Here is a 144,179-nt window from a genome sequence, read left to right as displayed (position 1 = left end):
TTGTTGCTTCTTCCCATACCAGAATCACACTATTACAATTATTTCCTCAAAACGTTTAGCCACAGAAGTTTTGTTGGAGGCTTGATTTACACATTGGTTACTGCAAGAGATAACAATCCTATGAATTAGACAGAATATAAGCAATGCAGTCAATAACACTGACAATGACATAGTGCAGCAAGGAGACACAAAGTGTGGTTTGAAGACAAAGAATAAACGTAAACTATGTTTATTCTTATTAATGGTTGCCATCTAGTCACAATAACTGAGAGTCCAAAGGAGGCATACCTGCTTGAATGAGCTATTTGCAGTTTCACTGTACTGGTTGTGCGTTTTAGACATGCATGGCTTAATCTTTGAGATAAGCATATGTTACTGGCAAGATCAACCAGGCAGAGAGAAAAAGATAAATATTTTAATTTTGCTTACAAAAGGTACAATTTACCAAGTTATATTAAGTCATAATTAATTTAAGAAGGTTTTCATTACACTTGGAAAACACAGGTTTAAACCAGCAATCCTTTTATACAGAAACCATAAAAATTACATATTTTTTTTGTTAACAGCTTTATGAAGTCATCAGATTTCTCATTAGAATTCTTCAGTTTCTTACTCAGTTCTGCATGTGGTCTGAAAGTCAGAAACTTGCATTTATCCCAAAGTCCTTTTTATAGATCTTGAGGAGAAGACATTTTTGCAATATTAGAGTGAAATGGTAACTGTCTTCAAAAGACTTAAAACAGTCAATGATTACAATTCAATTGACAAAGCCATCCTGTTACTGCTGTGACATATAACGCTTTCAGAAAGTAACTGGAATTATGAGGGATGATATTCTACCAGGAGTAGAATTCTCTAATATTAATAATCTTAATACCAGAGTATTAAGGACTCCATATAATCTCTAGATTATCTGTACCATTTATCACATAATATAACTTAAAATTGGTTACTCATTTGACAACACCTCCCTTACAGTTTCATATACCAAGTGAACCTAATTAGTTTAGTATCTCCCTTTGGGGTGACTCGGGAGACTTCTAAAACACCCCAAAGTTAGTTAGAAGTCAAAGGAACTGTATTATAATTTGATTTGGGAAGCTTTGTCAAAGGAACACCAAAAAACATTTTAAAATACAACAGGACCATAGATTCCTGTGAAACATCTCCAAAGTGACAAGAGATTTCAAAGGTAAATACAGATTACTTAAAAGTAAGTAAACTTAAAATCTGTTATCAAAGTCAGTTTAGCAGCTTCAGAAAACTTGTCTTTTACCAGAGAAAAAAGCCAAATGTACATTTTGTACCAGCTTAAAGCTTCATTTACTCAATTAAACTTGTTTTAAACTTAGTCAATCCTGACTGATCATATACCAAACCCATCTGGGGGTCCATTTTCCATAAACCTTTCATTACTTAATTTGTTTTAACTTTTAAATTGTAGAATATCTGGAGAGGTCCTAAAACATATATTTCATAGTAAACAAAGGTTTACTCAAAAACTCCTCTAATCTCATTTGTACTTTCTTTTCTCAAATGTTTCTTTACATTGAGTTACTTTCCTTACTGACAAATTTGCTTATTTAGCTTATATCAAACCTAGGCATATTAAACCTAAGGCATGGACATGAGAGCTGGACCATAAAGAAGGCTGAGCATCAAAGAATTGATGCTTTTGAACTGTGGTGCTGGAGAAAACTCTTGAGAGTCCCTTGGACTGCAAGGAGATCAAACCGGTCAATCCTAAAGGAAATCAACCCTTAATATTCATTGGAAGGACTGATGCTAAAGCTGAAGCTCCAATACTTTGGCCACCTGATGTTCTAAGAGTTAACTCATTGAAAAATACCCTAATGCTGGGAAAGATTGAAGACAGGAGGAGAAGAGGACAATAGAGTATGAGACAGTTGGATGGCATCACTAAGACAATGGACATGAGTTTGAGCAAGCTCTGGGAGATGGTAAAGGACGGGGAAGCCTGGTGTGCTGCAGTCCATGGGGTCACAAACAGTCAGACATGACTGAGTGACTGAACAACAACAAAACCTAGGCACAATGAAAGTATTGCACTTAATATTATATTTAAAGTTGATAACTCAAGACATACCTATCAGATCAGTTAACTTAAACATTAATACCAGGTACTAATTTAATATTGAATATTTCCCATTTCACACGAACCTGAAATTTATTTAGCTTAATTTCTCTTGTGTTTAGAATTGTTTGATTTATAAGCACTAAATTTTGTTTAAGCCAATTAAATAGGGACAATTTTGTTTAAGCCAATTAAATACAGATCAACTTCAGCAATGGTATCAAAAGACAAAGACATGTACAGATACACAAACAGTGAGGCCTCAGTTCTTTCAAGATTTCAGTCCTGAATCAGGTATAGCAATATAAAACCCATCAGTTTACAAAAGAGGTTGGATTAAACACTGGGTTTCTCACAAATGGAACAAATCAAGCTCTCTTGACTAGACAGCTAAATATTTGTAGAAAAAGCATTTATGATGTCTATTTGCTTTGGATAAGACAATTTTTATTTTTCCCATTTTAAAATTTGCATTCCAAAAGGTAGCAGAGATAGACCAGATAGGACTTTTGTATCTCAAAGATATAAGCAAGATCTTCCTAGGATGACTTTGTTTTCCTCCTTTCTCCCTCAAAGAATTGGGTGGCCACCCCAATGAAACCTAAGGACTGACACACCCATCCACCCCTGTTGGAAAGCTTCACCCCTCCTTCTCTAGCCTAGGGGAGAAGGCCTCCTGCTAATAAGGTAGCAGCCAGTAGAAGACTTACAGAAAGTACTTCTCATTTTAGATGGAGCAGTAAGTACAAGAGGTCTGTCTGTCACCAAAAAGTAAACAAACCAAACAGAACCACGCTAGCAGGAAGTCACAAGAAAAAGAAGTAAATGGCTAAGAGATGCCCAGAAATCCAAAAGCCAAATGGCAAGAATGTCTCAAACAGAACTCTGAATCCCACCTAAGCCTGTGACATTTCTCCAAAAGGCTGCAGTGTTTCTTCCTTGGGAGAGATCCCCAAACTGGAGCTAAAGTTCTCCATGGTCAAAGTTATCCAGGGCTCCTATAGAGGAAATTATAACTGGATGTCTAAAGTTCAAGGGAGCCCCCAAAGCCTATTCTTTATCAGAGTGTTCCTCTCCTTTGCAAAGGATTTCTAAAAGCAAGACTGTAAAACTGTGAGTCATTCAAGGGCCATTGCTCTTCTGATCTTAACATAATTAATATGGGCCTCAAAAAGCTTTCCTTCAGGATAGATGAAATATTTCCCATTTTTATAAGTTTGATAACACCAAAACACAAAAGACATAGGCAAATTTCAATAAAAATGGCACAAACACATTGCATCAATGCACCAATGAACTGGCTCCCAACTCAGGTAAATAAATTCACCCTACAAAACAAATGAACTCATTCCAACTAGGTACCTCACCCCACAAGAACTAGTTCCCCAGAGAACTGGTTCCCATTCAGGTAGAGTTCAGCAACTCCTCGCCCTCCAATAAGGAGGCTTGTCTAACAAACTGGCTTGTCCCATAAAGGAAAAGCCCAAATTGTGGGGAAAATATGTTCCCGGTGTGCCACCAGAGCAACTTACCCTACAAAATTAAGTCTGTCAACTCACAACACAAAAGGACACACAAAAGCACAAACAAACCATCTGAACCAGCTGTTGAATTGGGAAGGCTTACCCTATGAACAAAATCGAGTTTGTTGACTCGTAGTTTTTTTGGTTCCTTGTCTCAACTGCCAAGCACTGGAAAGCCAGTGTCACTTCAGGGAATCTTGAAGGAAAGATCCATAGCACAAAAATGGTCCCACCAGCTGCTTAGCTCCTAGGTCTGGAGCCCGTTACCCACAAACAGCAAGGCTCCTGGCTGGCTAAGCCAAATTTGTTACAGAGTCAAGCTCACTCTGCTTGCCACATGATAAGCCAATGAATCTGACAGACAAGGTGTTGAGAAAGGAATATGATTTTATTCAGAGAGCCAGTTGATCAAGAAGATGGCAGATTAAAGTCTCAAAATAACCATTTTGTCAGGACCTGGATGTCAGGTTCTTTTATGGATCAGGATGAAGAGAGGTGAGGAAACAAAGTAAAAAGACCATTTAATTCTTGCAAATAAATGGCAAGCCACAGGCAGCAGGATGTGTTAGTTTCTTTTCCTTATTGTCATTCACAGGTGGGCAGAGTCCCATTGTCTCCCTGTGAGCTAAAAAAAGACACTTTAGTTTGAGTCAGACAAAGGTGGCAGAGTTCTCCTATGTATGATTATAATAATGAACGAGAAAAGCAAGGGTTAAAGTCATAGCATGGATTCAAAATGACCTCTTCTGGGACACATAAACACTTAAAAAAAAATTTTTTTTTTTTTACAGCAACCTTATATTTGTGACTTGCACTGAGAACTACTGCTGATTCTGTCTAGTTGCAATCACAAAAATTTCCATTTTTTAAAATAATACCATCTTCTTAAAGATGGTGAGTGGATTTGAATCCTTTCATACTTCTAACTCTCAGCCTGATTCTTATTTTTACCTTAAATATTAAAATCGTCATGACCAAAGCTTCCAAGCAACATCTTCCTCCAGGACCCAGTTCAGTTCAGTTCAGTCAGTTCAGTCGCTCAGTCGTGTCCAACTCTTTGTGACCCCATGAGTCGCAGCCCGCCAGGCCTCCCTGTCCATCAACAACTCCCGGAGTTCACTCAGACTCACTTCCATATAGTCAGTGATGCCATCCAGCCATCTCATCCTCTGTCGTCCCCTTCTGACCTTTATCAATTATTGAAAATCTACACATCCTTAATCTGAAGAGGAATTATCAAACCATGCTGGAGGGAAAGAAAAAAATAAGTTTTCATTTCATGTTTATAATTTCCTCAATCATTTTACCTTTGTGGATCTACTGCTTCATATAATGTATAATGAGGTAATTAGATAAGATTCAAAATTAATAGAGCTGCTTTAGTTTTTAGTTTCTTTTAAATTTGTATATGTAAAAATATTAGTCAATACATTCCTATTACTTAAGGTGACATTTTTATCCTAAAATATTTATGACACAGTATTTTTATCTCAACTATTTCAATCTACATATTTCATATACACCCTACTATGAAGGAACTGATCTGTGGTCATAGAGACTTTCAGTTAACTACTCAAAACAGTATGCACAAAAGATACAACCAAGAGCTTGCAAGGCTCCAGAAACTGAGACTTGGGATTTAGTTTTGAGCTTGCATTAATTAGCTGTGCAAATTTATGTAAGAAGTTGGCCTCTGTTTCTTCATCTTTAAAATTACAGGACTAGATCAAATGCTTGGACAATTTTCTCCAATTTTGACTTCACAGATTTTATAGTTCTTGACTGTGGGGTAAGATGGAAGGAAAGAAAGAAGGAGGGAGGAAATTTATACTTGGCGTTTGTCTGTCAATTTCAACTTAAAAGTTGAAAGGTCAGATAATCGAAATTGAGTTCTGCTATATTCTATGACTTCCTAGCTTGAAAATCCTCACACAATATATATTGAAGAGAAGAACAGTGCTTTACCTCAATGGGCAACTTAATAATAATACCAGTTTGTGTTGTAGTTTTTATTTTACAAATGACTGCAAGGATTCCACTCTCTTTGTACAACCACTGTAGGAGGAAAATAGGGAGTTATTTTTATCTCAATTTACTGCAGCCATGAAATTAAAAGATGCTTACTCCTTGGAAGAAAAGTTATGAGCAACCTAGATAGCATATTCAAAAAGCAGAGACATTACTTTGCCAACAAAGGTCCATCTAGTCAAGGCTATGGTTTTTCCAGTGGTCATGTATGGATGTGAGAGTTGGACTGTGAAGAAAGCAGAGCACCAAAGAATTGATGCTTTTGAAGTGTGGTGTTGGAGAAGACTCTTGAGAGTCCCTTGGACTGCAAGGAAATCCAACCAGTCCATCCTAAAGGAGATCAGCCCTGGGATTTCTTTGGAGGGAATGATTCTGAAGCTGAAACTCCAGTACTTTGGCCACCTCATGCGAAGAGTTGACTCATTGGAAAAGACTCTGATGCTGGAAGGGATTGGAGGCAGGAGGAGAAGGGGACGACAGAAGATGAGATGGCTGGATGGCATCACCAACTTGATGGACCTGAGTCTGAGTGAACTCCGGGAGTTGGTGATGGACAGGGAGGCCTGGCGTGCTGCAATTCATGGGGTCGCAAAGAGTCAGACATGACTGAGCAACTGAAATGAACTGAACTCAAAACAGCTTGATGAAAGTGAAAGAGGAGTGTGAAAAAGTTGGCTTAAAGCTCAACATTCAGAAAACTAAGATCATGGCATCTGGTCCCATCACTCCATGGGTAATAGATGGGGAAACAGTGGAAACAGTGTCAGACTTTATTATTTTGGGCTCCAAAATTACTGCAGTTGGTGATTGTAGCCATGAAATTAAAAGACGCTTACTCCTTGGAAGGAAAGCTATGACCAACCTAGATAGCATATTCAAAAGCAGACATTACTTTGCCAACAAAGGTCTGTTTAGTCAAGGCTATGGTTTTTCCAGTAGTCATGTATGGATGTGCAAGTTGGACTGTGAAGAAAGCTGAGTGCTGAAGAATTGATGCTTTTGCACTGTGGTGTTGGAGAAGACTCTTGAGAGTCCCTTGGACTACAAGGAGATCCAACCAGTCCATCCTAAAGAAAATCAGTCCTGAATGTTCATTGGAAGGATTGATGCTGAAGTTGAAGCTCCAATACTTTGGCCATCTGATGCAAAGAACTGTCTCATTTGAAAAGATCCTGATGCTGAGAAAGATTGGAGGTGAGAGGAGAAGGGGATGACAGAGGATGGGGTATTTGGATGGCATCACCGACTCAAAGGACATGAGTCTGAGTAAACTCCGGGAGTTGGTGACGGACAGGGAGGCCTGGCGTGCAGCAGTCCATGGGGTTGCAAAGTCAGACACGACTGAGTGACTGAACTGAACTGACCTGAACTCAAAATAATTGACTTTATTTACTAACTAAAGAACGAGGACTTGAATTTTTTAATCTTCTAAAACTACTTTAGGGCTTTTTCTCCTACATTCAAAGGTCACATAACACAAAGGTTATGAACAATTCCTCAGAACAATTTCTTTCAATAAAGTTCTTCATCTAATCACATATACCCCAATCACATTTACTTGCTTCCTCAATATCCCTGTCTTTGCTTACATATTAACCAGCCTAATTTCTGTACTACTTAGTCTTCCATTTTTTTTCTCATTCCCACTGCTGTACTATTGCTTTGTGCTCATTTCACCTATGAAATGTCTTCTCCCCACATCTCCCTATGCTGGCTACCATTTTTCTTCCTTAAAATTTACCTAAGTTTTGTTCTTTGCTGGAAACATGCCATATCCTCTTTTTTCTTTTTCTTTTAACTGCTGGATAATTGTTTTACAATGCTGAGTTGGTTTCTGCCATACAACTCTGTCCATCAGTCATCATTATGTATATATTCCCTCCCTTTTGAGCCTCCCTCCTTTCCCTGCATCCCACCCATCTAGGTCATTAGAGCACCAGGCTGGGCTCCCCATATCCTCTTATCCTCTTAATACACAGTGGTCCTTACCTGAAGGACTCTGTCCTCACAGTCTCAAATTTTCATATTTATTTTAATTTTCACTTCCTTATAAGATTGATCTTAATTTACATTATCTTCCTAAATTGTAGCGCCCTCCTGCAATTCCTGTCGCAATCCTAAAGTTGTTTTCTAAAATCAAGTGTCTTAAAGAACATTAGCAGTCCCCATCTCATTTCCTACTTGAACCTTAGTCCAGTTAGGATCACAGGTTCTGTCCCAGCAAGTACAAACATATATTGTTTGCTGAGCTTTGTCCCTTACTAGCTGTGTGACTTCTTGGCCACAATACCTTGCCTATACAGCAAAGATGATGATAAGATCTACTTCTCAGGTTGGTAATATGCATAGAAGTAAATAATGGTGCTGGGAATAAAGTTAAAGAGGCAACAAATGTTGGTTCTTACTATTTTTCATTATCAAAGAAAATTGAATTTTTTTGAGTAAGAAGTGTTATATAGAAAATGAAGAACTAATTTGTTTTTCTGTGGTCATAGCATCCCACAGAAGACAGGGCATGAGTATGGTTGTAAGGTAGTCAGGTCAGCGTGGTAGTCAGGAAATGTTTTACCTCTCTAGAACCCTGGATGGGCATTTTCTGAGACCCAACAAAATATATTAGGGAGCAGGACTTTCCTGGTGGTCCAGGGGCTAAGTCTTCATGCTCCTAAAGCAGGGGGTCCAGGTTGGATCTCAGGTCAGGGAACTAGATCTTACATGCCCCAGTGAAGAGTTTGAATGCTACAAGGAAAGATTCCTCATGCCAAAATGAATATCAAAAATCTCGTGTGTCACATCTAAGACCTTGTGCAGCCAAATAAATTTGAAAAATAAAATAATTTTAAAAATAATTTACACTACCAATTTATATATATTAGGGAGAAGCTATACATCAATTTCACAATATTAGGGCACTGTTATTATGAAAGCTCAAACAAAATGGAGCTAAGGATGGTCCATAGAAGATTGATAATACTGTAAATAAGGCTTAAGCACAGATAAGTAACCACAGGAGTATCTTTATAAACTAGTACAGTAGTCTCATTTAATAAGGTCATAAAACTGGTTAGTTTGTTGAAGTTAAATTACCGAATATTGAAAACCAGTTCACTTGTTACTATAGCACAAGGCTTTAGTTGCTTTTCTTTTTCTTAAACATCTAAGCTCTCCCAGAAATATGGCTCCATTTACAGCATCCAAATGGGGCCAAGGAAGGTGGTGGTACTCTGGATATGAAACAGTGAAAGATGCCCTGGTTAATCACACTAATCAATTTGGGCAATGGTTTCATATGCCTATATTTGAAAGACTTTGTGAAGGAAAAGGTAATAAACTCTAAACTTAAAATATATCCTTGTGGTTAAAACTATCAAATGAGCTGCCCTGTATTCTCTTGCATAATTTCTTTCATGATGTAATTTTTCCTTCATCAGCATATATACATTACACAAATAGAATTTACTTTAGAGAAAATTTATGATTTATGGTTTTATTCTTATTTAATATAATAACTAATTTTAGTAAATGAGCTAATTAGTAGCTAGCTACTTGCTGAAAAATACAATACCAGGGAAATGCAATGATAGAGAACAGAGACCACCCATTTAAAGAGGTCACAATCTAATGACTGCATAGAACCATTAAACAATACACTTAGTGTTGTAAATATACTGAAACATATTTTTACCTGGATAAAGTGGTTGCGTCTTACTCATGTGAATCTTTCTTAAATGCCTTGATAAAATCCAGATATTGCACTTTTATGGAATTTCATTAATCTAATGACCCTCTTGCTTCCCTGGTGGCTCCATGGTAAGGAATCTGCCTGCCAATGCAGGAGACGCAGATTCGATCCTTGGGTCAGGAAATTCCCTTGGAGAAGAAAATGGCAACCCACTCCAGTATTCTTGCCTGGAAAATCTCATGGACAGACAGGCCTGGCGGGCTACAGTCCATAGGGTCACAAGAGTCAGACACGATTTATCAACTAAACAAGAATAACTCAATTATTAGATGAGCTGTTTAACACTTTAACTCATTAACACCAACTTAATAACTTTTTAAAAGTGGAAATGATGTTACTTTGACCACTGTTTTTAATAAACTAATATTGGCCCTGAGTAAATACCACTGAGCCATTTTAATGCAATGATCTTTTTAAAAAGTATTTCCCACATTCTTGTCCTCAAAACACTGATTTCATGGGATGTTAGTAGATATTCTATGTGAAAAGGCAGCATCATGGAATTTGAAAAATCCTACATGTTAGAGATTGAATCCTCTTCGGACACATGGGTTTGTCTATTTATTAGCAAATTAAAGCTTCTGAGAAAAACACCAAAGCCTGTTTAATTTTATTTAATGACATTTTCCCTCACTTATAAGCCCTTGTGGCATTTCTTATTCTTGGAATTCTCATGAATGTCTCATAAAATCAGCATTGGGAAGCATTCAAGATTCTTAGTCTGTAGATTCCAGGATTCACCTTCTCATTTTCCTTCTGGAAATTTAGAACAGCGTCCTGTCTCTTGCTTCTGGGATCTCTGCTCTTTTCTACAATAGTGTTGGCTGACTTCATGGTTATATATAAAATTGTTTTAATTTTTATCAATATTAAAGCTAGTAAAGCCACACGAGCACTCAGGAGAGTTAAAATAGGGTTCCTGACAAATCACAGAGGGAGCCTGGCCCTGCCAACACTTTGTTTTGGGCTTCTGGCTTCTACAACTGTGAGAGAACATATTGCTGTTGTTTTAAGTCAAAAAAGAGCTAGTATTCTTTTTTCTCAAACAAATCATTTATTCTCAGAATCAAGCAGAGTTTTTGTTTTTTTTAAGTGACCTAACTGGTCATAGAAAACATTATTCAAAGAGGAAAATGACTACTTTCTACCAGTCTAGTAATCCAAGACTATTGAAATGGGTCTATGCAATCTTATACTAATTTTGACTAAGCAAAAGAAAACTTTAATATTTTTGTTACCATTGAACTATTTTAGAGTGTTTATTTCTTCATCTTAAATATATTTAGGACTTTGGGACTAGTATTTAAAAGAAGGTCAATTACTCATGGTGCTAAATTTATGTTCTTCATATTTTCACCCCGATAAAGCTATACCTTGCTCATGTGGCTCTTTGCTAAATGTCTTATTAAATCCAGATACCTTCCAGCATTAGAGTATTAAAGGACCACAGAAGTCCCTCTATCTTTTAGCGAATAGCAGTAACCTCATCAGTTCAGTTCAGTTCAGTCGCTCAGTCGTGTCCGGCTCTTTGCGACCCCATGAATCGCAGCACGCCAGGCCTCCCTGTCCCTCACCAACTCCCGGAGTTCACTCAGACTCACATCCATCGAGTCAGTGATGCCATCCAGCCATCTCATCCTCGGTCGACCCCTTCTCCTCCTGCCCCCAATCCCTCCCAGTTATCAGTCTTTTCCAATGAGTCAACTCTTCGTATGAGGTGGCCAAAGTAACTTCATAGCCATACTGTATTCTAAAATGTGAACACTTAAATATACAGGTGAGATAGTTTAAAGAGTCATATTTGTTGAGTTTTATGTAGTACAATATCCATAGACAGATTAACATTTTATTAATGTAAGAACTGAATGTGAACAGAATCGAACCTTCACCCAAGGTCTTTCAAAGGAAGGCATACCCTGTCATGAGATAGCAAAGCAACTCTGCAAATATTTATCTTTTTCTTTTAGACTTTGTATTGAGAATAGCAAAGTTGGTTCTACCCCATTGCTAACACTTAGGGTGACTTAACGGAGAAGGCAATGACACCCCACTCCAGTACTCTTGCCTGGAAAATCCCATGGACAGAGGAGCCTGGTGGGCTGCAGTCCATGGGGTCGCTAAGAGTCGGACACGACTGAGGGACTTCACTTTCACTTTTCACTTTCATGCATTGGAGAAGGAAATGGCAATCCACTCCAGTGTTCTTGCCTGGAGAATCCCAGGGACGGGGGAGCTCAGTGGGCTGCCGTCTATGGAGACGCACAGAGTCGGACACGACTGAAGTGACTTAGCAGTAGCAACAATCTCTTAATCACATCTAGCATGATGCAAGCATAGTGTACATACTCAATAATTGCTTATAGAATTATTTGTTGGAGAAATAGAATTTTTAAAAAATCTCCAAATCCAGAAATCCTTCTCTCCATACAGGTAATAGAGAAAGAAAACAAATTTATTACTGAACTGCATTAAACCAGAACATGGTGTGCATCACATAATCTGCTAAGAAATTGCAAAAACAGAAAGAAAACTTACCATTTTATATAACCAAGCAGATACAACCCATTACAAAATTGTTATTAAGATAAAAGAGAATTAGTCCTCAAGTAAGAGGATTTGACAGCACTGTTAAAAGGATTAGTCCTCAAGTAAGAGGATTTGATGGCCACTGTTAAAAGATAAACTGAGGCATATTACCATTTGTCACTATTAAAGGATAAACTGAAGCATACTAAACCTTTTGAGTTTATTGAAGCAAAAATCAACTTGAATCTTCCAGCATCCATTCTAGCAACAAGGAAGGAACAACAAGAAGCTGTACAAAGTGAAAGACTTTTATAGTCAGAAGGGAGAAGGAACAAGGAAATTATACTGGGCAAAAAAATAGGGTTGTTATTTTAAAGTTATTTTCCTTTAGGGGATGGTAGGGGTCTATCAGGCAGATAACCTAACTAGTGTGATCAGGTAATTCCTGATTAACTGGTTTTACTGTTCCACTTACAGGGCAACTGAACTATAATTAACTCAGCATTTGGTGACTTGAGGCTTAGCATAACCGACTCCATTTTTGGCCTGTTGTCTTGCTTTTAGCAACATGCAGAGTTCATCTTAGATTCACTGGGTAATTGGGGTGACCATCTGTATTAGCTGGCTTTAGACACAGGAAAAATAAATTTCTCATATCTTTTTCACAGGAAGTAGTTTTGCAGCTTAGAGTCTAGCCAGTCACCAAAGTGAGTTTCCTCTTCTTTCAGAGATACTGATGTTTATGTTCCAAAGAAATGGCTCCCAGGTCACTGAGAAGACATTCCTAGGTCATAAAGCTGACCAAAAGACCTATGTAGTTTTCAAAATGCTGAATATACAATTCAAAGAGAGGAGAAAGTACTTACAAAGTTTCCTAAAGTAAATACTCCAAAAGAAAGAGAAACTTCTGCCCTTACTTTCAATAGAGAGAATTTAATTCTTTTTAGTTTTTATTTATCCTTGGAAATTAGATTTTAAACTCTTTGAGGAAATAACTCAAGAACATTTTCCTTATTACAAGGAATTTTCTTCTCTCATGGTGACACTTTGAAAATTGTAAGATTCACCTTGACCTCTTTACGGAACTTTGGAATGGGCAAGAAGGCCCTAGAAGACACAATTATAGAGGAAAGCCAGCATCTCATAAGGAACTTTGAGTCTCACAAAGTTGTGTAGGATTAAAAAAAAAAAAAATCTTCTTTTTTATGAGAAAGAAGTCAACAAAAGGTATACTTTTAATTATTTATTTTGACACAATTTCAGACTTGTAAAAAAAAATTCCAAGAATATACAAATAATTAACAATATCCTTCTAGTCTTCTCCAAAATTCCTTAATGCCATCCTGTTACATTAGTTATTTTTTTCTCTCCTTCTTTTTTGAATTGTTTGAGATATTCTGCAGAAATGCTGTCCCTTTATTCTTAAATATATTCATGTATTTTCTCAAAATAAGCAGACATTCCCATCTATTTCCAAAGTCTCGTTTTTCAAAATCATAAAATTAACATTAACATGGAATCATTAATTAAACTGAAGAATTTTTTCAGATTTCATCACTCATGTTCTAAACAAATCCTGGCTCCCACATGGCATTCAGTCATTATGTCTTCTGCCTTCTTTAATCTGGAACAGTCTCTCAGTTACAGGTATGTTTCTGATCCCTTTAAACAATGTAAAGGTAATTCCAGGTTACTTTTATCAATATGAGGGGATAAATAATCCAAAAACTCATCTTCATGTCAAGCGTTTGGTCATTTCCTTAATAAACTGAGCTCATTCCTTATTAAAAATGAGTCCATTTGAATATTATCATCACTAATGCCAACATGAATATGGAGAGAAGTTATCAAAGGTAGATGACCCTGAGATGAATGCAGAGGAGAATCAGAAGGCTTGGGGACCCACATGCTAAATTAGCAGTCCCTGTGCATTTAACAGAAGCTCTTGGGAGTTTGGAGAAAGTACATTCAGAAAAACCACTATTCCTTCTCTAGTGCTAGGTTCCTAAGAGACATTAATTTCTCAGCGCTATGTATACACAGCAGCCCATAAGCCCTTCTGTTTGTATATGAAGAAAAAAACATATTCTCTATAAGAATTTCCCCTTCAGCTTTACATTTAAGGAAGGTGCTGATGTTAAAAGTGAATCTTAGCCACTAGAATGCGCTTCACTTGAAAATAAATACACATCTGCTGGTACATGTTTAATATTCTGAACAGTTTTCAGTGATACTGACAAAAATAGAACCCAGTTGCAGAAGAGGCTAAAACAAGGACTTGCTCTGGATGAAGTTCTTTAAAATATGATCATTTCAACCATCTCAATACCCTATTTTAAACTTTTAAAATTGAATGCAGCCTAGAAGGTTGAAATATTTCCCCAGATATTATGCATTAAAATTCCTACACACACGTGCACACCCACACTCAAATGCCCCTCACCTGGCCCATTCTAACTTCTTTGAGTCAAAGCAGCTTTCCTTTGACATACATTTTGTTTTCCTTGAGGCAGTCTTTTAACCAAATTCTGGGTATTTTTCAAGGTCCAGTGTAGTCTCATCTCTCCTTGTAGTGCATGGTCACCAATAATCCCTGTTCTTTATGAAATCCTTCATTAGACAGTCTATCCCAATCAGTCTGGAATTGGTTTAATACTCTGTGTGTGAATACAGTTTTCTCCTACCACCCAAAAGTAGACCGTTCCTTCTAAGTCTTTCATAAGCTAGAATGGCATAAAATGAAGAAGCAAATACCTTGAGATTCATCTTGATAAGGGATGCACAGAACATACCGAGATAAAGCACAGATGCTCACACAGTTCAAAGCTATGGCGGCTTGATGCTGAGTGTAGTTCCTCAGGAAGACGCTTGGTGGCGCCACTCAATGCATGTTCCTGCTGCCTTTTCAAGGGTTTGCTGCAAAAAAACAAAATCAGCAAAACAACAGAAACCCCACTTAAGGATTTTTGCGCTTTTTTGTAAAAGCAAAAATCATCTTCAGATTCCTTTTGGTTTACAAAACAAATACTAATGTGGATCTTTTGTGAAAGTGAAGTGGCGTAAAGCAAACTTTTCAGAATCGGCCACCTGTATTCCCAATCTGATTAATGAATTCTCTTGCAGGAAAGCCCCTTGAGGTCAAAACACTAACGAACGCTTCTGTGGCTAACATCAACGTGTCTGTGTTGCTTGGAAAAGGGTTTGATTACCAAAACACCCCATTCCTAAGACTCTTAACCTTGACAGATCAAAGTGTGAGACTCATTGTCAGTCGTCCAACTGCAGTACCTGTATCCTTCTTATTCACTTTTACTTCCTCTAAGGTGCCCCTGACTGTTTAAGAGACCATGAAAAAGTACTTATTAGAGAATCACCATTTCAAAAATATACCCTTTCTGAAACATTGAGTATTAACCCGCATGGTTAAGAGATCTGATCAGTTTCCCATCACAGATTACTGCATCAAGTATCCTATGATGTAGGGATTGTGAATTATACTAATAAACAGTTTATTATATGGCTTTAGTAGATTCTTACCCTCTTGACCATCTTCAATCTGTCCTACTAGTTATGCATGGAATGTGGATAAGCCATTAATGAGCAAGGAGCACTCAGTGGAATCCACTCAGGAAAGTGAATTTTAACAGGAGAGGACTGTCAGTTATCACAAAAATTATAAAGCACTAAATAAAACCTAAACATTTATTCTGAGCCATGTCAATGCACAATAATTCTGCAATCCCAGTTTTTACATTTACATTTATGTCGTGTAGAAAATATGAAAAAAGAGCCTTCTCCATTCATTCTCCTTTTCAATAATACCACGGACAGGAACAGGAACAGGAACACCGCTCAGTCGTGTCCGACTCTTTGCGCCCCCATGGACTGTAGCCTACCAGGCTCCTCTTTCCACGGGATTTTCCAGGCAATAGTACTGGAGTGGATTGCCATTTCCTTCTGCAGCGGATCTTCCTGACTCAGGGATCGAACCCCGGTCTCCCTCATTGTAGACAGACGCTTTACCCTCTGAGCCACCGACAATCGACCATATTATTTCACTTTGAAATTTAGACTCAACATAAAAATGCAGATTTGCTCTGAACACAAGTGCTAGAGAACACTGGGTTGGACCACAATGAGGACTGACCAAATATATAAAGCGTGTCTCTCAGAAAATGAATACACTGATAAACACTAAATTTAACAAACAGTGAACTTTTTAAGGGTCAGGGAATATTGGACTTAAGTGATACTTCTCTGAGACCTGGGGACAGTCATCCTGGTGCAAATTTTAAAAAGAATTATTCTGATCCTTCAAGGGAACGATAGTCATAAATGTGTTGTTGTTGTTCAATCACTAAGACGTGTCCAACTCTTTTTGACCCCATGGGCTGCAGCGTGCCTGGCTTCCTTGTTATTCTCTATCCCAGAGTTTGCTCAAACTCATATCCGTTGAGTAGGTGATGCTATCTATCTTATCCTCTGTTGTCCCTTTCTTCTCCTGCCCTCAATCCTTCCCAGCAACAGGCTCTTTTCCAATGAGTCAACTGTTAGAACATCTGGTGGCCAAAGTATCGGAGTTTCTGCTTCAGCATCAGTCTTTCCAATGAATATTCAGGACTGGTTTCCTTTAGGATTGACTGGTTTGATCTCCTTGCAGTCCAAGAGACTCTCAAGAGTCTTCTCCAGCACCACAATTTGAAAGCATCAATTCTTTAGTACTCAGCCTTTTTCATGGTCCAATTCTCACATCTGTACATGACTACTGGAAAAGGCATAGCTTTGACTAGACAGACCTTAGTATACTACATTGAACCAGAATAGTTTGACTTGGAATCACCTGGGATTTTGCAAGCAAAACACTTAGATTTATAACTCTGACCATAAAGTCAATATTATTTTTATGTCTTATCTAAACTCTAAGTACATACATCTATGACCAGAAGTATAACATGCAAAATACTTTGGGTACACAGAATTTATTGTAAGTCATATCAATATTTATTATATGTTAACCGAATTCTGATTAATGAAATCCTGTTGTCTAGTCCAATCTGCCACTGTTAATTGAGATAAAATTGAAGTCTATAAGAGATGCTATTTCTATAACACTTGTAGAAATAATGGTGTCATTCCCATTATCCCAAGCATTACATATGTATATTTAATTTACTTTGTTGTTTTTTACTCTCTGAGCTTTTCAGTATGGTTCCTGTTTTGGGGTTCCTCCTAAAAACTTATAAGAATATACTCAGGAATAAAGATGAGTTATTTTCCTTTATAAGGATGGCTTTCCTCCATCACCATCATAAACTTGACAGAAAGGATTCAAGAAGTTTAACTGATGCTTTTTTGGTCAGACAGCAGGAGGTAATGGCATTTTCTTCAGGGGTCACTTTAGCATATTATTTATTATTTGATTTAGTTAACAGCATCTTGAGGAAAAAATATTTCTTTCAGAGAAGAAAGATAACTGGACTCAAGTTAGTAATAATAGATTTTTACACTACAAAAAACATTACTTATTACATTTTGCATTCTCAAATATTTTCCACTTCTTTTCATATCACTCTCTGAAGAAAACAAGATATATATGGAAGACCTCAGGTATATTATCTTGTGGAATTAATATTCTTTTTTCTTTGCAATCTCGAAAAATATGTTTCAGTTGACAAACTCGAGAGATCATTTAATCTTGTTTTAAAAACAGTGCCAGGAATATTCTAATCACTCAGTTAAAAACTTATTCCCAATCTTCCTAAATGAGAAACAAACTTTCCCAGTTTTTAGAATTACTTATTTTTTATTAGTATCTGGGAGGTGCTTTATACTAAAATTCTGCACAACAGTCTCAAAAAAAATTCCATTCAATCGAGGGAAGAATGCAAGGTTTTATTGTTTAAATTCACGAGGTTGTGATGATTATCCAGGTAAAATTATTTCATCATAAATTATTCCTTTTCTTCCTTCAGGAGAAAGACACATCTGATTATTTCAGTGATGATACTTTGGTGGTACTTGTTAATAATCTGTTTGCAGCGGGTACAGAGAGCACAGTTTCCACTCTGCGCTGGGGGATTCTATTCATGTCACGATATCCTGAAATCCAGAGTAAGTCTCCTAAGTTTCAGGGTGTTGCCTGAAGGAGAGGAAGCAGAAATCTGTTGGATTGGACAATGCAGAATTCTAGAGCCATCCTTGATACCTTTAATTTGTACCCTTGAGGAGAGTTTGTACCGTTAGTCTCCTTGTGATATAAGAAAGCAGATTTGCTCTCTAAACATCCTGAGATGATCTGAAGGGTCCCCAGAGGAGTCTAGGAATAGAGGACTAGGGGTGGAAGCAATGTGGGGTAAAGATGAGTCAGAACTCGGAGTACTTAGGTTTGACTTTCATATTTAAAGAAAGTGGAGAGACTGTTCCAACAACCTCTCCCACCGCGGACCCTAACCTTTCTCTCTGTTATCCAGAAAAGGTCCATGATGAGATCGCCAAAATCATGGGGTCCACCCAGCCTTGAATGGCATACTGAACTCAAATGCCGTACACTGATGCTGTCATTCACGAAGTGCAGAGATTTGCTGATATCTTGCCCGCAGGCTTACCCCAAGCAACCACCACAAATACTATATTTAAAAACAACTATATTGCAAACGTAAGGGTTTAAGAAGGGGGATAAGGGGAGAGGGAAAGAACATCGGAATGCTGCTCAAAATCACAGAAGCACTGAGATGAACTGTCAGGCCATCTCTGCCCTCCCTCTGGTCCCTCCATCCTAACTTCTTCTTCCCTCCCTCCTGATCTCCCCTCACCCCAGCCATTCAACCAGAGGTAACGGAATGTCTACATACACAGTAGATAATATTTGCTCAGTGTGACTTTAGAATGTATTATTAATTGTTATGTCATAGCTGAGGAAGTTGGGGTGACTTATTTTTGAGGATTTATTTTGATGGGCTTGTTAAATTTAGTTTGTCCGCTGTCCCAGTCTCTGGAGATAAAAGATCAAGCCTTTTGGTGCCCTCAAACCCACCAGGAAGGCTCACAGTCACCAAATGAGGACTTTTAAACTCCCATCACATGAATTTATCAAAAGTTAAATAACATGCTGTTATCATACCGCAGATACATGGCCAAGTCAGAATTTGTTCCTAGTTCTGAATCCAAGGTTTGTGTTTTTCAGCAGGTACAAGATGAAAATTTGTCAAGAGTATATGAATACCCTGCACTCAGTCTCAAGTGCCATCTCCCCCTTCTCTACTTCCTATTCCTTCTAGAATACACTGCTTCTCTAAAATTGCCAACCGAGGTCATCGTATGTCTCTAAGAGCCACCTTTTTAGGAAGGAATTTCATCTCTGTCACTAATAACACTTTTATCTCTAGGGCACTGAGGTCGTCCTTTTGTTGACCTCTGTACTTTGAGATCAAACACAGTGGGAAAACCAGACACCTTTAACCCTGAGCGTTTCCTTGACTCTACTGGGAAGCTTATCAAGAAGGAAGCTTTCATTCCCTTTTCAGTGGGTAAGGCATCTTACTTTACTTTAGAAAGGTGATTCAAAAAATCTGGAGAGATTTGGCTCAAGGCCAGAGCTAAGGGTCTGTAATTTGCCATGTGGCACTAAACTTCAGAAATATGGAAGAGTTCTCCCCCAGCTTTCAATTGGCTATAGGACATTGGGCATTGGAATGACATTTTCTTAAGGAATCTTGGAAGATTCTTTGTGGCTAAGGCTAGGGCAGAGCCTTGGAAATTTGAAAAGAAAGTTGAGCAGGGTGACTATGGGCAAATCCACTTTGCTCCATCTATAAAAAGCCTTGCTTCAATTGTGCAAATACCAGTGTTTCTTTTAGAATTTCTTCTTCTTCCTTTTTCTTTTTTTTTTTTTTTTGCAGGATAGTTGATTTACAATGTTGTGTTAGTTTTAAGTGTACAGAACTATGATTCAGTTAAATATATACATATATCTATTCTTTTTCAGATACTTTTCCCTTATAGGTCATTACAACATTTGAGTATAGTTTGTTGTGCTATACTGCTCTACGAACTTATTCCAGTTTTTAAACATCTTGACATTTCCCCCAATAATTCATATTTTAAAAATAGTACTAGCCAAATACTCTTCTTCAAGTGCTTCAGCATGATCTGGTTACTAGTCATACATGCAGTCTCAGGTCTGAGACTCGTGACCTCATGCTTGGAGTTCTAGTCAGAGTCCTGTTTCTTCCCACCCTCCAATGCATCACCACACCTGACTCATCTTCCCTGTGTGCCTGGCTCACTTCTCTCTGTGTGTACCAGAACTTAGATACAAAGATTTCATTAGCTCACTTTCCTATGGGTTCTCATCACGTACTTGGTTTTACCTGTCACAACATGTTTCACATTATAACCTTAAAATTGTCTCCTTCAGGGGAGCCCAATTAATTTTCTATTTCCAGTGCTTCAACTAGGAGACAGAGCCTATAAAACTCACAAGGCGTTGACTGACTCACACATTCTGAAGGAGAAGAAATCACACACGGATGGTTTCCCTCTTTGTCCACACCATTTTTTCAGATTTTTTGATCTGTCTTATAACCCTTCACTACCATCCACCTCTCTAGGTCCCCAGCTGTGTGCTGGGGAGTCACTGGCCAAGATGGAGCTTTTGCTTTTCTTCATGAGTCTCCTGCAGAAGTTCACCTTCCAGCCACCCCCTGGGGTCTCCCATCTGGACTTGGACCTACCCCGGGATACTGGTGTCATCATCCAACCAATGTCTCAGAAGATATGTGCTCTGCCCTGAGCCTAGCTGGTCACATGCCAGCTACCATTCCAGTTCTCTGTGTTATTTTGTGATCTTTTGCACTGACTGCACTGTTCTGCATCTTGATAGCCATGTACTCTGCCAAGTCCTTCAGCATTGCTTCAGCAGGCAGTCACATCATCCCAGAGGCCTCTAGTGTTAAGTCAGATGGGGTTCCTCTGTTAATCTCTGTAGCAAAAATCTCCTTATTGCCATTCTCCAAGACAGTACACATCAACACAACATTTGAGAAACAGAACCTTTACTTGGTGCCATAAGGTTTTGCCCTTCAGTCTGAGAAATTGTCCTTTTCCTCCAAGACATATGAGACATCTGTGTATTACTAGTTCTAATTGCTTGGGGCAGGGGAGCGGGGTGCTGTATAATGCTTTGTCTAGAATGCTCATGAAGATCTTGAAAACTGCAGTGAAGAAAATTCGACTCTTAAGCGAGGGTCCCATTAAACATAAGATATTGGCTTCATTCATTGGTTCAATAAACATAGGATGACTAACAACAGAAGCAGAAAATATTAAGAAGAGGTGGCAAGAATACACAGAAGAACTGTACAAAAAAGATCTTCATGACTCAGATAATCATGATGGTGTGATCACTCACCTAGAGCCAGACATCCTGGAATGTGAAGTCAAGTGGGCCTTAGAAAGCATCACTATGAACAAAGCTGGTGGAGGTGATGAAATTCCAGTTGAGCTATTTCAAATCCTGAAAGATGATGTTGTGAAAGTGCTGCACTCAATATGCCAGCAAATTTGGAAAACTCAGCAGTGGCCACAGGACTGGAAAAGGTCACTTTTCATTCCAATCCCAAAGAAAGGCAATGCCAAAGAATGCTCAAACTACCGCACAATTGAACTCATCTCACATGCTAGTAAAGTAATGCTCAAAATTCTCCACACCAGGCTTCAGCAATACGTGAACTGTGAACTTCCAGATGTTCAAGCTGGTTTTCGAAAAGGCAGAGGAATCAGAGATCAAATTGCCAACATCCACTGGATCATGGAAAAAGCAAGAGAGTTCCAGAAAAAAACATCTATTTCTGCTTTATTGACTATGCCAAAGCCTTTGACTGTGTGGATCACAATAAACTGTGGAAAATTCTGAGAGAGATGGGAATACCAGACCACCTAACCTGCCTCTTGAGAAACCTGTATGCAGATCAGGAAGCAACAGTTAGAACTGGACATGGAACAACATACCGGTTCCAAATAGGAAAAGGAGTATGCCAAGACTGTATATTGTCACTCTGCTTATTTAACTTCTATGCAGAGTACATCATGAGAAACGCTGGGCTGGAAGAAACAAGCTGGAATCAAGATTGCTGGGAGAAATATCAATAACCTCAGATATGCAGATGACACCACCCTTATGGCAGAAAGTGAAGAGGAACTAAAAAGCCTCTTGATGAAAGGGAAAGAGGAGAGTGAAAGGTTGGCTTAAAGCTCAACATTCAGAAAACAAAGATCATGGCACCTAGTCCCATCACTTCATGGGAAATAGATGGGGAAACAGTGGAATCAGTGTCAGACTTTATTTTTGGTGGCTCCAAAATCACTGCAGATGGTGATTGCAGCCATGAAATTAAAAGACACTTAGTCCTTGGAAGAAAAGTTATGACCGACCTAGATAGCATATTCAAAAGCAGAGACATTACTTTGCCAACAAAGGTCCATCTAGTCAAGGCTATGATTTTTCCAGTGGTCATGTATGGATGTGAGAGTTGGACTGTGAAGAAAGCTGAGCACCGAAGAATTGATGCTTTTGAACTGTGGTGTTGGAGAAGACTCTTGAGAGTCCCTTGGACTGCAAGGAGATCCAACCAGTCCATTCTGAAGGAGATCAGCCCTGGGATTTCTTTGGAAGGAATGATGCTGAAGCTTAACCTCCAGTACTTTGGCCACCTCATGTGAAGAGTTGACTCATTGGAAAAGACTGATGCTGGGAGGGATTCGGGGCAGGAGGAAAAGGGGACGACAGAGGATGAGATGGCTGGATGGCATCACTGACTCGATAGACATGAGTCTGAGTGAACTCCGGGAGTTGGTGATGGACAGGGAGGCCTGGCATGCCGCAATTCATCGGGTCGCAAAGAGTAGGACATGACTGAGCGACTGAACTGAACTGAAAAGCAGATCATTGCTTGTGAGTATGACCAATTTGCTGAGGTCAGAAACTGAGGTTCTTGCTTCTCACATAACTGAAACTTGAAGAACACCCCCTTTCTCTATGTTCAGTGCTGAGTCCCAGTAAAGTCATACCCAAGGGACCTATGAGCAGAATAAAGAAATCATTCAGTTCCCGTGAGACACAAAGCATCTTTAGCCTTTACAAATCAAATGGATGTCCCTAATATCAACATAAACGATTCTCCCCTGCTCTTATCTGATTCCTATCAAAGCTAAAATTGCACTGGACAGGGTTAAACAGTAAAAGAAGGTTTTATTTAAGGCTATTGCAATAGGAGAGAGAGGCCAGAATTTAGTCTGAGCTCAATTCAACTGAAACAAGGGAGGGAAAGGTTTTTAAGTGCTAACGTGAGCTAGTGGATTCAAGGAATTAGATCTGATAAACAGAGTGCCTGAAGAACTATGGATGGAAGTTTGTAACATTGTACAGGAGGCAGTGATCAAAATCATCCCCAAGAAAAAGAAGTGCAAAAAGGCAAATCGTTGTCTGAGAAGGACTTGCAGGTAGCTGAGAAAAGAAGAGAGGCAAAAGGCAAAGGAGAAAAGGAAAGATATATCCATCTGAGTTCCAAAGAATAGCAAGGAGGGATAAGAAAGCCTTCCTAAGTGATCAATGCAAAGAAATAGAGGAAACAATAGAATGGGAAAGACTAGAGACTTCTTCAAGAAAATTAGAGATATCAAAGGAATATTTCATGCAAACATGGGCACAATAAAGGACAAAAACTGTATGGACCTAACAGAAGCAGAAGATATTTAGAAGAGGTAGCAAGAAAACAAAGAACTATACAAAAAAAGATAATGACCCAGATAACCACAATCGTGTGATCACTCACCTAGAGCCAAACAGCCTGGAGTGCAAAGTCAAGTGAGCCTTAGAAGGCATCACTATGAACAAAGCTAGTTGAGGTGACAGTATTCCAGCTGAGCTATTTCAAATCCTAAAAGATGATGCTGTTAAAGTGCTGCACTGAATATGCCAGCAAATTTGGAAAAAACTCAGCAGTGGCCACAAGACAGGAAAAGGTCAGTTTCCATTCCAATCCCAAAAAAAGGCAATGTCAAAAAATGTTCAAGCTACTGCACAATTGCACTCGTCTCACACACTGGCCAAGTAATGCTCAAAATTCTCCAAGCTAGGCTTCAACAGTATTTGAACCGTGAACAGTATTTGAATGTTCAAACTGGATTCAGAAAAGGCAGAGGAACTAGAAATCAAATTGCCAACATCTGTTGGATCTTCAAAAGAGCAAGAAAATTCCAGAAAAACATCTACTGCTTCATTGACTATGCTAAAGCCTTTGACTTTGTGAATCACAACAAACTGTGGAAAATTCTTCAAGAGATGGGAATACCAGACCACCTGACCTGCCCCCTGAGAAACCTGTATGCAAGTCAAGAACCTACAGTTAGAACTAGACATAGAACAACAGACTGGTTACAAACTGGAAAAGGAGTATGTCAAAGCTATATATTGTCACCCTGCTAATTTAACTTATATGCCGAGTACATCATGAGAAATGCTGGGCTGGAAGAAGCACAAGCTGGAATCAAGACTGCTGGGAGAAATATCAATAACTTTGGATATGCAGATGACACCACCCTTAAGGCAGAAAGTGAAGAGGAACTAAAGAACCTTCTAAAAGTTAAAAGGGAGAATGTAAAAGCTGGCTTAAAATTCAACATTCAAAAAATTAAGACCATGGTATCCGGTCCCATCACTTCACGGCAAATAGATGGGGAAACAATGGAAACAGTTACAGACTTTATTTTCTTGGGCTCCAAAATCACCATAAATAGTGACTGCAGCCATGAAATTAAAAGACACTTGCCCCTTGGAAGAAAAGCTATGACCAACCTAGACAGCATATTAAAAAGCAGAGACATTACTTTGCTGACAAAGTTTCATCTAGTCAAAACTATGGTTTTTCCAGCAGAGTTGGGCCATAAAGAAGGCTAACCACCAAAGAATTAATGCTTTTGAACTGTGGTGTTGGAGAAAACTCTTGAGAGTCCCTTGGACTGAAAGATCACACCAGTTAATCCTAAAGGAAATCAGTCCTGAATATTCATGGAAGAACTGATGCTGAAGCTGAAGTTCCAATAATTTGGCCACCTGATGCGAAGAGCTGACTCACTGGAAAAGATCCTGATGCTGAGAAAGATTGAAGGCAGGAGGAGAAGGGGACGACAGAAGATAAGATGGCTGGATGGCATCACCAATTCAATGAGCTTGAGTTTGAGCAAGATCCAGGAGTTGGTGATGGACAGGGAAGCCTGACATGCTGCAATCCATGAGGTCGCAAAGAGTCAGATACAACTGAGGGACTGAACTAAACTGTGAGCTAGTGGAAAAGTCCTGGAGTGCAGAGTGTGGTCAATGTGTCCTGCACACTGAATTATTCTTTCATTTGCAAATATTTTTCTCTGATTCTAGATCTGTGTTTGCTCATTTTTACCAACCGGAGTTAGGCTCCTACTTGCCCTCGGAGCCCGGGTGATAGGGACACTAAGTTCCTTAAAGGTTATATTTCTACAGGATGTCTCCCATGTCCTTGAGACATCCCTGTATTGTAAAACTGGCAAGAGATTTTGAAAAATATTTACATCTTAAAGGGGCAGAGAAATAATTCATAATTAAAAATGTTCTCAAGTAAATTCTCTAAGGAAAAGGGAGGTCAAGGTCTAGAGTCAGAAACTAGCCTGCTTAAGGTTAATCAAGTAGAGAAAAGTACTAAGGCCTTGGTCATCTGCAATCCAGCATTCTCCACAAACCTTTTTTAGAATGAGTCAGATGGGGGGCTTCCCTGGTGGTTCAGTGGTTAAGAATCCACCTGCCAATGCAGGGGACACGGATTTGATCCCTGGTCCGGGAAGATCTCACGTGCTGCACGGCAGCTAAGCCCGTGCACCACAACTACTGAGCCGTGTCCTAGGGCTTGTGCTCAGCCACGAGAGAAGCCACCACAGGGAGAGGCCCATGTGCAGCAACAAAGACCCAGAGCAGCCAAAAGTAAAATAAATAATAATTTAAAAAGAAAGAATGAGTCAGACTGGGGAATACTCAGGTACCTTGGCTTTCCAGGGGAACTAAATGATAGAAAAAAAAGGGGGGTTTCTAATTGTAATTTGTTTAAGCATATTCAAGAGACAGCTGCATTTTATGAATTGCCCATAATGCATAATTGGTGTTCAATAATATACAGTTAATTATAAATCTAAAGTCAAAATTAATTCATGGACTGCTTTCTTTTACAGAGATCAACAGAAATAGCTTTGATTTAAAATCAGGAATTTGAGTTCTAATTCCAGTCCTTTCAGTTCCCCATTTTTATGACTTTATGACTACATATTGGCAGTGGGATACTTAATGACACCAGAAGCAGATGATTTTTAACATTAATATGAAAAATAATATTCAATAGCAATCATACAGTAAAGAATTTTGATCCTTTGGTGAGTATGATATAATTATTATATATGAACAATGTCAAGCAGCTAATACACTTTAGTAAAACTGTCTAGTTTTTATATTTAGTAGAAATGTCTACAAAAGAAACAGAAACTACTAAATTATACCATTCAAGGAATGTTCTTCTTTATTCTTTAAAAAATCAATAAATAATTTCATGTTAATTATCCAAATTTAATAAAACCATCATGGGTGAACTAAATTTGCACTTATTGAGCAAAAAATATTACATTTCACTGTTTCCTTATCTAAAGTTTTATACATAAGTCACAGATAATATCAGAACTGATTCTTAATCACTACAACTCCTGTGTTTCAAACTTATACTGACTCTACTGTTGAAAAACCGGAGAAGGCAATGGCACCCCACTTCAGTACTCTTGCCTGGAAAATCCCATGGACGGAGGAGCCTGGAAGGCTATAGTCCCTGGAGTCGCTAAAAGTCAGACACGACTGAGGGACTTCACTTTCACTTTTCACTTTCATGCACTGGAGAAGGAAATGGCAACCCACTCCAGTGTTCTCGCCTGGAGAATCCCAGAGATGGGGGAGCCTGGTGGGCTGCCGTCTATGGGGTCGCACAGAATCGGACACTACTAAAGTGACTTAACAGCAGCACAGGGGTTGGAGACACAAAGTGCATTTCAAGTGAGTAAGATTCTGAAGTCATGGGAACTTACTCTCTAAATGAATGCATGTAGCTGATTCTGTGTGTGTGTGTGTGAGTGTATGTGTGTATAGGTATACGTGTGGTTGAGAGAGAGAGGGAGAAAGAGGTTGATTGGGGGGACAACACTGAGAGTTCTTATATTATCTTCCACACAGAAAAAAACAATAAAGGAAAATAAAAATATGCTCACTGGAGGCTTACCTCTGAATTGTTAAACTCCAAACAGTAATCACAGGAATTATTTACAATTTAGATTAACAATAGGTTTCTTCAGAGACAAGTATTTTATTACTAAGCCCATAGTGATAATAAAAAAGCTGATAGGCTTTTAGTCCAGCGTTGCCATTATTTTTAAATCTCTGAAGATGACGTACTGCTTACTTTTCACTCCTGGGGCAAACCCCGTTCATTGCCTGAAGATAACTCTGTTACTGAATACAGGTCACAGAACCTCCTTCCTTCTACTCCTATATTTTAAGATTACTTTACTTGCTAAGCTTGTACATTTTCCCATCCAGCTGGGATGTTGGGATGGAAAGATTGTAAAGCCTGAGCCTATATAACCTCTGGAATCTTAGTCAATGTTGAGGCTGGCTTGGGAAGTCCATAGGCTGGCAGATGGCTTTTTTCTGAAATGTGGACATCAGTGGTCAGGGAAGCCTTTTACACATGGTGGCTGTGTTCACAAGTCTTTCCTTAAAGTCTTTTGATTTAAAAATCCTCTGTTGCCCTGTATACCTCCTTGTCTCTCTCCCAAGTAAGCTGAATTCAGGGTATTCATTTGTACCTACTTTTTCATGGACCCAACAGGCTTTCAAAATAAACTCAAAGTCACAAGATGTTTTAGAAGTGAGACATGTGCCTAAAGATTATCCAACAGGCATGCAAATCAGCTTTAACACTCAGGGTTCTGAGCCTGGGGCAGATTTGTCCAACAAATCAGCCTTAAGATTAGGCTTGTTGTGCACTTAATAGCCTCAGTGATCAATGGATTGTGCCCTCTGCCTACATGGACGCTGTGCAGTTCTTGCTTTACTCTCAGTAAGGTGGCACTAATCCATTCTACAGCATTTTGGGTGTCAACAGTCAGGGCTGAACTATGCCAGAGTATAGTTCACTCCATAAAGAAACTCCTCACAATGCTGCATTCTAAGAATTATAATGTGATTTTCTCCAAAAAAAGAATTCTGTGACTGGACCTTCCAGAATTCTGTAACTGGGTCTTCTAGTTTCTGTCTTCAAGATGAGTGATGAACAGTATAAACGGACAATAGTCAGATCACATGTGATAATTAAAAAAAAAAAAAAGACAGAAAAACAGTCTTAGTAAACACCACTGGTTTGAGAGACTGTCCTCAAGTCTTCTGAAACAAAAAGTGAGTTTTTAAGCACTGAGGTTAGCTGGGCTCTGAAGTTATGAAGCTGGGTCCTAACTCCCTTGCAGAAACTAGGAGTTGGGGCCCTCATCTTTCTAGATTATATTTCAAAGGAATTGCTTCTGGTCCTTGAGACAGACAGTCCTGCTCCTGGGTTGTAAAACTGGCAAGAGGTTAGGAGATTTATATCTCAAAGGGGCAGAGAAAGAAATTTACGATTGCAAGTTTTCTCAAGTAATGCTGAAATGCAGCAAGATCCTATGGTCTTCCCACCGACATCCTCCGTCTGCCTTTTGTCTATGGAAAAACTTTAACCAAAGAACAAGCTTAATCAGAGAACTGAGAAAACACAGAAGCAAAGAAAAGCAGGACAAAACAATAATAATTTAGCTATTAATACTAAACAAAGTTAAGGACCTTTAGTTGCTTTTTGAGGTTATAGATAATATTCTGAGCCATATCCTGTGAGCACTGTTGCAGATACTGAAATCCCCACCAGGCAGAAGCTAACTACATGATGACCGGACTGTAGCCATGACTTAAGCTGCCACAGTTCCAAGTACTGGCCTCAAGGAAACCAAATGACTCTGGAACTGAAGATTAACTGTACTTAATCACAATGACACAAGTCAGACCACCGATGACCAATTTCAAGATGACTGTTAGAGCTGATGGTGCTGTTTTTACACGTAGCCACCACCCTCTGTCTGTAAAAGCTCTAGCCCGCTGGAGTTGTCAGTGGGCCAGCATCTAAAATAAGGCAAACTGTCCTTTCCACCAACCTTGCTTCGGATTGGCATTTGAGTGGCCAGCAGCCTGATACCACTTTCTGTTACAATGATCTAAGGAAAAGGCGCTCAGAAGCTATAGTCAGGAAAAAACCTGAAGTTTAGCTTGAGCTGAGAATAAAATTAACATCATCTTGGTCACTATAAAAGTTCCCTCTAGCATGCCTGCCTTCGCTCCCCTGTCCAGTACAGGTAATATTAGCTGACTCCCTTTCTATAACCAAGCTCTGAATGAACAGCCTCTGTTTGTCGTATTTTTTAAGGCTGCAGCCTCCTGAAAGTACTCATTGGATCTTAGAAATCTAAGTTTGAATTTAAATTAATTTCTTGTTTTGAAACTGAGTCTTATGTTTTGTTAACTATTACCTACATTGTGCCTAGTAACTGATTATAATTCCTTACTCTTTCCAAAGTAAACTGGATTGTTTTTTTCCTTATCTTCATCTACAGAAACAAAGTTATAAAGATTTGCCCTCCCTAATTAAAGAGCAAAGTACTGACCACAGTTATAAGAATGTCAGGGTGTTCAAGAGTCACAGTCTTTGTTTTCTTATCTGAATCAGTTGATTCAAATTCAGGCTCCACCTTCCCCCCACCCCCTCCCAATTCATTACTAGTGGCTGGCAAGTCCTGACTCAGCCTGTAAGTGTTGTAATTGGGCTTTCTTTAAAGACTTCCTGCCCACTTCCCTTAGGGAGATTTTTAAGTATTGTTTCACATTATTAGACAATAAAAGAATCACATTTCTGAAATAGTTTGACCTTCAATAACCAATCAGTCTTTCATTAGGAAAACTTTAGACTAATAAGGTTTAAAAAAAAAAAGACAAAACTTATTAGAGATCGCTTTGCCAATTCACACAGCAATACATATTGCACTCTTTTGTAATCTCTAAATGTTTTCATAATTCTACAGTGTTATTTCCGTAACATTGTTAACAATTACTGAGGAATATATAAAAAATAATTTTTTTTTCAGTTTTTGTAAGTGACAGAGTAGGATACAGCAGCAAATATAGCATATATGTCAATACCTGTCAAGCTTCAATGTGAATCACACAGGGATCTTGACAAAATGAGAAATCTGATTCAACAGACTTAAGAGCGGGGCCTAGAATTCTGCATTTCTTAAAAACCCATCCTTCATGATGCCCAAGTTGCTGGTTCACAGACCATACTTTGAATAGCATCCTAGTATGCATTAGTTTATATGAAGACAATACTCAGATTTTATATATTGTTTATGCTCAGAAAGTGAAAGTGAACCCACTCCAGTGTTCTTGCCTGGAGAATCTCAGGAACGGGAAGCCTAGTGGGCTGCTGTCTATGGGGTCGCACAGAGTTGGACAAGACTGAAGCGACTTAGCAGCAGTAGCAGTATGCTCAGAAAAGTTGTATATTTATATGCACATATATTTACATACATTAAAAAACCAAATAAATAAAACCAGGCTGGAAACATACCAATTAAAAGAGATCTGGGGTCATGGGTGAGTTTTTGTTTTTCTTTTTCCTCACAAACTAACATTTCCTTAATTTTTTTTTTTGCAATGAATGTAACTCTTTCTGTTGATGGAGAGCTTTTTCTCTTTATCTTTTCTCTTTTTTTTTTTTTAAGCAAAAAGGCACATCAAGTGCTAGTGATGACCAACAAGAATAAGATCAACAAGTGGAGTGTAATGACTCTCAAAGTTGACGCAGACTGTGGACAAAGGTTAAAAGAGGCTGACACTTGCTTGATCCCTGGCAGTTATGTGGCTGTCCTATGTCTTTGGCCACTTGAGTGGTCAGCTGGCTTCCAAAGTCGTTGCTGTGATTCATCCACATAGGACAGCTGTAGATGATCCATTTTTGGTGAGGTGGAAGTAAGACCAAAGATCCAAGACCCAGTCATTCTCAGAGACTTGGCTTTAAGTCAAGTTGGCATTGAGGATGCCCAAGCTTCCGTTTGGTTCACTCCCAGGACACTGTTAACTGGAAGATTCCTCAGCTTCTGTTCACGACAGGGTTCTGCTCAGGGATCAGGAACACCTGTGAAGCAAACCCAACAGGACTTCAACTTATGACTTTCTACATCAGGGAGACAGCTTTTAAAAGAAAATCTATAAGCATATTGTAGGCAGTTGGCAGGGAGGTTGATAAGTGCTTTAAAAATAATTTTGACTTAAAGGAAAGAAAATTAACCCAAACATTTGGATTAAAGGAATTTGGCTGACTAGAATAAATACATTTCTGAAAGACAGGAGATGAAATGAAAATTCTCTTATTCTGCTTTTCTGAGATGACAAGGGTGCCAGATTTCAAATCCCAGAGGGCAGACAGACTAACCTGATAGGTCCTAAAGAAAGTACTGCAAGCTCGTAGCTGCCAGAGAATCAAGCAGTCTGTGAATCTTCTTCAAAGGCTGTGAAGCGCAGCACAACTTAGGCCTCTTAGACTTAGGATCAATCTTATCACAAGCTGGGGAGAAGGGGGGCTATTACTAAGGAATTTAAGGAATGTATTTACTGATCTCTTAAACATTGGGAAAAGCTAGAAATAAACCTCTTCTTCGAAGAATGTAGGAAAAGTCCATAAAAACCACTCATTTAGGATCTATAAGTTTTTTTGTGTTGTGTGCCTTCTGACGCTTTTTATTAAATAAAAGCCTAAAGTGAACTAAACGATAAAAAACAATACTAATCATTAACCTTGAGCATTTACTATATGTTAAGCACTGTTCAAAATATTTTTCATCTAACTTAATCCTAGGAAAACACTCTGTAAGGTTGATACTATTTATTATTCTTATTTAACAATTAAGGACCCAGAGGCACAGAGATGTGAAGCACTTGCCCCAGTGCACACAGTTACTTAGAGGTGGAGTGGTTTCGAACCCAAGTAGTCCAGCTCCTGAGTTTGCTCCATAGAGAAGGCAAGGGAAAGACACTACTGTTTTGGGTCAACTTTAAAGAGGCTTTTAGAGAATTCCCTGGAGATCCAGTGGTTAGGACTCAGCGTTTTCACTGCTGAGGGTGCAGGTTTGATCCCAGATTGGAGAACTAAGATCATGACAAAAAAACAAAAAAGCAACTTTTCTTGTCTATATTCAAAGCTCAACCATGTAGGGCACATGTTGACTCTCAACAACTTATTAAGTCAGATCTGAAATTTGTCTGCTAAGTTAAACCTCACATTGGAGCCAGGCAGGGTTGTTACGTAAAAAGATAATTCATTTCATGGAGTCTGTATTACCTTTTTGACCTACCAAGCAATTTTGAGCACAGATGAGCTCTCAAGATACTTAGTTCCACTCAAGTGAGGGTCACACTGGCCTGAGAACTGCTAGTGGTGAGTCTCCAGGCTGCAGGCCTGGCCAGACTTAGGAACACCAAGGTGATTTAAATTTTTTCTAATCTAACACTTAGAAGTCTTAGCGTTAGATTTCTCATAAACATGAGTCAGAAAACCCAGGCTGCCCTCACTTATCTCTGACTCCCTAGAACTAAGTCCTAAAGGCCATCCCCAAACTTTTACAAGAGAGATGACCAGATCATATTATCTACTTAGTAAGCATATGCAGTAACTAGCTGTGTGACCACTTGACCTCCAGGTCTAGGTTGACTCATCTGTGAAACAGGGATGTCTCTTACCTGTCTTGTCTGGCAAGAGGTGGATCAGACCACATCTGAGGGTCTGTCAAGCTCTAAACTGAAAATAAGGGGAAAAGGAGGAGTCTGGGAGGGGGCCATGTTCAACAGTTTACTCCTTAAGAGTCAGAGTCCTCACTTGTTTCATTAATTCCTGCAGTAACCGGATACTCCTTCAGTTCATCAGATCATCTCTAGAGGGAGTGCTTTGCTCTCACACACCTTCAAACCAGGCCCCACTACTAGAGTTAATAAAGACGGTGTTTAACAAAAAATTAAAAAAATAATAATAATAATGAGTTGTTTCAATAGCATCAAAAGAAATTGTTTTCCCCAACACCATCAAGAGAGATATATTTTTGATTTGGTCTTCACTACAAATCTTAATAAGAAACTCTGAATAAGATATAGTCATTTTATGGCAAATTATACATTTCTATCTACCTTTATCTGCAGTATTTCAAACATTAAAATAACTAAAATTTTCATATTAATGGCATTTATGCTGAACTAAATTAGATACTTTGGGGTTAAGTCCTTTTAAACGGCATTTCACTTTCAAAGTTCTGCCTTCCGTTTTCCCCCCTTCTTCTCCTAGCGCCTCTTTTCTTCTCAACACTTGAGTTTGTCGCTCAGTCGTGTTTGACTGTTTGCGACCCCATGGACTGTAGCCTGCCAGGCTCCTCTGTCCTGGGATTCTCCAGGCAAGAATATTAGAGTGGGTTGCCATTTCCTTCTCCAAGGGATAGTCCAGACCCAGGGATCGACCTCTGGTCTCCTGCATAGAAGAAGCCCTAACAGTTAAATGTGAAAAAAAGAAAAGAAGAAAGATGTGCACATCAGAAGAGTAACAAAAAGAGATTTTGTTTACTGACTGCTTTGTTTTACATTTTATTTTCCCATTTCTTTTAACTTTCTATTTCAGTTTTAAAACAGGCTTCTCCCCAGGTATTCCTACCTCCACCCCCTTGGCAGACAGCCAACTTCCCTTCGGCTTTCAGGTCTCGCAGAGAAAGGGGGTGGAGGCAGAAAAGAGACCAACTGAGAGGAATTGCAAAATAAGAATTAACAACAGATTTTCTTATTTCAAAATTCCCGCGTTCTACAAATTTGAAAATACATTTATTTCCCTCTTCTAAGGTCCGCAGACCGTCACAGTATTTAAGCCACAGTATTTAAGGAGGTATTTGTTGCTTACAGTTCAGTCTTCATTGGGTGCCCTGTTCCCTCCTGGAGAGCACGGCCAGACTCTTAAAAGGTTCTTGTAGTTTTGTTAATCACAGGTTGGAGTTTCCGGAAGCGCATTTTCTAGATAAGCGCTGCTTCACCGTTCCCGAACATTCCTCGGGCTCCTCTAGCCCACTAAATCTTGTCCGGTTATCAGGTCCGTGAAACGATCCTCTCTGCGTGGACACGGGTGTTTCTCTTTGTGCCGAAAGCGCGGGATTCTCCTGGGATCCTGGCGCTCCGCGACGCGTCTCACTCCCTGTTGGCGCGGAAAGTGACCGCGGTCATGGAGCGCTCCTCTGTCAGCGTGGTCATGCTGCCCTTCGCCCATGCGACCTCCAGGACTTCTTGTGTCACCTCATAATCCAAGACCCGCACGAGCAGGGGTTTGGGAGCTCGAGAGGGAGCGTCTACACGGCTGCCAGAAATTCGAATTTTCCGTGGAAAGAGAGAAGAGCAGTTGTGTTCCCGGTCTTGTCCTTGCGCTTTGAAAAGGTCCTCCTCATCGGCCACCTCTTCCCGCTCGGCGTCCCCCTGGGTCCCCAACCACCTCTCCGGGTGCAAAAGAAAGAGCACTTTATCTCGGATCCAGGAATCACAGTCCGCGTTCTCCCCCGCCCCGCAGTCCTCGTGGGTGCCGCCCTGCTTGCGGCTCCATTTCGCCGCCGAGGGGTTCGGGGCACCTGGGGCCGAGGGAGCCCCGCGCCCCTCCTCGCGCGCAAACAGCCGGGAGCGTTGCTCGCTGGGGGGCGAGTCTGCGAGATCTGGAGCCCCGCGGGGACCCGGGGCCCCCATCCCAGTATGAGGGCCATTCATCCGGTGGTTCTTCCACGGAATTTTGCAGCGAACACCAAGCAGAGCTCCGGAAAGCGCGGGACAGACGGCCGTGGGCGTGGCCTCGCGCGCCCCGCCTCCCGGTCTCGGACTGGCCACGCCCGCTACGGTGTTGCGCCCACGCTCTTCGGTGTTCCGGACCTTTAAAGGCGAAAAGCCTCCCCTCCCAAACACCACCCGCGCCAGCCCGCCCCTTCCACACCCAACACAGCCTCCCCTCCCTCGCCTCGGATCGCACTTCGTCTTCTTACCTGTCATCCTACCCCTGCAGCTGTGGTCTCAGTCTCTCCGCTTTTTTTTTCTCCGCTCTATACTTCCAGCCCATCTCCGTTTGTCTCCAGATACGGTACACACTTGTACTGCACACACACGCCCACTTCCTGATCGAAATGCCAAGCACAAAGTATGCCTTCTTTCCAAGGACTCTCCTTGGAGTGAAGGAACAAGGAAGTTAAAAAAAAAAAAAAAACTAATTTAATCAAGTTTTTCTGATAAAAGTTTCCGTGACTCCGAACCCACCCCACCAGGTTGCCAAGCTTATCGAACGTAGCCAGAAATGTGGACCCCTTTGAGGAATGGCTTTTGGCCATATTTGTTGTTCTACCATTGGAATGCGGGAATCAGTAGGACAGTGGTCACACTGGTCTTCATTTTGGTTATGATCTTGCTTGTTCCAGGAAAGGGCATTAGTTCCTTTGATCAAATGGAAATAAATAAAACCAAACCGCTAAAAGAACTTCAGGATTTAAAATTGTGTGTTCATTTTTAAAGTTTCACATTTCACTACTCCCCTACCTCCTCCGCACCCCTCTACCCGCCCCGCGACACACACACACTTCTCTTTAACCTCCCAAATTAAAATACATGTATATGAATCTCTGGGTAGACTTTCAGAATCTAATTAGTAACAGGCCCTCTGAATCATGACGCTGGAGAAGACTCTTGGCAGTCCCTCGGACAGCAAAGAGATCAAACCAGACAATCCTAAAGGAAATCAAGCCTGAATATTCATTAGAAGGATGCTGACGCGCCAATACTTGCCACCTGATGTAAAGAGTGGACTCAACTGGAATATACCCTGATGCTGGGAATGATTGAAGGCAAGAGGAGGGGCGGCAGAGAATGAGATGGTTAGATAGCCTCACTGATTCAATGGACATGAATCTGAGCAAACTCTGAGAGATAGTGAGGGACAGGGGAACCTGGTTTGGTGAAGTCCATGGGGTCGCAAAGAGTCTGACATGACTTAGCCACTGAACAACCACAAGGTCCTCTGACACGGTTAACTTTGCTAATGGGGAAAGCTAGCTTTCATGCATTGGAAAAGGAAATGGCAACCCACTCCAGTGTTCTTGCCTGGAGAACCCCAGGGACGGGGGAGCCTAATGGGCTGCCGACTATGGGGTCACACAGAGTCAGATAGGACTGAAGCGACTTAGCAGCAGCAGCAGCAGCAGCAGCAGCAGCTAACAGAAAAAAAAAACACAACAACTTAGTTTCTGATTTCCAGTTTGAACTTTGTTTCCAGGTTCTTTATTAGAAAGTGCTGTTTTCCTGTCTGCTTTAGAAAAATGACTGTAATGGTGGAAATTCCTATCTGTATTTGAAGGACCAAGTAGTATGGTGAAAGAGATATTTTGGAAAGAGAGGACCTTCTGAGATCTGCCAAGTCATTAAAAAAAAAAAATGTATAAGGGGTAAGAAAACCTGGGTCATACCTGGCTGATTTGATGCCTGACCTGGGGCCAGTTACTGCTAAATTACAATTAACAAAAGTTTTTGAGTGTTTTAGACACTCTATATATTTAAACTCATTTATTCTTCACAACAAACTAAGGAAGTCGCACTATTCCCATAGTTTCCTTGAGAACTTTGAAGAACAAAGAGGTTAAAAATCAAGCACCAATAAACAGTAGACTCAGGATTCTCACAAGTTTAAAGGCTTGATCCCATTTTATTAATAAATTACTTTCCTGTTTTAAACCTGTGACTTCATGTTCTTTTGCATTCATTTACTTAATCAGCAGTCACTGAGCTTATACTACATGTCAGCCACTGATCTAGGTGATGCGGACATGGAGGAAACAATTGCTTGCCCTCTTGGAGTTTTTATTCTTTACATGAGTTACATACATCGAGTCCTCTGTCCAAAAATAGGAGATATTTATTAAGTTAACTTTAATGTACATTAAAATCAACTGCAGGTTAATGCCTTCCCTGCTCTCAAGGATTCTGTTTGGGGAAGGACTTAGAATGTGTACTCTTAACAAGACCCTCAGCAAGCCTCATGCTAGTGGTCCATGAACAACATTATAAGGAACCTTACCAAAGATAATACTCTAGACCGGAGATAAACTCTAGGACTTTTATTAATTTTCTGCTTTCAAGTGGCAATAAGAACACTGTGTTTTCCTTCCTTGCAGTATTGGGAGAATTCGAAGAAGGTGTCTATATTCTGAGGGAAATATAATGTAAACCACAAGATTTATAGATTTAAAATTTTCTTGCCAATGGGGATTGGATGAGGGATTACACTGGGGATGGGGAACAGGGACAATCAATTTGCTGAGGAGTGAAGCTGACTCACCCACCACATAATACCTGAATTTCTAGATGTCAAGAACGTGTATATTAACACATTCAGTTCAGTTCAGTCGCTCATTCGTGTCCGACTCTTTGCGACCCCATGAATTGCAGCACGCCAGGCCTCCCTGTTCATCACCAACTTCCAGAGTTCACTCAGACTTCCGTCCATCGAGTCAGTGATGCCATCCAGCCATCTCATCCTCTGTCGTCCCCTTCTCCTCCTGTCCCCAATCCCTCCCAGCATCAGAGTCTTTTCCAATGAGTCAATTCTTCTTCGCATGAGGTGGCCAAAGTACTGGAGTTTCAGCTTTAGCATCATTCCTTCCAAAGAAATTCCAGGGCTGATCTCCTTCAGAATGGACTGGTTTGATCTCCTTGCAGTCCAAGGGACTCTCAAGAGTCTTCTCCAACACCACAGTTCAAAAGCATCAATTCTTCGGCGCTCAGCTTTCTTCACAGTCCAACTCTCACATCCATACATGACCACAGGAAAAACCATAGCCTTGACTAGACGGACCTTAGTCAGCAAAGGAATGTCTCTGCTCTTGAATATACTATCTAGGTTGGTCATAACTTTTCTTCCAAGGAGTAAGCGTCTTTTAATTTCATGGCTTCAGTCACCATCTGCAGTGATTTTGGAGCCCCCCAAAATAAAGTCTGACACTGTTTCCACTGGTTCCCCATCTATTTCCCAGGGAGTGATGGGACCGGATGCCATGATCTTCGTTTTCTGAATGTTGAGCTTTAAACCAACTTTTTCACTCTCCTCTTTCACTTTCATCAAGAGGCATTTGAGTTCCTCTTCACTTTCTGCCATAAGGGTGGTGTCATCTGCATATCTGAGGTTACTGATATTTCTCCAGGCAATCTTGATTCCAGTTTGTGTTTCTTCCAGTCCAGCGTTTCTCATGATGTACTCTGCATAGAAGTTAAATAAGCAGGGTGACAATATACAGCCTTGACGTACTCCTTTTCCTATTTGGAACCAGTCTGTTGTTCCATGTCCAGTTCTAACTGTTGCTTTCTGGCCTGCATACAGATTTCTCAAGAGGCAGGTTAAGTGGTCTGGTATTCCCATCTCTTTCAGAATTTTCCACAGTTTTTTATGATCCACACAGTCAAAGGCTTTGGCATAGTCAATAAAGCAGAAATAGATGTTTTTCTGGAACTCTCTTGCTTTTTCCGTGATCCAGTGGATGTTGGCAACTTGATCTCTGGTTCCTCTGCCTTTTTGAAAACCAACTTGAACATCAGGAAGTTCACGGTTCACGTATTGCTGAAGCCTGGTGTGGAGAATTTTGAGCATTACTTCACTAGCGTGTGAGATGAGTGCAATTGTGTGGTGGTTTGAGCATTCTTTGGCATTGCCTTTCTTTGGGATTGGAATGAAAAACTGACCTTTTCCAGTCCTCTGGCCACTGCTGAGTTTTCCAAATTTGCTGGCATATTGAGTGCAGCACTTTCACAGCATCGAAGAATATTAAGAGGAAATGTCAAATAAATTAAACCTCAGTGAGAGAATGTCTAAAAAGAATGTAAAACAAAGAAATAGGCTGCTTGCCTTCAGGAGAGTGGTGTCTGCTGTGTTTAGTATCTTAAAGTGCATATAAGCCTGATAAGGGGTGCTGACAAACTGAACCCATTTACTTCCCTTCTGAACAGCCACCAGATGCAAAGGGCCAACTCATTCGAAAAGCCCCTGGTGCTGGGAAAGATTGAGGGCCGGGAGAAAAGGGGGCGACAGAGGATTAGATGGTCAGATGGCGTCATTGACACTATGAACTTGAGTTTGAGCAAACTCGTAGAGATACTGAAGGACTGGGAAGCCTGATGTGCCACAGTCCAAGGGGTCACAAACAGTCAGACATGACTTAGTGACTAAACAACAAACTCTAAGGAAAATAGACTTTGTCCTAAAGATATTACGAGCTGATAGATTTGTTGGGAAAGTGAGAATACTAGACTTTAAAATAGGTAGAGATCAAAACTGTTGCTGGGGGAATAGGGAGTTGGTACAATAGGAACAGATTTCTTTGCTGGACAGTATGAACTCCAGCTCTCACACTTGCCCCTACAGCACTTTCTGAGGAGTCAAGTTCCCACTCAGAAATATCCACCTGGCTGAGTTTATGCAACCTGCCTATCCCATGACAACATGGGACCGTAAAAGAAAAGATGCAAAGAAGCCCTTGGCTTCTATAATGGAAAAGCAAACAACTGGATTTACCATGTAACAAAACTGTACCATAGAGATAGGTCAGCATTCCAGAAAAGAAGACACGGTGTTGTTAAGAAGTTTATAAAAATTTTGCTAATTACAACTATAATTATCTATTATAACTATATATTTTTATGTAATTATAACTACATAACATAAATTATAACTATAATTTATAACTAACTGCTATAAACAGAATTTGGATATGGGAATGATAGATAGGGAGGGTATTCTGAATAAAACAACATTATGAGCAATGTTGCGATGGTGAATATGGAGGCAAATGTAGAGAATAGTTTTGTCTTTGACATTTCTCTTCTCTCAAGTCTAAAATACTTTCCATGATTTCATCCATTCCCGTGGCTTCAGTTGCAACCTGTACTCTGATGATTTGCCAGTTTATATCTCTCTTATAGACCATGATGCTTATTTCCAGACTTGAAGTAGTAGATTGTATTATTGTCTCAAATTATTTACTTCCTCATCTTGAAAGAGAGTCACACCAGCCGGCTTCTGTAGCATGTGACTTGCCATATTCCCTATGGGAATAGACTCCTCCACCCCACCAATGTTGACGTTACTTTGGCCATGTTACTTGCTTCAGCTTAAACAGGTGTGACACTGGAGGCATCTGAGCAGAAAGGAAGAGTCACTGCAAGATTGACCCAGGGCATTTCCCCATCATAGGTGCCATCTTGGCTGTGATCTGGGAATGAACAAAGTACATGGCACAGATCTGACTAGTCTCAAACAGAACTGCAGCAGCTGATACATATTCTAAGCAAGAAACAAACTTTTGTTATAGGAAACCAATAAAATTTGGGAGTTGTTTCTTATCACAGCCTAACCTAGTGAAAAAATTATTCTGTTCTATTTATTATTTGACACTTCTTTTCATTGTCACTTGACAACTAAAATATTGCTTACCATGTCAGTAAACAAAGGATATTGCAAACCATCACATTAGAGCCACCTGGATGGTAAGCCCTAAGGGGATTCAGGATAGAGACAAAGGAGCTGCCCATTTCCAAGCTCATCTAGGAGTCAGCTGCTACAGCCACATCAGACTGTGTACCTGAGAAAATTCAGGATGAGAAAATACAAGATACTGGCCCTAGATGGCTGAGGAGCATATTAAAGGAATGACTGAAGTGAGCCCAGACTCTTACATCTTCCCAAACATAGAAAAGCACTAAATTCCTTAACTTGAGACATTCAGTTTTCTTTTATTAACAGTAATTTTTGATGTTTCAACTACCTGATTATGTTGCAAAAAACTCCTATCTGTCCTGGCTTCCCCCTTCCTCTTTAGGGCAGTCTTTCAATGTATTTGAGATGCTATCTCCCAGACTTGAAGTTCTAAGAATGTCCACTGAATAAAACATGACTCTCATCTTTTAGGTTCTGTGTTTTGTTTTCTTTTTTTTTTTTCAGCCAACTCACTCTAAACCCCAAATGTCTAAACTTGAGCTCATCATTTATTCTCTTAAATCAGTCCCCTCTTTCAAGTGTTCCTTATCTCGAGGGTTAGCTTGACTGACAATTCTAATATCTTCCCTTTCCCTAAGAGGCTACACCCACTGTACATGTCTAATATTTAACCAAGTGTTGTTATATGTGTATGTGTGTATGTGTCTGTCCCTCCATCTCCAATCCTCACGGCCTCAAAAATAAAGTCAGACTCTTAGACATGACATAAAATATTTTCATAATCCTACTCCAGCCTGTCACTGTTTACAGTTGAATGAATAAATAAAAAAAGAGACAAGCCACCTAAATGAACACAGAGTGAGATTTGAGACCAAGATGAGGTTATTGTGTATAAATAAAACCCAGTCTGATTATGGATGGACCTTGAAAACCACGAGCCTTTTAGAAGAGATTCTAACCATATTTCCTTTGACAACTAATATTCTCCTGACTCGGACAACTCAGACCATGCAAAGAAAATCTACACTGGACTGTCAGGAGACTTCGATGGGCCATGTTATCTTGAGCAAGTCTCCCAGTGTCGCCAAGCCTATGTTCTCATCTGCAAGATGTCAATTACACCTGTCCTGTGTGCTTCCCAGGGTTGTGGTGGAGAACAGAGGAGACCATTCTTCTAGGAGCACTTGGAAAACTATGACACTTGCAAAATATTTTAAATTTATTTTTAAAAAGTAATTATTGACTTTTTAAGAACTGGGAACCCAAAGCATGCTTTTGTTTTCATTTGTTTGTTTATTTGTCTGTTTTGCTATTTTTGATCACTCTGTGTGACTTACAGGATCTCATTTCCCTGACCAGGGGTTGAACCCAGGCCCTTAGCAGTGAAAGTGTTGAATACTAATCACTCAGCCACCAGGGAACTCTTCAAACTCTTTTTTAATGAAGTCCTAAAGGAAAGGTGCAGAAGTCTAGAGCCAGAGAATAAGTACCAGATTTATAATTTTAGAATAAAGGAGCTAATGTTACTAGCTGTAAACTGAAGGGAAAAAGAGGAAGAGAGGGAACGTGGCAATTTTGGGGATATCAAGCAGCTTTGCCCAGAGGTCTGAAATAAAATAGAAACTGAAGGCAATTTAGAAAAAAAAAAACAATCTTTGTTTTTTTGTATTTTGTATTACCAAAAATTGTGTTCCTAGGAGAAAAGAGACTTAGTTTACCTAACATGTGGCCCTGAGATTAATTTGCTATATATGCATGATATGTTTTGAATGAAATATTTAAGCACATTGTCTTTTCACTCCATAGAGAGGAGAAAGAAAGTGAAAGTTGCTTGGTCATGTCCAGCTCTTTGTGACCCCGTAGACTATACAGTCCATGGAATTCTCCAGGCCAGGATACTGAAAGTGGGTAGCTTTTCCCTTCTCCTGGGGATCTTCTCAACCCAGGGATCGAACCCAGGTCTCCCACATTGCAGGCGGATTCTTTACCAGCTGAGTTGTCAAGGAAGCCCAATAGAGAGGTGGTGACCCTTAAAAGATGTCTGCTTGGCGCTTTGAAAAGACAAAGGATGCTAGGTGTACCAGTTAGCTGCAGGAGATGACGCATGTAGCACTCTGAGTAGTAGCTGCTTAAAGGGGATTTTTAAACTATAATTCATTGTCAGCTGCCTACATTATCCAAAATTTTAAAGTATATTCATCATCATCCTCTCCTGTCAGAGATTAGGATTTAAGACCAGGCTCTATTACTGAGTGTGAATAAGCAACTTATTAAACAGGAAATTGTGTCATTAGTAATTGAATTGGCATTTTATGATGATATTAAAGAACCAGTGTTCTATACCCTACATTCATCTTGAGCGTAAACAAAATTTGACCTGTTCAACAGTGCATGCATGCTCAGTTGCTAAGTTGTGTCTGACTGCGATCCCATGGACTGTAGCCAGCCAGTCTCCTCTGTCCATGGGATTCTCCAGGCAAGAATGCTGGAGTGGGTTGCCATTCCCTTCTCCAGGTGATTTTCCCAGCCCCAAGGATCTCTTGTGTCTCTGGCACTGGTAGGTGGATTCTTTACTACCAAGCCACCTATGGTAGCCTGTAGTATTATTCCAGAGATAATTCAATCTTGATTCAATATGTGTGAATCAACATTTATGAAATATTTCAAATGAAATAATTACTTAGATTAGTAAAATAAAGGATATGATTTAATGTATCCAATCATGATTCATTTATAGTCGAACATTTTTAATGGGGCAAGGCAATTGTCATTTTATTAACCAATATGCATGTAATCAGGTAAGGGGTATAACAGTTGTAGAGATCCTCAGTGGTATTTTACACCTGGAGAGATTTCATTCCCCAACTATCTATCTGTTATAATGTGCTACGTTATATCAAGAATGGATAGAAAACACTGAGTCTCTCATTAACCAAGTCTGAAACGAGTTGACCTGGAATGTCCAGGAACTCAGAGAAACTGTTAGTAATAATCCCTCATTATCCCTTATTCATACTTCATAATTCACCCCTCCAGGGCAAGGCTTGGGTAGAATGGTATAGTAAGTTGAGTTGATCAACTCAACTCAGATTCAATTTTTGACTCAATATGGGTGAATTAATGAGTTTCTTTTCTCTACTACCCCTTCTTTCTCAACTTTTTTTATTAAGACCAATCATGTCATTTCCAATGCCATAAATTCACTAAGGAAGGCATAGGATTTAGCCCTCCTTCAGTTTAAAACTTCTGATATATCCCCTTTCCTGCTTTCCTCTGACCACACTTTGTGTCTCTTTTACCTCTCCTCTGCCCTTTCTCCTCCTATTTTTTTGTTTTTGTCTTTTAAGCAGTTCCTTCCTTCCTTTCTTTTGTGATATAGTACAGAATTTAAGAGAGACTGATGGAGCTAAACTCCCTGGATATAGTTCCTATCCCTGCCATCTATTAGGTGCATAAATTAGTCTTGAGGATTTCATTTTTCCTTGCTCAAAGTATTCTTTCTTTTCCTCCTTTCCTTTTTCCCGTTCTTCAGCCTTTTTCTCTAAGAGTTCTAGTCTCCCTGAAAGATATTTACAAAGATCCAACAATCAGGGATTATCATTGAGTATGGTCACCTGTCGCCCTTTCAGTCAACAGAATTTAAAAAAAGATTGTATCTTTAATCTCAGTTTTATAGGGGTTTTCCTGGTGACTCAGGTGGTAAAGAATCTGCCTGCAATATAGGAGACCCGGGGTTCAATCCCTGCTTTGTAAAGATCTCCTGGAGAAGGGAATGACAACTCACTCCAGTATTCTTGTGTGGAGAATTCCATGGACAGAGGAACCTGGTGAGCTGCAGTGCATGGGGTTGAAAAGAATCGGATACTACTGTGCAACTAACACACACACACACCCAGTTTCATATATTGTTCAAAAGTCAAAACAATATGAAAGGGATATATTCGGGAAGTCTTAGTCCCATCCTTAACTCCACTACTTGCGTTCAGTTGCACAGTACTGTTTGACTCTGCAATGCCTTCCTCCATTGTTTACAAGTCATTTAAAACTTAGTTTCTGGTTTAATTTTCCTGTATTTTTGTTAGCAAAAGTAAGAAAAATTAGCAGAGATCTATTAGATATACACTAATTTTCTCATTCTTTCTTATAGACTTTTGTACATGTAGTTTTCTTTTTTCATTTAAAAACATATCATGGAAATTACCTCAGGTTATATCACAGAGAACTTCCTTATGATTACAAACACTTCATTGTGTAAATGTCTCATAATTCATTCAAAGTGACTTTGAAGGATGGAAATTTAGGTTATCTCTAAAAGCTTGATATTACAAAGAATAATATGGGAGTGAATAACCCAGTGCAAACACTGGCTTTAGATTTGTGGAGGAATCCTTAGTCTAAATTTCTGGAAGTTGAATCGTGGAAATGCACATGTTTTATTAGATGTTACTGAATTCCCCTCAGTGGAGTTATAGCTTTCCTCCTCCTCCTATCATTTTATGAATATGCCTATTTTTTATAACTTCAATTTGTGTTCTCAATATTTTTTTATTTTTGCCAATCTGATAGGTAGGAAAAGATATCACATGATAGTTTAATTGCATTTTTCATTTATGTGAAGTTAAGCATCTTTTTTGTACAGTCAAGGCTATGGTTTTTCCAGTAATGTATGGATATGAGAGCTGGACCATAAAGAAAGCTGAACACTGATGAATTGATGCTTTTGAACTGTGGTGCTGGAGAAGACTCTTGAGAGTCCCTTGGACAGAAAGGAGATCAAACCAGTTAACCCTACAGGAAATCAAACCTGAATATTCATTGGAAGGACTGGTGCTAAAGCTGAAACTCCAATCCTTTGGCTGCCTGATGCGAAGAGCCAACTCATTGGAAAAGACCCTGTTGCTGGGAAAGATCAGAGAAGGCAATGGCACCCCACTGCAGTACTCTTGCCTGGAAAATCGCATGGACGGAGGAGCCTGGAAGGCTGCAGTCCATAGGGTCGCTGAGGGTCAGACACGACTGAATGACTTGACTTTCACTTTTCACTTTCATGCGCTGGAGAAGGAAATGGCAACCCACTCCAGTGTTCTTGCCTGGAGAATCCCAGGGACGGGGGAGCCTGGTGGGCTGCCATCTATGGGGTCGCACAGAGTCGGACACGACTGAAGAGACTTAGCAGCAGCAGCAGCTGGGAAAGATTGGGGGCATGAGGAGAAGGGAGCGACAGAGGATGAGATGGTTGGATGCTATCATTGACTCAATGGCCATGAGTTTAAGCAAATTCTGGGACATCATAGTGAAGGACAGGGAAGCCTGGTGTGCTGCAGTTTATGGAGTCACAAAGAGTTGGACATGACTGAGCAACTGAACAACAAAGCATTAGGACCGTTTTGTTTTTCTGTGAATTAATCGTGCCTTTGGCTCATTTTTCTATTGGGTTTGAGTACTTTTTCCTCTCACTGTTAAGGGCTCTTTATATTTTACTGAAAATAATTTTCTATTTGTAATATAAATTGCAAATAGTTTCTCCTACTTTGTAATTTGTATTTTGACACTAGATTTGGTCTTTTGCCATCGAGGAGTCACACACACGCACACATACATATGTATTTTATTTATCCAACTTAATAGTTTTATCACTTCTGAATTTGGAAGGATTTTTCTTTTATCTGGATAATAAAGGAACCAACCAATGTTTTCTTCTAGTATTTTTATGACTTATTTATTTATTTGTTTGCATCTTGGATCAATTTGGAATTTATTCTTGTATAGATACGAAGAATGGGTACAACTTTACTTTTTTTCAGATTGCTATCCATTTGTCTCACTGCCACTTACTTAAAATTCCATCTTTATCCGAGTGACCTGAGATGTCACTTTGATCTTATTTTAAGCTTTCCTATGTACTTGTTATTTCTGGGCATTCCCCTTCCCACCCCACTCATTGTTGTGCATAATCTTGTACCATTACTACACTTTACATGAGTTTTATAGTATGTTTTAATATTAGTGGGGTTAATCTCCCCTTTTAACCTATTTTTTCAAAATTCGTATTGCTATTTTTGCATATTTATTTTCCATGTTCCTAGTCCCAGGTACCTGCTGAAAGGAAATAGTCCAGAATGTAAAAAATGCTAATGAAACAAATAGAAACAAGTGCTAGCTCTTTGAGAAATAATCTAGAGCTAAAATCTGACATCTACTGTTCAGTGCAGTAACTGCATGGTGTTAACTAACATCTGACAGTCCTATTCAGTTCAGTTCAGTCTCTCAGTCGTTTCCGACTTTTTGCAACCCCATGAACCGCAGCACACCAGGCCTCCCTGTCCATCACCAACTGCTGGAGTCTATCCAAACCCGTGTCCATTGAGCCAGTGATGCCATCCAACCATCTCATCCTATGTTATCCCCTTCTCCTGCCTTCAATCTTTCCCAGCATCAGGGTCTTTTCAAATGAGTCAGCTCTTCGCAGCAGGTGGCCAAAGTATTGGAGTTTCAGCTTCAACATCAGTCTTTCCAATTACACCCAGGACCGATCTCCTTTTGGATGGACTGGCTGGATCTCCTTGCAGTCCAAGGGACTCTCAAGAGTCTTCTCCAACACCACAGTGCAAAAGCATAAATTCTTCGGTGCTCAGCTTTCTTTATAGTGCAACTCTCACATCCATACATGGCCACTGGAAAAGCCATAGCCTTGACTAGACGGACCTTTGTTGGCAAAGTAATGTCTCTGCTTTTTAATATGCTGTCTAGGTTAGTCATAACTTTCCTTCAAAGGAATAAGTGTCTTTTAGTTTCATGCTGCAATCTCCATCTGCAGTGATTTTGGAGGCCAGAAAAATAAAGTCAGCCGCTGGTTCCACATCTATTTTCCATGAAGTGATGGGACTGGATGCCATGAATGATGAGCTTTAAGCCAATTTTGTCTCTCCTCTTTCACCTTCATCAAGAGGCTCTTTAGTTCTTCTTCACTTTCTGCCATAAGGGTGGTGTCATCTGCATATCTGAGGTCATTGGTAATTCTCCCAGCAATCTTGATTCCTAATTCCAGCTTGTGCTTCCTCCAGCCCAGTGTTTCTCATGATGTACTCTGCATATAACTTAAATAAGCAGGGTGACAATATACAGCCTTGACATACTCCTTTTCCTGTTTGGAACCAATCTGCTCCATGTCCAGTTCTAACTGTTGCTTCCTGACCTGCATACAGATTTCTCAAGAGTCTGGGCAGGTGGTCTGGTATTCCCATCTCTTTCAGAATTTTCCACAGTTTATTGTGATCCACACTATCAAAGGCTTTGGCATAGTCAGTAAAGCAGAAATAGATGTTTTTCTGGAACTCTCTTGCTTTTTCCATGATCCAGCGGATGTTGGCAATTTGATCTCTGGTTCCTCTGCCTTTTCTAAAACCAGCTTGAACATCTGGAATTTCACAGTTCACATACTGCTGAAGCCTGGCTTGGAGAATTTTGAGCATTACTTTACCAGCGTGTGAGATGAGTGCAATTGTTCAGTAGATTGAGCATTCTTTGGCATTGGGTTTCTTTGGGACTGAATGAAAACTGACCTTTCCCAGTCCTGTGGCCACAGCTGAGTTTTCCAAATTTGCTGACATTGACTGCAGCACTTTCACAGGATCATCTTTTGGGATTTGAAATAGCTCAACTGGAATTCCATCACCTCCACTAGCTTTGTTCGTAGTGATGCTTCCTAAGGCCCACTTGACGTCACATTCCAGGATGTCTCGCTCTAGGTGAGTGTGAGTGATCACACCATTGTGATTATCTAGGTCGTGAAGATCTTTTTTGTACAGTTCTGTGTATTCTTGACACATCTTCTTAATATCTTCTGCTTCTCTTCAGTTCAGTTCAGTTCAGTCGCTCAGTCGTGTCCAGCTCTTTGCGATCTCATGAATTGCAGCATGCCAGGCCTCCCTGTCCATCACAATCTCCCAGAAGTCACTCAAACTCACGTCCATTGAATTGGTGATGCCATCCAGCTATCTCATCCTCTCTTGTCTCCTTTTCCTCTTGCCCCCAATCCCTCCCAGCATCAGAGTCTTTTCCAATGAGTCAACTCTTCGCATGAGGTGGCCAAAGTACTGGAGTTTCAGCTTCAGCATCATTCCTTCCAAAGAACACCCAGGGCTGATCTCCTTCAGAATGGACTGGTTGGATCTTGTAGTCCAAGGGACTCTCAAGAGTCTTCTCCAACATCACAGTTCAAAAGCATCAATTCTTCTGCTTCTCTTAGGACCGTCCTATTATTGCATTATAAATTAATGCCTTATAACAGTTTTCAGTTGAGTACTGTATACTCAAGCAGCCTTGGAAATGCATAGATCTTTTGGAGAGAGAGCTCCACATCAATTAGTAATAAGGGTAATTCAATGTTAGGTATTCTTGTTTGTAACTTTTAAAATCACAAAAGCATGAATAAGGGGAAGTGAGCAAAAGTTCACTCAAGAAGTGAACAAACTTGGAACAGGGTTGGGAACATACATACCATGAGCACTGCTGAGGCTGGAGGGGCTAAAGGAAAAAAGGGGAGGCTGGGAGTGGCTTCCGTCTCCTTTTCCTCTCATTGCCAGGTACAGTAAGGTCAGAAAAAGCAAAGAGCTATTAGCAATTGGGTTTTATAGTTGGAGCCAATATTTTTACCAGAGATTGAAAAACATGGGTGATTAGAAACCTGGGGAAAGGGAACTAGGCTGTTGATGCTGGCTAGACTGTACTTTTTTTTTCTTTTTTTTAGGGCTTCCCTGGCAGCTCTGTCCGAAAGAATCCTGCGCTGCAGGGGACCTGGGCTTGATCCCTGGTTTGGGAAGATCCCCTGGGGAAGGGAATGGCTACCCACTCCACTATTCTTGCCTGGAGAATCCCTATGGATAGAGGTGCCTGGCAGGCTGCAGTTCATGGGGCCAAGAAGAGTCAGATAAGACTAAGCACAGCACAGCACGAAATAATTCCAATGCTAATATCCCAGCTAGAAGAGAGAAATCATCTTTGAAGGTGGTGCGGTGTGATTCCATCAGTTGTGTTTTACTTTCAGTTTTAATTTTTCCCTGCTCCTAGTGAGACCAAACAAACTGACACGTGGGAGTTTGTAGGAGAGAAAGTCTTACTGCAGGGCCATGCAGGGTGGTTCATACCTTAAAAAAGTCCCAGCTCCCCGAAGTATTTCAGCAAAGCACTTTGAAAAGCCAGGTGAAGTGGGGTGGGTTGCAGGGTCAGCTCGTGCACAATTCTCTGATTGGTTGATGGTGAGGAAACCGGTGGTATTACATGGGTTAACATCAGTCCTTAGGCTCCAGGAGGCCTGGAGCTGTGTGCTCACCGCTGTCTGTAGTTAACTTCTTCCATTTGGTGAGGGAGGGGAGTGGTTTCATATTTGCAAAACAACTCAGGAAATGTACAGCAAGTACTATTATCTAGGTACTTCCGAGAGGAGCTCAAGTAGAGGATGTGCGGAAAGCCCTGTTCCCCTCTCCCGAAAGGCCCCATGGGGTCCTGCTCAGTTACATTAGAGTTTAATGCAATAAGGGAAAACTAGGTATTATCACAGACAACTGAAAGACAGGTAATTTATAGTTCTTTCATGTTTTTGTCAAAATTTAAATCACCAAACAAAAATTCGTGACATAATTGCAAAGTGAGTAGAAACAAAGCTTGTGGTGTTGGATGAGATTCTCTTCTAGAGGACGCGTAAATGTCTCCCGAACTGCCCTGTCTTATCCTGCTCCCAAAGTCTGAGCAGACTGAATTCTCCGTTCCTCCTCTGTATTTCTTCTCAGTGGGTCTGATGCAGAGAGAACGCTTGTCCTCACTCAGTGCAAAGACAATTGCAAAACCCAGTCAGCCTCCACCCTGAGCAGACAAGGACACACCTCACTGTAGCTGAGGATGTTGTCTCTACTGAGTCCCCAAAGAGTTCCAAGCTGCTCGAGAGGCCAATAATAATTGAAAGTACAGGCCTCAGGGGACTTCCCTGGTGGTCCAATGATTAAGACTCCGTGCTTCCAAAGCAAGGGGCACAGGTTCAATTCCTGGTTGGGAAACTAGATCTCACATGCTGCTACTAAAACCTGCCATGGCCGCAAAAAAAAAAAGTACAGGCTTCAGAATCTGACAAACCAGGCTCTGATCATGACTTAATATCTGCATAATTCTTGATAAGTCATTAAACCCCTGAGCCAGATTCCCCATAATAAAATAAACACATATATTTATTACACATAAGTATATATAAAATTTGGCACAATTATCAGCATGCAGTTACATGTTAAGTAAACAGTAGGCACATTATCATTAGGAAGAAATAAGGCACAAGGCTGTAATAATGAGACCATGTACCAGGTGGGAGTAACCCTCTGTTCATCAGTGCTATAGATACTGTATGTCCCTGGGGTAGAAATTAGACACATTCTCCTGAGAGACTTATGGACTCCAGTTCCTTATAACTCTCCCCTCCGGCCCCAAGGATAAGTCTCTAGGTAACCACTGGCTCAGGATGACCTAAGCATATATTCACTCCCAAGGAATTGTTTTCATTATAACTGAAGCTCTCCCTCAGCCAGTTTACTTTTCTCAGAAAAGTGAAAGTGAAGTCGCTCAGTCCTGTCCGACTCTTTGCGACCCCATGGACGGTAGTCTACCAGACTCCTCCGTCCATGGGATTTACCAGGCAAGAGTACTGGATTGGGCTGCCATTTTCTTCTCCATTACTTTTCCCACAATAAACACCTAAAATTTAAATTTCCTCTTATCTTTGTAGTTGACATGTGTGTGACCTCTGCACAATAAGAAACCATATAAGCCATATATTTTCTATACGGCTAAGTCAACTTCATCTAGACTAGACAAATCCAGCCATTGTTTGCGTCGGCTTTTATTGCAGATGCAAGAACACAGCTTGTGATGTTTAGCTCCTCCTTTACTGTCCTTGAAAGATACACAGACACAAGCAATTGGAACCCAAATTAAAAAAAAAAATACTGACAAGAATAAAAGATGAAGAAGACGTTGATTTTATTATTTAATCATTTAAATTTCTTTTACATTTCCTAAAAAGATACATGGTCTAGTGAAAAGAAAACAGTTTAAAATCAACATAACACCATTCTGGCTCAACCTCTAGCACTGGTTATCTATATAATCTTGAAGAAGTCATTTGTTTTCTTTTGTCCACAAATATTCATATGTAATGAGAATAAAGTTTATTATCTTACCATGATTCTCTGAGTATGTACGTATGCACACAGAAGTAAGAAAGAAGTGAAAATATATGTATATGTATGTTTATATTTGCATACCAAATGCACACCTACATAAACAGGCCTCTTAGTTTTCCATGAGAAAGCTGATAATGAACAAGGGGGCTGGAATAGGTGATTGGCAGTGTCCAGTCTTATGCTGATAGCATCTGCTTCTAGCTTTTTAAAATGCTCCATCCAAGGTAACTAAGAAATGGAAACTTGCTGGAAGTACAAATTTTCAGGCCCGACCTCAGACCCATCCTCAAACTTATTGAATTAGGGGCTGTGCGGAGAGACTCAGCTATCTTTGTTGCAACCTGCCCTCCAGGTGATTCTGAAGTGCACTAAAATGTGAGAACCACTACATTTAAACATTCCCAGGGAAGAACTATAGGCTAGAGGAGAGACAGGAATTAAAGGGGGTAGGGGGGAAGGCAGGATAGTCTACAGAGATCCTGAGTCACAGGTGGTAGGAAGAGATTTGGGGAGACAGAGCAGTGGCAGGCACAGAAGAGTGTTATTTATGGTTGTAGGACACCGGTGTGGTTGTAGAAAAGTGGGCATAAGCCCAAGGGAAATGATAATGCAGTTAGTCCCATGTTAGTCATTTGTTCTCATGCAGTCATTTCTGCTCCTGTGCTAAGACTGATGGCTTTAGAACCTTTTTCCTGCAGTGGATTCTAAAGGAAGATAGTTATCCTGTTTCTAGTCACAGCTGTTTCTGACCTCTATTGTCACTACCATAGAAATTTGAGACAGGGAGAGTTAGGGCTTCCCAGCCTAAGCCTGTTTGTCTTCTGGTCTTTTTCAACAATTTAAAGTCCCCCTGATTCTAGTTTTAAGTGTCCCCTCATTGGCAGTTAAGGAGTGTGTGTATATTCAGAAAAAGGAAGAGAACTCCTGGAGTTCCAATGGGCTAGAGGTGAACTTGCCTAGAGAAAGCTGGAGGGGTGAGAATCAGCCTATGGAACCGACAAGGCAAGAAGTCGCTGTGGATGCTCTTCGCGAGGTTAATGGATGTAGTGTTGTCATCCACGATGTTGCCTTGACAGGGGAATCCCCGGCTTTGCAACTTTCTGGCCAACGTGAGGATCACCAGCCGATTATAACCTTTCCTGCGATGCTCAGGCATGGTGTAGCCATGGCACATGGTGGCAAACTGGTCCATCATAGACCAAGACACGGGGTTGCCCTTGTCATCACGGACACACACACTGGGGAAGCAGGAGATGAGGTTGGCGATGTACCGGCGACACTGTTCATTGCCGCCCCGAGACCAAGTCTGGTTGAGTAAGTCAACATCAGCAACACTCAGGTAGGTTAGTTGTAGGGAAGAATTCATTCTTGAAGAAAACGACATGGGAAGAAATATGAACTCGGGATCATATGATGACAAACAAGTATTTCTCTCTTTTTTATTCACTTCAAACCTTGGGGAATCTTAGTTCTCCCACCAGGGATCAAACCTGGCCCCAGCAGTGAAAGCACCCCATCCCAACCACCGGACCTCCAGGGAATTCCCCAACTACTTCTCTTTTTACTTTGATTCGAACTGAGAAAGCATCCTGGAGATCAGTTCAGTCTAGTCGCTCAGTCGTGTCCGACTCTTTGCAACCCCATGAATCGCAGCATGCCAGGCCTTCCTGTCCATTACCAACACCCAGAGTTCACTCAGACTCACATCCATAGAGTCAGTGATGCCATCCAGCCATCTCATCCTCTGTCGTCCCCTTCTCCTCCTGCCCCAAATTCAGACTTAAATTGAAGAAAGTAGGGAAAACTGCTAGACCATTCAGATATGACCTAAATCAAATCCCTTATGATTATACAGTGGAAGTGAGAAATAGATTTAAGGGTCTAGATCTGATAGATAAGAGTGCCTGATGAACTATGGAATGAGGTTCGTGACATTGTACAGGAGACAGGGATCAAGATCATCCCCATGGAAAAGAAATGCAAAAAACCAAAATGGCTGTCTGAGGATGGCTTACAAATAGCTGTGAAAAGAAGAGAAGTGAAAAGCAAAGGAGAAAAGGAAAGATATAAACATCTGAATGCAGAGTTCTAAAGAATAGCAAGAAGAGATAAGAAAGCCTTCTTCAGTGATCAATGCAAAGAAATAGAGGAAAAGAACAGAATGGGAAAGACTAAGACTAATTTTCTCTTCAAGAAAATTAGAGATACCAAGGGAACAATTTCATGCAAAGATGGGCTCGATAAAGGACAGAAATTGTAGGGACCTAACAGAAGCAGAAGATATTAAGAAGAGGTGGCAAGAATACACAGAAGAACTGTACAAAAAAAATCTTCACAACCCAGATAATCACAATGGTGTGATCACTCATCTAGAGCCAGACATCCTGGAATGTGAAGTCAAATGGGCCTTAGAAAGCATCACTACGAACAAAGCTAGTGGAGGTGATGGAATTCTTATTGAGCTATTTCAAATCCTGAAAGATGATGCTGTGAAAGTTCTGCACTCAACATGCCAGCAAATTTGGAAAACTCAGCAGTGGCCACAGGACTGGAAAAGGTCACTTTTCATTCCAATTCCAAAGAAAGGCAATGCCAAAGAATGCTCAAACTACCACACACTTGCACTCATCTCATATGCTAGTAAAGTAATGCTCAAAATTCTCCAAGCCAGGCTTCAGCAATACATGAACCGTGAACTCTCTGATGTTCAAGTTGGTTTTAGAAAAGGCAGAGGAACCAGAGATCAAATTGCCAACATCCACTGGATCATGGAAAAAGCAAGAGAGTTCCAGAAAAACATCTATTTCTGCTTTATTGACTATGCCAAAGCCTTTGACTGTGTGGATCACAATAAACTGTGGAAAATTCTGAAAGAGATGGGAATACCAGACCACCTAACCTGCCTCTTGAGAAACCTCTATGCAGGTCAGGAAGCAACAGTTAGAACTGGATGTGGAACAACAGACTGGTTTCAAATAGTAAAAGGAGTACGTCAAGGCTGTATATTGTCACCCATCCTGGAGATAAGTGCCTAGCAAATACTAGAATATTTTCAATAAATATGAATCTATCACTTACCACTTACAAACATCTTTAGGATTTCATTTTTAACAGGACACAACACTCATTATATTGAGTCTAAGTCTTTCCTTCAAATTTTATGCCCACTTGTTATTGTCCTCAGAATAGATGAAGGCAATTATTTCATTTTTCTGGAAAACAAACCTCAGACTTGTTCTTATTAAGTCCTGAGTCTGCTGACACCCTCTCTGAGGCCTTGAATAAGTCCAGATACTTGGGCCTCTAATCTTTTTCTTGATAATAATAAATGTTTTAGGATAGGACTCCTACATTTATGCAATCATGTCGACAAAAGAAATATAAACTGCTTAATGTTCTAGGCATTTGTAGGTGCTTAAGAAATGATAGCTCTTTCAGACTTTTCCCCAAACATTCTGGAAAAAGATTTCAAAACCCATGGGCATTAAGATTTAAAAAAAAAAAAAAAAAAGGACAGAAATTGTTGCAGTTTCTAAGAACTGAGACAGGTTACTTAGTTGCAAGTCTCTGGGGGCTGCTTGTGTTTTGAATTTTCTTTCATGCTTGAAGTTATTAATATATCTTAAGATCATCCCCAGTTAAGAGGCCACTGATGTCATTCTCACTATGTCCTTTTTTAAAATATTTGTTTGACTGCCCCAGGTCTTAGTTTCAGCATGTTGGATCTTTTACTTGCAGCAGGTGAGATATAGTTCCTGAGCAGGGATTGAACCTGGACACCCTGAACGGGGAGCGTGAAGTCTTAGCCACTAGACCACCAGGGAGGTCCTGTACCATGTCCTTCTTTATGAAGTAAAAGTTGGTGTTTTCTCATATATATGGAATTTAGAAAGATGGTAACGATAAACCTGTATGCGAGACAGCAAAAGAGACACAGATGTATAGAACAGTCTTTTGGACTCTGTGGGAGAGGGAGAGGGTGGGATGATTTGGGAGAATAGCATTGAAACATGTATAATATCATATAAGAAATGAATCGCCAGTCTAGGTTTGATGCAGGATACAGGATGCTTGGGGCTGGTGCACTGGGATGACCTAGAGAGATGGTATAGGGAGGGAGGTGGGAGAGGGGTTCAGGATCGGGAACTCATGTACACCCGTGGCAGATTCATATTGATGTATGGCAAAACCAATACAGTATTGTAAAGTGAAATAAAATAGAATTAAAATTAAAAAAAAGAAAACAGGAAGATTCATTACTTGGCACATAATAATAGAAAAGAAAAGTTTGTGTTTTCTTTTATTAGTGGTTATGCAATGTTAGCTCATATTTCAGGTATTCTGTGGGACCTGGAGCTGGGCCATTCGCCTAACCACTAAGCAGGGGGAAAGAATATAAATAAATGCAAGCAATAACTGGCTTAACAGGGTTTTTTCATTTAATTCTCGAAAATAAACTTTCGAACAAAATCAAAGAAGCTTCAGGTAGTGATGTCGCTACAAATGAAAACACTAAACCACGTGTTTCAGGAGGGACATTCGAGACAATGACCTTGTATGTGAAGGGCAGGTATCCAAAATAAAGTGTACAAATTTGGGTAATGATTTAGGTTTTAAAGATAAATTGTCTAACTTCTTATGCAGAAAGGAGCAATTCAAGAAAAAATTTGATTTAAAAAAGTCTGATGGGGGATTGAAGAAAGTTTTAAATAACATCTCAGGGATATGACAGCAAACAGACTTGTTGAGTAGCTCAGTCATGAGCGGCTCTTTGCAACCCCATGGACTGCAGCATGTCAGACCTCCTCGTCCTTCACTATTTCCTGGAATTTTCTCAAACTGATGCCTATTTAATTGGACAGACTGTGGGGAAACTCTAAAGGACAAATAGCGTGATTTTTTTTCAACCAAAAGTAACATGAGAAATAAAAAAAGATGAAAGGGGTATCTGTCTGTCAAAAGAAACTTAAGAGAGATATTAACCAGTTGCATATAATAACCAGGTGCTTATTCAAAACAAATAAAGTGCTAAAAGTTTTGTGATAATTGGGAAAATGTGACTACTAACAGGTTATTTTATATTTAGGAAATAGTGTTCACAAAATTTTAAGGAAAGAGCTAACAAAGAAGGCTCAAGGCCACTGTTTTTAGAGAACCTGCTTGCGAAGTTGGCCTTTGGCTGCTGCTGCTGCTACTAAGTCGCTTCAGTCATTTCCGACTCTGTGCGACCCCACAGACAGCAGCCCACCAGGCTCCTCCGTCCATGGGATTTTCCAGGCAACAGTACTGGAGTGGGGTGCCGCTAGGTGTCAGGTAATTTTGATTGCTGGAGGAGTCCTGCCATTCCCAGAACTGGTAAGAGTGGTTAGCTTGGCCTGTTTGTACAATCGATGAAATTTATGCTGAACACCTGTTTTCCTCCTGGGAGTCTAGGAAATTGGTCTAGTCAAGGCTATGGTTTTTCCTGTGGTCATGTATGGATGTGAGAGTTGGCCTGTGAAGAAGGCTGAGCGCCAAAGAATTGATGCTTTTGCACTGTGGTGTTGGAGAAGACTCTTGAGAGTCCCTTGGACTGCAAGGAGATCCAGCCAGTCCATTCTGAAGGAGATCAGCCCTGGGATGTCTTTGGAAGGACTGATGCTAAAGCTGAAACTCCAGTACTTTGGCCCCCTCGTACGAAGAGTTGACCCATTGGAAAAGACTCTGATGCTGGGAGGGATTGGGGGCAGGAGGAGAAGGGGACAACAGAGGATGAGATGGCAGGATGGCATCACGGACTCAATGGACGTGAGTCTGAGCGAACTCCGGGAGATGGTGATGGACAGGGAGGCCTGGTGTGCTGCGATTCATGGGGTCGCAAAGAGTCGGACATGACTGAGCGACTGAACTGAACTGAACTGGTAGAAGGTACCTCCAGTAAAAAAAATCTTATCTGTGTTGTCACAACTCATTGCTGAAAATCAAACGCATACTGCGTGACTCTGCTCAGGGAGGCCTCTGGGGAGCTTGTGTCCGATTTCCTCTGGACTTTGCCAAAGCACCTTTTTCCCCTTGTGCTGATTTTGCTTTATATCTTTTCATTATAATAAGTTATGCTGCTAAGTCACTTCAGTCATGTCCGATTCTGTATGACCCCATAGACGGCAGCCCACCAGGCTCCCCCATCCCTGGGATTCTCCAGGCAAGAATATTGGAGTGGGTTGCCATTTCCTTCTCCAATGCATGAAAGTGAAAAATGAAAGGGAAGTTGCTCAGTCATGTCTGACTCTTCGCGACCCCATGGACTGTAGCCTACCAGGCTCCTCTGTCCTTGGGATTTTCCAGGCAAGAGTACTGGAGTGGGGTGCCATTGCCTCCTCCCATAATAAGTTATAGCCATGACTAAATATATTGAGTCCTGAGTCCTCTTAGCCAATCACTGAACTTGTGGGTGGTCTGGGGGACCCCTGACACAGAGGTGATGTTACTATAGCAGTTAAAAAAAAATTCTTGGGAATTCCCTGAGTGAATTCAATGTGTTCACTTTTGGGGCCAGGGTTCGATGCCTGATGGGAAAGCTATTAATAAGATCCCACTAGCCATACTATGCTATGCTTAGTTGCTCAGTCATGTCTGATTCTTTGCAACCCCATGGACTGTAGCCCACCAGGCTCCTCTGTCCATGGGGACTCTCCAAGCAAGAATACTGGAGTGGGTTGCCATGCACTCCTCTAGGGGATTTTCCCAACCCAGGGATTGAACCCAGGTCTCCTGCATTGCAGGTGGATTATTTACCATCTGAACCACCAGGGATTAATAAGATGCCACAAGCCGTGAGGCCTGGCTAATAATAATAATAATTCTTTTTTTGGAGGTATAATATTTAAGTGGCTTCCCTGGTGGCTCAGACGGTAAAGTGTCGTATAATGGAATAATATATAAGATATTTCCTTCAGAATAAATCAGGGGGTGGGAAAGATAGAGATCTGGATAAAAGATTCCTAACATAATAAATCTTGTTCTTTTTGTACATTTTAAAAATATACATGTATATTTAATGAGCACAAGTTTGGTTGTATTTTTAAAATTCAATTAATAGGAAAATATATTGTTGAAAAGGTTACAGTTGGATTGAACAAAAAACAAAATTGAGAACTGCATTACTTTGTGATTGAAAGAGGCAGGTGTTTAAGTTTCTTTTTAAGTATATTGGTGTTGGAGGTTAATTACACTAGTTTCTCAACTCTTGTGTTTGAAAATTTTCATGACTGCAAAAGTAACAATAAAATCCAGTTGCTTTATGTGACTTAAAATGTCCCTTCTTTTCTAGGTTTAGTCTTGTTTTGCTTAATAATTACTTCAACATACACCACGGAAGTGGAGAAAAGTAACATTCAGTGAAGTGGTTAGTTTCATTTGCTTACAAGAAACATGCAAAGAAGGTATTATACATCAGTTTTTAGGAAGAATTGATTGAGGCTCAGAAAGGTAACCTGGAGAAGAAACTGGCAACTCTCTCCACTATTCTTGCTTGGAGAATCCCATGGACAGAGGAGGCTGGGAGGCTAGAGTCCACGGGGTTGCAAAGAGTCAGACACACTGAGCGACTAACACACACACACACACACACACACACACACACAGAAAGGTAAGGCAAAATGGAAAGTAACTAGTGAATGACAGATCAGGGACCACAAAGTGAAAGAATGCAGATATAAACTAACACACATTCTGAAGGGCTGGATCCTGGAATTAGGCTTCTTTTGGTTGTTTCTGGCTCTACAGTTTGCTCCTGTGTGTTATTTCAATTCTGTTCAAAAAGGGAGTAATAATGGTACTGTTTTATAAGGTTGTAGAAAGGATTCAAGAGGCAATGTATTTAAAACTTTGAAACATTTAGTGCCTGGCATAAAAGACACGTAAGTCAGCTAAACACCTGCATCCCTGAAACAACAAAAAACAATTATAACCACCTTGGGCACAGACAACGGAAGTTATTTAGAATTATTTGGAGGAGGAGGATGCCCAAGAAATGATTTTTTTGTGTATTCTGTGAAAAAGCTGTCCATAGTTAATGACAATGGAGAGAGACACAGATTTGATTTTGCAGGAAATTATGAGCAGTCAAGCACAGCAAAAAAGGAAAAGAGTAAACACATACACACATTTAGATTCAGTCATCTAGATCCAATATTCCTAAATGGTATTCAGTATTCCAGGCAGTTTGTACTGCCATGGCATAAATTCTCCCCTAGAAGAAGCTTGTTTACGTACAAGAAACTGGTGTCTGCAGCTGAAATCGGAGGTAAGCAAGCGGCCTTGAAGGAAGCTAGCTTTACATCCACCTGCTTTGAGTCAGCAACAGCTTTGGAAACATCATGTAATTCACTCTGCAGCCCTGCATGTGGAAACACACAATGAAAAAAAAAATGTGGATGCTTTATCTGAGAATGCCAAAAGCAAATTTGTTTTAGTATTTCTATACTTGGTATCATCAATACCACCAGCTTCCCACCTTGTATTATCTTAACCACTTTGTATTCATACATATATTATCAGAGCTACTCCTTTGTCTGATTTTCAAGTCTTGTATGAGATTTTCAAATTTCCATGTTGATCATGATCTTCCATGGGAATTTCTGATGGGACTATCCCTTAAGAATTTGTAATGCTTTATGGGAACTTTTTATTTTCTTGACTTCTCAGATTGATCTTAAACCCCTGAGGGTAAGGGATGTTCTGGAAGTATGAAAGAGCTTCAATTTATTTGGCAGGGCAATCTTACTTTAAAGACTGTCTTTCAGTCTCCTGCTTAAATGCCCATCATGGCAATGTCAATATATAAATTTAGACTGGTGAGGTTTATTCTGAACTTAACTTACCCAGCACTCACTCATTTGTCATAGCTATACTGTATTCTCTATAAACCCTTACTCAGTACTTCTTGTATGTAAAGTGCTGTGCTGGGCATAGCCCCAGAGTGGGATATAAGAATGGCATGGTCTCTGTTCTGATAGTAATTACAGCATGACAAGGGGCTTGTTTACTTAGAACTGATTGTCCACTTCTCCAAATCCTGATCTGCTCTGTCCTTTCCATTCTGGCTGCTATTGCTTGAATGCTCTGGAAATTGACTTTCCCACTTCCTTTCATATCTAATTGCTTGCTTCCTTCTCCTAGAAAATCACTTCCTCTTGAAGAAAACATGAACGGCAGGTCCTGGTGAACACAGACTGTGCTCTGAGCCTCGGCTTCTCCATCATGGAGTTAAGTCTAAGAAAAGATAAGAAAGTCTTCAAGTTAATGCTGTTAAGATTATAGATGCTGTGGCTAGCACTCCATATTAAAACACTGAATTACATCTAAGTGGTAGTGAGCCCTGCTGACTCAAAGTGTGGCTGGTAGTTCCAACAGAATTTTTTTCTTCTAAGTTAGACTGAGTCAATTCTTTCTAAAGGTCATCCTAACATTAAAACAAAACCTTTTAGACTTATAAGATGTAACAGGTAACAAAAACTGCATAAAAGGTATAGCTTAATTAGAAATAATTACATACATTTTGACTACTTCTAAAGCCACAGAATAGAATTTGATGAGCTCCCTTCTATGTATCACTCTCCCAATCTTTTAATCACAATTCCTTCTCTCTCCTCCAAAAATAATCATTATAATAATTTTTAAGATAACCATTTTCTTGTTTTCTTTACAGTTTTATTATCCAAGTCTGCATCCTTAAACACTATAGTTTGATTTTGCCCACTTTTTGTCTTGTGAGTCTTTTCATCAACAGACCTTTCAATTCCCACTAAACTCCTCTCTCCCCTCTTTAAAAACTTCTTTTGTCAGAGAATCCTGGTGGTTAGGGCCCTCTAATCACCAAACAACAGGATTTGTTGTTTAGATTTTGCCAATCATCTCTCCATGGTGCTGTGGATCGTGTCCTTCATTTTTAACAAATGATTTTCTCCTTTCTCAAGGAGAAAGCAATCTCTACTTCTCGTTCTGCTATTGACCACTCCACCTCCTTAGAAGGGGAAGGGTTGCTAACTGAATAAGCCAGAACTTGGGACATTTTTTTGGTTCATAGTTACCAGTGAGCAGGCCTTTGAAACTTTCAGGCTGGTGCTCATGTAGACAAGCTCTCTCGTTCATGCAACTAGCAGTGAGCAACAAGCAGGGCCTGTCTGGGCAATTATGCATGTTTTTGTTTCCTGTGTACAGCAAACATAAGGAGTTTGGCTCCTCTGAGTCCATTAGAGGATTAACCCTGATTTAACATTGTTTATGGATGGTTCCTAGATTAAAAATGGCAAAGGCATTCCTATGAAGGGTGTGTTCTTGCTCTAAACATCCAGTACTGAAGCAGCTTCACTGCCTAAATCCTGATCTATCCACCAGCCCAACTAGTAGCTCTGACCTCGCCTGCAGAAAGTAAAAGGCTGTTTATATGTAGCTGATAGGCTTTTAGGGAGGCTCATGATTTAGAGATGTTATAGAAATGGCTCCTCTTTAGGTTCTCTGAATAAGAATAGTAAAGACCCTGATGACTTCTTAGAAGCTATTCAGTGTCCTAAAGAGATTACAGTTCTTACCACAGAAACCTACAGTTGAGACCATATCAGAAGTCAAGAGCTCTACATGGTAAATGAGGGGTTTTACCATTCCAGCTATATTAGGTGCTATAAATCACATCTCTCCCCACCAAACCCTCAGGAAAGATGACTATCAATTAAAATGAGTATAACTCACAACAAATAGCTCAGCCTTCTGAAAAAAAGTATTGGCAGTTAGAGGGATGGTCTCTCCATAATGATGAATTCAGGGGATTTGAGGATATTAACCAATAATACCAAAATCCATCCAGTAACTGCCATGACTTTTCACATCAAGGAGGAGATATACACATTTCCACATTAAAGTAATCCTGGTGAGATTTTTCTGAATTGTTAATTAGATAAGCAAGTGGTTGAATTATGCCTCACTTCTAACCAGCGTAACAGGGGTAAATCTGTAAATGTGTGAGAGAGTTTAGAACTGCCTCTATAAAGTCTTTTTGAGCATTTGCAAGGGGATTCTTTTTTAATATATATACAACATCCCAAGTTTTTAGGTTATGAATTTACATAAATCATTATAGGTGGACAGAAACTTTTCTTGTAGAGGGCTTCAGCTACTTCTGGCTGATAAAAATTACCAGAATTTATATATCTAACATGGGGGTTCCTACCTTCTTGTCAAATGATCAAGGAACTCATTTCACTAGAAAAGCTACACACAAACTTCATTGCCTATATCAACTCCCAATCATTATAAAAAGTTGAGACAGCAAGTGATACACTGAAGCCAAAGCTATCCATCCAAATAATCAAAAGTCTTAATCTGTTTCAGTCTTGGCCTAAAGTTCTTCTAGAAGCGTTGATGGCTATGCAGTTATCTCCTTGGAGCCCACATATACTCTTTCCTTATAAAATCATTTCAGTTTATCCTATGCAGACCAGTTGATTATCTTTTTCAAGAATCATTTGCTTTAGAAAGAAGAAAGGCTTACCTATTGGCTTAGACTTAAATTAGATTTTCTTTAAAAGATTATGATAGGAAAGGGTTAGAAGTAATAAGGAGAAATATCCTGTGATATTCACTGATACCATTTTTTGAAAGAAAAAAAAATCACTTAAAAACAGCCAATTTAAATGGCCTCTGCCAACCCCAAAGGCCAAACTTCATTAAAAAAAAAGTATTGCTATAAGACTGTAATACATAAGCTGTTAATATATAAAATGTATGTAAGTATATTTGTACATATGTGTGCTTATATGTGTGAAGTGTGTCATATTTATATATCTGAGAGATATGACAAAAAGAAGAAAAAAAAATGCGTGTCTAGTGTCTTGTACTTGACCCACCCTGTATTTGAAAAACTTGATCCCAGTTGATAACACCATGTTCTTCCAACAGCTGTCGGTAAGCACTGACATCTTTGTAGAACACAGCATAGGCATTAGTATAATGGTCCAGGTTGTCTGTCTCAGCCTAGGACAGAAGACATAACCACAAACACATAAAACACACCACCTTTGATCATGTGAGCCTCTCCTTTGTCTCAGAGGCAGAATGGGGAGGATGCTGTCTTTTTCAATCTTCTTTCATGTTTATCCATATGCCCAAAGTCAATGATCATAAGGAATCATCAAGCCAGTGGGAAAACTAGTGTGTACAAGTGTATCTGCTTCATGCTTCGAGGGGTTATCAAACACTAGAGAAATCATCCTAGTGAACACATTTAGACTGGAGGTTTCCATATGTCTGATACTCCAAAGCCAGTCAAATTAGAAGCTAATGGTGAAGTGTATAGCTTGTTAAGCTATGATGGTTACGATTTCCCCTTTACCTCATCTTTTCATTTCAGTTGGTACCAATTCTTTTTTGCCTTTTAAAACTGTACCTCTTTCTGCCGCCGTGTGATGATGGCTTTGAAGTCAGGCCATGAATCCAACACCACTTCCTTTTGAAAGGGATTCCCACGATTTATGTTTATCACTGCTCCATAAACCTGAGGCAGAGAACCCAGAGGAATAGCTAGTTATATTATTAACCATTTCAGATGCTTATTGCTCTTTTCATTTCTTGTACTAGTGCAAAGTTATGGCCATGAGGGGAAATTATAAATATACACACATATATTCAGAACCCATACACATACAGACTTCTCCCTTTTTATTCCATCAGTGCACAAGGAAACTGTTAAAGTGTCTATGACAGTCTATGAAAATGCTCCCAAAACTTAGTGGTTTTTTTAGCACAATGGTGAGAGGTACCAAATCAATAGGCTTACCAGACAGGGACTTGGAATATAGGTCAGTAATACTTAATGAATCAGCATCTAATATCTAGATTTAGAGTTCATATGCCTTTTAAAATTTCTATGGATAATTTTGATGTGCAGCTGCCTTTGAAGTTTACTACACTATCTTAACAGAGAAGGCAATGGCACCCCACTCCAGTACTCTTGCCTGGAAAATCCCATTGACGGAGGAGCCTGGTAGGCTGCAGTCCATGGGGTCGCTGAGAGTTGGACATGACTCAATGACTTCACTTTCACTTTCCACTTTCATGCTTTGGAGAAGGAAATGGAAACTCACTCTAGTGTTCTTGCCTGGAGAATCCCAGGGACGGGGGAGCCTGGTGGGCTGCCATCTATGGGGTCGCACAGAGTCGGACACGACTGAAGCGACTTAGCAGCAGCACACTATCTTAAAATCATATGTGAAGTACAACTACTCTTTCAACCTTGAATTACAATTAAATATCACTTGAGACAGAGATACTATCCCCCAGAAAAAAAAGCCAAAAAGCATACCCTGCATGTTAGATTTGATAGAGCAGGTCTGTATAAGCATTCCCTAAGGGTTGTAACTATGTCTTATTCACAGTTATATCCATGGAGTCTGATAGAGCTGACCAAATGCTTATTGACTAAGCAATACTGAAGTATCACTAGAATTCTGTTCTGTGACTTTTCACATTTTTTTCCCACTAAGAATCAAAGATTCTGTCCCACAAAGCAACTTCCATATGTTATCTCTGTGCTTCTAGAGAAAACAAAGTTGTGGTGGTAAGGAGGAGAGCTAAGCTATAGGCCAGTGTTCACAGCAATGTTTTTATAATACAGTAGACAGAAACTGGTAACAATATCCAGAAACAGTGGAATAACTAAATAAATTGTGGCATATTCTTACAATGGATTACAAAAGAGAACATAGTATTGAGCTTGCCCAGCCAAAGAAGCTAAGTTCAAAAAGATACTTACTGTGTGATCCAATTTATATTACATTCAAAGACAGGCAGAATTAAATGATGACTTTAGAAGCTGATAGTGGTTACTATGGGAGAGCAGGGAAAGATATTGACAAGAAAAGAGTATGGAGTGGGGGAAGAATGGTGTTTGATGTACTGTTCTTTCTTGAATGGAGTAGAAGTTACATAGATATTCACTTTGAGAAAATCCACTGAGCTGTATCATGTTTTGTGCACTTTCTAGTGTTATGTGGGTGCATGACAAGTTGCTTCAGTCCTATCTGAATCTTTGTGACCCTATGGGCATAGCTGTCCAGGCTCATCTGTCCATGGGATTCTCCAGGAGTGAAGAAATCCTCCAGGGGATCTTTTCAACCCAGGGTCTCTTATGTCTCCTGCACTGGCAGGCAGTTTCTTTACCACTAGCACCACCTGGCAAGCCCCTTCTAGTGTTGTACTTCAGTGAAAAAAGTTAAATTATAAGAGCTTCGGAGCCCACATTTTACCTCCTTTATCACTGTCCTAATTCAAAGCACTCACCTCATCTCAATGCCTAGAAGATGATCCAACTCTCTTCTGTCTTATCCAAACTGGGACCTCGCTCAGATTTTCACATAGACAGTATCTTTCTAAATGTAGTCTAATACTAATGTGCAACATGGATCACACTTAGTGAAAATCCACCAACTAAAGTAACCTGGAAGGATCATGCTTGTTCTCTTCATGGTTAAATTCCAGAATTGATGATCTTATGTGTACAGAGTAATACATTTATTAAAATGGTTTCACATGAGCAAAGCATAATCCTTATTAGAAAACAAAAGAATTATTTCAATAATTTATTTATCCAAAGAGTGAGTGTTGAGAGGAGATGCAAAGTGGCTAGGAGGGAGTAAAAATGCTAGAGAAATGAGCAGGTAGAGCTTGTGAAGGAAATCCGGAAGGTTATTTAAACATTTAAGCCTTAAGATTTTCCTGGTGGCTCAGATAGTAAAGTGTCTGCCTACAGTGTGGGAGACCTGGGCTCGATCCCTGGGTCGGGAAGATCCTTTAGAGAAGGAAATGGCAACCCATTCCAGTACTCTTGCCTGGAAAATCCGGTGGACAGAGGAGCCTGGTAGCCTACAATCCACAGGGTCGCAGAGTCAGACACAACTGAGCAACTAAACTAGATTTTAAGCCTAAAGTGAGATTATAAAAACGCAGCCATAAATTCCAGTGGGTGGAGGAAGAGGAAACAACTGAGACTACCTTTTCTTTATCTTTTTTATTCACTAAAGGACTTAGTGTTTACTGAAAGGGTATTTTGAAATGATGGTCAAAGGACAAAGCCAGGCATTATATAACAAAGAAATCATTAAAGGAGGATAAAGAGATTTAGGGATAAAAAGACTCAGGGTAGGAGAAATAAGAAATTAGGAGCAAAGAGCTAAGCAGCTATTAAAGAGGAGATTTCTCAGAAAGGCATCTACCTGTGCCTATACGGTTCCTTTCCTTAATTCTTACTTCAGATGGTGCTGTGAGAGGCAAGCATTTCCAAAAACACTCAATTTGAAACGTGATAATCTGGATTTTAGTCTGAATTCTAGCACCTGGAAATGGGGAAGTTATTTAGTAATATTACCTGTACAATTATAATATAAATATCTGCCTATTCAGAGATTTTAATATTACAAGGGAATTAATTTTAGAGAGGGATTGATTGGGTGTTTTTGAAGCTCAAATGAGATAATGTGAAAGATATTTCAAAAAAATTATACATACCATTCAGGCCAAGTCAACTAATCTGAATTTAGAAGTCTTTAAAAAATAAAATTTTAACAAGTAAGAAATTACCCTTCTGCCATTTAATAAAATTTAGAACTGAAATTTATTTCATAAATAGTCCAGTCTAGCACAGCCTGAATTTTCCTAGCAAGACTGTATCTAGCAAGACTGTCAAAAATATAACTAACTGCATTGTATCCCCAATCCATTGAATCAGTCTCTAGAAGGAGAGGATTGGGAAACTGTATGTTTACCAAGTACTCTCAGAGTCTTACCATTAGGAAAATTTGGGAAACAGCTATAAGTCTAATATTATTTCACAGATTAATAAAATGAAGATAGAACTATTCAATGTTTCATACCTTGAGTGATTCAGGAAAGTGACTCTTCAGCATTTTTTCCAGGATCAGTAATTTGGTAGAACAGTTAAGAACCTGCATCTTCTCTGGAGAGTAGAGAGCTAGTAATTCCACCCCTATTTAAAAACATGAAAGGATGTATTTAATTTTTGTCTGTTAATATTTAAAGCTATCCTGAAAGATCCTTGAAACTTTTTTTTGTCTTTGTTTGTTTGTTTGTTTAAACTGGGCTTCATTCACTTTTTCTCATATTATGATATGGTGGCTACAACTGGACCCGGGGTCTTCTGCCCAGAAACTCTGGTGTGGGTCTTAAGATGGTCAGTGAATTCCTAATATGAAGACTTGGTGAATACCATCTCTTTTAGGAGTGAGCTAGCTGTAGGTCTTGGAAATGGCATCGAAAGTTATTTAGTGGTTAGAACTCCCTGCTTTCACTGCCAAGGACATGGGTTCAACCTTTGGTCAGGTAAACATGATTCATCAAGTGCATCCAAAAAAAAAAAAAAAAAGGGAAAGTTGCCGATGGAGGCAGTACAGCCCCTGGCAGAGGTACAGAAAGTCACCAGTTTGAGATATTGTCAGTAACTTCTTAGACACAGGGGCTGGGATGATGCTAGTGCCACTGGGGACAGGGATGTGGTACTGCAGGACAAAGCCAGAGCAGCCAGTCACCTTGCAAGGGTTGGTATGGGGCTTGTCAATCTCCCCAGTAGCCTCACTGCATAGGGATAAGGGTGTAATTCTTTTTAACTGGAGTGTAATTGCTTTACAATGTTGTGTTAGTTTCCGCCATATAATGAAGTGAATTAACTATATGTATACATTATTTAGGTCGTCACACAGCACTGAGCTGAGCTCCCTGTACCCTACCACAGGTTCCCAGTAGCTATCTATTTACATATGGTAGTGTATATGTTGAGCTTCCCTGGTAGCTCAGCTAGTAAAGAATCCGCCTGCAACACAGGAGACCTCAGTTCTATTCCTGGATCAGGAAGATCCCCTAGAGAAGGGATAGGCTACCCACCCCAGTATTCTTGGGCTTCCTTGGTGGCTCAGATGGTAAAGCATTTGCCTGCAATGCAGGAGACCCGGATTCAATCCCTGGGTTGGGAAGATCCTCTGAAGGAGGGCATGGCAACCCACTCCAGTATTCTTGCCTGGAGAATCCCCGTGGACAGAGGAGCCTAGAGGCCTACAGTCCATGGGGTCGCAAAGAGTCGGACACCACTGAGCAGCTAAGCACAGCACAGTGTATGTGTGTATAATCTTCCAAATCATCTCATCCTTCGCTTCCCCCCACTGCGTCCCCATGTCTATTTTCTACCTTTGGATTGCTAGTCCTGCCCTGCAAACAGATTCATCTATACCGTTGTTCTTTTTTAAGATCAATTCTGAATGCCACCTTCATCTGAAGAGGGAAGAAAGAGAGAGAGAAGGAGGCCCTGGGATGTGTCAATCAGAAGCACTGGAAATGGAAAGTTCACAAAACTGGATCCCGGGGAGATGTGAGTGTCTGCACTGGGTTAAGCCTTCGATTATACATGTTCACTGTACTCTGAATTCTTCCTTCAGGACATGCCAGCAGTTATAACTTTACATTTATTTGTGCTTTCTTTGGTATAAGCCTGTCTTAAGCAGCCTGTGAGCTGCATGAAGAAAGACCCACGTCTGCTCTGTGCTCCACTGTATCCCCAGCACCTACCACAGGGGCTGGCATACAGTAAGGGTCGCTGAAAGTAGTTGTTGAATGCATGATATGAAGCTCAGAGGAAAGTCTTAGGTTAAGTAGGGAAACTTCTTTTCACAATGTGGGGCAAAGACCAGAGAAAAACTTGAGTGGGTTAGGTGGCTAAGAGGAGAGAAATACCTAGCTTAAAGATGAATCAGATGTGAACAAAGTCTGAGGCTCATTTTAATCCAATAAAATTAAGGGCCTAAATGTAATGTATGCAACTCCATGCATTCTTATATAATTGCATTTTGTAGATTTTGGGGGCTCTGTCCCATGGCTTTTTGTTTCCAAGAAATTTTTCCCCCCCATATTTCCAATCGGGTCTTGACTGAATTAGAGAAAAAAATTTTTTTTTTAATTTTAATTTTTAAAATTTAAAAACAGTGTAATAGAGCTTATCCAACTTACTCTTGTTCCCTACCCTGAGTAGCCAGGCACTTGGATGCAAAGATAACTAAACGTTGAGAACTTGGGCTTCTGCTGGATTATTTCTTTACAACACATTTTCCAGACAGAGAAAGCTACTTGACTTCTCTATGTGGCATCTCTGTGTGGCTATGAGACACTCAGAATGTATGACTGTAGATTTATTTAAAATCCATTGTCATAAAACTCTGTCATATAGTTTATGTGGGTCTGAACTTCTAAGAAGCATGTTTCTTATGATCCAGCCCCTGGGCTCCAGTCCACTGAGTGGTATGTCTGAAGTGTTTGCATTCCCAGCAAGAGTCGGAAGAGATATGAAAGACTACACTTCCCTGGTGGCTCAGACGGTAAAGCGTCTGTCTACAATGCAGGAGACCCGGGTTTGATCCCTGGGTTGGGAAAATCCCCTGGAGAAGGAAATGGCAATCCACTCCAGTACTATTGCCTGGAAAATCCCATGGACAGAGGAGCCTTGTAGGCTACAGTCCACAGGGTCGCAAAGAGTCGGACACAACTGAGCGACTTCACTTCACTTCAAGGCAGTCAGTAAATCAGGCTTCTGAGCTTCTGAGCCAATATTAGAAACTGAAAAGAGGAAGTTTTCAGAGTTGAGGTTGAACAGAGAAAGAAGTATAGCCACTATCTCCTTATCCTTGTATCTGCTTGACTTTTCACTCACTCACCTCATCTCTAAATGCAATCTTAACTTCTTAGCAAATCCTTAGGTTAAACACATTCACTAATTCTAATCCAGCGTCTTTTGAGAGAAAATGAAATGAAATGATTTTAAAGGGAAGTTGATCATATTTCTCTTACTAGGTTTGATGTTCAGAGATCTTTTTGTATACAAATACGTAGTAAGGTCGCTAGTGCAAAGAAGAGGAATTCTAAATACTTGTAGCTGATTTGCTTATTAATTGCTTGGTTTGTTCCCCGAAGGAGTCAAAACCACTTATACACACAGGAAAAATACACAAAAAATTAAATTAAAATAAAAATTCAGGCTACCAGAAACACAAAAAAATATGGAGTTACGAGTGAAGTAGGCAGGCAAGGCATATAGAGTACAATCTTGCATGTAGGGTTGATCCTCTTTATTCATGGATTTCATATTTGTGAATTCACCTACTTGTTAAAATTTATTTGTAACTTCAAATCCGTACTGACAGTGATCCTGAAGTCATTTGTGGACATGGATAGGGCAGTGAAAAATTGGAGCCTCCCAATGCCACATTTTCAGTCAGTTGAAGCTGAAGAAGCTGACTTCTTGCTCAAGCTCTCCTACTGCAAACAAGTCCTTTACACGTCTAGTTAGTGTCAGTTTTTTTTTTTTTGTTTGTTTGTTTGTTTTTGTTAGTCTTAGTTGGGATTTAGTTCCCGCACCAGGGATGGAACCTGCAACCCCCTGCATTGGAAGCTTGGAATCTTAACCATTGGACCACCAGGGAAGTCCCAGTGCCATGTTCTTTTGCATTTTTTTTGCTTTCTGTTGGCTATTTCACTGTATAAAGTGGCCCCCGATCATAGTGCTTAAGTGCTGTTTAGTGTTCCTAAGTGCAAAAAGGCTCTCACGTGCCTTTCTAAAGAAAATACATATATTGGATAAGTTTCTTTTAGGCATGGGTTATAATGCTCTTGATTGTAAGTTCAGTGACAATCAACAAGATACATTAAGTAATTTGTCTTTAAATGAAAATACACATATAACAAGGTTATGTATTGATCTGCCGATAAAAACCTTGTGACCAGAGGCTTGCAGGAAACTAATCTTGAATTTTCCTTAGGAGCAACGGTTCAAAAATAATTAAGACAGGTGACTTTTTCAACCTTACCATGAACAATGAAAATCAACTATACTTGCAGGTAAGGGTCCGTATTGTACTCTAAGCTTTCTAGCAGGTAACACAGAGAAATAAACATGATTAGTTACATGATTCAGATTGCCCATAAAATTATCCTAATACTTTTTACCAGAGCATTTGCTAAAATTTCACTTATTCATTTCTTAATTAAGTCCAGTTCTCTAACTTTTATATAATCAAAACCAACCTTGCTCTGGCTTCAGTTTATCTTTCTAGGCTAAGCAGCTCTTTTGAATCACAAATTTTTCAGGGTCACAGATTGGTGACATTAAAATCAGAGAGACAGTTCTCCCATGGGTTCACACAAAGAGGACACTGTAATTAACATACAACACTATAGACAATATCTTTAGTGAAAACAGCGATAAATTTCATAAGGATCTTCCTTTTGTTTAAGACAAAGATAAATTTTAAAGCTCACAAAAAAGAAAACAGAAATTCCCAGAGAATAAGAATGAAAAATAGTCCCATAAAATATTTTTTAACATTTGGAATCCCATTAGAAAGTCATAATGACAACTATTAATTCTGAAAAGTGTTATATCAGAATGTTATATCCTCATAACTCAATTATAAATTCCCTATAATAAGCAAATGTTCTTTAAAAATTATTTTATTGAAGTATAGTTGATTTATAATGTGCTAAATTCTGCAGTACAGGAAAGTGATTTGTTATACATATATGTACATTATTTTTCATTATGGTTTATCACAGGATATTGAATATAGTTCCCTGTGCTATACAGTAGGAACTTTGTTTATCCGTTCTATATATGATAGCTTGCATCTGCTAATCCCCAACTCCCAATCCATCCCTCCCCACCGCCACCTCTTGGCAATCACAAGTCTGTTCTCTATGCTTGTGAATTTGTTTCTGAATAAACACCTGTTCTTGAATAGGAGAGTAAAGGTTTGTGCCTCCTTTGGCCACAATTTTATCATTAGCAGAGTCGCTGTCTCAAGGAAAATAGTTAAACTCACATAACTTTTAGGAACTGAGGTTTCTTGAGGCATTTGGGTGTCCATCAGGACACAGCAAGCAGCTAAAATATGTTATTAGTATTAATCAGACAAGAAAGGCATGACACGCTCCTAGAATTCATTCTTATAAATAAATAAAACATAAGGTCTCTGTTTTTATGATGTAATATGCCATTTATGGGCTTCCCTGGTAGCTCAGATGGTAAAGAACCTGCCTGCAATGCGGGAGACTGGGTTAGATCCCTGGGTTGGGAAGATCTCTTGGAGAAGGGAATGGCAACCCACTCTAGTATTCTTGCCTGGAGAATCCTATGGACAGAGGATCCTGGGATGCTACAGTCCATGGGGTCACAAAGAGTCGGACATGACTGAGCGGCTAGCGCAGCATACACCATTTATAATACAATAGTGAATGTTTGTTAAGGAGGAAATAAAGAACTTTTTACAGTACTTGTAATCCAATAATACTGATTATTTTTCAGATGATAGGTTTTCTGTATAGAAAGATTCTTATCTGTTTCCCTAGTGTGCCCATGTCACAGTGCAAATAATTTATATTTTGTAAGACTTTTTTTTCTCCATATCAAAACTTAAGAGAGCAAAGAGACAAAAGCACCCCCAAACCCCAAAACATCAGCAAGAAATTATCTTTTCCTGTAAACTTAAATATAGGTTGATCTTCCTATACAACATTGAATTTCACCTCTCCTCTTTCTATGTCTCCCATTTCTGCTTGTAATTATAACCAATGACTCGATACTTGCCATTTTAATGAATAAATGCTTACCTGATGTTGAGAGTTCAGTCTGGAACTGAAGTCTTAAACTGTGTGGCAGTGCAGTATTTCCTTCTCCGTCCAAGGCTGGTTGATTCTTCAACCCTACCTTCCCTAATTAGTTCTACGTGGAAAGAGGAGGGCAAGAGAAAGACAGGGTATCCACAACAGGAGGAAGGGAGGAGTTTATGACGTCAGGTGAAAAAAATCACCATGAGTATTTTCATTCCTCCTCTTTCTACCACATTGGGTTTTATGGTGTAAAAGGCACTGAATACTCATCTTGATTGAGAGATGGATGTTCTCTAGACACAAAATCTATCTTTCTGACAGGATACAATGGAAAAGAATAAAAAGGAATGGGACCCAGACAAATAGGATACAATAGGAAGACAGTACTGACTGTTTATATATTTTTATCTATTCTGAAGAAAATGATTTTGCTGCTCTAAACTTCCAAGTCTGAAAGAGAGTGATCTCTAAGGAGGCCCCTCATGGAACAGAGTGTTTTTTGAGAATTTTAATTCCTTTACCTTGGTCTTTCAAATGAAAATTCATTCAGAATTTACTTGGCTCCACTGGCTGCAATTTCAAGCACCACGGGCATCTCAGTACACAATACCTGAGCCTTAGGATAATAAGCAGTACAAATGTCTCAGGGGTATAGAGAGAGAACTTCAGCGTGGTCACTTGGGAGGATACTGTTTACCATGTTTAAGTCTGACAAAGTCAAGATCAAACCTAGAGATGTTAGGGCATTCTTATTTGAAGACGTTGGTTTAAGTAATACAACGGGTAGTTGGTAGTTGAAAGTGACTGGAGGAAATTGTTTTAGAGGACAATTACTGGATATCAAAGTAAGAGCATTTTTGATCCTGGTATACTGATAACTTTTAAAAAATGATGTTACCCAGGGACCTATATAAATCTAATCTTTCCTGTACATTAATTCGAGAAAAATGGATTTTAAAAAATGAACGCAAGCTGTTATTTATAGAACAGAAACTGTTTTAGGTATGAAGTATAGTATCAGAGAAAACCTTAAAAAGTCAGGGGCCGAGTTATTTATGGACTTGGAGGACTTATACCTGTCAGGAAGCAACAGTTAGAACTGGACATGGAACAACAGACTGGTTCCAAATAGGAAAAGGAGTATGTCAAGGCTGTATATTGTCACCCTGCTTATTTAACTTCTATGCAGAGTACATCATGAGAAAGGCTGGACTGGAAGAAACACAAGCTGGAATCAAGATTGCTGGGAGAAATATCAGTAACCTCAGATATGCAGATGATACCACCCTTATGGCAGAAAGTGAAGAGGAACTAAAAAGCCTCTTGATGAAAGGGAAAGAGGAGAGTGAAAAAGTTGGCTTAAAGCTCAACATTCAGAAAACGAAGGTCATGGCATCCAGTCCCATCACTTCATGGGAAATAGATGGGGAAACAGTGGAAACAGTGTCAGACTATTTTTTTGGGCTCCAAAATCACTGCACATGGTGATTGCAGCCATGAAATTAAAAGATGCTTACTCCTTGGAAGAAAAGTTATGAGCAACCTAGATAGCATATTCGAAAGCAGAGACATTGCTTTGCCAACTAAGGTCCATCTAGTCAAGGCTATGGTTTTTCCAGTGGTCATGTATGGATGTGAGAGTTGGACTGTGAAGAAAGGTGAGCACCAAAGAATCGATGCGTTTGAACTGTGGTGTTGGAGAAGACTCTTGAGAGCCCCTTGTACTGCAAGGAGATCCAGCCAGTCCATTCTGAAGGAGATCAGCCCTGGGATTTCTTTGGAAGGAATGATGCTGAAGCTTAACCTCCAGTACTTTGGCCACCTCATGAGAAGAGTTGACTCATTGGAAAAGACTCTGATGCTGGGAGGGATCGTGGGCAGGAGGAGAAGGGGACGACAGAGGATGAGATGGCTGGATGGCATCACCGACTCGATGGACCTGAGTCTGAGTGAACTCTGGGAGTTGGTGATGAACAGGGAGGCCTGGCGTGCTGCGATTCATGGGGTCGCAGAGTCGGACATGATTGAGCGACTGAACTGAACTGAACTGATACCTGTCTTCCCAGGTTTAAAGTACACGTTCTAGAACAGAAATTTCTATTCTTTTTACAAAGTTCTTTACCTACCTAGAATAGTAGCTTTTTGCCATAGGAAAAATAGCTAAAAAGGAAAAATATATCTTTTCCAGGAAAACTGCATTGGATGAAGATAATTAAACTTGAAATAGGTTCATCAAGTCAACCTAAACTTTTTTTTTTAACTTTATTTCTGTACAGTCATTAATCAAGTAGAAAATTAAAGACAAATTTTAATGCAGGTTATCTGAAGCAGAAATGAAGCGATGCAAAGAGAAACGAGAATGGGTAGAAGACAAAAAAAAAATCAAAATGAAACAATGATCATAAAATCCAACAATATGTGAGAATTTGGGTAAATATATATATATATTTAGATGTAAAGAAAATTTTTTTCAAATACATTTAATTCTACAGTGGAATGATAGGTTACCAAATACCCATTGCCAAGTGAAAGAAATTTTTTAAAATTAATTGGAGGATAATTACTTTACAATATTGTAATGGTTCTGGCCATACATTGACATGAATCAGTCATGGGTGCACGTGTCCCCCCATCCTGAAACCCCAACCTGCCTCTCTCCCCACCCTAACTGAAACTTTTGACTCTTGAAATTTAAAGGAACAAAAGAAAAAAAGGAGGGGGGAAGGTTTCTAATGTAAATTTAAGATTTTCTTCTAGAAATCCAACTGAACAAATTCATAATACATATTATCAAATATTTGTACATTGCTGTATTAGGATTCACTCATTAGCTTCAGAACTACCTTTTATTTGTAGCTTATCAGCAAATTCCTAAGAAGTCAAAATTATAATTCTTTTTCACATTCTAGCTCTATCACTTACTATTTGAGTGATTTCAGTTACTTAGCTTCCTTTGCCTCAGATTATGCAGGATGTGAATAATGCTGATTACTATAGGGTTTGATCCCCATAATTCAGATTAAATATTGGTATAAATACATGTATACATGTAATGGGTTTACAACAGTGCCTGCCATGTAGCACAGATCAATAAATATCAGCCACTTTATCACTGTTATTTTTGTTATATAGCTTTCATTCCATTTGAAAATCTACCTTAATTTTAAAGAACTCCTTAGGGGTGGAAATGATTAAAACTGATTTTAAGGTACATTTGTTTCTATTAGTTAAGAAAAAGTTCATTAAAAAAATTTATATATATATATATATATATATATATATATATATATATATTTCTTTTTTTGGCCTCACCATGCAGTTTGTGGTAGCTTAAACCCCTGAGACTTGGGATGGAATCTGGGCCCTCGGCTGTGAAAACACCAAGTCTTAACCACTGGACTACCAAGGAATTCCTACTTTGTTGTATTTGGAAAATGTCCCTCCTTTATCTTCCTCTTTGTCCAATTTTAACAAAATGTAACCAGTGTTTGGATATGGTTTCTACAAGCAGCAGCCACTTTAATGAAAGTGGTTGTGTGGCGGTGAACGGCAAGAAATACACTCAAGGACAGCAACTTTTTGATGTTTTAAATTAATGTTTATTGAGGTATAGTTGCTTTGCAATGTTGTGTTAGTTTTTCCTGCATGATAAACTGAATCAATCAGCTATATGTATACACATATCCCCTCTCTTTTGCATTTCCTTCCTATTTCGGTCGCCACAGAGCACACCCCAAAGTTCACTGCATTACTATTTACAATAGCCAGAACATGGAAGCAACCTAAATGTCCATCAACAGAAGAATGGGTAAAGAAGATGTCATACATATATACAAAGGACTATCACTCAGCCACGGAAAGGAACGAAATTGGGTCATTTGTAAAGATGTGGATGGACCCAGAGACTGTCCTGCAGAGTGAATTTAGTCAGAAAGAAAGCGCAGCAACTCTTAACAAGAAAACTAGTTAGGACAGAAAAATATATCAGTCACTTTAGAAAGAATAAAGTGCACACGGGAAACATGAATTTCTCTGTTTTTGCTTTCCTTCTTTCTTCCTTAAAGCTGAATATTTCTCGACAGTGAATGAAATCTGAGAGGATTTAGGAGACTTCTGTTTGGAAACTACGCCAATCTGAATGACTCAAGTATTAATTTTGACAGATGCACCTGTATTTATTTTCAGTAAACAATGCCAAGATATTCTATCCAACCAAATAAAAGAAAGCAAATCCTTTAATTTTAGGTCACTGAGCAGGTGTCTCATATTCAGGCAAAACCTGTTTGTTAAACATATGCCCAACTGAAAGTTGTGAGAATGGATGAATTAATATAAAATAATGACTTTAAATGACTGATAGTAAATTGTGTTTCTGTTAACGTATCTGTACAGGGTGCACTCTCCCTGGCCCCCGCCAAATGATATCATTTGCCCTCCTTCCTTCAGCAGCATTACCAGGTACCCATTTTCCTGTATGTTCAGCAACTTTCCTTTTCAGTCCTTTTCAATCTTTTTCAGCCCAATAATTAAAAAAGTTTGTCTTCATTTGCATTTACATGATTTTTAAGGTTGAAAAATCTTCCAAGTATTGATACTTATTGACTACTTATTTCCTTTGACAATTGCCCATTTTCCTATTGGTATTTAACCTGTTACTGGATTTTACAGCTTTATGAATAAAAATACTATGTTTTATATATGTTGCAGATATTTTTCAGTCTGTGTTGTGCCTTTGGCTTATTTTTTTCAAAATTGTATCTTAAAAAGTTCAAAGTCTTAGGTAGTGATCTACTGATTTTTTTCCTTTATGGTTTTATCTTTGTTTATATGCATAATACAGGCATACCTCATAGATTCTGCAGGCTCAGTTCCAGATCACTACAATAAAGCAAATCTCACCACAAAGTCACACCAATTTTTTTACTTTACAGCGAGTATAAAAGTTCCATTTACATTATACAATAAGTCTATTAATTGTACAACAGTATTATATCTTATGGAGAACAGTGTGGAGATTCCTTAAAATACTAGAAATAGAACTGCCTTATGACCCAGCAATCCCACTGCTGGGCATACACACCAAGGAAACCAGAATTGAAAGAGACACATGTACCCCAACGTTCATCACAGCACTGTTTATAATAGCCAGGACATGGAAGCAACATAGATGTCCATCAGCAGATGAATGGATAAGAAAGCTGTGGTACATACACACAATGGAGTATTACTCAGCCATTAAAAAGAATACATTTGAATCAGTTCTAATAAGGTGGATGAAACTGGAGCCGATTACACAGACTGAAGTAAGCCAGAAAGAAAAACACCAATATAGTATACTAACACATATATATGGAATTTAGAAAGATGGTAATGATAACCCTGTATCCAAGACAGCAAAAGAGACACAGATGTACAGAACAGTCTTTTGGACTCTGTGGGAGAGGGAGAGGGTGGGATGATTTGGGAGAATGGCATTGAAACATGTATAATATCATATATGAAACAAATTGGCAGTCCAGGTTCAATGTAGGATATAGGATGCTTGAGGCTGGTGCACTGGGACGACCCAGAGGGGTGGTATAGGGAGGGAGGAGGGAGGAGGGTTCAGGATGGGGAACACGTGTATACCTGTGGCAGATTCATGTTGATGTATGGCAAAACCAATACAATACTGTAAAGTAATTAACCTCCAATTAAAATAAATAAATTTATATATATATAAAAACAATGTAGACACCTTAATTTAAAAATAACAGTGTTTGGAAAATGGCATCAATATTGCTCGATACAGGATGGCCACAAACGTTTGTAAAAAATGCAGTATCTGCAAAATGCAATAAAGTACTACAAGACGAGTGTGTCTGTAGGGGTTTAGACACACTAACATCAGTTATTCATTCATAAATTCTTTTTAGTTTCTATTTTTTCATTTAATTTTATTTACTTTGAATCTATTCTGTCATAAAGTAGGAATATTTACCACCACCACCCCTCTACCCCCTGGGCTTTCCAGGTGGTGCTAGTGGTAAAGAATCTCTGGCGCCCCACATCAATGCAGGAGAGGTAAAGAGACATAGGTTAGATCCCTGGGTCGAGAAGATTCCCTGAAGGAGGGCAAGGCAACCACTTTGGTATTCTTGCCTGAAGATCCTTTGACAGAGGAGTCTGATGGGCTACAGTCCATATGTTGCACAGTCAGACACAACTCAAGTGACTTAGTACATATGCACCCATGCTCCAGCTCTCTCCCCAGTGGACTTAGCTAGTTTCTTCAAGATCATTTACTGAATATATTTTCTCTACATTTTATTTGATATGCTATCTTTATCACAGCCTATATTTTTACACCATATATCCTTTGCTCCAAAATATTTACCTTTTAGAATTTAAAGTTTCTGCCATTGGTACTCATCAATCACTGAAGAGAACGTGTATCATAGTTGGCATGGCCTTTGTATGTGAGAATTTAGACAGATAAGAATATTTCAAGAGGATGACCATCTGCATTACTGGCACCTTGTGTAGTTGAATTTCAATTTTACTTGTGTCTGTTACTAACTCTTAAATTCTTCACAAAGAGTACACACCAAAATTCAGCCTTTGAAGAAAATATTGTATATTTTGCCTACCTGCCAGGAGATACTGCAGATATCTCAAAATTAGATCATGTACTTTTTTAAGCTATGCATGCATGCATGCTAAGTCGCTTCAGTCATGTCCAGCCCTCTGTGACCCCACAGACAGCAGCCCACCACGTTCCTCTATCCCTGGGATTCTCCAGCAGAGAATACTGGAGTGGGTTGCTATTTACTTCTCCAATGCATGCATGCATGCTAACTCGCTTCAGTGGGTAACCCTGTCCAGCAGGTTAACCCTGTCCAATACCATAGACGGCAGCCCACCAGGTTCCTCTGTCCACAGGCAAGAATATTGGAGTGAGTTGCCATTTCCTTCTCCATTTCTAAGCTATAAGAGGGTAATCTAGTCAAGGCTATGGTTTTTCCAGTGGTCATGTATGGATGTGAGAGTTGGACTGTAAAGAAAGCCAGGTGCCGAAGAATTGATGCTTCTGAACTGTGGTGTCGGAGAAGACTCTTGAGAGTCCCTTGGACTGCAAGGAGATCCAACCAGTCCATTCTGAAGATTGGCCCTGGGATTTCTTTGGAAGGAATGATGCTGAAGCTGAAACTGCAGTACTTTGGCTACCTCATGCGAAGAGTTGACTCACTGGAAAAGACGCTGATGCTGGGAGGGATTGGGGGCAGGAGGAGAAGGGGACGACAGAGGATGAGATGGCTGGATGGCATCACTGACTCAATGGACGTGAGTTTGCGTGAACTCCGGGAGATGGTGATGGACAGGGAGGCCTGGAGTGCTGTGATTCATGGGGTCGCAAAGAGTCGGACACGACTGAGTGACTGAACTGAACTGACTGATGGCCAGTTTATGTGTGATAAAGAACTACCCCTTAGCAACAACAGTGAACCTTGTTGACTTTCAGTCACCTGTTAAACAGACATTCTGACAGGACAGTAGACTTAGTAACTCCTTCATCCCACCAAAACTATTATAAACATCATGACTAATGACAGAAATCAGTGAGCTGGGGCTCTCCTAGCATTCTAAGAAACACAAGATTATAAATTTCCCAGATTTTTGAAGTTTTAAGACATTTTGTAAAATCTTTTTCTTTTAGTTGCTTTTCCTAGCACATAGTAGACAGTCCAAAGTATATACAATCATGTTCTCTTTAAATGCTGCACTACAGATTTCCTTTTCTGAAGACCTTCCTTCCCCTAAAATCTATTAATGTCCTTCTTGACCATTATTTCGTAAGAGGATATTGCTTCTGACCCTTTTGTTGAGCTGTCCAAGGTTCCCAATGACTACAGTGAGCACTAAATCCAATCTGTTTAACCCAAGCTGTCTTCCTGGTGGTCTCAGTCTGGAGGGCATTACCAGAATTAGTGCACCTTCTAAATTAACTGACTAAACATCCTAGGTTAGACAGAAAAGTAATTAAATGAGTTATTTTATTCCACAAATACTTAAAAACAACCCAGACGATATCTTGTGATTGGTTAAAAATGATTTTTAATGTATTTAAGTGATAATTTCTTCACATGAATATGCATATTATCATGAGGAAAGGTTTAGAAAAAAGTTTTTTTTTGTTTGGCATTTGTTTTAAGGGAATAAATGAGCTTGGGTTTCTTTTTAACAATTTTATGAAGTAAAGGTATGCTCTGATGAGAGTAGAAAATAAATATTCAGCATCTATTCACTAACCTAAAAAAAGAAACAAAACTTTCATGCTGCCTTTAAAGTTAAAGACACCTGGTTAATCATAATGATGCCGCATACAGTCTAGAGTGTTGTGTAAAAGAGCAAGGGCGATTGGGAATGTTGCAAGTTCCACATGACCAGACAGAAAATGCAAGTCATCAGCTAAAGAACAATAAGGAGAGCAAACACTTATGTTTTTATGTGCTAGGCACTATAAACAATATACATACATTAAATCATAGTATCACACTTGCTTTGCATTAAACAATAAACAAGCTCTATCAGCTATTATAAACCATCAGATTGTGGCTATTCTCACTTTATGGTTATGGGCACATAACTGGAGATACAGTAATATAAATGTGAGTTCCTAGACTTGTGAACTGATAAAAACAGTCTTTAAGGCCTACATTAGATGCTAACGGTAGACTTATAGAGGTTAAAGTGCATATCTGAAGAAGCCTCAGCCTCTGCAATATCACATAGATTAACATTTTTACAATTCATAAACATTAATATGGGACAATCTACAAAAAAAAAAACACCCAACTCTTTAAGAGGCATCCAGTCTTTTATAGACTTCTTCAATGAAGGTGAGCATGTGCTTCATCTGGTATGAATTATGGAGAACTTCCAAGTCCTTCAGAAGACTGTTCTGATTTGGAATTAGCGTCAGAATTTCTCTCTGTGGGCATGAGAGAATAACTCATTTTTTAAATTTTATTTTTTATTGATATGTAATTGACATGAACATTATATTAGCTTCAGGCATATAACATAATGATTTAATATGTGTATACACTGCAAAATGATCACCACAGTAAGTTTAGTTAACATCTATCACCAGACATGATACAAATTTTTTTTTCCCTGTGATGAGAACTTTCAGATCTACTTTCTTAGCAACTTCCAAATATACAATACAGTATTAACTCTAGTCACCAGCTTATACATTACACCCCCATGACTTATTTATAAGTAACTGGAAGTGTGTACCTTTTGACTTTACCCATGTAATTAGTTTTTAACCTTTCACTATGAAAAATATTGTATGTATTGATATGTTATTTAGAGAGAATGATAAAATAATAATCTTATATAATCACTCAACTGCAATTATCTATCAACTAATTGCCAGTCTTCTTTTAAATCTATATTATTCTGTTTCCTCTCTGCCCATTCCCATTCCTCAGCCTATGTAGATTTCAGATAGGAAAATTTCTGCTACTTTATGAGAAAACATACAGACTTTCTACCAGGGTAAACAGTGACACTACAGTATCTATTGGGGTCCCTTGAAAAAAGATAAGTTACCAGTGTGCAGCCTACTACAAACAGGACATAGTATACTATTTTAGGAAAAGTTACATGCAATTATTAGAAGCATAAACAAAGCAACTGTCAGAATTTACTCCCAGAAATCTATCCTACAGCCATGAATATACAAATGTGTAATAATGCATATACAAAGGTGTACACAGCATTACCTGTACTAGAAAAATTATTTATTTCCAAAATCTCCACAAATTACATTATGGCACATCTATATAATGGAATGTTATACAGCAAAAGACAAGCATGAGATGTTCAAACTATACCATCATATGAGAAAAATAATTTTCCCTTACAGTTTATATCATAGGTTTCATTTGTTTAAAAGAAGAAGTAGCATATAATTTTTTTTACCTATATGAAATTTATAACTGGTGATACAGTTAATATGGTAAATTGTAAGTACTTACCTGAAGGATGGGTGCTCTGAGACTCTTTTGAGAAAGTTCAGGAAGAGAGAGTACCCCACTATCTATATGAAACATCTAAAGTAGAAAAAGAAAGCTATAGATTATTTTGTAAAGCTAGACTGTTTCAAAAAGTTGATTTCTCTTATTATACTCAAAAGCTGTCTGGGTAAAATCTAATAATGAAGAATTATATCCAGATTCTAGTAATAACTTTTTTTTTGGTGGGGGACAATTACCTGTTTTATCTTCTTTTCTTCTTCTTCTACCTCACTTGTCAGAACACGAACTTTGTTCTTTAGGCTGTGAATATCCCCAGTCATTGACTCTATAGTCGCTACCATTTTATCTGTTTCTTCCTGCATCAGAAAGAGAAAGCTAATGCTTTAAATTAAATATACTATTAAGTGAAACCCAAACAGTTTTAAAAACATCTTACATATTGAAACACTTCTGGAAGAAACTGGTAATTTTCATTTTTCTTTCAAAAAAGTCTCCCTAGAGATTGATTTACCAGTGGAACAAAGATGTAAATGAACCTTTTGAAACTTTCCTCAAAAACTTACCAAAGCTGCTGGTATCAGAGATCCTGGAAGACCTATGTGAATTTAGCAGAACCCAAGGATTCACAGCAGCAGGTATAGCAGCATTCCTTAAGCAGCATGTAATAGCAGAGAAACTCTAATTTAGGAATATCTGAGTGCTATTTTCACTTGCCAAAAGAATAAGTGCTGAACATTTGGGCAAAGATAATAACAGAAAATGAGTGGCAGTTTCTCACATAAAAAGAACATAAAACGTTCAGAGGAAACAAAACAGAAAATAAATGAATGAAATAAATATGGGAATACCAGGGGTGTACTGACTGCAGGCCACACATAGAGTTAGCCAACTTCTGGGTTTTTAAATGGTATTAAGTACTGCATTGCTTTCAAATCTAGTCCTAGCAACAGCAAAGGACAGCGCGGCCTCTGGGGATCAGGGAACAAGTAAATAAGCCATACAGAAGCCACACGAAAGTAATGAAGTAATAACTCTGAAATCCTGATGAGCAATATGGTTGGTATTTACATTTAACATCATTTTCCAAATACTGAAAGCAGAATTGTTACTGTCAATTATAGTAATCTTCCTTAACAAATATATTATGGCTTCTAGAAACCATTAGAAAGGGTACCTACAGAGGTCTGCAACTGCTCATGGGCTGTTTTTGATTGGTTCAAGAGCTATGAATGATTTTTACATTTCTAAAGGATGTTAAAAAAATGAAAAAGACTGTGCAATGAAAACCAATGCGACTCATAAAGAGCAAGATGTTTATCATCTGACCCTTAAAGAAAGGTGCTGATTCCTGAGTACCCAAAACTCTAGGTCTGAGAGCTCCATTTACCAGGCCAAACAAGGTCACAGGATCTAATACAAAACATGGAGAACTTGTTATATAACTGAAATTTGTATCATATAATTGAAAGTAGAACTTAAATGTCCTTACCAAGAAAAAAAAATAAGAGTGAGGTGACAGATGCATTAATGAATAAGATGGGGGGGAAACCCTTTCACAATGTATACATACATTAAATCACCATGATGTACACTTTAGATATCTTACCACTTTGCTACTTATATCTCAAACAAAGCTGAAAAAAAAAAAAGCCATATTATGCTTCCCAACTGTTCATTAAGCAGGGGAGCTAGTGACAGTACTGAAAATATACTCTTGCCAAGCTACACTGTAATGAAAGTTAAATATAACCTCACGCAATGAAGAAAGTGAGAAAGCCACTAAAAACACCACTCTATAAATTTACAGAAGTCATGTATGGATGTGAAAGTGGGCAATAAAGAAGGCAGAGCTTTTCAACTGTGGACTCTTGAGAGTCCCTTGGAAACCAAGGAGATCAAACCAGTCAATCTTAAAGGAAATCAACCCTGAACACTCTTTGGAAGGACTGATGCTGAAACTGAAGTTCTAGTATTTGGTCGCCTGATGCAAACAGCTGACTCACTGGAAAAGACTGTGGTGCTGGGAAAGACTGAAGGCAGAAGGAGAGGAAGGTAACAGTGGATGAGATGCTTGGATGTTATCACCGGGGAAATTCTGGGAGATGGTGAGGGACAGGGAAGCCTGGCGTGCTACAGTCCATGAGGTCTCTAAGAGTCGGACATGACTTGGTGACTGAACAGCAACGTAAATTTACAATATATATATTTACAAAATATATTAAGTTTACAATATATTTACAATATATAAATTACAAATTTATAAACCTGTAATTTACAGAGCTACAAGTAGATCTGCTGCTTACAAATAAACTCTTCCATTTTTATTCTCAATCACATGGAAAAGCTGGAATGACCTATTTGTGAATGCTGACTCACTGGGGATGCAACCCCTGTTTAAACTACCACCACCTTGTAACAGATTAACAGACTTATTACTTTAGAAAGTTGACCTGCAGACAAAGACCAGATCTACAAACTACTTCAAAACAGCAAAAGTATATACGGTCCAATCTGTTTTAGTTTTAATAATTATATAATAAGCCCCTTAAGATTGATTTTCTTAACTGCTAAAGTATCCACTAATGAAAAGCCTGTTGTTTATCCTAACAGCAAATATTATCTCTCACTACCTTCCACAGGATAAAGATAAAAAATCACATGCCCTAAAGTTGGACTAACAGGACTGCATCACAACTGTGAGCAGTTTGTCTAAGGTTCAGCTAAAAATGCCAATATTTCTCTTTCTCACATTTGTAAAACATGAAATATAGCACAAGCCTCTGTAAGTCATTAAGGGCTATAACTGTAAAGTGCTTAGAACAGTGACTAGAAAAACATAGAAGGCTCTTGTTACAAGTTATCTATAATGATTATAAAAATGATGATGATGTTGTGTTCTTCTTGTCAATAAAGTAGCACTGAAGGACAGAAAAACTAATGTTTTGAAATTCTACAGCATTTAGTGATGAATTCCTATAACTTACTAATCAAAAATAAGCGTTCATTATATTTAAAGTCTGATAAAAAAAATAAGGCTGCTACTTAATTACAAATATATTAGAAATAGTCAACTTTAGAGGACCAAAATTGAAAGGTTTTGCTTTGATTAAAAAAAAAAAGTTAATAAAAAACCTTGCCCAAGATGTAGTACTAGTAGAAAAATAACATAATTTAAAAAACTTTAAATTAAATCTCTTCCCCTTTCCCCTAATAATGAATTCCCTTTTCAAACTTCATACCTGCAATGATGCCAGACCTTCCTCATTATCTCTGTGCTGTGCCCTTTCCGTTTTCAGTAGACTTGACACATGAGATAAATCTTGTAGCTTTTTGGGAGGGACTTTCAGGGTTTCACACAGTTGCAGCAATCTTTGGGACAGAATAACAACATAACTGCTTATTTTTGAGTACCATTAGTATTGTTTTTGATTTGAAATACTGTAGTCCCCTTTTTCTTTCCCTCATATTTCTAAAGGCTGAAATATTCTTTTATTAACAGCGGCTAATCTTAGCAGTAAGCCTCCCCCTGACCAAAAGCCCTGACAAGTCCTCATTAAGTCTTTCGATTGATTAAGATTTACCACAAATCATGGGGTATCTAGGTTGCTTTATAAAAGGAAAAGTTTCTCTTTTACACATTTAACGATTGACTATTTATACACAGTTTAAAATAAACTAAAAATTTCCTTGTATCTTCTGAATGTGTTTCCTGGACTACTACAGTACATAAGTCTATCATTTAATGTGAATTTCTGGTAAGAGGTGAAACACTATTCTGTTAGTCTTAACTATGACTCTGAACTTTAAATCTCGGTTGTTTCACAGAATGTGACCAATAATAGAGAATGCCTGTATCAGTTACTCTAAGTTAATGATTTTTTCCTAACTTAAAAAAAAATCCCCTTCAAACCTCATGACTAACCTCACTTCCAGTAGACAGCAATACAGCTTTCCCAGGTTTGATTCTTGAGTTCCATGAGGAAGAAATCAAGAAGCAAAATCTAAATTTGGTTCCTTCTGTCTAATAGCAGTGTGTCTGGATCCTAAAAAATCCTACTACTTGAGATTTGCAGGCAATTAGAAGAAGAGTGGAACCCAAGATTTGTCTTCCCGGGATCATACTCAAAATATTAATTTTTATAAAGAAAAAAGCAGGTTGTTTAAACTCTACCAATCATACTTTTCATTAAACTGTCACGATAAACTTCAGCTATTCCCCAAATCATCATTAGCCCATAAGCACAAAACCTGTCTGAATTTTTGGTTTAAGTAAAATAAAGATTCCCTTTATAAACAGTTTTTTTCTAAAACTTTATCAAACCTGTTCTGCAGAAAGGTCATTCACCATTCCAAATGTTCTAAATTTGTAGGTTATTCTACAAAATCTTACTAAACTAAAAATATAACCAGTGTTTATCATGTTACAATATACCTATCATAATACTATGTCAACAACATCTAAGCACATTTATGACATTGTATATCTATAAGTCAGAATTCCCCAAAATATGTTCCTCTAGAAAGTGTAGTGGTTAATTTTTGTTGACTAGCAACTCTATTGTTTCATGGCAAGGAAAAGCATATATGATTCAATCTATATCAATCATAACAGCTCTTGCCACAAAATCAGTACAACGAGAGGCAAATCACCCAAACCAATCAGAATCAATCACCCAGAATATTCTAACTGAAGCTAAGAGGCTAAGAGCTTTCTTTTGCCTCTTTCTAAACGGAAGCTATCTATATATACAGTTCTAATCTACTGAGGACAACTTGTCTAAAAGAATGAAGACAACATGAAGACAGAAGCAAAGACTACACTAATTATACAATAAAGAGTTCCTGTGGTAAACACTAACTTGGAAGATGCTGGGTTGGGAAGATCCTCTGGAGAAGGAAATGGCAACCCACTCCAGTATTCTTGTCTGGGAAATCCCATGGACAGAGAAGCCTGGTGGGCTTTAGTGTATAGGGTCTCAAGAATTGGACATGCCTAAACCTTTACCACCAGGTTAAACAAAATGAAACAGATTTATTTACTGTAGGGTTTTAATATGTTAATATACCAGGAAACATAATTCTCTATCACTTTTATTCACAAAGTATCTCTAAGCACAAGTGTTCCAACTATATTTGGAGACATGCTGTGCTGTGCCTAGTTGCTCAGTTGTATCCGACTCTTTGTGACCTCGTGGACTGTAGCCCCCGCCAGGCTCCTCTGTCCATGGAGATTCTCCAGGCAAGAATACTGGAGTGGGTTGTCATGTCCTCCTCCAGGGGATCTTCCCAACCCAGGGCTAGAACTGGGGTCTCCTGTATTGCAGGTGGATTCTTTACCAGCTGAGCTACCAGGGAAGGCCACAGAAATGGTGCTAGAGGAAAATTTGTTGAGATTCTAATTAGAATCAATTTGCTAAGGCTACATTCTGTCACATCAGTAGAAGGGAAAGTATCTTGAGTATTGCTACTTTGGAAACTAAAAAAAGAGAGCTGTGAAAGCAAAAATGAGGAGACAATAAGCAGTCTTTGAAATATGTCTCTCCATGGCTGCTGTATTGTGAAAAAACAGGTTATCTGTTGAACAGAATTTAATCTTTTCTGAAGAAGCAGTGTGATTGCTGTGAAGAAGAGTTATTACATACTAAAATATTCTCATTCATACACACCAAACATGGCTACCTGCCCCATATTAAAAAGATCATAAATAGCTACATTTTATTTATTTTTGCTACACTTTTATTATGTATTAGTTTATCTATTAAATTTTTAGTCATTCCTTGTTTACTAACAGGTTGCCATTCCTGTAAACAGTTTATAAGTTCACTACTAGTTGTCTTTCTTTAATCTCTTCAACCTGTCTCCACAAACTCTCACACCCATCCACTCCATCCTATCTTCAGTTCAGTTCAGTCACTCAGTCGTGTCCGACTCCCTGTGACCCCATGAATTGCAACACGCCAGGCCTCCCTGTCCATCACCAACTCCCGGAGTTCACTCAAGACTCACGTCCATCGAGTCGGTGATGCCATCCAGCCATCTCATCCTCGGTCGTCCCCTTCTCCTCCTGACCCCAATCCCTCCCAGCATCAGAGTCTTTTCCAATGAGTCAACTCTTCGCATGAGGTGGCCAAAGTACTGGAGTTTCAGCTTTAGCATCATTCCTTCCAAAGAAATCCCAGGGCTGATCTCCTTCAGAATGGACTGGTTGGATCTCCTTGCAGTCCAAGGGACTCTCAAGTCTTCTCCAACACCACAGTTCAAAAGGATCAATTCTTCGGCACTTAGCTTTCTTCACAGTCCAACTCTCACATCCATACGTGACCACTGGAAAAACCATAGCCTTGACTAGATGGACCTTTGTTGGCAAAGTAATGTCTCTGCTTTTGAATATGCTATCTAGGTTGGTCATAACTTTTCTTCCAAGGAGTAAGTATCTTTTAATTTCATGGCTGCAGTCACCATCTGCAGTGATTTTGGAGCCCCAAAAGATAAAGTCTGACACTGTTTCCACTGTTTCCCTACCTATTTCCCACGAAGTGATTGGACCAGATGCCACAATCTTAGTTTTCTGAATGTTGAGTTTTAAGCCAACTTTTTCACTCTACACATTCACTTTCATCAAGAGGCTTTTTAGTTCCTCTTCACTTTCTGCCATAAGGGTGGTGTCATCTGCATATGTGAGGTTATTGATATTTCTCCCGGCAATCTTGATTCCAGCTTGTGCTTCTTCCAGCCCAGCATTTCTCATGATGTACTCTGCATAGAAGTTAAAAAAGCAGGGTGACAGTATACGGACTTGATGTACTCCTTTTCCTATTTTCCATCCTATTTTACCCTTTCTATTTTCTTACTATTAATATCATTGAGAATTATGAATTAAAAAAGCAGTATTTGTGCTCATGCTTCCCAAGAATAAAGTACTAGGTCACAAACATTTCCAGGCAAACCTGAGGAAACTAAGATGCAGAACATTCTTCTATAAAAAGAAAGCTGGAAGTAGGTGATTTTGACTTTCAGATTCTTTATAAATTCTCTTAAGTTTAACTTCAAAACTTCATGCAGCAGCAGCTTAGGGCAGATAGTAGGAAAAAAGAAGTCACTGAAAATTATTGGCAGCGGTGACTTTAAAGAACACTTGGGGGCTTCCCTGGTGCCTCAGTGGTAAAGAATCTGCCTGACAATGCTGGAGATGCAGGTTTGACCCTGATGGGGAAGATCCCACGTTTCAGAGCAACTCAGCTCCTGTGGCACAACTATTGAGAATGTGCTCTACAGCCTGGGAGCTGCAACTACCAAAGCCTGGGTGCCTTAGAGCTTGAGCTCTGCAGCAAGAGAAGCCACCACAATGAGAAGCCCATGTCCTGCAGCTAGAGAGTAGCCCCCGCGTGCCACAGCTAGAGAAAAGACAATACAGCAACGAAGACCCAGTACAGCAAATTTATTTATGTAAATAAATAAATAGAATTACTTAAACAAAACACAACAAAAAATACTTGAAAAGAAACCTCCACCTGAGACCTGCCAGAGATAAATAGCAATAGTATCCTGGAAAATTATACTTGTTACAAATAAGGTTATATAATATGAAGTGAAGAGAAAACAGGGCAATAGGGTTAAGTATCAAATGAGAGTGGTGAACTGTTAACTTGCAGTTGGTCAAAATGAAGTTGAAAGGAGTTAGAGTTGAAAAATTTTTTTTTCAAACCTCAACACAGAAAAGTGAACTTTCGAAGTAGTTCTGATTTTCAGATTCTTTAGAAATTCTCTTAAATTTACTTACTTCAGAATTCCATGCAGCATCAGTTTAGGGTAGAATACATATTCCCAAACCATTCATCTTCTTAAAACGTCAACAACAAAACAAAACAAACAAACAAAAAAATGACAACAACAAAAGAATGAAAACCCCAAATAAAAAACTTCTATATTCCATAAATATCTGTTCTGGTAGCACAAGAACAGACTGGATTTTTACCAACTGTGTTTCAACTGTTTTTTTATTGTGTAACTATATTACCTTTTCTTTAGGAAATTCAGATGATATTGAATTTGTTTATTTTCTCTAATACTGTCACTCAGAACTGATCTAGAAAAGAAAAAATAGGGATTGAATAAATATTGGGATTGAATATGTATTAGTTTCAAACATTACATTATATTTAATCTATTTATTTTTTCTAATTTCTTTCAAGTGCCCCTTCTTACTAACCAGGCAGAATCAATCACTTTATTTTATGTCAAGGACATTTAAAGCAGAGGAATAATCTAAGTGAACTAAGATGGACTGGAATGGATGAATTTAACTCAAATGACCATTATATCTACTATTGGGCAGGAATCCCTTAGAAGAAATGGAGTAGCCATCATCGTCAATGAAAGAGTCCGAAATGCAGTACTTGGATGCAATCTCAAAAGTGACAGAATGATCTCTGTTCGTTTCCAAGGCAAACATTCAATATCACGGTAATCCAAGTCTATGCCCTGACTGGTGACATTGAAGAAGCTGAAGCTGAACGGTTCTATGAAGACCTACAAGACCTAGAACTAACACCCCCAAAAGATGTCCTTTTCATTATAGGGGACTGGAATGCAAAAGTAGGAAGTCAAGATACACCTGGAGTAATAGGCATATTTGGCCTGGGAGTACAGAATGAAGCAGGGCAAAGGCTAATAGAGTTCTGCCAAGAGAACGCACTGGTCATAGCAAATACCCTCTTCCAACAGCAGAAGAGAAGACACTACACATGGACATCACCAGATGGTCAACACTGAAATCAGACTGATTATATTCTTTGCAGCCAAAGATGGAGAAGCTCTATACAGTCAGCAAAAACAAGACCAGGAGCTGACTGTGGCTCGGATCATGAATTCATAACCAGACTGAAATTGAGGAAAGTGGAGAAAACCACTAGACTATTCAGGTATGACCTAGATAAAATCCCTTATGATTATACAGTGGAAGTGAGAAATAAATTTAAGGGACTAGATCTGATAGAGTGCCTGATGAACTATTGATGGAGGTTCATGACATTGTACAGGAGACAGGAATCAAGACCATCCCCATGGAAAAGAAATGCAAAAAAGCAAAATGGCTGTCTGAGGAGGGCTTACAAATAGCTGTGAAAAGAAGGGAAGCAAAAAGCAAAGGAGGAGGAAAGATATACCCATTTGAATGCAGAGTTCTAAAGAATAGCAAGGAAAGATAAGAAAGCTTTCCTCAAGTGATCAATGCAAAGAAATAGAGGAAAATAATAGAATGGGAAAGACTGGAGATCTCTTCAAGAAAATTAGAGACACCACGGAAACATTTCATGCAAAGATGGGCACAATAAAGGACAGAAATGGTAGGGACCTAACAGAAACAGAAGATACTAAGAAGAGATGGCAAGAATACACAGAAGAATTATACAAAAAAGATCTTCACAACTCAGATAACCACAATGGTGTGATCACTCGCCTAGAGCCAGAAATCCTGGAATGCGAAGTCAAGTGGGCCTTAGGAAGCATCACTACGAACAAAGCTAGTGGAGGTGATGGAATTCCAGTTGAGCTATTTTAAATCCTGAAAGATGATGCTGTGAAAGTGCTGCACTCAGTATGTCAGCAAATTTGGAAAACTCAGCAGTGGTCACAGGACTGGAAAAATCAGCTTTCACTCCAATCCCAAAGAAAGGCAATGCCAAAGAATGCTCAAGCTACCGCACAATTGCACTCATCTCACATGTGAGTAAAGTAATGCTCAAAATTCTCCAAGCCAGGCTTCAGCAATATGTGAACCGTGAACTTCCTGATGTTCAAGCTGGTTTTACAAAAGGCAGAGGAACCAGAGATCAAATCACCAACATCCACCGGATCATTGAAAAAGCAAGAGAGTTCCAGAAAAACATCTATTTCTGCTTTATTGACTATGCCAAAGCCTTTGACTGTGTGGATCACAATAAACTGTGGAAAATTCTGAAAGAGATGGGAATACCAGACCACCTGACCTGCCTCTTGAGAAATCTGTATGCAGGTCAGGAAGCAACAGTTAGAACTGGACATGGAACAACAGACTGGTTCCAAATAGGAAGAGTACATCAAGGCTTTATATTGTCACCCTGCTTATTTAACTTATATGCAGAGTACATCATAAGAAACGCTGGGCTGGATGAAGCACAAGCTGGAATCAAGATTGCTGGGAGAAATATTAATAACCTCCGATATACAGATGATACAACCCTTATGGCAGAAAGTGAAGAACTAAAGAACCTCTTGATGAAAATGAAAGAGGAGAGGGAAAAGGTGGCTCAAAGCTCAACATTCAGTAAACTACGATCATGGCATCCAGTCCCATCACTTCATGGCAAATAGTTGGGAAACAGTGGCTGACTTTACTTTTTTGGGCTCTAAAATCATTGCAGGTGGTGATTGCAGCCATGAAATTAAAGGATGCTTATTCCTTGGAAGGAAAGTTATGACCAACCTAGACACCATATTAAAAAGCAGAGACATTACTTTGCCAACAAAGGTCCATTTAGTCAAGGCTATGGTTTTCCAGTGATCATGTATGGATTTGAGAGTTGGACTATAAAGAAAGCTGAGCACCGAAGAATTGATGCTTTTGAACTGTGGCATTGGAGAAGCCTCTTCAGAGTCCCTTGGACTGCAAAGAGATCCAACCAGTCCATCCTAAAGGAGATCAGTCCTGGGTGTTCATTGGAAAGACTGATGCTGAAGCTAAAACTCCAATACTTTGACCACCTGCTGCGAAGAGCTGACTCATTTGAAAAGATCCTGATGCTGGAAAAGATTGAGAGCAGGAGGAGAAGGGGACGACAGAGGATTAGATGGTTGGATGGCATCACCAACTCGATGGACTTGGGTTTGGGTGAACTTGGGGAGCTGGTGATGGATAGGGAGGCCTGGCATGCTGCGGTTCATGGGGTTGCAAAAGTCATACACAACTGAGCGACTGAAATGAACTGAATGATCTAAGTTCTTTTTATCACATTATATCATTGTAACTAATTTATATGCCTCTTCTCATGGATTTCAGTGCCTTGATGGCCGAGTCCTATCTCTGTATTCCTGTTAGCACTGCTTCCATATAAAGTATCAATTTGAGCAAATTTCTTCCTAAAGTATCCCTCTTGACAGAAAAAAGTTTTAAGTTTACAGAGAGCAGATTAGGCCATGTAAATTTCATTTTTATTTCAGCAATAAAATTCCAAGTTTCTGATATTAATAAAGGCTTTTTTAAATTGAAGGCGTAGGCCATCAAAAGACATTAAAAAAACCTTGCGAAAGAGAAAAACACCGTATCACCATAAAATAGACAAGAATATTTAAAAGGATACTGTTTGTAGGAAACATAAGTAGAAATGAAAACAGTGAAATGTAAAATATTTCACACTCACATTGCTACAGATTCCATCATATTTTGCAAATGTTCTCTGCTACTCTTCGAAAGAGGTTGCCAGGTTTTTCTCTTGTTGGATGCTATCTTTACCTGTTTTAGAGTAGTATGCTTTGTTTGTCTTGTCACTGGTCAAAGAAGAGACTGTGGTTAATCTAGAAATGTGTATATTTTTATTTATAAATTCAAGGACAAGTTTATCTAACAAGAGCCAATGGAATTCTGAGAACCACAATACTATAAAGCTGTATTAGCTGTTTAATTTCTTTTTTTATTGCACAGTCATAAAATGCCAGGTGTTGAATATGTTGTTATTGTGTTAACTTAAATACCATTAGCTGATATTGCAGACAGAAACACAAGACAATTTTAAATGAAGAACCAATTATTAGGATTCAGCATAAAAGTCTGGTTCTCAGAAATGACCTGAACTAACGGACTTATTGAGAAGACTAGGAAAATGCTTTTTGCCATATGTTGGGTGGCAACTGGAAGTAAGGCAATAAACCAAACCAAAAATGGATATTGAGTGTCTGGTAGGTTACCGACATTGTTCTGTTTATAATAAATAAACAAAGGATATACACTACTGGCTTACATGAAAATTCATTTGGAGAGAAGGGAGATTAAATAATTATAGTTACAGGTATGCAAAGCATTACAAAGGAAAAAGCACTGTTCATTATGTAAGTATAAAACCAGAGGACCTAACCTGTTTCTGGGTGAGGAGGTAGAAAATTCTTCCATGATGAAGTGATATTTAAGTAAAGATGATCACTCCAAACTAATTTACTCTAGACAAACTTAGCTCCAATTTAATCTAAACAGTGGTAGCAGAACATGGTATTTGTCTCAAAGAGAAAACAGCAGGCATGTCTCTATATCACAAATCAGAATAAGTCAGACTGTTGTATACTTTGAATTTCTCTAGTTCCTTTCAATTTAGAAACCCACACAGTATTTTGCTGGTGGTGGTAAGTAAAATTTTAGCTGACCTAGGTATCTGACTAACCAGCACTACATATTCTTGCAAAAATGAGAGTGCTTCCATTTATTACTATGTTTTGCTTATGCAAAATTCATAAACAAGATGCTGAGAACTTTTTCATAAATAGATATAGCTTGAGAAAGATATGGTGAAACTAAACATAGAAAAGAAATACCTTCAGAAGACAGATGTTTCGGATGATTTTTATTTTTTTTCACTGTGTTTCTAACCTAGAGAGAAAAACACACAAACATGCACATACAATTAAGCACTTAATAAAAAGATACTGCTTTTACGATAGAATTGTCATGTATATTGGAGTGAATTCATATACCTTCTGGAAAGATGAAAAAAAAGCATATTGCTACTTCTACAGCAAAAGGTGTGTATTTATCACAAGTGGAGGATATAATAAAGCAACTCCTGAACAATGGTGATAATGTATAAAAGAATTTCATATGGTGCTAAAGAATGTTTTAAAGAAATCATTACTTATTTTGCCTGTGAAATAGTGTTAAATACTTTTCCCGCAAAACAAAAAATATAGGCATTACCTAATACAGAGAAAAAAATACTGATTATTTCTTTTATAAGAGAGGCACAAAGTTATGGCAGGAAGAAGCTAATTCCTCTCCAACTAATTTTTCTCGATGTTAATAAAAATCTCTCCCACCAACTGACGGATTCTCTTGTCTTTTAATATATGAATGCCATATTCACTTTATTATACTTTACTACCAGTATTCCCATTTGAACACCTTAGCAATGTCCCATAGCATCTTCCCCAAAGAATTCTCTGATTAATATTTTGGAAAAGGATAAAAAAATCTTTATCTGCAAGTTTTTATAAATCATGTTGCAGCAGCTCCCACATAACCATATATATGGAATATAAATTACTATAATTTGTAGTAAAGCTGACCTTTAGTCTTCACATACTCCTTTATACAGAACAGATGATATTTTTGCCAGAGTCCTGAATGATAAACTCTTTGAATAAGTCCTGAATGATTACCTTTTTCTCTGGTAATTCTGCTTTTTCATCATCAATTTTTCTTTTCAGATTTCTTTTTAACTGTTGAGATTTTTTCTTGGAAGCATTTGCTTTGCTAGACATCTTGATTTAAACAGAACAATTGTAACAGTTTTTCAAATCTGTAAAGATGAAAAGGACACAGAAAAATGCTTAAGACTTGTTTTATTACAAATATTTTGTTAAAAGGACTACCTATAAATGTTCCAAGTTTGCCTTTAAAAAATCAGAATGAAAGTTTTGGGACAGTATTCTGTGTTTTTAAAGCATTTAAACATATTTTAAAATAAATAATGCTGGTTCTTATTAAAGATGTCTAATTCAACTTCATTAAAAAATTTCTGCCATTTGTATGGCCTTAAAAAGTCATATAAAACCACTTTCACATTTCTTACTTCATACTCCCCCATATAGTAATATTATCTCCATGCTTAAATCCAAGAAAAGGGAAATATAAAGTGCTGAATTGTTTTTTTCTGGTCACAGATAATGTCAACTCAGAGTAACATTCAGGTCTTATTTTAGGCTTAATGGATTCATCATTCTATGTGACTTAGCACACACACAGACAGATTTATGCCAAAGATGGGAGGAGATAACTTTTAGGATTATACCATGAGTCTACACTGTAGAAATTTATGTGGTAAATTCCCTCTTAAGGATTTAGGCTATAATTCTTGCTAGGTTGCAAGAATTATAACAAAGATTCTTCACACCAAACTCATCTCTGCTAAAAGAAACAGAGGAATAAAATATTCATTTCTGCATTAGACCATAAGGAGCAGTTTAAAGTCAGGTACAGTATGTTGACATGCACACACATACCCCCCTAAATATGTGTGGTATGTACATTACACACACACACACACAATTAGATATAAAGATAAATCAGTCACCATTTCTTTTCTAAAAATTCAAAGTTAATTACATTAATACAGTTATATACGCAGATTTAGAGACAGACAAAGAAGGTACTCTGAATAAATCTATTCCCTTAAATTTTAAAAGGAAAAGTTCAAGCTTTCTCCCCACCCCCAAAATGGTGGGAAAGAATCAACTGAAAGATCATGAGCTATACTTAGGGACTACATGTCAAATCAGCTACAAAATACAGTTGTTCAGTCGTGTCCGACTCTTTGGGACCCCGATGGACTGCAGAACGCCAGGCTTCCCTGTCCTTCACTATCTCCCAGAGCTTTATGAAACTCACATCCATTGAGTCGGTGATGCCATCCAAGCATCTAGTCCTCTGTTGTGCCCTTCTCCTCCTGCCTTCAATCTTTCCCAGTATCAGGTCTTATACAATGAGTCAGCTCTTTGCATTAAGTGACCAAAGTATTAGAGCTTCAGACTCAGCATCAGTCTCTCCAATGAATATTCAGGATTGATTTCCTTTAGGATTGACTGGTTTGATCTCCCTGCAGTCCAAGGGACTCTCAAGAGTCTTCTCCAACACCACAGTTTAAAAGCATCAACACTTCGGCGCTCAGCCTTCTTTACGGTCCAACTCTCACATTCACAAAACACAGTGGAAGCTAAAATACACTTTACTATGCTCCTGAACAATGTGGTACCTTATGCTATACCAGTCTCCTCTGCTTCATTCTTGAAATGTCTAATTCTCTTAACTGAACACTCATGCCCTTTACTTCCCCTACTTAGAAACCAATCCATATGCGAGCTGTGCTTGTGGACCTCTCCTGGAAGGGCTGCCATGTACAGTTCAGGCTGTTCACTGGAGAAAAGCATCCAGGTGAAGAAACCATTGAGGGCTAAGATTTACTCCTCATTCCATTCAGGAGACTAAAAATGGTACAAATTCCTTCTCACTCCTGTTGTTGAGAGGTGTAGTCTATGTCCCCTTGTCTTAAATCTTGTAGACCCTGCAGCAGTTTAAGTGGTAGAATATGGTGCAAATGATTCTGTACCAGATTCCTGGCCAAACATGAACAGATTAGTAGCTACCACTACCCCTTGCTTGGAATATTTGCTCTTGAAACCCAGCTAACACTCTATGACCAAAGTCAACATGGAGAGGAACTGAGGACCTAGCCAAAAGCCCCAGCTGAATTTCCAACCAATAGCTAGTATCAACTTGCCAGCCTCATGCATGTACCTGAGCCAACAGGCTGCGGCTGATACTGCATGGAAAAGTCATCAATCAACCCTACCAGCTGATTCCAATTCTAAATTCAGGAAGAAAGTAAGTGATTTTTTTTTTAAAATTAAAAAATAAAAACCCTTAAATAACACCCACCTCATAATACCCAAACTCTTTACCATGACACTTGCAGTCCTCAACAATCTAGCCTTGCCAAGCTTTCCATACTTCTCTCCCACGACTCCTCAAATGAGTCTCCCTCTCCAGCTAGACTTGATTTTCTGAACACACTGTGAATAATGCACTAGTTCTACCTGAGCTTCACTCTCCTGTCTGTGCCCACCCTCCTCTCAGATTGTGAGCCATCTGCTTCTGAAAACCTTCCTAACCACTTCCCCTCACTGCTCTCTGAAAGTCTGTGGGCTCTTATGGTCTCTCTCATTTGGCACTTATTTATAGTTCGGTTTTGTTAATCATTTTTCTTGATACTCTTTATTCACTAACATGTAATTCAGTGCTACAGTCTTTTTAAGTACAGAAATTAAAAATATTCATTTAGAAACTTTTATAGCAACTTGACAACAATTTTAGGAATGTTAGGTCTGGTCAAAAAATAACTGGCTTTATTTTAAGTTTAATTTTTCTGGTAATTCATTTAAAAAGACTTAAGGTAAGTTTTAGAGAAATTAAGCAGAATTTGAATATAAAATTTGAATATATCCACCTCACCTTCCCTACTATCAACATCCCTTACCAGAGCAGAGCACTTACTACAATCCATGAACCTACAGTGAACACATCATATCACCCCAAATTTATGGCTTACACTGGGGTTCTTCCTTGTACATTTCATGGATTTGACTAGTAATTTGTTTATTGTATTTTACAAAAGTAGCAGTTGTAGTGACTGATTAAAAATTAAAGCAACAATAACAAAAAAAAATTGGTCCTTTATCACAGACCATCTGAAAAGCTCTATTTTCATTGATACATACTTGAAGCAATAAGCCATACAGCAAAGAAACCAAAGAGCTTCCTGATGAGGATAAATGAGGAGACTGAAAAAGTTGGTTTGAAACTCAACATACAAAAAACTAAGATCATGGCTTCCAGTCCCATCACTTTATGGCAAACAGAGGGGAAAAAAATGGAAGCAGTGATAGAGTTTATTTTCTTGGGCTCCAAAATCACTGAGGATGATATCTCCAGCCACGACAATAAAAGATGCTTGCTCCTTGGAAGAAAAGCTATGATAAACCTACACAGCCTATTAAAAAGCAGAGACATCACTTTGCTGACAAAGGTCCGTACAGTCAAGCTATGGTTTTTCCAGTAGTCACATATGGATGTGAGAGTTGGACCATAAAAAAGGTTGAGCACTGAAGAACTGATGTTTTTGAACTGTGGTGTTGGAGAAGACTTTTGAGAGTCCCTTGAACTGCAAGGAGATCAAACCAGTCAATGCTAAAGAAAATCAACCCTAATATTCATTGAAAGGACTGATGCTGAAGCTAAAGCTTCAGTACTTTGGCCACCTGATGTGAAGAGCTGATTCACTGGAAAAGACCCTGATGCAGGGCAAGACTGAAGGCAAAAGAAGAAGGAGGAGGCAGAGGATGAGACGGCTGGATAGCATCACTGACTCAACAGACATGAATTTGAGCAAACTCCAGGAGACAGTGAAGGACAGGGGAGCCTGGTATGCTGCAGTCCACGGGGTATCAAAGAATCGGATGGTCAGGACTTAGTGACCAAATAACAACCACAAGTGGTAGTAGGCAGAGACAGATATGAAAACAGTTTCCGTGTATAGTCAATTATACATACTGCAACAAATGTTAGACGAGTGCATATCTCAAACTGGTGTGTGCATGGGGAGATATAGGGTACTCAGAGAAAAAAGTAGTATATGAATGACATTTTGAAATATTTAGCTAGAAGAAAGGGAAGTAAAGTATCTGACAGGAAAAAAGGCCCATTGGCAGGACAGCTCAAAAGAAGTCAGTCTGTTCAGGGAAAATTCAGAGAGGCTTTGACATGGGCAGACGCAACGGACAGAAGAAAGACTCGAACTGTAGTTTGCGGCCAGACTACATACTGCAGTAAAGAATGTATTCTTTACCCTGTAGGAAACAGGGAAGCATTCTAGGTTGTCTTGGTTTTCTTTGTCAGCTTGCTGAAACTCGTGGAAACCACCAATCTAAATCTCTATGCGGGTAGAATAGGTGAACACGACGTCTGCCAAAACTTACAAACACGCAATGTTTACTTTTTGCAACTGATGCCTCGGGGTAGCGACGCTGCCAACCGCAGTTTCCTTAAGGCTCAAAGGCACTTATCACTAACGCTGCACTTCGCTCCACGACTGACTGCGGGAAAGAGTAACGAAGCAGGACGAAGATGAGGATGATTCGGGGAAGGGAGGGAGGAAACATGCGTGGCTTCACTCCTTCTTTGCGAATCATACAGTACTTTGTTTATCCCCGGCTGCGAAAGGCAAACCTGTTCGGATCTCCCACTCTCCTTTTGGAAAACCACTTGAAACTCCTCAAACACAAGCCGCCAAGTTTGCCGCAAAACTTATCCCCCAAACTGGAGCCACCGGCGGGCGAAGCGCTTTCATTACTCACCAAAAACTGATCCTTGAACCCTTTCAGGAGCTGTGCTCAGAGCATTTCGCGCCCAAACCATCCAAAGCAGAGGAAGCCCGGAAGTGAGCACAGAGAAACCGGAAACGCCTACGGGGAGTGGCGGGCATCTATCCACGCCCCCTAACGTCATCAGGAGCGCGCCCACGAAAGCGTGACGGGATTGGTTGGAACGAGGGCGGTCGGCCGACGCCCCCATCCCGTCCCATCGCGTTGGCCTTTGCGCTTGCTTGGTCCCGGGCCGTGCTTTGGGGACTTCTGACTTGCAGAGCTCGGGGTTCCTAGGTCCGGCCGTCGTCTTCCAAGGCCTCGGTCTGAGACAGGCCGACTCGTGAGTAAGACCGTGCACCTTGAGGCACGTCTGCCTTTCAGATCCCTCCATTCTTCAGACTCCTCCCCACCCTTAGTTGTCCCCGGAGAAAGTTGTCCTTTCTCTCTTCCCAACTCCCAACTTCCTCCTTCTTTACTGCTGAGAAGGGATCCCACTCTGCTCTACCTCTTCTTAGGTTTAAATGCTCCACTGGCCTCTCTCTTTCAGTGAGGTCCGCGGAAGTTCGGAGGTACTGCAGAAAAGTAGGTGCTTTTAATGTCCCAGAGGCCATATTGCCATCTTCCCTGGTTACCCAGGAACCCCGAAGTTCCTCCGGGCAGAGAGCGATTGTAGGATTCCAGAGGAATATGCTGTCTCCAGAGCTGCCTCCTTCGAGGCAGCGGTGGTTGTGAGGGTTTTTTGTGAGGGGTGGCGATATTGGAAGTCTCTTTCTGTGTACAGATGAAGGTGATGGTGAGAAGTGGAAAGACAGGTCTAAACGTACTTGAAAGTGTAAATTGCTAACTTGTTCTCGTTTTTATCTGGAAAGAGAGTAATCTTTTATACGCACCAAATTGAGTAATATATTTGTGTGTGTCAAATTTTAAATCACTTGATGATTTTTCTCTCAGTATTTTATGTTTAAAGACTTATTTATGCTGATACTAAATTTAATTTGCATGCTCTGTGTTGTCCTCTCTTACCTAAATTGGACGAACATTGGAGGCGGCTAGCTTTTAAAGTAGAATCACGTGTAAACAAATTTAAAAGGGATTTGATTCAGAACTGTATGTAGGTGTTTTACCCGTATTTTTTTGAGGGTGTGGCAGATGTTGCTTCATCATTAGGGCAAATGTTGCTTCATTGTTGCTCTTTCACACATTTTAATCACTCATAACTTATTATATTTGCTTTGCATATTATTTCTTTGGTTGTTGAAAGTGTCTCTTGATGTATCTTTTGAGAAAAGTTCAGAAATCCTGTTTCCATCAGCCGAAGTTGTGTTCTTATCTAAAAAAGATGTCTATTTCCAGTCTTTACCAATTTGTCATGCGATTTTCAGGAAGTCACCTCTTTCCAATCATTTATCCAGGTTTAGGAAAGCCCTACCTGCATTTTGTAAAGCCCTACCTGCAACATTGTAAAGAGCAATATTGCATAGAAACCTGGAATGTTAGGTCCATGAATCAAGGTAAATTCAGCTCAGTTCAGTTCAGTCACTCAGTCGTGTCTGATTCCTTGCGACCCCATGAATTGCAGCACGCCAGGCCTCCTTGTCCATCAACAACTCCTGGAGTTTACATAAACTCATGTCCATCAAGTTGGTGATGCCATCCAGCCATCTTATCCTCCGTTGTCCCCATCTCCTCCCACCTTCAATCTTTCCCAGCATCAGGGTCTTTTCCAATGAGTCAACTCTTCCCATGAGGTGGCCAAAGTATTGGAGTTTCAGCTTTAGTATTAGTCCTTCCAATGAACACCCAGGACTGATCTCGTTTAGGATGGACTGGTTGTAAATTGGAAGTGGTCAAAAAGGAGATGGCAAGAGTGAACATCGACGTTTTAGGAATCAGTGAACTAAAATGGAATGGGTGAATTTAACTCAGATGACCGTTTTATCTACTACTGTGGGCAAGAATCCCTTCGAAGAAATGGAGTAGTCATCATCGTCAACAAAAGAGTCTGAAATGTGGTACTTGGATGCAATCTCAAAAATGACAGAATGATCTCTATTTGTTTCCAAGGCAAACCATTCAATATCACAGTAATCCAAGTCTATGCCCCAACCATTAGGCTGAAGAAGCTGAAGCTGAACAGTTCTATGAAGACCTACAAGACCTTTTAGAACTAACACCCCCAAAAGATGTCCTTTTCATTATAGGCAACTGGAATGCAAAAGTAAGAAGTCAAGGAATACCTGGAGTAACGGGCAAATTTGGCCCTGGAGTACAGAATGAAACAGGGCAAAGGCTAACAGAGTTTTGCCAAGAGAACGCACTGGTCATAGCAAACACCCTCTTCTAACAGTATGAGGGAAGACTCTACACATGGACATCACCAGATGCTCAACACTGAAATCAGATTGATTATATTCTTTGCAGCCAAAGATGGAGAAGCTCTGTACAGTCAGCAAAAACAAGACCAGGAGCTGACTGGCTCAAATCATGAACTCCTTATTGCCAAATTCAGGCTTAAATTGAAGAAAGTAGGGAAAACCATTAGACCATTCAGGTATGACCTAAATCAAATCCCTTACAATGAAAGTGACAAATAGATTCAAGGGATTAGATCTGATAGACAAAGAGTTGCCTGAAGGACTATGGATGGAGGTTCGGAGGTTCGTGACATTGTACAGGAGGCAGTGATCAAGACCATCCCCAAGAAAAAGAAATGCAAAAAGGCAAAATGGTTGTCTGAGGAGGCCTTACAAACAGCTATGAAAAGAAGAGAAGCTAAAGGCAAAGGAGAAAAGGAAACATATACCCATTTGAATGCAGAGTTCCAAAGAATAGCAAGGAGAGATAAGAAAGCCTTCCTCAAGTGATCAATGCAAAGAAATAAAGGAAAATAATAGAATGGGAAAGACTAGAGATCTCTTCAAGAAAATTAGAGATACCAAGGGAACATTTCATGCAAAGATGGGCACAATAAAGGACAGAAATGGTAGGGACCGAACAGAAGCAGAAGATACTAAGAAGAGGTGGCAAGAATACACAGAAGAACTATGCAAAAAAGATCTTCTTGACCCAGATAACCACAATGGTGTGATCACTCACCTAGAGCCAGGCATCCTGGAATGTGAAGTCAAGTGGGCCTTAGGAAGCATCACTACGAACAAAGCTAGTGGAGGTGATGGAATTCCAGTTGAGCTATTTAAAATCCTAAAAAATAATGCTAGTGCTGCCCTCAATATGCCAACAAATTTGGAAAACACAGCAGTGGCCACAGGACTGGAAAAGGTCAGTTTTCATTCCAATCCCAAAGAAAGGGAATGCCAAAGAATGCTCAGACTACCATCAATTGCACTCATCTCACACACATGCCAAATAATGCTCTAAATTCTCCAAGCCAGGCTTCAACAGTATGTGAACTATGAACTTCCATGTGTTCAAGCTGGATTGAGAAAAGGCAGAGGAGCTACGTATCAAATTGCCAACATCTACTGGATCATCAAAAAAGCAAGAGAGTTCCAGAAAAACATCTATTTCTGCTTTATTGACTATGCCAAAGCCTTTGACTGTGTGGATCACAACAATCGGTGGAAAATTCTTCAAGAGATGGGCATAGCAGACCAGCTGACCTGCCTCCTGAGGACAGAAATGAGTACGTCAGGAAAGGAGTACGTCAAGGTTGTATATTGTCACCCTGCTTATTTAACTTACATGCAGAGTACATCATGAGAAACACTGGGCTGGATGAAGCACAAGCTGGAATCAAGATTGCTGGGAGAAATATCAATAACCTCAGATATGCAGATGATACCACCCTTATGGCAGAAAGTGAAGAGGAACTAAAGAGCCTCTTGATGAAAGTGGAAGAGAGTGAAAAAGTTGGCTTAAAGCTCAACATTCAGAAAACGAAGATCATGGCATCCAGTCCCATCACTTCATGGCAAATAGATGGGGCAACAGTGGAAACAGTGGCTGACTTTATATTTTTGGGCTCCAAAATCACTGCAGATGGTGACTTCAGCCATGAAATTAAGAGATGCTTGCTCCTTGGAAGAAAAGTTATGACCAACCTAGACAGCTTTTAAAAAGCAGGACATTACTTTGCCAACAAAGGTCCGTCTAGTCAAAGCAATGGTTTTTCCAGTAGTCATGTATGGATGTGAGAGTTGGATTATAAAGAAAGCTGAGCATCAAAGAATTGATGCTTTTGCACTGTGGTGTTGGAGAAGACTCTTGAGAATTCCTTGGACTTCAAGGAGATCCAACCAGTCCATCCTAGGGGAAATCAGTCCTGAATATTTATTGCAAGGACTGATGTTGAAGCTGAAATTTCAATACTTTGGCCACATGATGAGAAGAATTGACTCATTTGAAAATACCCTGATGCTGGGAAAGATTGAAGGCAGAAGGAGGAGATGACAGAGGATGAGATGATTGGATGGCATCACTGACTCAATGGACATGAGTTTGAGTAAACTCTGGGAGTTGGTGATTGACAGGGAGGCCTGCTGTGCTGCAGTCCATGGGGTCGAAAAGAGTCAGACACGATTAAGCGACTGAACTGAACCTGCATTTTGCATGAAATGATTGTGATATTATCTTCTGCAACGTAGTCTCAGGCAGTTTTCAGATTACTTTTTTAAAAGTGTATTTGTTATTGAAGTATAGTTGAATTACAATGTTATGTTAATTACTGTGTACTCTGCATGCGTGCTCAGTCATATCCTACTATTTGGGATGCCATGGACTGTTGTCCACCAGGCTCTTCTGTCCATGGGATTTCCCAGGCAAGAATACTGGAGTGAGTTCCATTTCCTTTTCCAGGGATCAAACCCACATTTCTGTGTCTCCCGAATTGGCAGGCAGATTTTTTACCACTAGAGTTAACCTGAGTGTTAATTACTGCTGTACAGTGAAGCCTCTCAGTTATACATACATGTACATTTTTTCATGTTCTTTTCATTATGGTTTATCACAGAATATTGAATATAGTCCCAGATGCTATACAGTAGGAGCTTGTTTTCTATCCATTCTATTAGATTACTTTTTATAACATTACTACCCTAGTAGTTCAGTTATAAATTTTTTCTTCTCATCTGCCTTTTAAGCTAGTACGTGCAGTTTATGGCTCAGAAGAAGATGGATGTCTAGGACCCCATGAGTTTAATAGAATAAAAGGCATACTAGTTTAAAGAAATAGGAATTGTTTTTGTTGTATTTCTGTTTAGACTTTGTTCTATGCAATTTTTACCTAGGACACTTTTTTTTTTTTTTTTATCTTTTAATGCTTCTTGAGCCTATCCTTTTTTTAAAGACACTGCGCATAACATTTTAAATTTTAACTTATGTATAATATGTTATGTATAATATACTTATAGTTAAGTGCATGTATTATATTTGTAAAATTTGATGAATTTCCACAAACTGAACACATCTGTATAATAGGAATTCAGATCAAGACCATCACCCTAGAGCTCCTTTCTTTCTTCCTTTCTCAACTAGTCACCACACAACCATTCTTCTGACTTCTGACATCAAAGATTAGTTTTGCCTAATTCCTAAACATATTTTTACAGCTACATAAAATTCTGTAATTTTTAAATACTGAACTTATTTATTTCTTCTTCATTGATGATGTTTCTGAGTTTTCCTAACTATAAGTAAAACTACTAGGGAATGTGTATTTTGTCTAATAATTTTTCCAGGAGTAATGATCCTCAGTGGAATGGCATGATCATTTCAGAGATTGTTTGTGTATGTTACCAATTTGCTTTTTTAAATAGTTAATCTCAGTTAATACTCCCACCAATTGGATTCCTTTTTCTTTTATAATTCCCTAACAAATGTTGGGTATTCTTAATTTTGTTTAAAATTCACTAAATTGATAGATGAGAAATGGTATGGAAAATAGAATTTTGAACTCACTTTACTTGTCTTATGTATTGTAGGGAATCATGAATATATTAATAAAAATTTCCACTCAAAATGCTTTTAGATACTAGGCTCTACATGTTGAGACTGTATGACTCTGATAAGCATTAAATAATGCAGAACTTTCAGTACTGCTTTTCTGTGTAGAATTTTGATAAGCTGCTTTATTTCTGTATTTCTTTGGACTTTAATTTCTACATCTGTAAAATGATGAAATTGGACTTAGTTATGTAGTATAAGACTCTGGGTAATTATCAGGAATATATAGCTCTGATATTAGATCAGTTTATGGAATAGAAGAGAATATATATATATGAAATTTTATATGCACATATTTTATATAAACAAAACATAAAGAAATATATCTTATATGAAATAAAAAACAGTGTTCTAATCTATTGAAGTATGGGAGATGATAGATTTATAAAGAGGGAAACAGAGCTCTGTGGTATAGAATACTGAAGAGGCCATTTAATCCAGCTTGTAGTTTCAGGGACAGGGTGTGAATGTATTCGTTAAATGCTTTGCTTTCCAAGATTAAATACTAGCTCTTCTGTGCCTGAGTTTCCTCATCTGTAAAATGGGGATAATATTAGTATAAATTCCTATTTCTTGGTGGTGGTTTGAGATTTAAAATTGCTGCTCTACATAAAGTCCTTAAACAGTACCTGTCACATAGAAAGCCCTGCATACCAGAGGTTATGCCTTAGCCAAAGTAGTGCATTCTAGGTCAATAGAAGAGCAAGGGCAAGTCATGGAACTTTGACACATGAAGGGCACTGTAGGTGATCCAGAATTTCTAGAATACAAAATGTGTAGAGGTCAAAGAAGTGAAGTGAAGTCACTCAGTCGTGTCTGACTCTTTGCGACCCCATGGACTGTAGCCCGCCAGGCTCCTCTACCCATGGAATTTTCTAGGCAAGAGTACTGGAGTGGGTCAAAGGCAGAGGTAATTCTGAGAGATAAGCAGGATCAGGGCATAGGGGGCTTAAATGTCTGTTTTATTTACCCCTTTTTTCTCCAGCATCCAGTATAATGCCTGTCATAATATAGATGTTAAATAAAAACCTTCTGAGTGAAAAATTAATTTGGAGGCTATGCTGCATCCTCTACGTGATGCATCGCCTTTGAAAAATCTTCACAGTGTGACATGATCACCTCTGCATTGGTGTCAGGGTGCAGAATGGATGAGAGGGGGCTGAAGACTGGTCAGCACAACCTGCTGAGAGGCTCTTGAGGAAGAGGACTAGACTAGAACAATGACAGTAGTTTTGGACACGAGGGACCAAAGTTATAAAATATTATGTGTAGGGAACAGAAAAGGAGAAGAAATCATACTTATATACTGCTTTTTCTCTTTTTCTTTCTCACCAGTAAGCTCCTGTTTTGCCAGTCTTGCAAATACATATGCACTGTGCTTCTTTTTCTAGGTCAGTTCTTGTTCTTGTTTGGCGTGTTCCATGTTCCATCATGTTGAGGGCTAAGACTCGGCTTTTTTTGCTTTCACCACATCACCTGAGGCAGCTGAAAGGGTCCTCAGGCTCCAGGCTTATCTGGCAACGACTTCTGCATCAGCAACAGCCCCTTCATCCAGAATGGGCTGCCTTGGCTAAAAAGCAGTTGAAAGGCAAAAACCCAGAAGAACTAATATGGCACACCCCAGAGGGGATCTCCATAAAGCCCTTATATTCCAGCCGGGATACCAAGGACTTCCCTGAAGAACTTCCAGGCATGAAGCCATTCACGCGCGGACCGTATCCCACCATGTACACTTTCAGGCCCTGGACCATCCGCCAGTATGCTGGTTTCAGTACTGTGGAAGAGAGCAATAAGTTCTATAAGGACAATATTAAGGGTGAGATTTTAATGTGAGACATAGTATTTATGATCAAATATAACACTTCCTCATCTTGGCTTTTTGAAGGGAGACTAGTTAATCTCAATAGAGCTAATAGTCACTTTATAATCTAGTAGTCAAGGCTATACTCTCAAAAAAAAAAAAAGAATGTTTTTCAATTTACATGGTCAAAAAAATAGATAACCCAGAATAAAGTGCTCAATTCCTGAAAGAAAACAATACCTAAATGCACATTGTATAAAAGGAATTAGGTGAAGTTATATGAAGAAAATTCTGAGACATTGGCTTTGCCTTTGAAAAGCTTTTAATTAAAACTGTCAGGATAGGAATGGGAGGGGAAAATGGTTTATGAGACGACCAAAGAAAGGAATAAACAAAAATGTGGTACCGATTTTAGTTTTTTGAGTGTTTTTTATAATTCTATTTCCCATTAAATTTCAATGGCCAAGACAAGAGCAAAAATAAATGAGCATACAAGTACTAAATAATGTTAACTGTATATAAACAGCCATATCTTCCCATGAATCTTAAGAATATTTCTATCAAAAATTGTTAAGATAAAATCCTCAGATGGACATGAGATCAATATGTTTTATTCCTTCTAGTCTTTATTATAGTGAAGTCTGGAATTCACTTTGTGTGTTTTTCAGTACATGGGAAACAACAGACTCTTAGGAACTAAAGTGTCTTTATGTAAGTTTGTTTTGAGCATAAAGATTGTTTATTATCAAAGTAGACTGTGATGAGATGAATCAGTACTTTTATTTTTTTTTTTTTTTTTTTTTTTTTTTTTTAATTTTAAAATCTTTAATTCTTACATGCATTCCCAAACATGACCCCCCCTCCCACCTCCCTCCCCACAACATCTCTCTGGGTCATCCCCATGTACCAGCCCCAAGCATGCTGCATCCTGCGTCAGACATAGACTGGCGATTCAATTCTTACATGATAGTATACATGTTAGAATTCCCATTCTCCCAAATCATCCCACCCTCTCCCTCTCCCTCTGAGACCAAAAGTCCGTTATACCCATCTGTGTCTTTTTTCCTGACTTGCATACAGGGTCGTCATTGCCATCTTTTTAGTAGTGTTAAAATCAGTTTACTTTGATGCCAGACTGTTTAATCCTACCTTATTTTTCTCTATATATTTAGCTGGTCAACAAGGATTATCAGTTGCCTTTGATCTGGCAACACATCGTGGCTATGATTCAGACAACCCTCGAGTTCGTGGTGATGTTGGAATGGCTGGAGTTGCTATTGACACTGTGGAAGATACCAAAATTCTTTTTGATGGAATTCCTTTAGAAAAAATGTCAGTTTCCATGACCATGAATGGAGCAGTTATTCCAGTTCTTGCAACTTTTATAGTAACTGGAGAAGAGCAAGGCGTACCTAAAGAGAAACTTACTGGTACAATCCAAAATGATATATTAAAGGAATTTATGGTCAGAAATACTTATATTTTTCCTCCAGAACCATCCATGAAAATTATTGCTGACATCTTCCAATATACAGCAAAGGTATCCTTTGTTATTATAGGTTTTACTATTGTTCTTAGACTGTAGGAATTTTTATAAAATGCCATAACCTAATTTGAATTTGGTAATTGAGTCTGAGTAGTAGTTATAGTATAGTCAGGATGTGGGATTTGTGTTTGTATGTATATTGTTAGCTTTTATTTTTTAGTCTTTAATGTACTAGTTTTATGGTCTGTCATTACTTATAGGAGTCTGAACAGTAGGCCTTTATTGTATTTTCTTTATTGTTAAAATTTTTATTCTCTGATAATTGTTAGAATCAGGGAGGGCTCATTATTTACACTTCTTTATTTCTCTCCAGATTTCAGAATCAATTGTGAATAGATACTGGTGTCAGATAGATGAGAATCAAAATAGCAACTTTGTTTCTGCAAGAAAACTGGATTAGAAGATATCACTTGTATCTGCAACTACAATAAGATCCTTAATATTTCACCCCTGAAGTAGGTTCATTTTCCCCAGAGTGGTAGGAAAAGAAGGTTCTTAGTATTTCTATATTAGCAAACCTTCAACAGGGAAACATAAAGCTTCTTCATTTCCTCTAAGTAATTCATTTATACTTTCCCCTGTCATTCACACTTTACTTTTTGCTGACAGTGCTCTTCTCTTATCTACCTTAAAATTAGACCATTATTTCACAGTAAAGGGCAGTCATTCTGTAATCAAAACTTTTTTTTTTTTAATCTCTTTACCTCTTATAATTGCCATTCTCTCAGTACCCTTGCTAGTATTGCCTACTCTCCTCATTTGATATTTAACCTTTACACTTTTCCTTTTTTTTTTTCATAGATTCCATCTGCCCATGTGAATTGTTTAGAATTATACATTCCTATCACCTTTTTCAATTTCACAAACATGCATAGGAGGATTAGTTGAGCCGTATATGACAAACACACACACAAATAGCAGTATCTTTAAGTAAATGAAGATTCTAAGAGAAGTTCTCTTTCATCTAAGAGAAGTTGGAAGGTAGGCTGTCAAGGTCTTGGTTATATGGAAGCTCCACAGCCATAAGGATTCCTGTGTCCTTTCATTTGGCTTTCTCCTCTATTTTTAGTGTGCCAACTCATGATTAAGGAAGTAGGGAGGCGGACTTTGTTTGGGGAGAGGGACGCCACCCCTCTGGTTAAAGGTGAGCTTCCAGAAGGAAAAAACCAAACTTCCACTTATATCTCAGTGGACACACAGAGAGGAGGTTGGAAATGTAGAACACATTGGCACTCTGACTGCATGGTTCATATACAAGAGGAGAATGGAGAATGATTCTTGGGGTAGATAGTAGCAATCTGCTATTATGGACTTGGACTTTTAACCTTGTGAAAGACTCTAATGTCACCTGCAAGTTCAAAATCGCTTTATATAATTCTTCATGTAAGTGATAAATGTGCTAGTTTCATATATTGATGAAATATGTTATATTGAAGTACTTTGTAAGCTTTTATGTTATTCCTTTAAAAAAATTTACTTGTGGCAAAACACATATAACATAAAATTTACCATCTGAGTCATTTCCAAATAAACCATTCAGTGGTTTTAAGTCCATTCACTTTGTTGTGTAACTATCACCATCATCCATCTCCAGGATTGTTTTCATCTTGCAGAAGTGAATCTCTGTGTCTGTTAAATACTTTGCATTTTCCCCTCCCTTTGGCCCCTGGCAAACACCATTCTACTTTTTGTTTGTACTTATAAGTGGAATCATAGCGTATTTATCTTTTTGTGTCTGGCCTATTTCACTTAGCATACTGTCCTCCAGGTTCGTCTACATTGTAGCTTGTGTCAGAATTTGCTTCCTTTTTAAGACTGAATAATATTCCAGTATTCTAGTATTTCTGTTATTCTTAAAGAAATTCTATTAAACTGCTCTCAGTAGGGAAGCACCTGTTTGCTTCCTTGCTGCTTTCTTTGTAACTGTAAATATACTCAAGTAGTCTGTCAATGCCATGTAATTCAGTCCCCTTATTACTTTGTAATGAACGTTTTTCAAGAGCTGTTGGTTATAAAAAGTATTTGCAAGTGTAAAATACAGATAATCCATACCATACCAACAACTAACTTTTTTTGAATACTTTATATATAGGCATAATACTAAGTGGCTTTGGTGAGTCATTTCTGTTAATCCTACAATTCCATGAGGAAGGTAGAATTATGATATCTATTTTATACTTTAGGAAGCCAAGGGATAACAAGGTTGAGAAAATTGCCTACAGTCCTCTGGTTAGTTAAGTGATATGACTATAATTTGAGCACTCTGACTTGAGTTCACATTCTGAACCCACTGTAATGAGTGTTTTGTGATTTAGTATATATTATTTATTTTTGATTAATTCTTGGAAGGATAATAGTTTTTTTTTTTCCTTGGTTCTGGGGGTTCTGTGTGATATGTACCCTACCTAACATGACATTTTAGGGGAATAGTGGATTAGTGATTGTGGGAGAAGGAGCCTGTCTGAGATATCCTAAGCATTAAATGTCATAGTAAATCAAACTGAAATCTTTGAATTTTAAGTCATGCGTTTTTCCTGTTTAGTTTTCATATACAGTACTAGCACTGAATCATTTTCTTTTTTTCCCCCACTGTGTACTTACTCATGTTCAGATAAGATAATTAATAACTAGTTAACAATAGTTAAATTTATATATCTTCAGCACATATGCCCAAAGACTTGAGGTCTTAGGACCTCTTATGAGGTCAGAGGCATCAATTTCTAATTAAAGATGTTATCATTCAGTTCTTGGGCCAGAGGTTACATTCCTAATCTCAGCCAACTAATTCAGTGTTTAACTTTTGGTGCTGATCAATGGTTGATGATTCCTTTTCACTAGGAAATAAAACATGTACATGTAGTCCTTTGTGGTTCATTGGATGAGCCATTTAAATTAAAAAATGAATGTAACTAAACATTAAATCTTTTCAGTTAGTGTTATATCTGAATTGAACATCATTTTCAAGTAGTTTTATTTCATAGAAAATAAATTTAATAGAACCTTTTTAATATTTTTATTTAAAGTTGTGTTTTTTATTATTTTATATAGCACATGCCAAAATTTAATTCAATTTCAATTAGTGGATACCATATGCAGGAAGCAGGGGCTGATGCCATTCTGGAACTGGCCTATACTATAGCAGATGGTTTGGAGTACTGTAGAACTGGACTCCAAGCTGGCCTGACCATTGATGAATTTGCACCAAGGTGAGTAAATTAAACTCAAATATTACCTCAACATTAAAAAGTTTATAGGACTATTTTATGATTGTACAGCAAAATATATTGATACAGTGAATTTGTGTATATAAATATACCAGATTCCTTTAGGGAATAAGCCAGTACTCTTTATAATTATTAATAAAATTCAGAGTTAAGTTTGACCATACTTCTTTGTAAATTAGAGGAATTTTATTCTCTGCTATTCTGAAAATAATTAACTGACACATTTTGAAAAATAATTTAAAAATGTAAATATAATTTTCAAGACAGATTTGTTTTTGTTCTTTTAAAAGACAAGTCCTCTATTATAGGTTTAAGGTTATTGAAGTACATATGCTTTGATTTTAATTCAAATTAAGTTATTTGAAATTAAAATCTGAGCTCTTGTGTGTGTGTGTGTGATGCATTTAGTTTTATTTTCCATTTTATAATTAGATTTTGGACTTAACATTACTATTTTAGGTTGTCTTTCTTCTGGGGAATTGGAATGAACTTTTATATGGAAATAGCAAAAATGAGAGCTGGGAGAAGACTCTGGGCTCATTTAATAGAGAAAATGTTTCAGCCTAAAAACTCTAAATCTCTTCTCCTAAGAGCACATTGTCAGACATCAGGATGGTCACTTACTGAGCAAGTATGTATGAATTTTAAGAAGTCATTTATTTTCTTCTAAGCAACTTGGCCTAGGCAAGAAATGTATTTAAGAACTTTTCTGCTAATATTTGAAAATCACAATTGTTCTGACGTGAAAGTGAAGTTGCTCGGTCGTGCCTGACTCTTAGCAACCCCATGAACTGCAGCCCACCGGACTCCACTGTCCAAGGGATTTTCCAGGCAAGAGTACTGGAGTGGGGTGCCATTGCCTTCTCCATAAGACCCAGCCCAGCTAGCTAAATAAATAAAAAAGAGTGCAGTAACTAAAAACTGGTCACAATTTGTTAAGTGTCTGACTAAAGTTGAGAAGGTGACAGATACCTCCCTGTGCAGACATCATGCTGCTGCTGCTGCTGCTAAGTGGCTTCAGTCGTGTCTGACTCTGTGTGACCCCACAGATGGCAGCCCATCAGGCTTCCCCGTCCCTGGGATTCTCTAGGCAAGAACACTGGAGTGGGTTGCCATTTCCTTCTCCAATGCATGAAAGTGAAAAGCGAAAGTGAAGTCTCTCAGTCGTGTCCGACTCTTCGCCACCCCATGGACTGCAGCCTTCCAGGCTCCTCCGTCCATGGGATTTTCCAGGCAGAAGTACTGGATTGGGGTGCCATTGCCTTCTCCGAATTGTTCTGAAGCATAATGCATATTTAATGTTTGTTTTTACACAAATTATAATAAAATTTGCTCCCTCTAGTGGTTAACAATATAAAATCATTTAAATCTTAGCTTACTTGTATGGCTGTGTGTTTTACTTTTTTAACAGTAAAAAATAAGTGATGATGAGGAAAAAGTACAGTTATAATTTAATATCATCTTAAGTAATTTTAATGATTAAAATTCTTAACACAAAACTTCCTCATTAAAGTTGGTGTTATACATACTTTTTATGTACATGTTATATGTTTAAGTAAGCATCTGTGCAAATAAACCACTTAAAAACTATTGTCACTTGGATAATCTATTTTCATTTCATTTAATTAAAAATTATATAGTGGTGATCTTTTTAACATGCATTTTCTTAATGTATTGAATTATTTTGATATATTAAAAATAAGTTATAACTTTAAAGTTACATTGCTTTTATACATTTAAAAGCAAATAAAAACTGGAAGTATCCATATTACAAATGACTTCAGGTACTTATAAATGGAAAAATACAGATTTCAGTGTTGGAAGGAATTTCAGTAATCATTTTTGTCTTAATCCCCTCATTTTTACAGCTAAGTAAACTAAAGTTCCAGAGAAGGCAATGGCAACCCACTCCAGTACTCTTGCCTGGAAAATCCCATGGGTGGGGGAGCCTGGTAGGCTGCAGTCCATGGGGTTGTGAAGAGTCAGACACGACTGAGCGACTTCACTTTTCATGCATTGGAGAAGGAAATGGCAATCTACTCCAGTGTTCTTGCCTGGAGAATCTCAGGGATGGGGGAGCCTGGTGGGCTGCCGTCTATGGGGTCACACAGAGTCGGACACAACTGAAGTGACTTAGCAGCAGCAGTAAGCTAAAGTTCAGAAAGGTCTAGTGACTTGCCCAGATCAGAGTTAGGAACAGAACAAACTATAAGACATATTTCCTTTCTCATAGTCCATTCTTTATCTGTTTTATTAATAAATCATCGCCAGTTTTGGCCACCTCATTAGAGTAGATACTTAAGGTATACAGTAATTAGGAAATAGTGAATTATGAGATGAAGGATAATGTATTACCTTCATGATGCTCATATAGAAGATTATTTAGGCGATAAAAAATAAGCACAACAAATATTTAGTATTTCAAATGATTATAAGAGGCAATGTTTAATTGCTTAAGCACAGACTAGGCACCTGGGCTCTGAATTCTAAGTCTAGTTTGTTTCCTAATTTGTTTAAATTTATTTGATATTCTGAAGACTAAGGCAGATTTTGGCAAAGAAAGTATGCATCAGGCATTCCTAATCGTATCATTATTTACAGCTGCAGTATATATCAGTTGGCTTGTTTTGCTTTTTACTAAATGTTTTAGGATCCTTACAATAACATCATTCGTACCACAGTAGAAGCAATGGCAGCGGTGTTTGGAGGTACTCAGTCTTTGCACACAAATTCTTTTGATGAAGCCCTGGGTTTGCCAACTGTGAAAAGTGCTCGAATTGCCAGGAACACACAAATCATTATTCAAGAAGAATCTGGGATTCCCAAAGTGGCTGATCCTTGGGGAGGTTCATATATGATGGAATCTCTCACAAATGATATTTATGATGCTGCCTTGAAGGTGAGTTTCTCCTCTTTGAAACTTTGCTTTCAAGATTTACAGATTTATGAAGATTTATAGATTTTTGATTTATAAATGAAATCATTTATAGATTTGTATCAGGATTTATAAAGTGAGAGAAAAGGGGAATTTTAGATTTGACTTTAAAACTGAAATTTAATTTAAAAGTATATTTTTATTTATATTATTTTATTCAAAGAGTTAAAAAGACGACTAAGGTTAAAAGGCTATAATAAAATAAGCAATCCTTTGTCCTCCACTTGCTTGTTTTCATGCTTCCTTGAATTAGCTACATTTTTTGTTTGTTTTTGTCTCCATATTTTAAAATTACATGTGTTACCGTTTGTCCTGACTCAGTCAGTTTTAGACCTCATCTATTGCTTTGCTAGTATGGTGGTGTGGTATTTTAGCTGGATCTTGCCCCTTCTTTCCCATCATACCATAATACTCATGTATTATAATTATATCTCAGTGTAAAACCTTCCTGAAGCCCTCTAAATTCTCGTTTGATTTAGACTGGTTTCTCTCTGGACCATTACTATCCTTGGACTTCCCTTTGTTGTTACTCTGGGAATTCTTTTCACCTCTGCTATGTTGAATCTGTATCCTGAATCCTGTCTCTTTGTTAATTATCCTTTGTTGTTCTAAAGCACATCTTATGAGAACCTCCTAAAAATGGTTCATGGGAAATGAATTATTTGAAACTTTGGATGCTTGAAAATGTCTTTATTCTACTTTCATATTTGATAGCCTAGGTTTGGAATTTTTCATTTGGGAGTTTATAAGCAAATATGTAAGTTTTCACTTGCTTTTTATTCCAGCTTCCAATATTTCTGTTCAGAAATCTGATGCCATTCTCACCCAGGCTCTTTCTTTCTGAAAGCTTTAGGATCTCTTCTTTATTTTTATATTGATCTATCTTTGGTATGTGTATTTTTCCCTACATTGTCCTTGACCTTTGGTGAACATTTTTTCACCTGGCCACTTTTTCATGTTTTCATGGCTCTGGGAAATAGTCATATATTATTTCTTTGGTAATTTCTTTCCTGTCATTTTTCTGTGATTTCTCTTTTTTAGAACTTTAGAAATCTTGTTCTGAAATTCTTATAATGCATCTTTAGGGTTTTTTTTTCCTGTTTTTTTTTGAAGAGTCCTCAGCTTTATCTTTCTGCTTAAATACTTTAAAATTCACATATCGTGTTTTTAATTTCTAAGAGGTCACTTTTATATTCTACTTTTTCTGCTTGCATATCATACCATTTGTTTCATTAATACAAAATCTCTTCTTCCTTTTCTGAGGATAATTATGTCTTTTGAAGTTTTCTTATATATCTTATGTTGTCACTGTTTCCTCTGTGCACCTTTTGGTTTGTAGTTTTATTCAGAATGCAGGGTTTTGTTTCATACACATCTTATCCTTGCCTCTTCCAGTACTTGATGTTTCATAGGCCATTGCTTCTCTAGTCTAAAGTTTTAGTTTTCCTGACAGAAAGGGAAAAGGTAGTTACAAACTCTCAAGTAGTTTCCATCTTTTTAGCTTCCTAAAAGATTCTCAGCTTCTGTTGAATCTAGTATAGGTTTCTCTTTCTTAAATTTGTCAGGGGAAAGCCAGTTTGACCTTGCTCCTTTCTGAGAAGTCATATCCCATTCCACCATCCATTTTCCACTATCTCATGTATATATGAGGCTGTGATTGAAGGTTTAGATGTTTCTTGATGTCAGTAATAGAGTTATATCGTTACTCTATATCTCAAATCAAAAATAAAATGGCATTTTGAAATTGTTTTTTAGAGTCTTTATTTATGTAACCAAGGAAACTTTATTTATATAACTAAAATTAAAGACTACACAGTTAGTGTTATCTTTAGTTGGCTTCTCAAACAAGTGAGAGCTGTTGTGTTTTCCAAAATGGACTTGTTAGTTCTGTTGTCTTTTTTTTTTCTTGTTTTTGTTTTTAAAATTAATTAATTTATTTTAATTGGAGGCTAATTACAAGACTGTGGTGGTTTTTGCCATACATTGACATGAATCAGCCATGGGTGTACATGTGTCCCCCATCCAGAAACCCCCTCCCACCTCCCTCCCCATCCCATCCCTCTGGGTTGTCCCAGTGCACTGGCTTTGAGTACCCTGTTTCATACATCAAACTTGGACTGGTCATCTATTTCACATATGGTAATACACATGTTTCAATGCTATTCTCTCAAATTATCCCACCCTCTCCTTCTCCCAAAAGGTCCAAAAGTCTGTTCTTTATATCTGTGTCTCTTTTGCTATCTCACATATACGATCATCATTACCATCTTTCTAAATATCATATATATATATGCATTAATATACTGTATTGGTGTTTTTCTTTCTGACTTACTTCACTCTGTATAATAGGCTCCAGTTTCATCCATCTCATTAAAACTGATTCAAATGCATTCTTTTTTAATAGCTGCGTAATATTCCATTGTGTATATGTACCGCAGATTTCTTACCCATTTGGCTGCCGATGGACATCTAGGTTGCTTCCGTGTCCTAGCTATTGTAAACATTGCTGCGATGAACATTGGGGTACATGTGTCTCTTTCAATTCTGGTTTCTTCGATGTGTATACCCAGCAGTGGGATTGCTGGGTTGTGTGGCAGTTCTGTTTCCAGTTTTTTAAGGAATCTCCATGCTGTTCTCCATAGTGGCTGTACTAGTTTGCATTTTTACCAACAGTGTAAGAGGGTTCCCCTTTTCTCCACACTCTCTCCAGTGTTTATAGACTTTGATAGCCATTGCTGACTGGCATGAGATGGTACCTCATTGTGGTTTTGATTTGCATTTCTCTGATAATGAGTGATATTGAGCATCTTTTCATGTGTTTGTTAGCCATCTATATGTCGTCTTTGGAAAAATATCTGTTTAGTTCTTTGGCCCATATTTTGATTGGGTCATTTATTTTTCTGGCATTGAGCTGCACGAGCTGCTTGTGTATTTTTACGATTAGTTCTTTGTCAGTTGCTTCATTTGCTATTATATTCTCCCATTCAGAAGGCTGTCTTTTCACCTTGCTTATAGTTTCCTTCATTTTTCTTCAGTTTTCCTTCAAAAGTGCAAAAGCTTTTAAGTTTAATTAGGTCTCATTTGTTTATTTTTGCTTTTATTTCCATTACTCTGGGGCATGGGTCATAGAGGATCTTCCCGTGATTTATGTCAGAGAGTGTTTTGCCTGTTTTCCTCTAGGAGTTTTATAGTTTCTGGTCTTACATTTAGGTCTTTAATCCATTTTGAGTTAATTTTTGTGTATGGTGTTAGAAAGTGTTCTAGTTTCATTCTTTTACAGGTGGTTGACCAGTTTTCCCAGCACCACTTGTTGAAGAGATTATCTTTTCTCCATTGTATGTCTTTGCCTCCTTTGTCAAAGATAAGGTGTCCATCCTGCTAAGTCACTTCAGTCGTGTCCGACTCTGTACGACCCCATAGACGGCAGCTTACCATGCTCCCCTGTCCCTGGGATTCTCCAGGCAAGAACACTGGAGTGGGTTGCCATTTCCTTCTCCATAGAGCGTGGATTTATCTCTGGGCTTTCTATTTTGTTCCATGGGTCTATATTTCTGTCTTTGTGCCAGTACCATACTGTCTTGATGACTGTTGCTTTGTAGTATAGCCTGAAGTCAGGCAGGTTGATTCCTCCAGTTCCATTCTTCTTTCTCAAGATTGCTTTGGCTATTTGAGATTTTTTTTGTATTTCCTTACAAATTGTGAAATTATTTGTTCTAGCTCTGTGAAAAATACCATTGGTAGCTTGATAGGGATTGCACTGAATCTATAGATTGCTTTGGGTAGTATACTCATTTTCATTATGTTGATTCTTCTGATCCATAAACATGGTATATTTCTCCATCTATTTGTGTCATCTTTGATTTCTTTCACCAGTGTTTTATAGTTTTTTATGTATAGGTCGTTTGTTTCTTTAGGTAGGTTTATTCCTAAGTATTTTATTCTTTTTATTGCAATGGTGAATGGGATTGTTTCCTTAATTTCTCTTTCTGTTTTCTCATTGTTAGTGTATAGGAGTGCAAGGGATTTCTGTGTATTAATTTTGTATTCTGAAACTTTACTATATTCATTGATTATCTCTAGTAATTTTCTGGTGGTGCCTTTAGGGTTTTCTATGTAGAGGATCATGTCATCTGCAAACAGTGAGAGTTTTACTTCTTTTTTTTTCCATCTGGATTCCTTTCATTTCTTTTTCTTCTCTGATTGCTGTTGCTAGGACTTCCAAAACTATGTTGAATAGTAGTGAGAGTGGGCACCCTTGTCTTGTTCCTGACTTTAGGGGAAATGCTTTCAATTTTTTGCCATTGAGGATAATATTTGCTGTGGGTTTATCATATATGGCTTTTATTATGTTGAGGCATGTTCCTTCTGTGCCTTTCTGAAGAGTTTTTATCATAAATGGGTGTTGAATTTTGTCAAAGACTTTCTCTGCATCTATTGAGATAATCATATGGTTTTTACCTTTCAATTTGTTAATGTGGTATATCACATTGATTGGTTTGCAAATATTGAAGAAACCTTGCATCCCTGGGATAAAGCCTACTTGGTCATAATGTATAATCTTTTTAATATGTTGTTGGATTCTGTTTGCTAGAATTTTGTTGAGGATTTTTGCATCTATCAGTGATATTGGCCTGTAGTTTTCTTTTTTTGTGGCATCTTTTCTGGTTTTGGTACTAGGGTGATCGTGGCCTCACAGAATGAGTTTGGGAGTTTATCTTTCTCTGCAATTTTCTAGAAGAGTTTGAGTAGGATGGGTGTTAGCACTTCTCTAAATTTTTGGTAGAATTCACCTGTGAAGCCATCTGGTTCTGGGCTTTTGTTTGTTGGAAGATTTTTGATTAGTTTCAATTTCCATGCTTGTGATGGATCTGTTAAGATTTCCTATTTCTTCCTAGTTCAGTTTTGGAAAGTTACACTTTTCCAAGAATTCGTCCATTTCTTCCAAGTTGTCCATTTTGTTGGCATTTAGTTGCTGATAGTAGTCTCTTAGGGTCCTTTGTATTTCTGTGTTGTCTGTTGTGATTTCTCCATTTTCATTTCCAATTTTGATGATTTGATTCTTCTCCCTTTTATTCTTGATGAGTCTGGCTAATGGTTTGTCATTTTATTTATCTTCTCAAAGAACCAGCTTTTAGTTTTGTTGATTTTTGCTAAAGCCTCCTTTGTTTCTTTTTCAGTTATTGCTGCTCTAATTTTTATTATTTCTTTCCTTCTACTAACCCTGGGGTTCTTCATTTCTTCTTTTTCTAGAAGGTGTAAATTTAGGTTATTTATTTGATTTTTCTCTTGTTTCCTGAAGTAAGCTTGTATTGCTACAAACCTTCCTCTTAGCATTGCTTTTATTGAATCCCATAGGTTTTGGGTTGCTGTGTTTTCATTTTTGTTTGTTTCTATGCATATTTTGATTTCCTTTGTGATTTCTTCCGTGATTTGTTGGTTATTCAGAAGCATGTTGTTTAGCTTCCATATGTTTGTATTTTTAATAGTTTTTTTTTTTTTTCCTGTAGTTGACATCTAATCTTACCACATTGTGATCAGAAAAGGTGCTTGAAATGATTTCAGTTTTTTTGAATTTACCAAGGCTAGATTTATAGGCCAGGATGTGATCTATACTGGAGAATGTTTTGTGTGTGCTTGAGAAAAAGGTGAAATTCATTGTTTTGAGGTGAAATGTCCCATAGATATCAATTAGGTCTAACTGGCCCATTGTATCATTTAAAGTTTATGTTTCCTTGCTAATTTTATGTTTGGTTGATCTGTCCTTAGGTATGAGTGGGATATTGTCTCCCATTATTATTGTGTTACTGTTAATTTCCCCTTTCATACTTGTTAACATTTGCCTTGCATATTGAGTTGCTCTTAATGTTGGATGCATATATATTTATAATTGTTATGTCTTCTTGGATTGATCCTTTGATCATTATGTAGTGTCCTTCTTTTCATGGCCTTTATTTCAAAGGCTGTTTTATCTGATATGAGTATTGCTACTTCTGCTTTCTTTTGGTCTCCATTTGCATGAAATATCTTTTTCCAGCCCTTCCCTTTCAGTCTGTATGTGTCCCTTGGTTTCAGGTGGGTCTCTTGTAGACAGCATATATAGGGGTTTTGTTTTTGTATCCATTCAGCCAGTCTTTGTTTTTTGGTTGGGGCATTAAACCCATTTACATTAAAGGTAATTATTGATAAGTAGATCCCATTGCCATTTACTTTGTTGTTTTGGGTTCGAGTTTATAAACCTTTTCTGTCTTTTCTGTCTAGAGAAGGTCCTTTAGCATTTGTTGAAGAGCTGGTTTGGTGGTGCTGAATTCTCTCAGCTTTTGCTTGTCTGTAAAGCTTTTGATTTCTCCTTTATATTTGAATGAGATCCTTGCTGGGTATAGTAATCTGGGTTGTAGGTTTTGCTCTTTCATCACTTTAAATATGTCCTGCCATTCCCTTATGGCCTGAAGACTTTCTATTGAGAGGTCAGCTGTTATCCTTATGGGATCCCCTTGTGAGTTATTGTGCTCTTCCTTTGCTGCTTTTAATATTTGCTCTTTCTGTTTGATCTTTGTTAGTTTGATTAATGTATGTCTCGGGGTGTTTCACCTTGGGTTTATCCTTTTTGGGACTCTATGGGTTTCTTGGACTTAGGTGGCTATTTCCTTCATCATTTTAGGGACATTTTCAACTATTATCTCCTCAAGTATTTTCTCATACCCTTTCTTTTTGTCTATTTCTTCTGGGACTCCTATGGTTCGAGTATTGGGGCATTTAATATTGTCCCAGAGGTCTCTGAGGTTGTCCTCACTTCTTTTAATTCTTTTTTCTTTTTTTCTCTCTCCTTCATTTATTTCCAACATTGTATCTTCCACCTTACTTATCCTATCTTCTGCCTCAGTTATTCTACTGTTAGTTCCCTCCAGACCGCTTTTGATCTCAGTTATTGCATTATTCCTAATCAATTGACTCCTCTTTTGTTTCTTCTAGGTCCTTGTTAAACATTTCTTGCATCTTCTCAATCCTTGTTTCTAGTCTATTTCTCTTTAACTCCATTTTCTTTTCAAGATTTTGCATCATCTTTACTATCATTATTCTGAATTATTTTTTAGGTAGATTCCCTGTCTTTTCTTTGGTTTGGTTTGGGGGGCATTTATCATGTTCCTTTACCTGCTGAATATTTCTCTGCCTTTTCATTTCGTTTAGATTGCTGTGTTTGTGGTGCCCTTTCTGTAGGCTGGAAGTGTGTGGTTCCTTTTTATTGTGGAGCCTGCTCCCTGTGGGTGGGGTTGGACCAATGGCTTGTCAAGGTTTCTTGGTTAGGGGAGCTTGTGTTTGTGTTCTGGTGGGTGGAGCTAGATCTCTTCTCTCTGAAGTGAAATGAAGTGTCCAGTAGTGAGTTTTGGAGTGTCTGTGGGTTTGGTGTGACTTTGGGCAGCCTGTATATTAATGCTCAGGGCTATGTTCCTGCATTGTTGGAGAATTAGTGTGGTATGTCTTGCTCTGGAATTGTTGGCTCTTGGGTGGAGTTTGGTTTCAGTGTAGGTATGGAGGTTTTTGGGTGAGTTCTTGTCTATTAGTATTCCCTGGAGTCAGGAGTTCTCTGATGTTCTTAGTTTTGGATTTAAGCCTCCTGCCTCTGGCTTTCAGTCTTATTCTTACACTAGCCTCAAGACGTCTCTATCCATACAGCACATGATAAAACATCCTCGATCATAAAACATCTATGTTGATGGTAAAACAATTCTCTACAGTGAGGGACACCCAGAGAGATTCACAGAGTTACATGGAGAAGAGAAGAGGGAGGAAGGAGATAGAGGTGACCAGGAGGAGAAGAGGGGGAGTCAAAAGGAGAGAGACCAATCTAGCCAGTAAGCAGTTCCCTAAGTGTTCTCCATAGCCCAGAACACCCAGAGAGATTCACGGAGTTAAGTCGAGAAGAGAAGGGGAAGAGAGGAGATGGAGGTGACCTGGGGGAGAAAAGATAGAGTTAAAGGGGAGAGAGCAATCAAGCCAGTAATCACACCCCTAAATGAAAGTGGGTACTGAAGATTAGATTCTTAAAGGTACAAAATTGATATCAAATACCAAAAAGTAAAGATTAAAAATCTAGAGTAGAGGTTAGATTCTCAAAAATACATATTAAAGATAACAAAACAAAACCAGTCATAAAAATTATAAAATATATATATATGAAACTTGCTTTAAAAATAGTCTTTATGTTTTTCAAGGTAATTATAGTTTATAAAAATGAAAATTAAAGGAGTAATAAATAATTTAAAAAATTAAAAAGTGATCATAGTAAAAATATATCTAGGGATTTCTTTGGAGCTGTTGTGAGCATTGTGGGGTCAGTTCAGTTTCAGATAGTTCCTTGTTCCAGCTTGTACTTGTTCTCAAGTTCTATAGGCCCCCTCCAATGCTTAGTCAGTGTTAACTACAGGGTTTTAATCTGTTTTACCTGTCACTTCCAGAATGGTTCCCTCTTGTTTATTTTGGCTTCCTCTGTTTGCAAGTTTCTTCAGTGTCTAAATTCCATCCTGACACAAGGGTGCAAAGGTGGTCACTTGTTTAGGCTCACTTGTTCAGTTGTGTTATGGGGAGGGAGGGATACTGCAAACAAACATTGCTGGCATGTGTGGGGAGTGCTTGGTGTGTATGGACCGCACTGGGTCTGCTCCAGCTCAAGGCAGTGTGTGCTTCCCAGGTCTAAATCGCTCAGCTTCTGGGGTACTCTGCAAGTGCACAGACTTGGTTGGGCATGCGTTTTGTGCCCTTCCCAGGTCTCAGCAGCTCAGGCAACCAGGTGCTTAGCGAGTGCAGTGTCTCAGGTGGGCCATGCATCTTAATCATCTCCCTGGTCTTGGCTGCTTGCTTTCCTGGTTGTGCCACGAGAGCATTATCTCAGGTGTGCTGTGTGTCTCCCCTGGGGAGCTGATCTCAGGCTGTGTCCCTCCTGGCAGATATCAACTGTCCAGGATCCCAGGAAGACGTGGTTAGCAGCTGGGAAGCTGCTCACAGTTTGGTGGAGGATGCCGGTCTCTGGGGCAAGATTGCAGCAGCCCCTTGCCTTCTGGTTCAGGCTGTCACATGCCTTTCTGCCTCCGGTGGAGGCTAGGGGCCTGTATGCAGCCGACTAGCTATCCTTTGGTATTCACTCAATCCTTTGCTGTGTGAATGGGCCAATCTTAACGTTAGAGCCTTTTGCAGTTAAGTTCTCCTTTTTTTTTTCCTTTCTGGGGATCCCGCAGTTTGGGTTGCTATCTCATGTTAGCTCCCTCAGATTGTCCTCAGGGCATTCATGCCCGGTCCTTAACCTAAGCACCAGTTATGCAGCCCATGCCTCCCTGTCCAGCCCCTGCTTGCTGGTGGGAGATGCAAGTGTCTGGGCTACTTCTCTACTGGCAGTTGTGGTTAGGTGTGTATTCTGTGGGTTGTTGTTTTTTTTTTCTTCTCCCTGTTATGTTGCCCTCTGAGATTCCAAAATTCCCCACAGACCTGCCTGTGAGAGAGTTTCTTACTGTTTGGAAATTTCTCCTTCACGCCACCTCCCCAGGACAGGTCTCCAGCCCTAACTCTTGTCTCACTTTTTGTCCTTTATATTTTGTCCTACCTCCTTTAGAAGAGAATGGGCTGCCATTCTGGGTGCCTGGTGTCCCCCGCCAGCATTCAAAAGTTGTTTTGTGGAAGTTGTTCAGCATTCAAATGATCTTTTGATGAATTTGTGGGGGAGCAAGTGGCCTCCCCGTCCTATTCCTCTGCCATCTTGGGTCCTCTCTCCCCTTCTGTTGTCTTTTTAAATGATTTTAAACACAGAAAGTCCTTTTTAATTGATGTAATTTGCATATTTACATTGTGTTAAAGTGTACAGTGTAAGGATTTAATATTTGTATATATTGTTAAAGAATTATCTGAATAAGTTTGGTTAACATCCATTACTACACATAGTTACAGATAGTTTTGCTTGTGATGAGAGCTTTTAAGATCTATGCTCTTGTGAAGTGAAGTCGCTCAGTCATGTCTGACTCTTTGCGACACCATGGATGGAGTAGCCTGCACCAAACTACTCCATCCATGGAATTTTGGAGTGGGTTGCCATTTCCTTCTCCAGGGAATCTTCCTGACCCTGGGATTGAACCCAGGCCTCCCACATTGTAGATAGACGCTTTACCGTCTGAGCCACCTATTAAATAGTATTGTTAGCTCTGCAGAATTTCTAATCAATGCCCTTGTTAACTTACTTCTTTTCTCAAGAAACCTTAAATTTATCACTAAAATAATTTATAATTTTGTTAACTTTAGTATTTACATAGCATAACATTTGTACTATTTATTAAAATATTTTCATATTTTCTTCTAGTTTCTTCTAGTAATGTGTTTTTCTTATTAGCTCATTAATGAAATTGAGGAGATGGGTGGAATGGCCAAAGCTGTAGCAGAGGGAATACCTAAGCTTCGAATTGAAGAATGTGCTGCCCGAAGACAAGCTAGAATAGATTCTGGTAAGACAAAAGTAGAAAAGGTTTTATGTGAAATGAAGTATTTAAAAAGAAATATTAATTTCTATTTGAAGATAGCACATACAGTTAATAGAACAAAAGTTATGGATAAGTGTAACTTGGATAAAATGTTTCTCATGAATCTGTATGTATCTATCTCTGTGTTGTATTTTTGCATGCCTGGATACACATGGGAAAACATGTATAAAGTATATTTGGAGGCATTATAAAGCAGAGTTTATAATTCTAGTTTATTGTTTATAAATTTTAAAGGTTTTTTTTTTGTTGTTGTTGTTGTTTGAAAGTGGTTGGCTGTAAGGGAATTAAACTACTAGAAAAGCTCTTGCACATTTATCTTCTACCTTATAAATCTTAGATGGTAGCTGCTACTACTGTCTTAATTTTGTAGTGTTAGAAGAGAGTTTATCAGAAGCTCTGGGAAAGTTTGAGAGAATAATAAAAGCCCTCCCTTACAGATATTCTGATATCTACTTGTCTTTTCCCCTTCTACCCCTAGTCCATGTTGGTATTTGCTGATCTTTATTGATGTCTATTAAGAGTTAAGAATACTACTTAAAAATATCAAACTTATAAGAAAAGTATGTGGTGATCAGAGCATTACTGTTAGACAATTACTTGTGAATAGAATCTACATATTATTTTCCTCTGGGAAATTGATAGGTTCTGAAGTAATTGTTGGAGTAAATAAGTACCAGTTGGAGAAAGAAGAATCTGTGGATGTTTTGGCAATTGATAATACTTCAGTGCGTAATAAGCAGATTGAAAAACTTAAGAAGGTAATAACAGCTATCATATTTTGAGTGGTTTTGTTTGGTATGCTGGGCACTGTCCAAGCCCTCAGATGTCCTGCTCTATTGTTACAACCACCATGTGAGGTGTGTATTATTTCCCAACATTTTAGAGATAAAGAAACTAAAGATAAGGGAGATTGAGAAACTTGCTCAGGATAAATAATTAAGCAAGACTCAAATCTAAGTCTGTTGATATTAAACGTTCACCTTTTTAATCATAATACCTGCCTCTGTGAAACTTGTATGTTCTTATTAAAAACTGCTCCATAATAATAATAAATCAATAATTTATTGATTTGAAGTAAGGCTTAGATGGTTATACAGCTCAAGGTTAAAAACAAAATTAAATTCAGAGTCCATATTTAAACCCAGGTCTTCTCACTGTAATTGATTTTTGTGTTCCTGATACTACTATGAAAGAATTATTTGCTTTCATTTTTTTAAAAAACATTCAAATATATTTGAATAGTGTTTCGGTAAGATAGAATTTAGAATGAAAGATATTTATTTTGATTGGAACTAGAGTACTGGTATAATTTTTTATTTCCAGTTTCTTACTGAGATGACCCAAAGTATACAAAGTACTAAAATAAAATAGATAAAACATATTAATTCTTATTGTTGTAACCTATATATTTCTATTATATGGAGCTACTTTGTCTCATAATCTCTGGCTTTAGTAATTACTGCTATTTCTAAGGCAGGAAAGTTGAAGTTCCTTAATGATTTTCTCTGTTTACTATCCTTGTGATTAAGATAGGACTTTCCTCCCCTCAGTTTAAGTATTCTTTTAAGAATCTAATAGACTTTGTCCAGTTAGACTATATGCACAACATTCATCTTCCATTTGTTTTTCTATTAGAGTTAATGGCAGATGTTTAATGATATTATTTCTTTTTACACCCTCATTCAGGAGTTAATTGTTCCTCTCCCACATTTTGCCTTTTTTAAAAAAGAGTTTTATTTAGGATGTAGAATTACATTTCCAGTGACCACAAAAGTCTCAATATTTATTATATTTGGAAAACTCCTTGTTTCCTCTTTTGTAATTAAACTTTCTTAAACTTACAGCTTAAGGGCATACAGTTAACATAAATGATAATATAACTTATTTTTAGATAAGAGTGAGAAATTCAGTAATGATAATAGATGTGGTTTGTTCTTTGCCTTTAATATAAATTTCCTAATCCCCCTCTGCTTATAAATATGATAAAATTTTAGTGGCATCTTAAGCAGTATCATATTTTAGACTCATACAGATGTGAAAACTTGTAAAAAGTTGAACTTTAGGTAACTTTGTTTAGGTATGTATTTGGGTCCAGAGCTAATAAAGTATTATATAACTAAGATATTTCTAAGTTTGATCTCTTAAGTACTTGGGAGGGTCAGCACTATTATTTATTATTGCCCTGCTTATTTCTGAATGATCAGTGTTAATATAGAATTTGGCATTACTTTCAGTTCAGTTCAGTTCAGTCACTCAGTCCTGTCCGACTCTTTGCGACCCCATGAACTGCAGCACGCCAGGCCTCCCTGTCCATCACCAACTCCTGGAGTTCACTCAGACTCACGTCCATCGAGTCAGTGATACCATCCAGCCATCTCATCGAGTCAGTGATGGCATCCAGCCATCTCATCCTCTGTCGTCCCCTTCTCCTCCTGTCCCCAACCCCTCCCAGCATCAGAGTCTTTTACAATGAGTCAACTCTTCGCATGAGGTGGCCAAAGTACTGGAGTTGCAGCTTCAGCATCGTTACCTCCAAAGAAATCCCAGGGTTGATCTTCAAAATGGACTGGTTGGATCTCCTTGCAGTCCAAGGGACTCTCAAGAGTCTTCAGCACCACAGTTCAAAAGCATCAATTCTTCGGTGCTCAGCCTTCTTCACAATCCAACTCTCACATCCATACATGACCACAGGAAAAACCATAGCCTTGACTAGACAGACCTTAGTCAGCAAAGTAATGTCTCTGCTTTTCAATATGCTATCTAGATTGGTCATAACTTTTCTTCCAAGGAGTAAGTGTCTTTTAATTTCATGGCTGCAGTCACCATCTTTAGGAAGTTCTTAAACGTTGAGGGAGTGAATAAATGAACAAAATACCAAATGTAGGATATATGTTATCTCTCTCTCTCTTTTTTTTTTTTTGCTTTTAAAGTTAGGATTTTGGAACAGTTTCTATATGAAACGTGTGTGTATATATATGTGTATATATGTGTGTGTGTGTATTTATATATGTATGTATAATCTGATCTGTATTTTATTTTCTAATCACACAAACTGTCCCTTTTTTACCTGTTTCTGTAAGGTCAAATCCACTAGGGATCAGGCTTTGGCTGAACGGTGTCTCAATGCTCTGACGGCATGTGCTGCCAGTGGAGATGGGAATATTCTCGCTCTTGCTGTAGATGCAACTCGAGCAAGGTAAAGGATATGTAAGTTTGAAGTTTTCCAAAAACTAAAAGTTGACCAGTTGAGCTTTTCAGAATCAGTCTTAAATAAGCGATTGATTCTGTAAACCATGTGAACCTAAAAGAAAATAATTGGAAACCAAAATAAAATTGATTGTTGTTTTTTTTTTTTTTTCTTAACTATCTGTGCTTTAAAAACATTCATCCATTTTGCATGGAGTCTATTAATAGCTGTATTTCCCTGTGGCTCAGGACATTTGAAGCTCTTGTAATGTCACTGATTTACAGGTTCAAATTTGATGTTCTTTCAAGTATAGGAAGACATTATGCTCACAGTAAGCAAACCTGCCTTTTGTCAAAGGTGGACAGTATCTCTTTCTTCCTGAGCTGTGTACTATGTAGACATCTTTGAAAAAATAGTCTAGAATAAAGGCAGTTAGTCCTTTACCTTACAGAATGTGCAGAAAAGCAAGTGACCCGCAAAATCTTTTCTCCCAATATATGATAATGTCACTAAAGAAATTGGTTTTGCTTTTATTGTTTATTGGTTAATATAATTAATATAATGAACTTTTAAGTTGTTTCAGCTGTTTAAGGGATAGAATGAATAGTATGTTACTTTTTTGTTTGTTTTTCAGTTTTAATTTCTTAAAAGAAATAAGATGACTTATCTGCTTAAAATCCTTCAATGGTCTCCCATTTCTTTTAAATTAAAACCTAATCTTACTATGGCTTGTAAGACAGCTGAATGTAACTCTTGCCTATTTCTCTGACCTTGTCTTATCTTGCTTCCTTTGTTAATGTCCCCAATTTCCTTCTTTCTATTTTTAGCACATAAAATATATTTTCCTACTTCTCAGAGTCATTGCATTTGGCATTTCCTTTTTCAAACACTTTTCTCTCAAGTTCCCTTGAGTTTCTCTTTCTCATCATTTAGATCTTAGTTCAAAAGCTGTATCTTCATGTCTTCACCTGCTTTAAAAAAGCTTTCCCAAGCACCTCATTCTATTTTGCCTATTTTAATGTCTTCATAGTACTTATTACCATATGAAATTAATTTGTTTGTTAGTGTACTGTGTATACTCTGACTAGATGATATGCTCTGCAAGAGTAGGGTATTTTTTTGTTTTTGTTTGGTTTTATTTATCACTATATCTCTAGCACTTACCAGTTCTTGCCCCATATTAGGTACTCAGTACATGTTGAATGAATTAATAAACAAAAATGTAATATGCTATTAATAAAAGATTTACTTTTTATCAAAAAAATCTTACTGGGAATATTGCTCTTTGCCCATTTACATTGCTAAGCAGTGAATTGCTCAGTAATCTTTAGATACTTGTCTATTAGTAGTTTTTAGGTCATTAGGTCATTTTTCAGTTGACAAATGTTGAAAAGAGATCACATTGTATAAAGGCATCCAGAGTATTTTTTTTCATAATTATTCTGAGGAAAGATGCAGTCTTGAATGCAGTAAAGAACATTCAGATTTAGGTTTTTGACAGCCTATTTTTGACAGAGGTAATAAAATATGTCTAAGTATATTGAATGTTAAGATAAATATTATATCCGAAATAGTGATATTATCAGAACCTCCATTTAATATTTTAGATGTACAGTTGGGGAAATCACAGATGCCATGAAAAAGGTATTTGGTGAACATAAAGCTAATGATCGTATGGTGAGTGGAGCCTACCGCCAGGAATTTGGAGAAAGTAAAGAGATAGCATTTGCTATCAAAAGGTAATGTGTGAGATTTCTTAAACCAGAATATCATCTTTTCTGTTAACACAATCCTCATGTATCTACTGTGGGCTTAATTTTCTCACATACAACTGGAAAATATTGATATTTGACTTATACTTTCCTCCTTAATCTGTAGTTTTACTATAGTAATATTTTGAACTTTGACCATGGTCCCCTTTAGGAGTTTCTCATTTAAAGCAAATGTTTGTTTAACTAATGTTGATATTGCTTCACATCCTCCAGGGACTTAGATTTCAATCTCCTTAAGATGGTATACTTTTATATTAGCTTAAATTTTATTTACATTGTTTAATCACTCTAACAATGATAAAATCTTTACTTTTCCTATTTGAAAGTAAATATTTGTTGCCATCTATGAATAAGTTAAAAGCAGTCATTACTGAACTGATAGTAAGTGACATAGTCCAACATGAGTTGGAAATATGAATTAATATAAATTGATCATGTTTCTGTAGTATGAGTAGTACCTTCCTGATGATTGGTTTTCTCAACCTCTGTAGTAAATTTTCCACAATTATCAAAACAACCAAGGTGAAAGTCATCAAAATGGCATGTGTTTTTTTTCTTTTAACAAAAGCAAATTTGTTTCTTACTGCTTTTTCATCTGGAGCATACATTTATTGACTTAAGCAAGAAACTATTTTGATTATACATTATCATAAGATATCACATTGAGGCCACTTGGAGGAGTTCACACTTGTGAATGGTAAGTGAGATATGGACAGTCCAAAACAGCTAGTGAGTCAAGTATATGTACAAATAATTCTGAAGGCACTTTTTAGTTAATATTTTACTATTTCTGCATATTGTACTATGGAGACTATCTTAAGAAGTTGTAAAGTTGTTGTTTTCTCATCTTGCTTCACTGTGATGTTCTCAGTGTTACAGGCTTACAGTCTTTCAAATTTTCTTCTAGGGTAGGAGATGGTAAACATATTCAGGCTTTAATTGAGTTCTTGATATAAAACAAAGATATTAATAAAATATGAATAAACAAATTAGGTGTTTTTATATAAATTTGAAAGATTTGCTGCAGGTAAATTATAGTTTTATATCTTAACTTTGGGCCATTATTATATAACTGTTATATTTTATTTTATTTTTGGTATCTAATGCCTTTATTCTCATTTTTATTTGCTAGCCCCTTAAATATAAGTCTTTTACAACATCATAATCTTGAAGGTCTGTGATGTTATTTCTTTACTGACTTCCTGTCCTGAAGGTTTCTTTCTAGAAGTGATACTCACACCTGCTAACACTAAACTGTCTTTTCTTTTTTTTTTTAGGACTCTTAAGTCTTAAAATATATTTTAATATGTTCCTTAGGGTTGAGAAGTTCATGGAACGTGAAGGTCGCAGACCTCGTCTTCTTGTGGCAAAAATGGGACAAGATGGACATGACAGAGGAGCAAAAGTTATTGCTACAGGATTTGCTGATCTTGGTTTTGATGTGGATATTGGTCCTCTTTTTCAGGTATTGAAAACTGTTGGGAGGAATTTCAAGGCCTGTTGTTATATGCTGCAAATAGGTCAACTGAAATGCAGACTAAGGAGTATTCATTGAATTTTTACTGGGAAAGAAGTACACCTTACTCAAGAGGCCCAGCCTTTATAGAGTCTCCCATTAGAGTTTTCCCATTTGGGATTTTAAGATATTGCTCAGAAAAGCTAGAGAAAATTTTTATGATAAAGAGTTAGCCCAGACTTCTGGGTATGTGTTCTTAAACTGTATTGGTAGATAAATATGTAAATGTGTTTAGAGTCTCATACATTTAAGGTGAGTTTTGTTAAGAATCTCAAATATATTTAAGATTAAATAAATTGTATACAATGTATTTAGTTTGCTTTCAGTCCTCTAAGTTGAATACTTTTCCATTCTACTTTCTTACTCATACTTTGCTATCCCTTTGCTTTAGTTTGTTTGCTTATTTTAAATAGTGATCAAATATAATGCAAATATTTAGTGGTTAGCTTTTGGGAAATGTTTTTTTCATAAAATAAAAAGAATTTAAAAAAATTGTTGGGAAAATTTAAACAAATTGGAACCTAAAGGAATCTTAGAAATAACTGAAAGTTAATTTCCCCATTAAATACCATCTCTAAAAGTTTAATTTGTCTTTTAGTAGCATCAGCTTTGTTACCATAATTCTGCATCATTAAAAAAAATAGTTATCTGTGGCTGAAGGTACAATCATGTAGTACTCTGATGACTGATTTAATAAAAATAATCGATTTGATGTTTTTAAAATTGCAACATTTGATAATTTCCACTTTGACTTATATAAACATAAGGCATGGAACTGAATTATTCAAATGGAGTTTTAATCTAATAAATTCTGGTAGCATGGATGATATGAATAACAAATCATGCTTAAATTAAATGCCTTATCTTTAAGAAATCAATAGCAAGAATATGCACAATTTTAAAAGGTTTTAATTTCATGTCAATATTTTTTGCAGACTCAAGGTTTTACCAATATGTTATATGACTTTCCTCGGGATCTTCTTAAATGTAGTTCCATTAATGAGTATGAATCCTTTGTTTTTGCACTAAAATTATGAGTCTTAAAATCTTGCCAAACTCCAAGAAAATTCACAAATTTTATAGTATTTTTTCTGCTTATAATTATGCAGTGGTTTCTCAGATGGCCTTATCCTTCCCAATTGTCTTGATTTACATTATATGTACCATTAGAGACATGTAGGTACTTTTTTTTAATATGAAATGATTTAAATTCATGTATATTATCTAAGCAGTGTCATGAACTCATAACAGGAGATATGATCTTTGTTAATTCATAATTGAATGTTTGAAAACATCCTTTATAATTTTATGTCCCAGTAGTAAACTAAGATTGGAGAAGGCAATGGCACCCCACTCCAGCACTCTTGCCTGGAAAATCCCATGGATGGAGGAGCCTGGTAGGCTGCCGTCCATGGGGTCGCGAAGAGTCAGACACGACTGAGCGACTTCCCTTTCACTTTTCACTTTCATGCATTGGAGAAGGAAATGGCAACCCGCTCCAGTGTTCTTGCCTGGAGAATCCCGGGGACGGGGGAGCCTGGTGGGCTGCCGCCTATGGGGTTGCACAGAGTCGGACACGACTGAAGCAACTTAGCAGCAGCAGCAGTAAACTCAGATAATAAATGAGAGACATGGCCTCACCTGAATCATCCCTTCTCTTGTTTATGCACTTCCCTGGATGCTATAGCCCCTTAACTAGTTTCTACAGTTCTCCTGTTGTTTTGCTCCATGAAGTGAAAGTGAGATTGTCAGTCGCTCAGATGTGTCTGACTCTTTTTGACCCCATGGACTAGCTTGCCTGGCTCTTTTTGACCCCATGGACTAGCTTGCCTGGCTTCTCTGTCCATGGAATCCTCCAGGCAACAATACTAGAGTGAGTAGCCATTCCCTTCTCCAAGAGATTTTCCTGACCCAGGGATTGAATGTGCATCTCCTGCATTGCAGGCAGATTATTTTACTATCTGAGCCACCAGGGAAGCCCTATTTTGCTCCATATATTACTGTTAATTTCATATTTCCATGGGAGAACAAGGTCCTGGTGCTTCGTAGTCCACACCATCTTCTGTCTTTTCATTCAATTTTTAATCCTAAAATTCACTTTTTTAATGTTGCATTTTAAATTCAGTCTTTAATTCTTTAGATCCTATCACATGTTACCTCTCAGTTAATGTTGGTAATGAAAACAACAGATGTATTTTTTTAAAAATTATAATGAAGAGATAATATATTTTGCCTATATCTCCCCTTTATCTTAAAGATTTTGCAGGGAACTTCATCTTGATATAGCTTAATTGATAAATGCTAGAGCTAGAAGCAGACATAGCACTGGTGTTTATTACAACAGTTGGATGAGGTGGTATTTGAGAATGGTGAAATATGAAGTTACATTCACATCAAGATTTTTAATGAGGACAATTTTAGAATGTCCACTGAAGTAGTTGTAACACTTTAGAAACACTTTTTGGGATTAATAATGATTTGCGTCTTTAATTTATAACTGTTCAGACTCCCCGGGAGGTGGCCCAGCAGGCTGTGGATGCAGATGTGCACACTGTGGGTGTGAGCACCCTGGCTGCTGGGCACAAGACCCTCGTTCCTGAGCTCATCAAGGAACTCAACGCCCTTGGACGGCCAGATATTCTTGTCATGTGTGGGGGAGTGATACCGCCGCAGGTATTTTCATCTACATTTTCTAGTACTGTACTGGGACTGCTGAGTAACAGTAGTTTGTATGTAATTATTTAATTTACTGTATATTTTCTCTAAAAATGTGTTGCAGAGTTAGAGCCAAATTAGAATCAAATTATTTCTTAGTGCTTCTACTAAGTAAATTCTACAAAAGTGGTCAATGTTGTTTTCTGTTTAGACTGTATTGTAATTCAGTATGCATGCTAAGTTGCTTCAGTTGTGTCCAACTCTTTGCTACCCCGTGGACTGTAGTCTGTCCTCTGTCTATGGGATTCTCTAGGCAAGAACACTGGAGTGGTTGCCATTACCTCCTTCAGGGAATCTTCCCGACCTAGGGATTGAACCTGTGTCTTAGGTCTACCTGCATTGGCAGGCGTGTTCTTCACCACTAGCATCACCTGGGAAGCCCTCAGTATGCATAATTTAATACTATATAACGCTTCTATGAGAGAGTTGCCTCCCTACAAATTAGTCACCTAGGTAGAGATCTGTCTTCGTCATATTCAGTAAGCACTGATGGAAAAGGAACAGGCTGAAAGTAATAAAATCTAACAACTGGAATAGAGAAGAATGGTGAACACACAGTGAGGATATCAGCCCTCCCCAGGGAAAGAGTGAACACCCCTCATCCTGGCAGTGGAGTCAGTCCTTTAGTTGCTCAGTCCTCTCAGCACTTGCTTCTGTTGTTTCAGAGTTGCTACCTTGTTCATTTCCTCCATATCCCTATCCCTGAATGCTGCCCTAACTTAGCACTATATCAGTTACATGGTCCTATAAAACCCCCATTTTCATGAAGCTAATTCAACTGGGATATAGTTTTCTGAGAGCCCAAAACACCTAATTCAAACATAAATGGAATCAGCCTGTCCTGAAAATCATGGCTGAATGGAGAATATGTGGATTCTAGAACAAGAATGTGGATCCTCTTAGGAAAAGATAAATGGATGCTAGATAACAGTAATGTTAATTAATTTATTAAGGAGACAGGGATGCTGCCCGTATGTGACCTTGTGCTGTGTGTGCTTAGTTGCTTAGTCATGTCCAACTCTTTGTGACCCTATGGACTGTAGCCCACCAGACTCCTCTGTCCATGGGGATTCTCCAGGCAAGAATATTGGAGTGAGCTGTCATGCCCTCCTTCCCGGGATCTTCCCAACCCAGGGATCAAACCCAGGTCTCCCTCATTGCAGGTAGATTTCTTCACCATCTGAGTCACCAGGGAAGCCTGTGAATACTGGAGTGGGTAGCCTATCCCTTTTCCAGGGGATGTTCCTGACCCAATATATGACCTTACCAATCAGTTAAAATAGTTAAGGTATAACCTGGGTCTATTTCCAATCCAGTTTTTAATAATATCAAATTGTGTTTTTACTGAGAATGTAAAAAATATTGAGTTACAAGAACTGTATATGAGATTGCTTCTAAGTAAATGACTGTACGTAGTACAAAGACCCCCACCACTACATAGCAGGAATCTGTCAGTGAAATGTGACCTTGTGCCCATGTGTTCAGTTTTTCTCCTTCTGCTACAACTCAGAATATAAAATGATGAATGTGTACACAACTTATGAAATGAGAAGATACATATGTATGAGCTTGTGAGGTTGGTTATAATGGACTGGCAACCAAGTTGTGTATTACTTCTTTCTAACAATGCAGTGCTTAATGTGGTATAGTCAACACAAAAGTGGTTTTGTTCCCTGGTGGCTCAGATGGTAAAGAATCTGCCTGCAGTGCAGGAGACCCAGGTTTAGTCCCTGGATGGGGAAGATCCCCTGGAAAAGAGAATGCCTATCCACTCTAGTATTTCTGGAGAAGAGAATGCCTACCCACTCTAGTATTCTTGGCTGGAGAATTCCATGGACAGACGAGCCTGGTGGGCACAGTCCATGGGGTCACAGAGTCAGATATGACTGAGTGACTATTTAATTTTTACTTATTAGTCAACACAAAACTATTTTTATTAGCACCTTTGCCTCTTATTTTGATAAGTATAGTTTATTATTTGAAATATAAAGGGCTTTAATTCTTTATTACTGTCTGACTATGGAACACTTCTATCTGTATTGCAGTTTTAGAGCCCATAATATTAATACCTAAGCTCTTAGGCATGATATTAAAATGTAAGACTCAAAATAATTAGGCAGTACAAGGTAGTGGCATTGAAATACAAATTGATGCCAGCCTGGATGGTAGGGGTTTTGGGAGAGAATGGATATATGTGTATGCATGGCTGAATCCCTTTGCTCTTCATCTGAAACTACCACAACATTCTTAATTGGTTATACCCCAATACAAAATGTTTTTGGTGTTAAAAAAAAAAAATTGAGAAGAAATGCAGGCCTGTAATACAAGGGGCTGACATTTTCAAGCTGTATATATCATAGAAGTCTCTAGATATTTAAATTACCTAGAACATCTGTGGAGAAGGCAATGGTACCCCACTCCAGTACTCTTGCCTGGAAAATCCCATGGACAGAAGAGCCTGGTAGGCTGCAGTCCATGGGGTCGCTAAGAGTCGGGCATGACTGAGCGACTTCCCTTTCACTTTTCACTTTCATGCATTAGAGAAGGAAATGGCAACCCACTCCAGTATTCTTGACTGGAGAATCCCATGGACAGAGGAGCCTAGTGGGCTGCCGTCTATGGGGTCACACAGAGTTGGACACGACTGAAGTGACTTAGCAGCAGCAGCAGCAGCAGAACATCTGTAGGTGTTTGCCGTGCTTTTTCCTCTTGAGTTTAAAGATGAAGGATCATTTTTTATAATGACACATTTGTGTGTTAATATTGGCATCTTTTTTAAATATAATGATATCAGTTAACACCCATGCATTTTTCTCATTACTTGTTTTCAGTAAATATATAAAATGTTGTTATTATTCAGCTGAAAGTCTCTTAGCTTTTAAATTAGAGAGCACTAATGTATGGCTGTTAATCAAAATGATTTAACCATTGCCATTGTGGAGCTTATAGCAATAAGACATGTAAAGTGCCACTGCAGAATTATGGTATTATAAGAATATTACAAGGAAATAATAGAGACAGAAAAGAAGTAGTTGGGGGATAATTAGCATGACCATGTGATTTATCATCTCATGATCAATTTTGAGAATGAAAAATGGATACTACTAAAAAGGGTGTTGCAAAAACAAACAATTCAATTAAGAACTGGGCAGAGGATCTGAATAGACATTTTTTCAAAGATGACAAATGATCAACAGGTACATGAAAAGATGCTCAACATTACCCATTAACAAGGATGTGCAAATCAAAACCACAATGAGATATCACCTCATATCTGTTAGAATAGCTGTCATCAAAAAGACAAGAAATAACAGGTGTTGTCAAGGATATGTAGAAAAGGGAGCTTTCATGCACTGTTGGTGGGAATGTAAATTGGTACAGCCACTATGGTGAACAGTACAGAGATTTTTCAAAAAGTTAAAAATAAAGCTACATATGATCCAGCAATCCTAATGCTGGATATTTATCTGAAGAAAACAAAAACACTAGCTTGATATATGTTCACCCCCTGCCATGTTCATAGCAGCATTATTTACAGTAGCCAAGACATGGAAATAACCTAAATGTCTGTCAGTGGGTGAATGAATAAAGAAAATGTGGCACACACACATACACAGAGGAATATTATTCAGCCATAAAAAAATTCTTGCCATTTATGACAACATGGGTGGACCTTGAGGGCTTTATACTAAGTGAAATAAGTCAGAGAAATACAAATAGGGCATGATCTTAGTTATATGTGAAAGAACAGATTGGTGGTTGCTAGAAGCAGCGGGTAGAGGGTAGGTGAAACGAGCAAAGGGAGCCAAAAGGTACAGACTTTCAGTTATAAAATAAATAAGTTCTGGGAATATATGTGCAGTGTGGTGACCATGGGTAATAGTACTGTACTGCATATTTGAAAGTTACTAAGAGTAGTATGTAACTAAGTAACTAAGTAGTAACTTAGAGACCAAGGACTAAGGACATTGTTGTTGTTTGGTTGCTAGGTAATGTCTGATTCTTTTGCAACCCCTTGACTGTAGACTTCCAGGCTCCTCCGTCCATGAGATTTCTCAGGCAGGAATACTGGAGTGGGTTGCCATTTCCTTTTCCAGGAGATCTTCCCAACCCAGGGACTGAACCCACGTCTCCTGCATTGGCAGAGGGATTCTTTACCACTGAGCCACCAGGGAAACCCTCAAGGACATAGTACTAAGAAACTAAGAGAGGTACCAAGAGCTCACAGTGTTGCACAGTTTTCAGGATATCTTAAAAGTTCTAAACTCATATGTGCGCACACAAAATTTTTTTACTAATTTATGGTAATAGATGTTAACTAGATCTACCATAGTGATCATCTTACAGTGTATACACATATTGAATCATTAGGTTGTACACCTGAAACTAATGTCAATTAAAGCTAAAAAAAATAACCTCATGGGAAAAAAGGTATTGCAATAGAGAGCACAAGCCAGGATGTTCTGGAAATATGATCACTCTAGTGAATGGAAAAGACCCTGATGCTGGGAGGGACTGGGGGCAGAAGGAGAAGGGGACGACAGAGCATGAGGTGGCTGGATGGCATCACCGCCTCAATGGACATGAGTTTGAGTAGACTCCGGGAGCTGGTGATAGACAGGGAGGCCTGGCATGCTGCGATTCATGGGATCTCAAAGAGCTGGACACGACCGAGCGACTGAACTGAACTGACTGACTGAGGGAATGAGGATTAGGGCTTTAAAGCATCTCCTAAACTTGATATTATAGCTCCAAATACTCTGATATTAAAACAGTCTAAAGCCTGGAACAGTATTTGTGCCCTGGGAATCTTTTCACTCAAACTTTGTTTAAAACAAACTAATAAATAGCAGCAACAACAACAGAGAATTTTTTTCAAATGAGTTAACATGATTTTGAACAAACTCTAGGAGATAGTGAAGGATAGGGAAGCCTGACGTGCTGCAGCCCATGGGGTCACAAAGAGTCGGACGCAGCTGAGTGACTGAACAACAACAATTTTCATTTATAGAAAATCTAATTCCAGCATGAAGCCAAATTCAAAGTACTGCCATTCACTAGCTGCAGGCAAAGCACCTGGAGGAAATAAATAGCCTTGTAAATCTGAACCTATAATGTGATACTAAATTTAACACAAATAATGGCAAATAGTAAAAATTTAGGTAAGGTAATATGATGTAGGGTCCAGAAATTCTCAGCTGCTGGACCATACAGCTTCCCACCACAAACAATACACTGAGGTATTTGGAAAATTGGCAGAATGTCTTTTATTCTTTTAATATCTTGGAGTGTAAAGGTTAGAGTTAGGGCAGGCCCAGTCATGGAGGATTTTTTCAGCCTCAAATGCCAGTAGTGTATCAGATGAGAAAGTTTGCGGCACTGAGGATAAAGAAGAAAAGACAGCATTCATTGTCCTTTTGTTTCACTTTCTTGAAATATAAATATTGTCTCTTCTATTAATAAAATAAATTCTTTCAACAGGATTATGAATTTCTGTTTGAAGTTGGTGTTTCCAATGTGTTTGGTCCTGGGACTCGAATTCCAAAGGCTGCCGTTCAAGTGCTTGATGATATTGAAAAGTGTTTGGAAAAGAAGCAACAGTCTATATAACATCCTGTTTTGGGGTTAGCTTTTTTCTAATCTATTCTTTCAGTAATGATCAAAGAGGCCATGTCTTCAAATTATTCAACACCTAATATGTGCTTTCCTGAAAGCTTTACGTTAAAATTCCTGACTTATGAGAATGCTGTCATGCTATGTGTGTGTGTATAGTTTCACTTTAATTTTAATTTTAAAAATTAAAATTATCCTTAAAAAATCTCTATAATACATGCTGAGTACTTTGTCAGAAACTGGAGAGAAAGGTATTATTTTTAGCAATTGTGATATTTCTTTGAAATATTTCTTATAAATCTGTTTACTTTCTATTTTAAGAATTAAACAATACCTAAAGCAATCTGACTAAGCCTGTTCTTTCTGTTTAGTACAGTTTAGTTGCTCAGTCGTGTCTGACTCTGCGACCCCGTGAACCGCACGCAGCACGCCAGGCCTCCCTGTCCATCACCAACTCCTGGAGTCCACCCAAACTCATGTCCATTGAGTCGATGATGCCATCCAACCGTCTTATCCTCTGTCGTCCCTTTCTCCTCCCACCTTCAATCTTTCCCAGCATCAGGGTCTTTTCCAATGAGTCAGCTCTTCGCAGCAAGTGGCCAAAGTATTGGAGTTTCAACTTCAACATCAGTCCTTCCAGTGAACACCCAGGACTGATCTCCTTTCGGATGGACTGGTTGGATCTCCTTGCAGTCCAAGGGACTCTCAAGAGTCTTCTCCAACACCACAGTTCAAAAACATCAATTCTTCAGGACCCAGCTTTCTTTTTAGTCCAACTCTCATATCTATACATGACTACTGGAAAAACCATAGCCTTAACTAGTCCTATTCTTTAATTTAGTTTTAATTGACTTAAACACCAGAAAATATAATCCATAGGTAAATAAAATAATTATACCTATATTGGAAAAAATAGAAATATTTATGAAAGGAATATATTGTGATTGTGGTCCTCAGCCAAATTCTACCAGAATTACTTTGATACAAGTATTAAGTCAGACCTGAAGTTGGAATGGGGAGGCAGGAAAGAAATGGCAGAAATTCTTCAGGTGACTTTGCTTTCATCTTAGACATGAACATGTGACCCTGTTATTTCTGGGCTTGGCTTAAGACCCAGGAGAGTGGATCTTCATGAGTAGTCCCTAAAATGGAAGTCCTTAGGCTCTTAGCATGGCTTAGATTGATGATATGAGCTAGGAGTGTAGAAGGGCCACTGTGTATGTATCTGAAAAGACAGTGATATGATTCAGGCTGAGTCTGAAGGCTTGAGAACCAAGGGAGCCCATGGTGTAAATCTCAGTCCAAGGGCCAAAGAAGATGCAGTGTGAGATGGGAAAAAAGTGGTGAATTCCTTCTTTCTCTACCTTTTGTTTTTGTTCAGACCCTCAGCAGATTTCATGGTGCTCACTCACATTGGGGAGGGCAGTCTACGTTGCCAAGTCCATTAATTCAAATGCTAATCTTATCTAGAAACACACTCACAGACACATCTAGAAATAATGTTTAATCTGGGTACCCCATTGAGTTAACATGTAAAATTAACTATCACAGAGTCCTTTGACACTGCAGGTAGAGATGCACAATTATGCAGCTACTATGGAGGAGAAAATGGCAAATCACTCCAGTATTTTTGCCTGGAGAATCCCATGGACAGA

General features: G+C 38.5%; 4 protein-coding genes and 1 long non-coding RNA gene across 7 annotated transcripts; 2 read left to right on the top strand and 3 right to left on the bottom strand.

Moving 5' to 3' along the window:
* Window positions 1-30,594: 30,594 nt before the first annotated feature.
* C20H6orf141 (chromosome 20 C6orf141 homolog) lies at window positions 30,595-34,980 on the bottom strand. The gene is made up of 2 exons (XM_069564023.1): window positions 34,042-34,980; window positions 30,595-31,245 (listed from the first exon to the last, which is right to left on the bottom strand). Exon 1 carries the CDS (start codon window positions 34,884-34,886, stop codon window positions 34,323-34,325), a length of 564 nt encoding a protein of 187 aa, XP_069420124.1. The 5' UTR covers window positions 34,887-34,980; the 3' UTR covers window positions 30,595-31,245; window positions 34,042-34,322.
* Window positions 34,981-51,638: 16,658 nt separating this feature from the next.
* On the bottom strand, window positions 51,639-73,682 carry GLYATL3 (glycine-N-acyltransferase like 3). The gene is made up of 6 exons (XM_069564022.1): window positions 73,554-73,682; window positions 67,766-67,878; window positions 64,285-64,392; window positions 63,746-63,872; window positions 60,117-60,240; window positions 51,639-53,230 (listed from the first exon to the last, which is right to left on the bottom strand). Exons 2-6 carry the CDS (start codon window positions 67,841-67,843, stop codon window positions 52,804-52,806), a joined length of 864 nt encoding a protein of 287 aa, XP_069420123.1. The 5' UTR covers window positions 67,844-67,878; window positions 73,554-73,682; the 3' UTR covers window positions 51,639-52,803.
* A 7,948-nt stretch (window positions 73,683-81,630) lies between these two features.
* CENPQ (centromere protein Q) lies at window positions 81,631-101,838 on the bottom strand. The gene is made up of 9 exons (XM_069563147.1): window positions 101,729-101,838; window positions 96,980-97,119; window positions 96,140-96,194; window positions 94,978-95,104; window positions 91,599-91,667; window positions 86,821-86,950; window positions 83,818-83,937; window positions 83,582-83,656; window positions 81,631-82,524 (listed from the first exon to the last, which is right to left on the bottom strand). The coding sequence occupies exons 2-9, from the start codon at window positions 97,079-97,081 to the stop codon at window positions 82,393-82,395; spliced, it is 810 nt and encodes a 269-aa protein (XP_069419248.1). The 5' UTR covers window positions 97,082-97,119; window positions 101,729-101,838; the 3' UTR covers window positions 81,631-82,392.
* Window positions 101,462-142,867, top strand: MMUT (methylmalonyl-CoA mutase). Of its 3 annotated transcripts, none has more exons than XM_069563144.1 (13): window positions 101,462-102,077; window positions 109,090-109,514; window positions 110,672-111,039; window positions 114,094-114,251; window positions 114,729-114,900; window positions 116,920-117,168; window positions 127,574-127,685; window positions 128,364-128,479; window positions 130,802-130,917; window positions 132,516-132,647; window positions 133,998-134,145; window positions 136,702-136,869; window positions 142,393-142,867. In XM_069563144.1, exons 2-13 carry the CDS (start codon window positions 109,130-109,132, stop codon window positions 142,519-142,521), a joined length of 2,253 nt encoding a protein of 750 aa, XP_069419245.1. In that variant the 5' UTR covers window positions 101,462-102,077; window positions 109,090-109,129; the 3' UTR covers window positions 142,522-142,867. The 3 variants fall into 3 exon arrangements, with proteins under 3 accessions (XP_069419245.1, XP_069419247.1, XP_069419246.1); XM_069563146.1 differs by having other exon boundaries at window positions 101,872-102,081; XM_069563145.1 differs by having other exon boundaries at window positions 101,881-102,101.
* LOC138425360 (uncharacterized) lies at window positions 111,359-112,189 on the top strand. The gene is made up of 3 exons (XR_011251186.1): window positions 111,359-111,500; window positions 111,847-112,026; window positions 112,115-112,189. It is a non-coding gene; the product is annotated as an uncharacterized lncRNA (long non-coding RNA).
* Window positions 142,868-144,179: the final 1,312 nt, after the last annotated feature.

The sequence above is a fragment of the Ovis canadensis genome, chromosome 20 (genome assembly GCF_042477335.2).
Source record: "Ovis canadensis isolate MfBH-ARS-UI-01 breed Bighorn chromosome 20, ARS-UI_OviCan_v2, whole genome shotgun sequence".
NCBI classification, from domain to species: Eukaryota; Metazoa; Chordata; class Mammalia; order Artiodactyla; family Bovidae; genus Ovis; species Ovis canadensis.
This window is presented reverse-complemented; position numbering and strand designations above follow the sequence as displayed.

Excerpts from the sequence above, each read along its gene's own strand:
- C20H6orf141 (XM_069564023.1), bottom strand. The coding sequence starts at position 34,886 with ATGAATGGCCCTCATACTGGGATGGGGGCCCCGGGTCCCCGCGGGGCT.
- GLYATL3 (XM_069564022.1), bottom strand. The coding sequence starts at position 67,843 with ATGCAGGTTCTTAACTGTTCTACCAAATTACTGATCCTGGAAAAAATG. Across the intron at positions 63,873-64,284 it reads TCACACGGCGGCAGAAAGAG|GCTGAGACAGACAACCTGGA; the intron begins GTACAGTTTTAA and ends CTTCTGTCCTAG. Across the intron at positions 60,241-63,745 it reads TCAAGTTTTTCAAATACAGG|GGCTGCAGAGTGAATTACAT; the intron begins GTGGGTCAAGTA and ends TTCCACATGCAG.
- CENPQ (XM_069563147.1), bottom strand. The coding sequence starts at position 97,081 with ATGTCTAGCAAAGCAAATGCTTCCAAGAAAAAATCTCAACAGTTAAAA. Across the intron at positions 91,668-94,977 it reads ATGATGGAATCTGTAGCAAT|ATCAGTTCTGAGTGACAGTA; the intron begins GTGAGTGTGAAA and ends TTTCTTTTCTAG. Across the intron at positions 83,657-83,817 it reads AAGAAAAGAAGATAAAACAG|ATGTTTCATATAGATAGTGG; the intron begins GTAATTGTCCCC and ends TTTCTACTTTAG.
- MMUT (XM_069563144.1), top strand. The coding sequence starts at position 109,130 with ATGTTGAGGGCTAAGACTCGGCTTTTTTTGCTTTCACCACATCACCTG. Across the intron at positions 114,901-116,919 it reads GATGGTCACTTACTGAGCAA|GATCCTTACAATAACATCAT; the intron begins GTATGTATGAAT and ends TAAATGTTTTAG. Across the intron at positions 134,146-136,701 it reads ATATTGGTCCTCTTTTTCAG|ACTCCCCGGGAGGTGGCCCA; the intron begins GTATTGAAAACT and ends ATAACTGTTCAG.